This window comes from Nothobranchius furzeri, chromosome 17, assembly GCF_043380555.1.
Source record: "Nothobranchius furzeri strain GRZ-AD chromosome 17, NfurGRZ-RIMD1, whole genome shotgun sequence".
Taxonomy (NCBI): Eukaryota; Metazoa; Chordata; class Actinopteri; order Cyprinodontiformes; family Nothobranchiidae; genus Nothobranchius; species Nothobranchius furzeri.
Window position 1 is genome coordinate 30,078,843 of NC_091757.1, and position 144,179 is coordinate 30,223,021.

The window sequence follows — 144,179 nt, forward strand, 5'->3', positions numbered from 1 at the left end:
ATTCCTTAAGAATCTGCTCAGACGCAAACCAATTCCACACCTGTGTGCCTGCGGCAACTCTAGGACCAGAAAGTCGGTACCACTGGTCTCCCCTACTGGACAGAGTACCCAGAGGCTGATCAACATCCTCCCTTGACCTCCGGATCTGAACAGAGGGTCGTCTGAGCGGTGAGGAAGAACACAGATTGCGTCTGAATGCCTCTTTTAAGAAATAATTTAGCTTTAGCTTTTTTTTTTTTTTGCGGAGCAAAGCTGCCCTCCTGGTGGGAGAGTAGCTATGAAGTGCCTTTTTTTCCCCTCCTCCCGAATCAGTCCTCATGTTACCCTCTTATCTCTATTAAAGTAGCACGACTCAGGGTTGCGAATGACCGCAGTCACCAATTCTTGTCATGTGTCTTGCCCATGTATGTCTGATCTCTGAATTGTGTGTACTGAAACTCTAATTTCCCTCTGGGATTAATAAAGTATCTTTGAATTTAATTGAATTGGATTAACTGCAAACCAAATTCTTTCACCCAGAACGCGTTTTCTCTCTCTTAGATAAAAACCTTCTGAGACCTACATTCACACATCCAAACACACACATTTCATATTTAGTTTCATCCAGACATGGATTGCTTTAATACCAAGTTTTTAATAACAAAGCTTTTATAAATTGTCATTTATGAATTGTCTTTTAAATTGTCATCTTAAAATTGTTTGTAATAAATTCTTAAGTTTTTAAACCTGACTTTTCTTTGAAATAAGACAGAGTGGTGCATTTGGTCATTGAACGAGCACAGATCTTCTGAATTAATAAATAAACTTTTGCTGTTTATTTAAATAACTTAAATTAAATATTAATCTTTTGATTAAATATAGACCAAGCCAGTTGGTGTATGAACTTCTATCGATTATATAAATATCCGTGGATATATATATTTATGATATAAGTTTCATTGCCAATTCGTTTGATCTTTCTGAGGGTTTAACAAAGCTGAATAGCAACAGCGTTAAATTCTAGTTATGTAGATTAACAACGCTACATAAAATGGCGAGCCTTTGCCAGTCTTGTTCAGATCAAAACACCCTATTTTTGTGTTTTATTTTCAATCATTTGTAAAACAGGGAGCAGTGTCTCTTTAATTGTTTTCCTCCGGAACGCCTGGGAGGTAAGCTTTTTACAGTATGTTTATGTATTTAGCAGACACTTTTGTCCAAAGTGACTTACAAGTGATAATCGGCTTGTTGCCCTTGAGGCTAACAACAACAATAACACCAACTTGACATTAATCATGGAGAGGAGGGAACAAAGGAGTGGATGGTAGAGAGGGGGGACGGGTGCAGGGAAGGTGCTAGTAAAGAAGATGCTCTCTGAAGAGCAGGGTCTTCAGGAGTTTCTTGAAAATTGAAAAGGAAGCCACTGTTCTGGTAGTGCTTGGAAGGTCATTCCACATTTGTGGAACGATGCATGAGAAGAGTCTGGATTGTCCTGAGCGCGGTGGAGGCACTGCTAGCCGACGATCCTGTGATGACCGGAGCGGCCGGGCCAAGACGTAAGTCTTTGCAAGAGGATTCAGGTAGATGGGAGCCGTACCATCTCGGACTTTGTATGCTAGTGTTAGCAATTTGAATTTGATGCATGTTGCTAGTGATAGCAAGTGGAGCTCAATGAACAGAGGGTGACGTGTGCTCTTTTTTGCTGATTAAAGACCATACACGCCGCTACCTTTTGGACCATTTGAAGAGGTCTCACAGTACAGGCTGGAAGACCAGTTAGAAGGGCATTGCAGTAATCGAGGTGGGAGATGACAGTAGATTGCACCAGGAGCTGGGTGGCATGTTGTGTTAGGTATGGTCTGATCTTTCGTATGTTATACAGCGCAAAGCGGCATGAACGAGCAACAGAGGCAACATGATCTTTAAAGGTCAGGTGTTCATCAATCACAACACCCAGATTTCGAACTGCCTTTGAAGGAGCCAGAGATAGGAAGTAATTTTGGATTGAGATATTGTGCTGTTTGGATGGTTTTGCTGGGATGACAAGTAGTTCAATTTTAGAGAGGTCGAATTGGAGATGGTGGGATTTCATCCATTTTGATATGTCAGAGAGACAGTTTGATATTCGTGCAGAGACAGTGTGGTCGTCCGGTGGAAATGACAGATAGAGCTGGGTGTCGTCTGCATAGCAGTGGTAGGAGAAGCCATGTGATCAAATGATCTCACCCAGTGAGGTGGTGTATATGGCAAAAAGAAGAGGTCCTAGTACAGAGCCCTGGGGGACTCCTGTGGCAAGATGGTGCACGGTAGAGGATTGTCCAAACCAAGATACACTGAATGATCGTCCTGTGAGGTACGATTCAAACCAGGCATGTGCTTTCTCTGTGATACCCATGGTAGAGTGTGGACAAAAGGAAGCCATGGTTGACAGTGCCAAATGCAGCCGACAAGTCGAGCAGGATAAGCACTGAGTATTTGGCAGTCGCTGTAGCTTCTTTTAAGGATTCCGTCACTTAGCCAGTAACACCGGCTTCCGGCGTAAACTTCCGGTAGTCTGAAACACAGCAAAAATAGCCGAGTCTATAAGAGGCAAGCGCTTCAAATTACACTCAAATTCTTAGAAGTAAGTGAATGTGTGTTTATTTGTGCGTTTATTCGTTTATTCATCACCTTGTCTGTATATGTGTCACTCCTGAGTCAGAGAATTCGTTCTCTCTCTTCACGGTAGCTCAAAGCCAATCGCTAGACAGTCTGATCAACTCTTCCGAGCCTTCGTAACAACCAGACTGTGGTCTGAAGAGTGATCGTGCTCAAACTCGACACATCACTGAATGTGCGCACTTTCACCCACTTAGCTAGTGACTAGCAAAGCCTGCTACCATCCAAACGCCACAATAGCGGTAAGTGTTTGTGTCTGAACACTGCATAATATACACTAAAACCAGCCTAAAAACACGAGAACCAGTGCACAGGTCCACCGCAGTCGAAGAGGTTGTCCCCATTGGACGTAAACTAACCTATTAAGTCCTGATTCTGTTCAAATCTAGGCCTTACCGACGAGCTACACAGCTTCATCTTCGGAGATAGGAGCTGATAAGTAAGAACCGAGCGAGAAAACCCACCGCAGACGCCTGCGTCTCCATTAAAATCCCTTTGGGTAAACATTTTCGCTCTTAAAACCACCGTGTTTTAGCCAAAAACCAGAGCTCAGCTAAAATAGCTCAGTTCACTTGTGGATCTGATTAAGGGGAGTGACGCCACCATGCCTCGCCTCGATTAATCGCGTTCCTTTAGCCCGGTGCTGCAATCTACTGGCAGGTTTTTCACCCGGCTCAAAAAGCTCAAAGCTTTTCTTTCTTTCTAATTTCTTATTCCTCAAAATAAGGTTTCTAGTGCATCATCACAATGTCATACCAGCAGAACTATCTGGTTTCTTTCCTCATTGGAATGACAGAGGAAAGGAAAGCTGACATGCAGCGGCAGTGTTCCACTCGGAACCAGAAATTCAAAAACATGGAAGAAACTGTCTCATCTCTGAGTAACACGCTGGATGTTATTGAACAAGATCCTAATGTTGTACAAGAATTAAATTTTTCTCCTGTTGATCTGTATCCAGAACAAATTCTGCAAACAGAGGATAACCTTTCTGATTCTCACCTTCAAGAAACTGGACCACCTTTTCCTGCTACACTGGAGACCGATTCATCCGCAATGGACAAAATTCTGGTCCACCCTGGTGTAGAATCTGCCAAAATATTCTTGGGACACCTAGTGCCCCAGGAGAAAGCTGGTAAATCTCTGGTGTCGGTCAAACTGACCCAGAATCTATCCTGCAACGCACTTCTTGGCACAGGTTCTGATTTTACACTGATAACTCGAGCGATGTTCGACCGCATCTGCATTTCTTGTGGTGCGGGGTCAGACCCCCAGAGCTTGTTCCATGTTCTGTAACTGTCAAGACTTTCTCTCATGACTTAATCTTGTCTTCTAGGTCTGCCCTCCACTTCTCGATCAGTCCCATGACTCTGACACATCCCGTGTACATCTCTGAGCAGGCAAGGATGCCTTTCACCTTTGGCATGGACTTTCTGAGGCGCATTGATGCTTTCATTGATGTGGAAGGGGGGGAACTCTGGTCAGGGGTTGAAGAACCTCTGCCCATCATTCTGCCTCCTGACCTCCACTATCTCATGGTTGGTAACTCTGAGCAGGGGGGAACAACATGTTCACCACCTAGCCCAGAACCTTTGCCACCACAGGTTCAGCTTTCATCAGAGTCACATTCTGTTGATTTCTCTAACGTAGCTGAGGCTCCTACCACTGTAGTCGAGCAAGACAAACAAAAACTTGTGTTAAAATATCTTGATTGCAAGAATCTTTCTCTTTCCACCATGTGGGCAGGTAAACACCTTTCCAGTTACATCGGTGGCCAGAAACTCAGCTTTGAAACTCGACTTCCGCCAGTGAACTTCCTTAACGGTCATCTCAACAACTTGACAGACCCTCTTGCCACTCAAGGTAAAGATGTGGACACCCCATGGTCCCTCAAGCCCTTGTGGCCCCCTGATGATGCATCCATCTTTCAACCATCTGATGGGTTTGTGTCTGTTCAACTTGCCTTTTCTATAAATGACCTTGTCAGTCTTCAGTTCCAGGACCCTGCTATCAGCAGGATGGTCTTGCACCTTTCTGATCCAAAAGCTAATTTACATCCTTCTCTGGAGTTTGACTCCGTTCCTGAGCTGCGTGCTCTCTTTCATGTTCAAGTCACTCCTCTTTCAGGTGTTGTTGACCACAACGACGCCGGACTGACCAGGGAATCCAGTACCTCTAAGATAATTGATGTCCACAGAGCCTGTGTTGTCCCTGCAGCAGAACCTCTCCTACCTGAGTTGGGAAAGCCACCTGACCCAGGGGAGGCTGACGCTTGCAGCGACTTTCCGCCTGAGACTCCACACCCTGCAGTGAGAACGTCAACTGCCGCAGAGAGAGTTGATGGTGGCACTGAGACTCCAGCTGAAGCCTAGTACTTTGCGGTGGGAACACCACCTACCAAATGCGGGGCCGATGCCATCACTGACCTTACTCCACTACAGCTGGCTCTGATTACCTCTCCTGAAGTGCGCCTGCACCTGCCTATAGCCTAAAGAATTATTGGTTTCAGTCTTCAGGACAGACAATGTTTCTCTTGCTAGTCACCTGTTTCTGTCTGGTCCTGAACGTGGCTGTGCTTCCTCCGCAGCCTCCTCTAATATGACCGTATGAGCCTGGGTCCTCTTCAGGTGTCTCACTCCGAGGACTCCCAGATCTCTTGATGTCTAACCATCACCTGCTGTTCCAGCCAGTTCAGTCTGGTGGCGCCGTGGCTTTCACTAGTGAGCGGGTTTTGCAGAGCCTTAACGACAATCTGCATGCAGTGTTTTATTTGCTACAGACAAATCTGAAGAAACCAGCAGGGGGCAGTAGGACTCCTCATGATCAGAGGGCCTCTCATTCTGACCTCTATTTTGCTCCTAATTCTGGTCACACAAAAGTCACCTCTGGTAAACTGGTTAATTACCCTTCGCGGAAAAGGTCAGGTCCGCACCTGACAGCTAAACTACTCTCTCCGGTCGTGTATCTGATCAAGATCACCAAAGGTAACAAAGATCCCATCTATTTATGCGTCCGCAAGAACAAAATCAAACCGCACAAAGGTTCCACTAATATGGATGTTATTACAACCAATATAGCTGACTACCCAACTCAAATCGAGCCAAAATGGGGGTGAACTTCCGTCCACTCTCGCTGGGTTCTCTGATTCAGGTCACGTAAGTTCTGTTGAGTGTATGCGTGAATAGATTTCATGTCTAAACAAATCATGCAGACCTTGTTGATCTTGGTTGGGGTCATGCTGTGGTTTTCCATAATCATATGATTTAAGTTCATAACAGTTCAAAGTGAGTAACTCCACTACCTGTTATGTTGATCCAAATTCAGTTTTTATTTATTTTTCAATTTCTAGTGATTTTGATAATTTTTGAAGTTTAATCTTTTGATAACTGATTTCAGTTCATTTTTTATGCTTCAGTTATTTACTAATCATTGATTCCTACTGTGATAGTCACATATAGGTTTAATTACTAACAACACTGATTTACATTTTAGTGTTGCCTACTTTAAGATGCATTCATTCATATAAGTTTCTGTTAGTACATTACAGCTGATTTCTTTAATGATTTCTCTATGTTATCTACTATGGTCTCTTGATTTGACTTTTGCTAGTTTGGGGCTACAGCAATTTTGCCCTTCTCTTTTGATAACATTTTGCTCAGAAACATTGATTCCCCTTGCATATAGTTTAGGGTTTTGTTAATTTTATTCTTTTTGCATCACCTTTTTCCAGTACACGTAGTGTATGGCATCCATTCATTTCACCTGAACTCTTTTCACATAATCTGCTCCACATAGTACATTTAGGTACATATAAGTGTAGATTTATTTTTGTTTGTTGATTTGCATCAGACTCAGTCTTCGTGTCTACCCTCACGTGCTTGTGTCTGCTCTACTCCTCTCCTGAGCTTCGCCATTGGTCTTCGCTACCTGGGGGACCTCTAGGCATTGCTGCCTGATGCTGATGTTGGCTGGAGCTCCAGTTCGTGGGTCTGGACGTCCTGTGGTCCTGCTGTGATGATAGGTCGGCTACAGTTCACTGGGACCTGATCCAGCCTCCTCTTCATCTGCCTTCTTCCTACCTTGGGTCTACGCTGCGTGGGAAAACAGAGCTCCTTTATCCTTTTTGAAATACTCACAAATAATTCCTAACAATCAATTGCTGTTGAAATAGCTACCTTCACAAGGATATACAAATACAATGATCTACAGATTGTTGACTTAACCACTTCCTAAGGATATAATCCTGACTATTCACCGGCGTGGGGAATGCTTCCTCACTTCTTCTGCCTTAAACTGGGACTTGACACTTGCCATTCCTTGACAGAGTCCTTCGGGCCTCTAGGGTTGTTACAACGCCAGGTGGTTTTTCCGGACCACCATGACCTTGTAAAAAGGGGGACTTGTAGCGTCTCTGAATGGTCTGATTCTTGACCCTCAGGTCAGAGACACAGCCTGGGTCACCTTGATCCTGGCTGCTACGACAATCTACAGTGTTTCTTTCACAGGAGACTGAATGTCGGTCTACCACACCTTTAATCTGACTGCCTTTATGTGGTTGCTGTTCCATCCGCAAGACGAAGGACACTTCAAGATTTAAAAGAATCAATTTTAATAAACTCTTTTCACTGTCTATTACAATGTTCATTAATAATCATCATGGTTCATTTTAACGGTGTTTAATTACTGAAATGAATTATTATTCTTTGGTTAATAATAATTATTATTCATGATAATCAGTAAAGTTTAACAGTGACAAGAAGATCATCTGCACTTATACACAATCATACAGGACACAGTAAATCGGGTTAAGGTTAACTGCACTCACATGTCTTTTTCCAGAACACCAGCGCTTTCTATCTTGGGAAGGCGGGCTTCTGAGGTATGTTAAAATCTCTACATGTCAAAACCTGATTCGTAGACCAGGAAATGCCCACCTTATAAAACAGAACTCTCGGCATTTAGCGAGTGAGTTCTAGAGAAGTTGGGACGACCAACCAACACTCTTTAACCAACAAGCGATCTCTGTCACACTGGCAGAATTGCTACGACACAACAAACAACACCTGCAGAACAAAGCTGATGCTACGAGATTCCTTGAGAATCTGCTCAGATGCAAACCAATTCCACACCTGTGTGCCTGCGGCATCTCTAGGACCAGAGAGTCGGTACCACTGGTCTTCCCTACTGGACCGAGTACCCAGAGGCTGATCAACATCCTCCCCTGACCTCCGGATCTGAACAGAGGGTCGTCTGAGCGGTGAGATAGAACACAAGATTGCGTCTGAATGCTCTTTAATAAGAACAACTTTAGTTATCTGCAAACCAAATTCTTTCTACTCAGAATGCGTCTTCTCTCAAGATACACTGTTATGAGAACATTACATTCATCCACAATCAAACACACTTCCAGCTTAGATTCATCCATTCACAGGGTTGCTATTTAATACCAAAGTATTTCATACCAAAGCTTTTATAAATGGGCTTTCATAAATTGTCTTTTAAATTTTCACGTTTTAAATTGTTTAGTAATAAAATTCTTAACTTTTTAAACTTGACTATTGAAATAAACACAGAGTGGGTATATTGATCACTGAACGAGCAAAGATCTTTGGATCTTCTGAATTAACACATAACCTTTGCTATTTAAAATTAAATATTAATCTTTTGATTAAACATAGACCAAGCAAGTTGGTGTAGGAATTTACATCTATTATATACATATATCCGTACATGTATACATGCATGTAGATTTCATTCATTAATTTGTTTGATCTTTCTTAGTGATTAAAACATAAGCTGAATAGCAACAGCCTTAAATTCCTAAATATGTAGTTTATTAACCGCTACATATACAAAGCCTCAGTTTTATAAAACTATTAACTCTCCTCAGTGATGACTCCAACCAGTTAAAAATGATCTGGCAGAAAGACCTTGGCATAATGATTGATGATGATAAATGGAAAACAGTTGCTGTCAATTGTGGTAAGCACATAAGAGAGGTGAGGAGTAAACTCACGCAATATAATGTACTACACAGATACTATTATACACCATGTAGACTGTTGGGACGTTCATGCATTGTAACTGGGAATGTGCTCCTATTAGATGTTTCTGGACTTGTATTGTCAAGATCCTAAGTAACTGGTGTGGAACGGACAGCCTTTTTAACCCAGAACTGTGTTTATTAGGAGATGAATCTCAGTTGCCTAATGTAAATAAGTGTAATTTTTCAGTCATCTCAGTGGGATTATCAACAGCCTGTTGAGTCATTTTAAGACACTGGAAAGCAGAAGAATCTCTAGAGGTTAAGGAATGGGTCTGCGAAATGGCCGAATCTGCATCATATGAATGAATGCTCAGCAGACTGAGTGAAGACAACAGAAAGGGAATTTCTCACTGGGATGGATTCTGGAACTTTATTAAGACAGATAAAGATTATGGGTGAAATCAAGCACGTTCTGCTGTTATTCCGACACTGCAAGTCTGCAAGGGTTATATGATTGGGACCTGTATCCAAAATCAACTGCCATATCTGTCTGTTTTGTTCCTCCATGTTAGTATCTATTGAGACTGTTATGTACCAGCACCCAAAAGTAAGTTCAATAAAAACTTGAATTTCAAAAAAAAATAAATAAATAAAATAACAACAACACCTAAAGAGGGAATGAGGTCCTCAAGAGGCGCCATGAGCGTCGGTTGAGTCAACCGAGTTCGGTGTGTCCAATCACCGAATGAAATGGCAGCCTTAAAGCATCGGAGCAGGTCCTCCCCCAACAGAAAAGAAAAAGCTTTGATGTCAGCCACAAGCACTGGATGGCTCACGGACATGCCACCCACTGAGATGTTAAGGAAAACCATATTTGACAAGGTCATTTGGCCTGAAGAGTTAGGACAGATGTCCACGGCGCATGGCGTGAGCTTTAAGACACGACCCTGTCCAGCTGCAGCCAAGCGGACATGCTCCCAAAGAGAATTGGACATGATGGTGAAGTCTGAACCAGAGTCCAAGATACCCTCACAGTCAAACGCCCCCTCCAGGGTCGCCAGAATGTGAGGTTTCTAATTAGGACCCTCATGGACGATATCGCAGAGAAACCTTAGTGGAAGTCTGACCGGTGAGCTAGGCTCACCGGGTTTGGTGGCAGGTGCTTTGGATGCTAGAGGACCAGCGCTGACGTAAGCGACCACACCAAACCTCACCGAGGTCACAGGTGTCACCGGACGCTCCGTTGTGGCATGCTTCGCCTTTGCAGGACCTGCTGCTTCAACCAAGTCACGTGCAGGTTCAGGAAGTGGAGGAGGGGGTGTATCCTTCTCTGCCAAAGAGATGGACAGAACCGACTCACGTGTCAATGGATCTTTCATCAGGGCACGAAGTGCAGAACTCAGTGTGGTGCAAACTGCTCCAGGAGACACACCCCTAGAATCAGATCTCAGCCTTGGGGCAAGACTGGAGTCCCTGTGACCACGATGCGGTGAATACCGGTCAGAGGGAGACTGGCACTCGCCTGAGCGAGACGACTCTCTCCTTGAGGAGTATGATGAATCCCCCTTTTCTCTAAAAGAAACACGATGCCTGTCACGACCAAGTCGTGGTGACTAAAGCTGGGTGGACACTGTGCGACTTTTTCACTCGTAGCACTCAGCTTCAGCTCAAACTGTACGACTTCCTCGCAGGGCAGATCTCACGAGTCATTTGCTCACACTGTACGACCCAGTTCTCGGATGCAACCTGACTGCTCACACTGTACTTCTGGTAGCAACACGTCGGACCTAAAAATATGCTAAAATAGCAGTTTTTACACAACACATTAGACTTTGTTTGTCTTGTTTTGCCTGTTGTCCTTCGGGAGTGCTGCAGGAGGACACACAGGGATTTATGGGGGTTGGATGAGGAAAACTAAATAAAGAAAGTAAATCTGTGTTTTGTGATCAGTTTAATTTGACATGAACATGACAAACACGCTTTTTTGACAATCTTTGTTAGTAAAAAAACGTGTAGAAATAAAAACGAACAAGTGTGTTATTAGGGAAATAGCGGGTGAGCTGTGTTGATGCATGATTGCACATGCGCCGTGAGCCGTTTTGATACTTTTTGGGTCGCAGCTGCTCGCAGCGCCGCTTCAACAGTGCGATACCCTCACGAGGGACGAGCAAAATTTCAAACACGCCAGAAGTTTGTGCGAGCTCACGATTGCTGATCGGTAGCTGGTCACGTGGTGTTAATCGCTTCTCGTAACCTGTACACTACACGATGCTCGGTGCAAAACTTGCCCTGATCTCGTGGATTCTCGCATGAGTGGAAAATCGGCTCAAAAAAGTGAAAAAGTCGCACAGTGCACGCCCGGCTTTAGGGTCCCCCTCACCAGCCAGTGGGGGGCTCCGAGCTCTGGCAAAACTCTGAGTCCTGTTAATAGGAAAGCTTTGCCATTTGAAGTTGTTATAGGGCTCTGGACCTGTGATTTAGCACCAGGTCTGCGGTTATTACCTTTTTGAGTCCCTGATGTAGTCCCTTCGAGTCGCAGTGTGGAGGGATCTGACCCCACTGCCAGGACCGAAGGGGTGTCAGTACACTTACTTGCTTCTTTGAACCGCCTGAAGCTATAACTTGCCATTTTCCTGAGTTTGGCCATGGAGTTGACTTCAAGGTCTACCGCACCCATTTAAGGGCCATACTGAGAATGCAAATTATCAATGAAAAGCTCTTTAAAACCTTTTTCATCTTCCATCCCCTTCTTACATTGTGAACTAAAGTACGTGTCAAAAAGGCGTAGGTAGAATGCTTGTGGGTCTTCAGAATGACCCTGTTAGACTGACAAAGCTAACTTTAAACCAGCTTCTTTAGCATTGTCAGTATATTCTCTTTGAATTGCAGCTTCCAGCCGGGTGTAATCATTCGCAATCGCATCTTGCTGGCGGTCAATGAACAAAATCACGGCATCGGAGGTTAACCTTATCAAAAAGATCTTGTTCTCGAGAGTCATTCCAGGACTTCTCTGAAAATGATGGCGAAGATCATTAAGGTACACATCAACCGGGTATGAATTATCTGGTCGAGGATTGAATCTCTTGACGCTCTGAAACATCCCTTAGATGTCAGCCGTGGTCACAGGTGAGTGTGATTGGACTGGCTGGAAAGCTGGTACGACCATCGCAGCAGCAGGTGGGTATTGTTGAGTAGTAGTTAGGTATTGCTGAGCTGCAGGTGGGTATTGTTGATGTAACCCAGGGAGCTGCCCTGTCACCGTTTTCACTTCATGACTTACACCTGCCGCTCCCTTAATGGTGTGCCTTTAAGAACCCTCCTTTACCTGGTGCTTCCTGTTTTGCTCCATTTGCACTCTGCTGTGGCGTATCGGAGCTGGTGATTTTGAGTCATTCAGTATCAACTGAACTCCAGCCCGAACTCATACTCATGTTAAATGTACAGCAGTCTGAACAGGGTTGATGCACCGGTGAGTTATTTGTCCAATTGGCTTTTGCAGTCAGTGTAAATGTGGGCCTCACTGTTGTTTGCGTAACACTGCAGCAGACCACCCATCACCCAGTATTCAGACACTCATGCTGTAATTAGACATGTCTACTCAGTGGTGAGTCACTGTGATTTATTTATTATATTTGTGAAAGTATGGATTTGTTTTGTGAACGTATGGAAAGTAGTTGTACAACATAATCATGTGAACCTAAATGAACTTGGCCTTGTTGTCCAGTTTGACCTAAGTGCATTTAAATTGATTGCTTTAACCCGTTGTTTGATTGCCCTGAGAAATGGGTGTGTTATATGAGGAATGTGTGTTTAATCAAATTGCCACATATTTGATTTATGTTCTTTGTCTTAACTTGTTTTATCAGCTGACTAATTTGTTTTTTCTGGTCTTATTTAGGTCAGGTTTTTGTTGTTGCTTGTTTGACCTGGTAGTGCAATCTGGGCTGTTATCTTGGCCGACCGGTCCTTAGAAGCAATCCATTTAGCAGAGTAACATCACTAACCAGAGGACAGGAGAATGATGTTCTTTTCTTTATTTTTTGCTGAGCAGACTTCTACATCCCCCACACACCTCACCTCTTCTCAGTGAAAACATCAGCTTTTATACATCTCCCTAATTGGGATAAACCATCACCTAAAACCTCAACACTAAATGTAAAAGCTAATAAATATATAAACAATCATAGTTACTTTAAAATATCTACATTCCACTTTCATTAGGCAGTGCTTAACATAGCATCAATACTTCTCACCATATTAAAATAACCCAATCACTCTTCCAATCCTCCTCTTGGTATATCCCTCTGGAACCTAAAAAAGATCCACACGCCCTCGAGGACTATCTTGCTCACACCTGCTGGCAGGAAACAGGAAAGGTAAACACACGCCCACAATACAAATGTTTGTTCCACAGCCCATTCTTGTTCAGTTCTTCCCATCAATAAATACCATACTTCCCATCTTACCGGATCACCTGCTAATTGATATACAAATAAACACCTTCAATACCTCATGAATGTGTCCCATTCCAATTATATGTATAAGATCAGTAGATCTGTCCAGTATTTAGGTGTGACAATGATCCACTGTCACATCTCCTCCCCCCTTACCCAAGGTCACAATACCTCAGTCCTCATGTACACGGGAGAGAGAGTATGCCACGACGTTGGCCTTTCCAGCAAGGTATTGGACCGTGAAATCATAAGGCTGCAGAGACAGGTACCATCCAGTAAGGCGTGTGTTTGAGTCTTTCATCCTCTTCAGCCACTGCAAAACCCTGTGATCAGTCTCCAAAACAAAGTGACGTCCCAACACGTAATATTTCAGAGCGGTAATCGCCCATTTCATGGCCAAACACTCCTTCTCCACCGTAGAGAATCTTGTCTCACGATCCTGCAACTTACGACTCATGAAGAGCCTGGCCTGGAGTGGGTTACATTGAGCTGACTGGGGAGCTGGTACCACCACATCAGCAGGTAGGTGCAGTGGGACTGGAGCAGATGGAGCCGGGGGATTGAAGGGGTCACCCTTCTTCTCCAGTGAGCTCAGAAATCTGTTTTTTTAAATCACCAATTTCATTATCCCCGGCTTGTGCCTGATGCCCAGCTGAATGGAGAACAGCCCTCAGCTCACTCACCTTGTCCTGTAAACCAGTTACTTGATTTTCTGCTCTGATTTCCTTATCCAACAACAATGAATTCTCCTTTAGAGCTTCATGCAGCTCTTTCCAGCAAGACTCCTCATCAGAAGTAGACAGAGAGAGACAGCGCCCCTGGTGGCAGGGACAGGAGTCTCCCCGTTTGTGAAATTGGTAGGGACCGCGCCCTCTGGTGGCGGATGACGAGATCGCCCCATTTCCAACCAGAAACAGAAATAATAGTTTTATTTTTGATGAATTAATGAATCAGAATTGACACGAAGTGTAACAAATTTAATAAATCTGGCTTAAGGCTCGCCAAAATATGTAGGAGTAACATACGTATTTATTTGGGTGCTTTTAAAGCTTGATATACTCTACCCTACACTTTGACCAATATGATGTGATTTTCCATATATGGAAATTCAGTCTGATTGATCTTTGAATGTTTAACCAGAAGTTTTAGAATTCCTTGTTTATTCAGGGATTGTCAGACACTTCGTATTAAATCAAGAAGAGAGTCAAGTTTATAAAGAGTAAGAAATGTATTTTCTAAACAATTAAAATATGAAAAGTAGGACACTTTATGTGATGAATGGATCTAAGTGGATGGAATGTGAGGTGTGATGATGTGTGAATGTGAGGTTATCAGAACCCTCATATCTGAAGAAACTGAGTTCTGAGTGGGAGTGAATTTGGTCTGCATTAAACTAACAAAGTTGGTTCTTATCAAAAACACATTAGACACAATCTGTCGAGTCTACGTACCCGCTCGAAGACCCCCGTGGTAGATCCGGAATGTGTTGAGGTCCGGGGACCCCAGAGGTACAGAAGTCCGTAGAAGAAACCGCAGTGCCAACTATACCGGTCTCGAGATGTCTTCAGGTCACGACAGTTGTTATTTGCATCTTGGGAGTAACTTAAGGAGCTGAAGTTGGTTCAGCTTTATTCTGAAGGAACCGTTTTTGGTCAGCTGTAGCATCCAACAGGTTTTTGACAGCTTGTCAAAAGATGCGATGGGAGAAGAGTTTCCCTCCAATGGCCAGTCACAGTTAGGCTCAACTGAATCACTGCTGCTTTAAATAGTGGCCATATCTTGGTTTATTGATAAATCAGAACTTGCCCTGTAAAGGGGTTTTGCCGACAAACTCAGACACACACCTCCCTCAGCGCTTTGGGCTTCCTCACAGGGTTGCGGAAGGCGCTTTATAAATAAAGCTTTGATTGATTGATTGATATGAAGATGCTGATTTTGTGGATAAGAAAATATCTATGTGCAGTGACGTTAATTATAACTTGCATCACTGAGATATGGTGATGAATGTGTCTTGTCTAGTCAGTGTGCTGATGAAATATATGGGTCATATATTTCATTTCATCCTTGTTAATCTTTCAATATAATAATAATATTCATTTCACTTCAGTTATTTAAGCAGACTGTTCAAACATTAATATTAGTATTCATATAACATGTGTTCATTCAACCATTTTATTATTTAATGATTATTTAACTTATGAGTTGTAAAAGTTCCTCTTTCATGAGAGTGAGCAATCCTGCGGTCTTATCAAAAGAAGGCTTTGTTTGGGAACATAGGCTGACATCTTGTTCCCCCTGAAATGTCAACAAGGGCTGCAGAATCTTCTGGGCTTTAGAAGACAGGATAGAAACTCCACTCAGATAGTGGAACCAGGTCTGTAGGTGACCAGACATTGTGTCGGTCAATATGTAGGTGAAAACTGACCATTTCTGGACGTTACACATGGAAATATGTTTATTTGGAAAGCAAAAGGCTTGAACTGCCCTACATCCTGTCATAAACACTTCTGATTCCACCTTCTGGTGAATGATGTGGCAAGAGGTGAATAAACTAGACCAAGCACTGATCAGCAACTGAGCTGCAACTTTTCAAGCATGTCTCATTTTTGTTACTTATCAACATAAATCATTGAAATGATGCATATTTGTCATATTGCAGCACACCAATTCAAACCCAAATCAATGTGATATGAAGCTCCTCACGTTTCACTTTAATATTTTTATTTATCGCGCAACATAAAACAATATTGTGGGGTCTTTACCACATACACTATGTATTCACATAATACACCATACAGCTACAAAGAGAGAGAGATAGAGACTGAACAAAAACACTTTTTTACATACTGCATCCTTGACATGAAAATAACGAAACAAGAACAATCCTACAACTCAAAAAGGAATGTAGCTGCCACTTGTGTAGACTCATTTTCATCCTCGTGTATGGGCCAGGGTCCAAGTCTCAGTTCCACATCTGGAGAGTGTTCAATAAATTAGGTGGTACATATTCTACTTTGGGCCATACAAAGTGAGATGCAAGTTCTTCTGTGTTTGTGTTGGATAAAATATACAAGGTTTAAGAGAAAGGGTTGGGGTGAGTAAAGGAAGCGCATGACTAGGGAGAGGGTGAGGGCGGCAGTATACAATTATGATATTGTTCAAATATTTTAGCATTCAGCGCATATATACATTTACAACATACTCAAACGATCATTCTAATAGTTTTGGGTACTTGCGCTGTACCAAATATGAAACCTGGATAACAGTCTTCATATGATTTGACTCTACTTCTCATCCTAGTTTAGTGACTTCAAGTATAATATGGAAAGAACAATAATAAAGAATGCAATCAACTGTAGGAGTGCTCTCCTGCCCTCAAAGAGACGTGAAGTTGTAGCGTCGTAACAAAACACTTTTCATAAAGTCAGCACCAGGGCAGCTTCTTGAACTTTGAAACTGCTTGAATCAGAAGTTGAATTTTCTTGACATTCAAGGAGCTCAGAAAAATATTCATGGTTCTTGTTTATCCTTTGTTTTTGTTTTTCACACAGTGAATTGTAATAGCACCGGTTGACCCACCCCCCCATCTCAGAATGTAATTAAAAGATAACAACTCTCATGAGAACCATTGAGAAAATGTGACACATTTAGAGATTCACAAAGTTGAAAATATGTGTTGTACACAGTATGCTCAGCATCCTTTTTAAGAGAAGTGTGTAAAATGTGGGCCAAGTTTCATCCTTAAAGTACAACAGGCCCTGCCATTGCACCAGTAGAACTCCTATTAGCCATGACAAAGGTGTTCAGTTACTAAATACAAGCTAAAATCCAGAAACTTCCACGGGGCATCATGGATACTCTGCCATGTGCATCCTTAAATATTAGCAAAGCTAGGTCAGACAATATTTATACAAACATCTAAACAAGCAGGGAGGCAGTCTCTTAAATGATGGTCTAACACAAGATTGGCAGGCTATACTGTAACTCACTACATCACCTTCTGAATCACCTGTGTGGTGAAACTCAGGAGACAAACCAACACCTTTTTCATCCTTCTGCTCTCAAAATGAAGTCTCAGTCACACGGGAATCATCCAAAGGATGATCTATGCTTTAAAGTGTGTTAATTGGAGTTCAGAGCCTTTTCTGGGACATCCTGAAATCTTCTATCTGCCTGCATCCACGTAACTTACGTAAAATGTCAGGAATTAACTAACTGAAACTGAAATATGTTTTTTCTTGTCAGAACAGAATCAAATAGGCATTATTCCCAAACTGCTTCCTATAACAACACGTGTTTTATTTAGATTTGTCCTTAGTTGCACAGCAAACCACGTCTCTCTTTGTAATGGCATTTCCAGTCCTTCATGGTTTTTTTGTAAAACTGTATATAGTTCTTAGAAGAATGTGTGTGGATTATTGGGGTTCTTTTGTTTTAGCGGTGGTCATCTATGGTGGGGGTGTGTTACTATCATAAGTATTAAATGTCCTGGTGTAACTGGGCTTGTTTCTTCTTTTAAGGTTGATGAGAGGTACAGTACGTCTGAACATAAAACAGCAGTGTTACTAAGCACGTTTTTACACAACACCTTGGGACCGAGTGTTGTAGAGGGGGTGTCTGAGACTTCTATAAACCCTCTCTGTCATCCATGGTTTAGTTACTATTCTCATCCGTTAAATAATCTTACCTAAATAGTTTAATATTTACATTTTTATCTCTCTCTTGAGAAAATGAAATCAAACAACAAAAAACTAAGCTTCAAGTTGTCGATAATCGGCTCTTTTTGTCATTAAAATCAAGATTAAAAGTGCTTTTATAAATCTTTTCTTCTCTATGTACAATTTGTATTAACTATATAAAAAAGATGAAAAGAGAAAACCATAACATCAAAAACAATCATTATCATAATCACAATGTAGTAATAAATAAGAGTTGTTTTTAAAAAACAAACGCTAGTAAAATGAGTGTGAATATCTATGCAGGATTTTTTGCCCTCAGTAGCAAGTTGTGTCTGTGACCAGTGTCTCTACAGCGTGAGGTAGAGCTGGAGGCCTTGGTTGAGGTAACCGAGTCTTACATAAGGGCCTTGACCCAAACAACTGCTCATATAGTTCTGTCAGTCACTTGTCATTTTCAACACACGCTGCACAAAGAAAGGTAAAAATGGGGAATTCAAGGGACTCAAGTAGCGCTATCACGTAGTCTCTCACTTTGGCTGGTCTCTTTCACACAATGGTTGAAATACGTCATTTCAAGTAAACATACTTGTATGCAAAGTGAGAGATTAACTGATTTGAAGTTGGCAACTTCTCCCTGAAGCTAGTTATTTTCTATGGTTTCTCTATGAAAAGTGATGTCTGACTGTGCTTCCTTTGCACTGGACAGTGTACTGTGTTATCATATTCCACAACAAATCTCAAAAATCCCTCAACAAGAATCAATAGCAAAGCTGCAACCCAAGAACAGCCCCATTGATGGGCAATAAGGTGGAAGGATACGCCTAGCCTGCTCAAAGATGACAGCACCATGCAGAGGGAGGATAGGGCCCCTCACAATAAATCAAGTGTAATAGGACAGCACCAGAGTGTGTGTAGGAGCACCAAAAGTACAGCAATCACTTTCATTCTATAACACACAATCAGCTTCCCAGATGCAACTCCAGAACTCAGCCACGTTTGTTCTACTACAGGACAAACATACGTTTCGCCTTCAGCTGCTTGAGCAAGTCCCACCAATCAGCAAGCAGGGTGTGAAATGTCCCTCTATTGGCCTTGGGTGGTTGAAGCAGCAACACTGGGCTTCACCATGCTTGTTGAAGTTGCAGACACTGCTGCCATCTAGAGTTTACACTGGAAAGGGCTAAGCCCTAAACAAGTTGTAGGAAGATAAGAGATCCACCAGCACCGTCTCTCAGTACTTGCTGCCATTTTAGCCTTTAAGATACCAGAACCACAGGTTTCACAGGAGGAAAATGTAGAGCAAAAAGCAGCATTCTCCTCACCTTTAAAACATTTTTCTGGTACCCCCACCAATTTCAAATAAAAGTATTTACCTGTCTGCATACATTTCTTGAGCCAAATTCGAGTTAGAGCACCTAAACAGCATCGAGTGCCATGAAGTGTAGCAGAACAAAAACAGATCAGAACCAGAATTAGAGCACCAGTCGGAAGCCAGAGGAGTGCAGATTAACAGGAGGAGTGCACCATCTAAGCACAAGACAGGTGGTGAGTTTTTCTCCCTGTGGTGGCGGGGGGGTCATATCAATCATTTTTATTCTAGGTATTGATTTGTTTCTAAAATGAAGTCTCCTCATGATTGGTTACTATTTACATTTTCAATAAAATAACTTTCTTTAGACTGAAGTACCATGATAGCATAAACTGGAAATTTTGAGATTGAGGTGTACGTCTTGTTTTTGGGTACAGTCATGATCATGTGTTCTGTTATACTGACTGCCTGTGCAGATGCTGGCTCCTCCTGTCAGTAGTTTTCAGACTGACGATGAGAAAGAAATTAAAAAACCGGGAAAAAGATGGTACAAGTTTCTAAGGGTGATGGGTAAAGCAATGGTGACTCTGACTGATGATTGATTAGAAAATAAACAAAAAACAATCACATTAATAATAACATGAAAACAGCAATAACAAACAGCAATAATAAAAAAACAAGTGTTCATTATAATAATACCTGTAATAACAACGTTGACAGTAACAATAGCAACCATAATATTGATAATAATAGCAATTAGGATCCTTAAAATTCTATGAACAAGAAAAAGCAAAAGAGTTCCTCTCCGGGAACGAGAGGGAAAGAGCACCACAGGCAGTGTGTCTGCAGCCCAAACCACTGCCTGACATGAGGTAAAAAAAACAATAAAAATGCCCCCTCCTCCATTTGGACCGTGAAGGGGTCAGGGTGGAGCGATGCCAGACTGTGTAACAGCAAAGAGACATTCCTCCTGCTCCTTTCTGTCTACAGCACCAGTCTGTTGCCGTTGGTCTGTCTGGTCTCAGACAAAGTGGCTGTAGGGCCCAGTGAGGCGCGTGAAGGCATAGGGAGACGCAGTAACCACAGAGGTGGTGCCAAACGTGGAGGATAACCGTGTCACTGGCCCGACTTTCTTGTCTTTAGATTGTCCAGGTCCTGGACTGGAACCTGTCACTGTAGCACCCCATTTGCGTTTCTTCCCGAGTGTTTTAATTTCTTCCTGTGATAGGCCAAGGAGAGCTGCTTCCTGTTGCCTCTGCAGGGCTCGCTCTGCCAACAGCTTCATTTTGGCCTCCCAGAGAGCCAGGCCGTGCATTGGCTGGTTGAGGTTTTTGTGCTGGTAGAAGACCAGGGAGATGCGAGTGGGGTGAGAACGATCGGGTGTTTTAAGTGGAGTTGTAGCATGTAGTTCCCGCCGGGCACATTCAATCAGGATAGATCCATGTGCCGGTGCTACTGCTACACCTCCAATGGTAGGATCCAGGAAGTTGTGTTCACTGTCAGACCACACCTCTTCTTCATCTTCATGCTTGGAGCTCTCAACATCACTCTCAGCTCGGCAGGGGTTGCAGAAGGCTTGATCTGACTGCTGGAGAGCATCAGGGAAAAGGCGACCCTCAGGTGCAGGGGAAGGGGTGCTGCCAGCCACTGAGCCACCACAAGACTTCCATGCCTTTTCTTGGAGCCCAAGAGGGGTGGAACACCGATTTTCACCCGTCTTTGACCACATCTTGTCTGGATAAGCTCCTGCAGGATTGCTGTGCTTCAAACCGGGGCTGTAAGCAGCAGACCCAACACTCCAAACATTTGGCTGGGGGCTATGAGCAGGGCTGGGCCAATGCCTAGGGGTGCCTGGGCCAGGGGTTCCTGGACCAGGAGTGCTCGGTCTTGGGGTGATTGAACCTGGGGTACTAGGACCTGGGGTGCCCGGGCCTGGCGTGCCTGAGAGAGAAGAGCCAGGCTGTGGTGTACCTAAATGAGGGCTAGCGTGGCATGTGGAGCCTTGGTACAGGTTAGCCTGAAGTACTGTGCCAATGTGAGGGGATGGAGGCGGTGAGGAAGGTACTTGGACTGATGGATTGAAAGAAGCCATTGTAGGATTTGAACAAGGGAAGGATGTCCACTGCTGGGGGTAAGCAGGGGACTGCCGCTGCTGTGAATGCTGGTGAAACTGGTGCTTCTCTGAGTTTAATGAAGAGACGTCAGGACTCTGTCTATGGTTCAGATGGCCATCCCAGTTGGTAGGAATGATGCTTCCATTAAGCTTGTACCCTGGCCAGGCTGCAGGTTGGGGGGTTGTTCTTGAGGTGTTGGCACCAGTTTGGCTTGGCAATGCACCTTCATAGACTGGGACATCCATTGGCTCCTGCTTGATAACTGGTGTCCCTCGGTTGGAGGACTCAGAGGAGACAGAAGGAGGACGGGATGGGTTGTATTCTGAATCCTCATTGTAAGCACTGTGATTTGGTTGGTTAGTTTGTTCTGAGTGGATGACGGCGGACTGAGGCAGTCTGGCCTGAAGGCTCTGTAAGTCAGGCTTTTTGTCAGTATGGGCAGATTTACAGCTCGTTTTGAGCAAGGAACCATTTCGACCTTCATAGGTCTTGATCTTACGTGGGAAAAGTGCATTGGGTGGGTAGTTGTAGTAGCCATATGGCATTGTGGGCAGACTGGGATGGTAGCCGTTCACTGCATCAAGCGCAGAGGGCTGTCCTGCTGGGGAATGTGTTCCCCTTGCATAGAAAGCAGGGTGTTGATAGATGTTTTTATGTGGTTCTGCTGCCTGCATGGGATACCCATCGATTGATCCATTGAGCTCTTCTGTCTTGATTTTGGGCTTCACCTCCTGTTTCATAATTTCTGATTGTTCAAAACAAGAAAGGCATAAATTAAAACTCAGGTGTATGTTTTTCCCCCCTCAAGTTTTATTTGTCATTTCTTTCGTTTACATTACATTTGAACTTACTGGTAAAAAAAATAAAAACACTTCCAAGTTAAGGAATTATTGAGATAATGTCCTAATTGTTGAAATTTTTGCACATAATCCATTTATATTTTACATGACACAAATAAATGCAAGATAACAACTAACCTTTATTGCCTTGGGGAAGGGGAGAACTTGTGATTCGGAGCTCAGCCTTGACCACAGCTTTCTCTGGGGTCTCCCCTGCTTGCTGCATGAGTTTACTTTTCTTTTTCTCTGAGGCAGCCTTCTTGGCCTCCAACCGGCGCTGTCGGCAAGATTTGGCGGGCTCGGGTAACTTGCGTACCTCTCTACGGAAAGTCTGAAGCACCTGAATGGCTCCGTTCTGCATCTTCATGCACTGGGCCTCTTCACTACCAAACTCATCTGTTTTTGATATCGTGTAAAGGGGCAGCACGTGGAGCTGCTCGTCATCAGGGATTTCCCCCACTTTTCGGTTGTCTTCTTTAGTTAAAGTGCACACCTAACAGAGTGAGACATGATGAGGAAAAAAAAAACACGTCAATTGTGCTAAAGAACGTTTAACAGTTTTTTTTAGCTCTAAATATGTTGCCTTCACATCTGTAAAACCATTTAACGTTATAGATATGGATATTATCGGCCTACCATTATTATCGGCTGATACTGGCATTTAAAAGTAAAAATTGGAAAATATTGTCATTGGTTTTTACTCTTTCAATGACACAACCTTTCCATACCATGCACATATAACTCATCAAACTCTTCAGGTACTTCTCTCACCCCAAATGTCAAAATATAACAGACCTGAGATATTGTTGCGTGTCTGCCACAACTAGTCTAACTTAAACTGAACTTATCAAATTTTGCACACAGAATGTTTAAAGTTATATATGAATGATTGGGGGTTTGTGATGTTGGTTACCTAAAATGATTTAGTTTGTCTCTTCTTTTATGGTATTGGTTTATCTCAGTATTGGAAAGAAGGTGAAAGGTGTATTGTTGGGTAATCTTACCACTGTGCACCCATTATGAAGATTATGTTGGTCCTTATGAGCATGGGCACAGAAGTCCATACAAGCAGTGATTCCAGAAAATGGACGGCCCTCTTTTAAACCCAACCTGCAGTCTGGAGCTTTTTGTTCAGCCATGCACTAAGATACAGGAAAGAGATCAAGTTAAACCAACTCATAATACAGATCTGTGAGGTACTTTGGGACCTGATATTTTACAGTTACATTTGTGGAAGGTTGGGTTATGGTTAGGGTTTGGGTAGTGAGTATTTTAATGTAACAAACCTGGTTACTGTATGCCTGTGGCGCCAGTCGCTTGTACAAAGGAGCCACCTCAGTTGCCAAATTTTGGAAGTTATCCCTGAGTTTATCCTCCTGACAAGCAAAAGAGACACATCATGAATGCAACACAAGCTACCCATGGAACATCACAGGGTCTCACACACGACTGAGGTTGTGATGTGTACCTCTTCAGGGTGATCTCCTTGTAGTCTGAACTTGCGGGGCATTTTACTCCTGGCGTATTTGCAACCATTAAAGTACATACTCCAGGAGCAACCGAACGAAAAAGAAGCGCCACACATTTCAGGGTCCTTGCCTTGACAGGCGCAGGTACGACTGCAGAAAGAGCAAACTGTCAGCTTCAGTCAAAAGGGCTGTGTATCTAATGCAACATCTGGATCATTTGAACTATTTGGAAGATAATTAATTACAAGCAATATTTTTAATAGAGAATAGTGATGTATTCTGACTAGGGCTGAAACGAATCATCGAATGATTTGAATGGTTCAATTCATTAAATTCCTCGACTAATTTTTACTGATTCGAAGCTTCGTTAAATGTGCTCTCCACAGTCTGAACACATTTTACTGGCACACATGCTGATCTAGGTGCTGTGGAGGAAAATACAGAAACCAGCAAAGACAGAAACCATTATAAAAGGCAGAAATGGTCCAAGAGTTAAAACTACGGGTAGATTGGCTAATGCTAAGCTAGCGGGCAGTACAAGCAAGTGTGGTTCAGAAAAAATGTGATGGTTGTGAACGACTAAACTCCACAAGTGGAAGGAAAAGCCCCACCATCCCATTTATTTATTTGTATCTCTGCAGCGGTGTGGGGCAGAGCTGCTGCAGCTACTGTATGGTTGTTGCTACGAGTCAGCTCCATCCACTCCAGATACTGTGACAAGCCGTTGTAGCATATAATTCCCTAACACGTTTATATTTCAATACTATTTAGACTAGATTATGTTGCCAACCCATACATAATAAAATAAATATACCACAAGCACATTGTTACAATTAAATTCTACTCACTATATGTGAACATTTTTAGGTATGTTATTTTGACTAAGATGAGGTCAATACAAACCTAAATTGTGAATGAAATGTAAGTCAAATGTTGTTCCATAAAATATTTATTAACTATAAATCTTAGCTGGGAAAGAGGGAACAAAACAGCACCTATTTAATATACATATTGAGCCTTTTATAATTTTGCTTTTCTATTTTCATACTTTTAGCAGCAGACCATGATCTCGTTTCACTTAAAACGTCATCAAATAGAATACTCGATTAATCGATGGACGATTCGATAGAATACTCGAGTACTAAAATATTCGATAGCTGCAGCCCTAATTCTGACATGCTGAACGGTTTTCACACCCACAAACAGTACAAATGAATACTCAAAAAGGTGTATTAACAACACTTTCATTTAATTTCTGAGATGTTTTCCATGTTCAGACTCATAATAAGTCTTTGAACTTTAGCCATGTTTTTGTTTTTAAAATCTCACATAATTGATCAAAAGCTGCCCGTTGTGAACTCACTCATCATTGAGGCCGCAGCGTCGGCTGGTGGGGTTGCCGAACTTTGTGAGGGTGTCGGTAACCTCGTGGTACAGCTTGTCGGCCATGGCTCTCGGGATGCCTTCCCAGGCCAAAATCACAACAATGATGACGGCATTGGCACAGTGGTGACCAGCACGGTGACGCACCAGACACAGCAGCTTCTCTTTCTCGCTGCAACGACGGATCACCTGTCAGGACGCCAAGCGCTACATGAGTTCAGTGACTCAAACATGACATCAAAATAAACAGCAGCATGTTATAAAGGGAACAAAGAAGCACTGGTAGTTGTGTAGTTACTTCCTTTGTCCAGTAGATGTCCAACACACATAAACAAAGAGGAAAGGTTTTGATAATTAAAAGTGAGGTTAAAGAATACCTATCCTCCTCTGTTTATAGCCTGCTTTCTGATTCTCTCTCCAAAATAGCCCAAGTCCTTCAGTGAGATGGTTGTTTTGATTTAACTGAGTCCTCATTTGGATGTGTCAGGGCCAATAGGGGGCGTAGGTCTGACATATGATTCAGAATGAGACCTCCTACTGATGACTGTTGATGACAAGCTGACCTGCTTGTCTCCCCACACAAATAAACACACGTGCACGCCCATACACACAGGCAGTATAAATCACGAGCTGATTGACTGTCACTGCTGTCAGGAGGGCCAGACATTCCAACCCCTCCTCTCCTTTCTTCACGCCTTCACCGGGAAACCATCAGATGCCAGGTGAGATGGTGGCAACTTGGAAGTTTAAGAAACTTTTTGAAAGACACAGCTGATGCTAAAAGTTACGCTGACAGTTATCTAAGTTTTTATTTATTTCATTACTTACTTCTACTAGATTGTAGACAGCGTGTGGTTCTACTCACCCACTTGGCAATAGGACAGCCATGGGAGCTCTTCCCCTCTCTGCCGGTGTACACCACCTTTTCAATCCGTACCGCTTCCCCCTTCTCCCCATACCTACACATGAACAAAAAAGATTATTAAATGGATGCTGATGATGATACAGTAACTAAAGCAAACGCAATGCCAGTCAATGTGTCACTGTAAATTCAGAAGTCCTTTATCAGTTGACTCAGACATTCAAAAGGTGCATATTTTGTTAAATATTAAATAGGAAAGAGCCTACTGTTTTTACAAGAATCTGTATCAAAAATTCCTAAACATTTCCACTATAATTCTGCAGTATGAATAGTTTGATGGCAAAATAATGACATTGAGGGCAGGAATAGCTCAATTCCTGTGAAACGTGAAGTAATGCAGTACATTTCATTTCACAGTGGTGCAATGGTTAGCGCTGTCGCCTTGCAGCCAGGAGGTCCACATCCCGGCTGCATCTCTCTGCATGGAGTTTGCATGTTCTCCCTGTGAACGCATGGGTTCTCTCCAGGTACGCTGGCTTCCTCCCACAGTCCAAAAATATGACTGTCAGGCTGGCCTCTCTGTTGGTTGATTGCCCTTTGTTTTTTTGTGTTGCCCTGCGATGGACTGGCAACCTGTCCAGGGTGTAGCCCGCCTGTTTGCCCATAAAATGCTTGAGATAGGCACCACCCCCCTGCGACCCTGCGTGGATAAGCAGGTACAGAAAATGGATGGATGGCTGTTTCCAATTCACCCTAAATGACAAACGTGAATAAACGTTAAAGCCCTTTTAGCATTTTGAACGGTTCTGTTTTTGGTGAAAGTGAGCACGCACAAGATCAATCAGCTCAGAAAGCACGACTAAAAATCTGAGTCTATTAAAGGTGTGCTTTTATGTTCTAATGATTACTTCTGATTATAACTGGTCACTTTTGAGTTTTTCATGCAGGTTGAACATGAAAATAGTCTCCTACACCTCTCTACTGCTTTAGCTTCTAATAGAAAATAGACGGTGAAACTCTAGGATTAGGAAATCCCGACAGATCTACGTCACACTGTCACTGCATCCCGGTTTACCAGGGACAGTCCCGATTTTAGTCATTTGTCCTGTGTCCCCAAGGATTTTTACAAACCCATTATGTTGTCCCGATTTCACCCGGCCTTGGTCCTGAGTGTCCCGATTTTGAACCGGTTGCTCATAGTTCACAGAACTAATTGTCTTTGTGTTGTTTGTATGTCAATCAAAAAGTTGTCTTAGTGACATTAATAAACCAATGAAAAAGCTCAACTTTATGTCACATGTCTGTGTAGCCTAATTCTCATTTGTTGATGCCGACGCCGTTGGCGCGAGACATCTCCTAAGTCCTGCGTAAGGAGGATCCACCATGTCGCTCGTCCAGCATGCCGAAAAGACGGTCAAGACTAACGAAAGGGCTGCTGGAACGACAGCTTTCTCAAAAACACGCCAGGAAATGAATATGCTGCGTTTTGTGTCTTATGTAGGTGGGAATTCTCTCTTGCTCAGCGTGAAAACGCGGACGTGCAGAACCATGTTACAACTAGCAAACATAAGCAGTGGCAACAGGCGGGAAGTTCTGTTAGCATGTTTTTTAGTGAAGCTGCTGCTGGAGACAAAGACCTTAACTCATTCACTGCCATTGACGACAAAAGTCGTCATTTTAAATCCAAATTTTGAACATTGCTGGCAGCAAAGGGCTTTACTGACCAGGAACATCTGGCACAGACGTTTCCTGATCAGTAAAGCCGTTTGCTGCAAACAATTTTCAAAGTTTGGATTTAAAATGACGACTGTTGTCGCCAATGGCAGTGAATGAGTTAAACGCGGTGCTCAGGAAGCAACAATTGCCTACCACTTTGTTAAGCACAATCACAGCTTTCGTTAAATGGACTGTACTGCTGGACTGCTTCAAAAATTTTATGGCCAGCGTCTTCCGTGTGCTCGTACCAATCAGGTCAGCGAAACCGATTTAGTTCTCTTGTAGTTCAGCGGTAAGTAAGATTTGCACTACGTCTATCAGAAAGATTATTTTTTGCAGATCTGAAAGACCGGCACCTACAATCATACAGATAAAAGAAACTCTTGGTGGTTGAACAGTTCTTCTGAATAAATCAAATTTGTACCATAAGATGAAACATTTTGCAAGAATGTCCAGTTAGAAGCACAATGACTCCTTCCACAGATGCCTTGTTATACCATTTGATATCTTACAGAGTAATTTCCAGACCGTAAATGTTAATCTTCATGTAGAACAAATCGGAGGCTGAAGGTGTTGTTGTCCAGCTGATTGACAGGAGGGGGCTGATGTGTGTGAGAAGATGACCCCGGTGAACTGAGCCGGTACTTTGCAGGACATTCTTTAGCCTAAACATGTTTATCCGTACAGGTTCGTGTATTTATTCTCCTGATCAGTCCAGTTGTCAGTGTTCTTTATTTATTTAATTTGAGTGTTTTTGATGTTTTTGCTCATGCTGGCTCTGGTGTTATCTGAGAACTGTTTTTTGTTTGGTTTTAAATGAAGATAAACTCATTTTGACTCAGCGAGTTTACAGGCCTCGTGGGCTTTCAGAGTGTCTCTTGGACTTTAAGATTCATATTTACTGTTCAGAAATGAAAAGTTATTGTTTATTATTGTTTCTAATATTCAAACACTTCAGAGTTGTTGAGGCTATCATGGTGTTTGTGGTTATCACCTCATCAGAATCTCATCTAGGCTAATCCTTATCTGACTAAAACAAACAAGACGACAGGTTTCAGAGGGAACGGCGGTTCAGGATGAACTCAGCAGCACAAGCTGGAGGGACGTGTGTGTTAACAAGGCTCTGTGAGATTCACACAAGCCTGGCAGAGTAAACCAGAACCCTCTGACAGCTACAGGGCCTGCTCTTAGAGATGTTTCTGTGCTTGTGACACTGATAGAAAATGTTCCTGCACCATTCTGAAACAGCAGAAAGTTACTGTTCACCAGAACTTGTCACAGATCTGATTGGGTCTCCCTGTAGCCCGGTGCGGCAAAACCTCTGCCCCTGTGCTGATTTGGTGTGACACTGAGCATGAGGAGCTCCAGCTGAACAGGATTCACCCTGAGGTGGCTGAGAAAGCACGGGGGATTAAGCTCTGTCACCACAGAGGTTCCCTGCTGGGGTCAGGGGTGGGTCAAAGGTCAGCCATGGACTATAGGGCGGCTGTGGCTACAAGTAGCTTACCATCACTAGCAGTGTGTGAACGTGAGAGTGTGTGAAAGCGTCTTTGGGTGTCTAGAAAAGCGCTATATAAGTTCAATGCATTATTATTATTATTATAGGGCCTAAACTTCTTGTGTCATCTCTCAAACAACAAAAAATGGTCCCTGTGTTAACACACACCCCCACCCATGATGACCTTTTAGTCTAATTTATCCTCTCAAGGTTTGGAACAGTTGATGAGTGCTATCTGTAGGATAAGACAGCAGGACGGCTCCACTATAGGCCGTTGCTGCGCCTGGTTCATTAAAGTCACCGACTCAGTTCAGACAATAACTTCTTGGATTGGTTAGATGATCACAGTGTGTGTGATTGGATTACTGTCTCGTAATGCAAGTTGTAGTCTTCAAAAATCTGATCACTACACATAAAAAGTAGCTCCTTTTTCATTAAGATTGAGAAGAATCAGAGCAAATTTAGCTATGAATGCATTTAATTTACAAGTGAAATGTTTTTTTTCGCCTCTCTCATTGCTTTAATTTCCCGTTCTCCATCCTTTCTTTTTAATTTGATATCTATCCTTCATCCTTCCCTCCTCCTTGTCTTGTCAGCTTCATCTGCCACTGCTACCCCACACCTCTCACTCTGCTTGTGATTTGCTGATGATGCTGATATTTCCTGTTTCTCCAACTAGATTCTGGGTCACTGATTCCCTAAGGACAAAACTGGAGGAGGAGGGAGGGTGGAGAGAAAAGAGGAAAGGGAAAAGAAGCAAGATGATGTAGGAAGGGGAGAAAACTGAAGAAGTGGTGCACCTTGTTTCCATGAGGCTTCGTATGGAAGCTACAGTAGGTCCAGATCCCAGGTGGTTGTAGTAGGGTCCTTCATCCTTCTCCAGGATTTGTTCTTGGAGGAGAGATATGAAAAAAAAAATTAAATACAATTTTAAATGCCACCCTCCAGAAAATATATGACATTATCTTGCATTACATCTTCATGTGTTATGAGAAAAACATCAAAACTGGCACTAAAAAGAAGCACACGTACCATCCCTTCTATCACTGTATACATGAACATTTGTGTTTAGGTTGATAAATATTAAGTGGAATGATGCTTATCTACTAATTGCACAGTTTTCATGAAATTCCGGGGATGTGCTGTGTACACCTTCATCTAAAACATTTTTTTAATCAAATGAAAAGTATCCCGCACAAACTGAAGCTACAGAGTCTCTGAATTGAGTCAACCTGCAGTAAAAGTCAGTTGACCTCAGTCAACAGAAACACTTGACTCTACACTTTTTGAAAAGTCTCATAAAACAGAACTCAGAAGTACAGCAGACATGCTTTGATGCACAAAAACTCAGCAGCATCCTCTTTGTAGCCAAATCTACACCAAGAGGCGTACCAGTGTGCAACAGATTGCAACACAGCACTCGACAAAAACACATTTAGTAAAACAAAACTTGCTTTAATGATGAATCCTACAGTTAACAGGGCTGTTTGTGTGAATACTGTTTGTAAATCCTTTTAAACGGTAATCTCTGGTTCTGTAGCAGCTTCTTGTTCTTGCCTCTAAATTATTGCCTCTGACCCACACTTGTTATTATGACATAAATTATCTGAATGTAAATTGTCTAGTAGATAATGATCTTCCTCGTGTAAACTGACTTAGTAATTTGTGTGTGGTTCAACATTAGGTCACATTCCCATGGCGGTGCGTGGAGTGAAGAGGGGAGTGGCTCATGCAGGAAGTGAAGAACTCTTGATTCTTGTGTAAAAATACCACAGATGTGTGTCTTTACTCTGATGGGATATTCAACTATGGGGAGACGATGATGTACTGCATAAATTAGTAAAGAGAGTTAAATGCGGGTAGCTGCAGCAGGTTTCGCCCTGCAGCGAGTTCTCTTCAATATTTAGAAACAGAAACGGACGACATCCCAGACCTTTGATCTACAGTTAGTACACACAAAGAGCAACAACTGTTTAAATTCTTCAATAACGTCTTGGAGACTTGTTTGCCAGCATGTAATACATAGTGAAGTAAATCACACAGTAATTATTCCGGACAGTTTAATGGGTTAATTTCATATTAATCAGTAGTGATTCTAGAATGTTAGCTGTACAGCCACCCAGTTTGCTGTAAATGACTATCCTGAGCAGGCTGCTACCTAAACTATAAGACTGAACCACTCTCTGTCTAACAAAGGCAAGGATCTGCGTCCCTGCCAGCTCGCCACAAAAGGCTCCTTCTGCCAGCACTGCTTTTGTTCCTTCCTGCCTGCTGCCTTCGTTGCCTCACATTGTTGCTGTCTGGAGGGTCACAGCCTCACACCCTGGCAACACACACACTCCTCTACACACCGCAAATATCTAGTGTGTGCTACAGGGATGAAAAGTATAAGTCACAAACAAACAGTGGCTAAATAAGTAAAGATTTATTTAAATGTGTCCTAAAACATAAAACACTTCAGAAAAGGACTTTGCTAACACTGAAATAATGAATCAAAGGATTAGAGATAAATAGAGATGACACAAACATACCCACGCAGGTGCAGGTTGGAAAATCTGATGCTTGGTCCTTGGAAGGAGTATCCAGCAGGTTTTTTGTGGGGGTGTCTAAGTAGCGCAAAGGGGACTCTAGAAAGCCTCTAAGAGATGGAGAAGAGTGTAAACCATCCTTCGTTGGTGTGTCCTCCTCAGAATAGCAGGTGGTTGACAGTACTGCTAAATCCCCCGAAGTTTCCAATTTAACTCGTTTTGGCAGCGGAGAGCCTTGCACGCTGAACGCATCCTCTAACATTCGAGACAGCTTCTGCTTGTCCATAATGGTTTCTTGGTTCTGAGAAACATCAACAGGTCTTTCCCTTTTCGTTTCCATGGGACTCTCCGAGGGTGCCTGGCTCATTGTTGCATCCTTTGGAGTACCTGACTCATGCTTGTTGACTATCATCTCCTGATCTTGTGAATGAGGTGTAAAGCTGGCTTGGGTGGTGGGAACAGAGGGAACTGACTGGGAGGTGTGAGATGATGAGTTACTGGGGTCCTGAAGACTGTTCGGGGATTGATTTCCTGGCTTAGGGGTTGGAGCAGTCTCACCCTTGAACCGACTGGCAGACGCATCAGAAGCTAACTCTCCAAATTCAGCCTCAAACTGGCGGATCAGTTCTTCGAACTTTGGAACTATATTGATAAGATTTTGTAGTTGTGAAGTGTTGGATGAAGATGTGGAGGTCACAGGTGTGGTGTTGCTGGTGTTAGTGGAGCTCTGGCTCATGCCTGCTCCTTCTGATGCAACAGGGGCTGAAGAAGCCACAGGTTGGGACACAGGATTCATGAGAGCTGGAGTGTGTTCTGATGCAACAGAAACAGTGGAAGAGGAAGTCACTGAGGTGTCGCAAACGGATACCTGAGATTGGACTGGGGCAGGGAGACCTGCAGCAGTAGCCTGAGTGGAGTTACCGAGGGGGGGCAGAGGGAGGAGAGTGCCTGCATGCAGACTGTTCAGAGCTGGGGAGCTGTCCATCACATGGACAGGTGTTTTTTGTACAGTTATTTGAGCTTGAGGCAGGAAGGTTGGCATGGAGGCTTTCTGCTTAGTTTTTTTGATGATTATCTGTTTGGGTTTGGGGAGGGGAGGGCCCAACATCATCCCACCCGTTGTTTTAACGGCAGGAGATCCTTGGCTGCTTCTCCTCTTTTTGGGTCCCTTAGGTTCTGGTTTGATTGGCAGAAGAGGCAAACCTTCTGCATCCACCTGTGGCCACCATTTCTTTAGGTTTTGGCAAGCCATTGATGCATGGGTGCCTGGTAGTCCAAAACCAGAGGGGTGAGTAGGAAAGAGGTTCCTCCTGTAGTGAAGGTGGTGTTGCAGAGCTGCCTGAGTGGAGTGACTGATAGCTGCTTGGCCAGGAGACAACAAATTACCAGGATAATGCTGAGCCTGCTGTTGACCATTAGACAAACCATATTGCCCCATGGAAGCTAAGTGATGGTAATGATCACCAGCATCTAACTCTTGCTTTATGCTGGCCAGTGCTGGGCTCTCTTGACCTTGCATTCCCCCATTCTGATTCATGTTGAGCGGTTGTGTGGCCGGAAGCTTAAAAGGGGTATTCTTTAGTCCAGTACTGGTGTCACCAAGCAGCTGTTTAAGCTCTGACATAGGGTCCAACTTATTGTGAGGTGCAGTGGCAAAGTGGAGCTCGGTCTCAGGCCTCATATATATCCATGGATTCCTCTGCTCAACTTCCCTGCCAGAGCCTTGCTGCAGCCGCTGGAGATTTGAACCGAAAGCTGTAGATTTCCCCTGACCTGGGAAAGGAGAGGTAGAGGATGGGAAAGGTGTAACATGGGTTTGATGGCCCTGGGATTGGGGTCTGTGGTGTTCATATGACGATGACGGGACCTGCTGGTTTGTATGCACTCCTGGAGGAACAGACTGTGAGCGAGACGATGAGTTGTTAGTCAAAGAGGTTGGGATCGCACCAGGTGTGACATTCTCGGTGTGTTGTTGATTTTGGAAGCTATTTTTGAACAGCGCTTGGCCCAAAGAACCGATTGCTTGAGGATTGGAGCCAGATAACTGAGTCAGAGCATCTATGGCAATTGCTGTTTTAAGACTGACATTTTTCTCTTTGACTAAGGAAAGCACCTGGGGGGAGCACGGAATAGGTTTGGAACAGGGCACTTGAGTTGTCTCCTGCTGCTTGGAGCATGAATTAGACATATGATGAGCACCATTAATCTGATGGTAGGTCTGAGGGTGATGCTGCAAATTGGGTTGCAGTAAGTGTGGAGCACCATCAGCTATTTTCTGGGAGCTTTGATCCTCTTTAGTTGCTAATTTAATCTTCTTTTCCAACCACTCAAGGTAGTCTGGACAATGAGGCCCATCACAATTACAGTTGGGGGGCTTGTGCCCATGTTTGGCCTGGTCCAGTGCCGTCTGTAAGGTATGAAGGTCTTCTGGAGGTTGGCAGTTTCCCTCAGGCACCCCTGCAAACACTCTGGAATGAGCCCCATCACCACCTGTCTCCAGGGTAAACTTTTCATACAGCTGGGCTATCTTAGCCTCAACCAGGTGGCAAGAAGTCGAGGAAGAAGGTGGCAAAGTGCTAGCAGTAACAGAAAAAGCCACTAGATTGTGGGCATCTTCCATGTCTGCGTGGTGGACCAGTTCACTGGAGGTCCTACCACTGCTGTTGCTCCAACATGGTTGCTCTTGGGTGTCACTGACCTTACCACGTCCTGGCACCCAGCATTGCCTTGGAGGCCCACTTCCTGCCCTTTGCTGTTTTGTTTCCATAGCTGCCTTATCATCATTAGGGTAGGGGCTCACTCCATTGGCCAATTCAAGGCTCAACTCGCCTTCCTGGAGGCGATCATGTGAACCAATTTCCATCTGGCCTCCACTTCTGGGGCCATCCACTGAAGTGGCTTTGTGAATAATCTGAAAGACAAATGTGGAGCAGAGTTAGTGAAATTATAAAAAGAAAATCCAAATTTTCAGTTAAGTAGTAAAAGAAACAAAATACAATCAATGCCAATAATGCTCTGGTGCCCAGGTATATCACACGAATACTTTGGATTTAATATTTTAGACTTTGATATTCATTTGATATAATTGCAACTATAGGTAACATTCACTCTAGCTCATTTCCAGGGTTTCCCTCCAACCTTTCACACATGCATATAGCAGAGTATAGTACCTTTGGGCCAGATCAACAGAGCCAAAGCAAACTATTTCAGCCTAAATTAATGTCATAACAAAAAAGAAGTGCGTCAAGTTTTTCATGTAATAGGCCAAAGCTTTCAGTTGTTTCATGAACAGACACAATGCTTCACATCAGTTGGCCTATGCAAAGCAGGCAGTTGGAGGGAAATCTCCAATGGATGACCCAAGGGTACACTGTGTTCTGATGTTTTCACAAGTTACCTAAAATTCTGCCAGAAAAACCCAAAATATCAAACTTCTACTTACGTAGATGTCTTAAGATTAATATGCTGTGGCAAGTTAATATGTTCCATCCACTAAATAATGACAATTCTCCTGTGTTTAGTACAAGTATAATCACGAGTCTGGAGAGACAAAAACTGGAATTCTTGGTTAAAAAAAGAGTAAAATATTTTAACGCTGTTCAGTGTTTAGACGTTACATTAAGGGTTTAGCCATTCGGTGAAAGCGTGAGCACCAAAGTTTAGCCTGGTGCTCCCAGCATACCCATTGCAGCATTTTAAACTAACAATTATCAAAATGATGATGAAGAAGAAGGAATGTAGGCAAAATGGTGTGTTTTGATCTGGGCATCAGGAAAAGAGAAATGCTGTGAACAGGAGATACTGGTGCTCTGATGATGCAGAGTTTAGAGTTAGTGAGTGTGCTGCTGCTAAAACAGGTGAATCACATACTCTGATGCAACTTTACCTTCACAGCCAAAATTATTCAATCAATCAAAATGTCTGAAGAGGGAAAACTTTATTTAACGGCACATTGAACATTGGTCAAATTATAATAGTAAAGATCGTACGTAAAATTAGCAAAAGTGATGCTGTGCTTGAGTTAAAAGCTACTTTTGGGACACTTTAATGGCATCCATGAATGAGTTCCTCTATTTCTCTGTGATTTTCTTCCAGTATGAAAGAGCTAGAGAAGCACAGCAGCAAGTTTTGATTAACACATGTGGAAAATGAATTTCTCTGTTATAAACAACAGATAGAAAAGCAAAACTGTTGCTCTGCTGGTTAAAATGGCTTCAGCATTAACAGTGATCCCAAGCTCATCAGTAGAACCACATAACTCATTTCCTCTCCAGTCCCATGCAGGTAGTTACACTGAAACCAGCAAAGGTCACATGACCATGTCTTGAATTACAGGCTCAGAGTCCGATCACAGTTTGACTGTTGAGATGCTCAAACTGAAGACTATTTAGCATAAATAGCTTTGCAAATGTAAGTCATCTTCCTAAGATGTTTCTCCCAAAACGTGTTCAGCCCTGCTTGCTCCTCATGACTTCGAATTACCTGAGTCTAGAGGGACAGAATAACAAAGATAATTCAAGGGCAGGTTCAGAAATCATTGACAGAGTTCATGTTTTGGCTGTACAAAGTATTCCAACCAGCTCAATGAGCCTTGTAAGAAAAACAATAAACTGTAATTGTTGCTTTAGTCTAATTTTAATAGAACAACTGACTATGCATAAATATTCTTTGTTGAAAATGATAAGTTCAACCTAAACCATGAAAAGAAGTTACCTTTGTATAAAATCTAACCTCAATCCCACAGACGGTCTCCCATCCCAACATTAATGTGAGTTATCCACCATCCTTTCATGTTCTGCCAAAAAGAAACAACAGACGATGGCTTCTGTGTGAAGATCTAGGAGTGTACGATAGCAGAAGTGGTCTGATGCTCAGCTTCCCCATCGTTTGAATATTATTAAAATGAGCCTTTGAAGTGGCTAATTACAGGACAGGTTGTATGTTTGGGTCTTTTCAATCCACCTTCTGCGATGGGTGTCTAACGGAGGTCCTGGGGTGAGGGAGGGGAAAGGGGGGCAGCCACCAACAGCCGGCATGTAATACGTGAGAGGCCCCATGTCTGTACTATAGACAGCATCAGATGGGAAAAAGGAAGGAGGGGGTAGAGGTGCGGCAGTTATGAGAACTGCAGTGTGTTGAAACAGGGTGACTGCAACACTGCAACATCCCACAAACATAGTCAGTCACACAGACACTGTCCTTTCCTCTTTCTCTTCAGTTACGGGCACAAAAAAGGGACCAACAGCGGGTTTGACACAGAATGTTTAGAGGAGAGATGAAAACACGCTACCACAAATCAAATTAAAAGACACTGAAGTCTCACATATCTCAAGTTTAAGTCCGTTAAAAATGGCCTCCACGTGTAGAAGTCAGTGACAAAAATATAATGACACCTGAAGCATTTTATACAAACGCCTGGGTGTACAGGCCACGTGCCAAATATTTACACCTTGGCAGAGCCGAGTGTCATTGTCTTACCTTTACCTGTCTCACTCTGTTTCACACACTTGTACAGACTCAGCCCATGTCACAGAGTAAACCCAACCACACAACACCACATCTAACTGAATCTGAACTTGTCAAACCTGGAAGACCGGACAAACTGGAAGGCATTCAAACATGGCAGCCTGGATTTGGTGAGAGAGAAGGAGAGCTGTTTTAAACTGACGCTGCACAAAATTCTGGAGGGAAGAGACAAAGCACTGAAGGATAGTAGTGGTGGTGCTGAGGGGGTTAAGTGCAGCTTGTGAGTAGACAGCTGAACCTAAATCCCACATACACAACACCACCCCATCCTCCCTCTCGTCCACCTCCTTCTTCCCCCACCCCTTCCTCTGCTGCCGTGACGAGCAGGAACATGGAACAGAGACCCTGGCGTAAATTAAGCCGGCTGAGAGCTTTGAAGATCTGCAGTGCATACTTACTCCGTTCTAGATGTCCAGACCAAGCTGCCAGTCCAAAAACAGAGAAAAGAAGAGGCGACAGAGGGGAGCATTAGACTTGGTTGCTGGCACAGCAGTGCATAAGCAATCGATCCACGTTTGGTCCGATTCTTGGCTTATTCCTTCTTGTCAGTGCAGTGCACAGACACGGAAAGCACCAAAACACACATGCACATATTCACACACACTCACGCAGTCCACCGCACACACAACCCACACCTCCCCCGTCACGGAGCACACGTTTCTTATTCTCTTGGCTCTTCTTAAAGCCAAATCTTTCTGTTCTCTCCTTTTTCCTTTCTCATTATCTATGTCTGCTCCTCCCTTCCCTTTTTCAATATCCTCTTTCTTTCACTTGACTACACATGCAGTCGGCTTCTCCTCTCAGCCCCCACCTTCCCTCCCTCCATTCCCCTCCCTCTCGTGTAGACTCCCCCTCCATCTCCTCTCTCGTCAGTGTGTGCAGCGCGAGAGGCCATTATCTGAGCCACAGCGGGCACGTACAATGGAATGGAGGAGTGTGCAGTGAGCAGAAACACAGAGAGCTGTGGGGAATAGTCGCTGATAGCAGCAGCCTAGGAAACAGCTAAGTGCAGCAGAGCTCTTACCAATGAGAACACCTCGCTCTGACTCTATCCACGCCCTTCAGCGCTGCTGCATTTGATGATGTTTCATTGCAGGTTATATGTATGTTTCTTTTATCTTACCTAAAAATTGACTTTAATCACTGACCTTCTTTGCTTTTGAGGCGAAACAGAAGCTGAGTGATTAGACAATCTATAAATAAAAGCGACATTTCTTTTCTTTAAACCCACTTTAAACATCATCTGCTCTTCTTTGCTGTGATTTTGTTCATCTTCATGTCGGTGTCCAACTTCAGATGAGCTCTGTGCCAAAGCAGATGCCGCCGATAATGCCTCGTCAATCTCTATTTTCCTTCTCATCCACATTCGTATCCCTTTGCTATTTCTCACTCTAAAACAACTTTAGTCCTATACCTGTGGCTGATATCAAATCCCATAACGAGGCTATGTGCACTAGAAGGCTGGTGAGTGAGCGATAGCAGGCTTGCTAGTGGTCTTGCCGGCCCTTCCTTAAGCATCCCAAAAGGATGCAGCTGATCTGGAACGGTTCTGACTGGATGAAGCCGTGACTCAACTGATGTACGACCGTTTATCGAAACTCTACAATGAGATCTTACTCAGTTACACAGGTTAAAGGGAAAAAAAGACGGATATGAATGACATGCAACAATCAAAGAGTGAGTGGATATGGCAATGAAGAAGGAACGGGCGATGACACAACCGCGAGCAGGAGGAACAGGATGATACGGCAGTGGAGGAGAGCACAGGAGGGACGGAGAAAAGTTGTTCAGTTGTTCATCTGACTGTTATTCTGTCTGAACAGAAGATCGTCTCACAGCTAAAGGATCGGCAGCTTGTTGCCAGAAGATGTAGTCAGCCTAAAACATTTGTGTATAATAACAAAATGGAGCTCCTGTCATCCAGCCTACGATAACATACTGTTCTCTTCTCACCCGAGTTCTGCCTTAGCGCCACTGCCATTATCATTATCAGCCTCGTCATCATCGTTGGATGTCTCGTCTTTCCCACTCGCTGGCTGAAGGGCCTTGTGGTCCTCTCTTCTCTCCTACATAGCTGGATTTGTGAAAGCAGGAGGAGGAATTGGATATGGGGGGGGCATAGCCGTCTCTTCAACGTAGACCGCTGAGAGCTCCTGCGTACTATTTTTCTTTTGCACAACTGAGTGTGTGTCAGCTACACTCTGCTATGGGCAGATTAACATCACTAGACGCTCTCTGCTTCCCATATTTAGACTTTCCCTGTTTTTCTTGCTCTGTCTTGATCTCTTATTTTCTCTGGATTTTTAAATCTGCCCTGGCTCCCGCTGTCGATGAGTTCCTCTATTCTGGTTCCTGTACTCCTTCTAGCATGGCATTATCGCTCCAACACTTTCTGATGCGCTCCCTCCAAATGGGCACTGTCTGTCTCGTTGTTGCCACACGTATTCGTATCAACACACACAGATGAGCGTCAAAACCAAAGAGAAACATGGCGCAGCCGAAACTGTCAAAGGGAAGAAGAGAAGTGAGAGCTTTAGGTCATGTGACGATTGAGTACCAATAAGAGAATGGGAGAGCAGGGGAGCAAGAGAGAAAGGAAACACGTGCAGCAATGACGTAGCTGCCTTGTCAGATCAGTGTCTCCCACCAAGATGCTTGCCTCCACCACTTGGTGGGCACATCGGACATATTTCCCTATCCCCGACCACACACACCAACGGATACATGAATACACGCAAATTCCCACTCACACTCAGCTGCTGTGACGCAGTGTTCATAGCTGAAGGCTCAACTTATCCTCTGAATCACATGCTCTTAACCCACAGTTCTTCACCTTCCCAGTTCAACACAAGAGTTCCCTTTTCAGTCCTTGAATACTGGACTTTAAATCAGTATTCTGGCATTTAATAGTGAAATCATTGTGTTAAAAAACAGTTGTATGAAACCTTAAGTTAGATCAAAACATAGAAAATGAAAAATGGTTCAAGAATAAGTTATTATATAGCTTTGGGAATGAAAAAAGTCATAAACACGAAGACAGCAAACAGCTGCAGTTGGACTCAAGGAGACTTTCAGAAGTTAAACCTCACTGGAAGTCCAAGGTCCACACACTGAGACAACAGACAAAATATACCCTAATGGTCAAAAACAAACTGGGTCAGTATCCGGTAGCTAGCAGTACAGGGAGGTATTCTGATGTATTTTTACACCATTTATGATTTCCTTAAAATGACAGTGTGTATTTTCCCTGGCAATGGGGGGCAGCACATACCTAAATTCGGGGGTTTTCCTGCGTTCAAATTTGTGTGGCGGCCGCCTCCAGCTATTTTTGTGTCGCCCCAGCCTGATTTCACTCTGCCCCCAGCTATATGGATGTTATTTTAACTGCAGTTGCAGCATTGCACCACTATAGGGGCGCTGTATCAGCAGCGGTGCACCAAAAGGAGCTAAAACCGCTGCAGAAAAGGAAGATCGAAAATTTGCTTTTCTCGCTAGTTGGTACATATCTATGGTTGGTGCTATTGTAGGCTGACCATACGTCGTCTTTTCCCTGGACAAGTCCACTTTTCACTCTCTGTCCGGTGGCGTGCAGGTGGGTTTCCTACACTGATCAAAATGTCCGGTTTTTCATTCAGGAGCAGGGATCAAGTTATGGGGGGCTAGATATCTTTCAGGGAAAGATCCAGTTTCTACCTATATTACAATATTTATGGTCTCAGCGAGGATTCTGTGGAACGGAGAGGACGCAGAGCGCTGATCGTTGGTGCGCCCGCTGCGTCCGGCGCACGCTACATTCTCAAGGTGGCGCAACAAAACAGTATTATTAACACATGATCGTTCATATCTGTTTCTATTCTCTGGTATTCTGTCTTTTAATCATACGGGTGTGACGCGCTCCACTCGTCTCGTCGTGTGCTGCGGTGATTTCATCTCACTGACGCAGCATCAAAACGCGCACAAGATCCCTTTGATCTGCTCAAAAGTAACTGATGAGGTGAAAAAGTAAGAATCCAGGCAGCAGTTTTTCTAGAGTTTAGAGGAGATGCAGGAAGATGAGAGACAGACAGGACAGGAAAATAGATCAAATAAAAGCAAGAAAAACAAAGCTCGAAAGTCAAATGCAGGTAGATTTATCTCCACTACATGTTTAATAAAACAATAATTTATACACAGGTAATATTTATACATTTGATACAATTCAGATCACCTTCAAAACTCAGTCACACACCTAGGGCCGTTTCTACGCATTTTGGGGGCCAAGGCAAAATGGAACACCCCCCTTAACCCTAACCTGTAGACATGCCACCATTACATTGTTAGCAGCAGAAATTAAATGTTATTACCATTTCCAATAAAAATGCATGTTAATATAATGCATTATATTTTACTGGATATATTTATGTGTTATTTTGACTAAGATGAGTGTTATTAATACAAACCTAAAATGTTACTGAAATGTAGGTCAAATATTTCTAAATATTTTAACTATAAATATCAGATGGGAAAAAGGGAACTAAACACCAATCTAATGCATATTATTGAGCCGTTTATAATATTTTGCCTTTAAAAAGTGAGGCAGTTGAATGCACAGAGTATGCATGTGCTGGCGCATGGTCAGGATGGTACCCACCTCTGCCTCAATTTGAGCAAGGAAAAACCCTGCCTAAATCATTGCAAGCAAGCAGTATTTTGGTGTTTGAGCAAGACATTGCCAACAGATGGCCATTAGTGTCAAAAATCAATGGGAGCCCGGGCAACAAGCGAAGAGGTAAATGTGTAAAGCAACATTTATAAATGGCGCAAGTTTTATAACCATTTGTTACAAATCAGCAACTGCATTTTGTCCTCACAGGCTCCCGTAGAAGGAAACATTGCATCTAATATGAGACTGAACTATTCTGATCCAGTTGAGGTTTCAGAGTTATCAAAAATATTAGCTTCATCTAAACCTTCAACTTGCATTTTAGATCCAATCCCAAACAAATTATTTAAAGATGCATTTCCTTTGGTTACTGCTCCCATTTTAGATATAATCAATCTATACTTAGTAAATGGATATGTGCCACAGGATTTTAAGGTTGCTGTAATCAAACCTTCACTTAAGAAGCCTTCTCTGGATCCAGATGACCCAATGAATTATAGACCAATATCTAACCTTCCATTTTTATCCAAAGTCCTGGAGAAAATAGTGGCCATCCAAATACGTGAGCATTTAAACACTAATGATCTGTTTGAGGAATTTCAGTCTGGTTTTAGAGAGTATCACAGCACTGAAACTGTGTTAGTGAGAGTTACAAAAGAATTTTCTTGGCCTCAGATAAGAATCTTGTGTCTGTTCTAGTCTTGTTAGATCTCAGTGTTGCCTTTGACACAGTTGATCACAATGTTCTTTTAGAAAGGCTTTAACATGTTACAGGGATCAAAGGAACAGAGTTAGGCTGGTTTGAGTCCTACATGTCTGATAGAATTCATTTTGTAAATGTACATGACAAATCTTCTTCATACTCCAGGGTTACTTGGAGAGTACCACAGGGTTCAGTGCTTGGATCAATTCTTTTTACTACATATATGCTCCCAATTGGTAAAATCATTAGACAGCATAGGATAAACTTCCACTGTTATGCTGATGATACTCAGTTATGTTTATCCATTAACCCTGATGAACCTAATCGGTTGGGTAGATTACAGGCTTGTCTTGAAAACATAAAAAAGTGGATGACTCAAAACTTTCTGCTTTTAAATCAAGACAAGACTGAAGTTCTAATCTTTGGACCTGAAATCCAGAAATGGAAACTGCTTAGTCAATCACCTGACCTGAATGGCATTACATTAATCTCCGAGAACAAAGTAAGGAACCTTGGTGTTAACTTTGACCAGGACAAGTCATTCAAATACCATGTTAAACAGGTTTGTAGGATTTCCTTTTTCCACCTTCTGAATATTGCTAAGATTAGAAGCATCCTTTCCAGGAGTGATGCTGAAAAACTAGTTCATGCATTTATTACATCAAGACTGGATTACTGTAATTCATTACTCTCAGGAAGTCCACAGAATATAGTTAAAGTCTTCAGCGTGTCCAAAATGATGCAGCTAGAGTTCTGATCAGAATTAAAAAGAGAAATCATATCTCTCCTGTCTTAGCTTCCCTACATTGGCTGTCTGTTAAATTCAGAATAGATTTTAAGATCATCCTTCTCACATATAAAGCTCTTAATAATCAAGCTCCATCATACATCAGTGACCTGATTGTTCCATACGTTCCTAACCGAATACTTTGCTCACAGACTGCAGGTTTACTGGTGGTTTCCAGAAAATCTAAAAATAGGATGGGAGGCAGATCTTTTAGCTACCAGGCTCTCCTCTTGTGGGACCAGCTCCCAGCTTTACTCTGTGGGGCAGACACCTTGTCTAATTTTAAGACTAGGCTTAAAACATTCTATAGGCTTAGACTGCTGGAGGACACACTGACTACTTTCCACACTCTACTACGTTCTTCTACAATTGCTCTTTAACTGTATTACTTCCTGCTATTTCAGCTGTTAACTTTATTTTTTCTCTGTTTTTCTCCCCAGAAGAAGCTACAATGATGTTCTGCTGAACTGTGGTGCCCTCATGGAGGGGGCGGCCATCGGCTTGAACACTGTTGCTAACCACAAAAACATTCTCCCTCTCCTGATAATAACATTTTACTTTCTTTGACATTGAATGTTCTACTACTAGTTTACCTGTTTAATTATAGATTCACTAGGATAGATACAATATATTTATCTCTCACCAAATATAATATTTACTAATGTAAACACAAAAAAACTACTTGGTATATATGTTGTGTGTGTGTGTGTGTGTGTGTGTGTGTGTGTGTGTGTGTGTGTGTGTGTGTGTGTGTGTGTGTGTCTGCTCTGTCTTCTCGATCCTCAGTGAGTCGTGGAGGATGGCTGCTTATACTGAGCCAGGATCCTCTGAATGTTTCTTCCTGTTAAAAGGGAGTTTTCCTCTCCGCAGTCGCTAAATGCTTTCTTAGTATGAGGATTGCTGTAAAGTCACTGACACTAGTCAGTGACTTGATGCAATTTGTTGAGTAGGGATGGGGGTAAATGATTAGTTTTAAAAATTCTGCCGATTATTTTATCGAATAGTCAACTATTCTAATGACTATTCAGACGATTAATCTAATTATTATTTTTCTATTGCACAATTAATAAAAACCAGAAAATCCCAAATAAATTCCTCAAAAAAGTGATCAATTGTTACTGTAAGAGAATAAACACTACAGGCCTTCCACTATGTATAACACTGCTTTTATTGTGTTGGTTGGTTATGTTCTGGTGACATGTAAAACATGGGGGTGCAGGCTGCTGCCTGAGAGGTGGTTGGAGACGGAGTGTCTCCATGCTGCTTTGTTTTGGTCACTTATGTGTGTGAGGCGAGTGGTGTTACGACCCTTCCTGGGGAGTTTGGCTCGTGTGCAAAAAGGAAAGGACAGTAACATGGGATTTAAAAGTTTTAATTATGATCAGGTTTATTTACAACAACAACAAACATAAATCTTTCCATCCACAGGTTGGGAACAATAAAACTAATTCTGCCTGTGGGGAATTTAAACAAAAGTACAAATAACTAGGAATGTCCCACTGGGCAAAGATTACTGAGTTCTGGACCAAAATAAGGATCTCCAAACTCTAAACTGGGTGGTTAAACCAAGCTCAAGGTGATTTTTTAAAGGGGCATTATGGAAGTTTGACAGCCAAAACATTTATAGAAATAATAAATTTCTTCTTCATACATTCTCCTGCAATGCCCTGGTCCTGTAGAATGAACCCTGGCATTTTTACTGTGATTGCCTGTTTTTCTGTAAAATCACAGAAAAAGAGAGATGCTCGGGTCGAGCAGGCTGCTTCATGCGCGTTCACGCTCAGGCATAACCCGTAGCGTTTGCCATCCGTAGCTTTAGCAGCAGAGAGTGAGGCAGTGCCAACTCAGCGACTTTGTCGCTGTTCCTAACACCTAGTGATGAACCTAGCTACATTTCTAAGGACCCTTAGCTACTTTCTTCTAGATATTTCCTGCAAATTAGCAACAAAATAGCCATTTTTGCTCCCAACTGTTCTCTGAACATTGTTTCAGCTGTCATCAGGAATATAAATATTACAGATACAAAAGAATATGCTTTGGCTTACCCAGTAAGAAGGCGGTCTCCCGCGCGGAAGACCCGGGTTTGATTCTGGATGTGAACATAATTTATTTAGAATTAATTTTTTACATTAATGGTATATTTTTTTACAGTAAGATGCCCAAATTTTTATTTGAGACTCGCCGAACAGCATTGAATTCACAGATAAAAAAGATGTGGGTTCATCTTTCATTTTGGAACAATTTTTCAAGCAAGGGAAGGGCATAATCTGAGCATGCAGGAGGACTGACCCATCTTAAACCTTTGTCGGCTGTGCTGAAGAGAAATGTACAGAACCAAATTATTTATTTAATTTAGCTGCGCATTCTCCTGTCCTCTGTCCTCCGGACCACACACACACACACACACGGGACTGTCTCAGCTGTTATTTTCGTTAAGGAGTGTGCACGTACAGCATGCGCGCCACGTGCACGAGCCTACTATTGAAGCTGCCGTTATGCTTTTGGCCTGAGGGGGCAATCGTGAGCATAAAAATTCAAAACTCCGTAAAGTCCCTTTAAACTAAACCAAAAACCCACAACACTATATGTAAAAAAAGGGAGATCTACACCACAAAAAAGATGAACTCTAAACCAAAACATAACAGCTTATCCAAACGCAAGAAGCTGTTAGCGAAAATGCTAGCAGTAGCTTTACCAATGTTAAGTTCAAGTTACCAAGTTTAAATAAACCAAAAACACCCAGCAAGCAGACCAGCACGGAGGAGAGACTGCTACCACAAAAACAGCTCTCCTGATGTTTGAAAGAAGCTCCTTCATGAAGGGAGAAACTACCGGTGATTTTCTACATCTGCGGTAGAGATGAAGCAGCGCATTTGACCCCGGATGTTGTTGTCCGTTGCCGGGAGACGAAGGCGGGCAAAACAGTAATCTAGAAGCGGACGGACATTGTTCCGGATCTTCGGTATTTGGCGGAGATGTTAAAGGCGGACAAGACGGCGAACTAGAGGAGGAAAAACAGGCAGATTCCTCCTCTATTTACAAACTCCTGGGGATGCAACAAGTGGGCGTGGTGCGTCGACTACCGGATCTGACGTCGACAAATTCACAAAATCGAGCCGTCGACGCTTCGCTACAGCGCAATTGCTGGGTTCCTTATATAGGAAACTTTTTACTGATTGGCTTAATGAACTGACGTGTATTGGAATGTTTGCTATATGTGAAGTGCCTTGAGACAACTCTAGTCGTGATTTGGTGCTATATAAATAAACTTGAATTGAATTTAACTTAGATCCAGAGGCTATGTATTAGATGTATTTTAGACCCAATTTTTATGGTTATGAGTTACGAAGCCGCCAATATTTTTCAACAACTAGGAAACATTTAATTCATTTTCAACATTTCAATGGATACATCCAGAGAATAACGCTAACCAAACGTTGTCTCTTTAACTTTACTACGTATACTTTTGTGCTTACTTCTAAACATAACAAAGCCACCTCTAACTTGTCTTAAGCTGATTATCCCCATTCAAGATGGCCGTCACTTTAGGAAACACAAAAATGGTCATAATTGTGCATTTCACACAGTTACCATTTGATGTAACAGTACGGCAGAAATGCCAGGTGGTGACAAATAAAGGGAGGCTTCGCCTAATTACATGCGATTAGGCAAAATGTTTTTCTCAAGATTTAACCAAAAATGATGAAACTCCATTATTTCTAAACATGAGGTGGTTTTGTTTAAAACTCTGACACAAAAGGTGACATGAATCCATTCAAGGAATGCCAGGCTTGGCTGAATAATTAGGGTATGTAATAAATAGTAGTAATATGTACTTGTTTTAATTAAACTTTTTCTTAGTTTTAATGGAATTTTTTAGATACAGTATTCCTACACATGATTGTTTTTTCATTCAGTGATTGCATAATGAGTTGTAAAAAACACCAACACAGTTAATGACAAATAAAGTAAACTTTGTGGATCTTACCAATATTAAAACCCAACTGCACCGAGTAGAGTTGGGTTTAAATTGGACTTAATTGGATGATGTGGACAGGTTTACTCCAGTTTACTGTCCTCAGATAGCTTGTATTATGAAGTAAAGATATTCACGAAAGCCGAGGTGAGTTACTGAGAAGCTACTGACTCGCTGTCAGTAAGAGCTGAGGGTGATTCATGACCTTCTGCATGAAGAACAGGTCTCATTTCACATTGACCATGGCAACATTTCTAGTGCTTACCAGAATCTGGTTTGGCTATCTCAAGGAGCAACAGAACAGAAATGAATCAAAGTTTAACCAGAAATGGTGAGTTAATAGTTTACTCCTATTATCGTACAGCTCCTTTCCACAACGAGTTACTGTTCAACTACCATATCTAACTTTTGTCTAATACTAACCCATTTCTATATTATTTAATTAGCTTCCCCTTTGTTCCCCCTACATGACCGTAGGGCTTATAGTTGACTAGTGAAGCAGCAACAATCTCACATGGCACTTTTAGTGATAATGAAATCACACTTACTGTAAATCTGCTGTAACCTGGCATGGAGAGAAAATCAGATGCATAAGAGCTTAACTCAACTCAACTCAACTTTATTTATAAATCGCACCTTACAGGCAAAAAGATGCCACCAAGGCGCTACACAGATCAAGTAAAAACATAAAACATTACATCCAGAAAATAAAAACATTGTATCACAAGATACAGATCACAATACAGTGAGTGCACAAATCACTATAAGTAAAACTATAAAAACTAGTTAGAAAGGTTAAAAGACGGATCATAAAAGTAGGTTTTTAGCCTTGCCTTAAAAACCGCAACAGAGGTGGAGGCCCTTATGCTGAGAAGAAGCTCGTTCCAAAGCTTAGGACCTGCCACAGCAAAGGCCCTATCACCACATGTCTTTAGGCGCGATCTTGGGACCGAGAGGAGCATGAGGTTCTCCGAGCGGAGTGACCGTGCAGGGGTGTACGGTTTAAGCAGTGACACCAAGTAAGGAGGGGCCAGACTATTTAACGTTTTAACATGCATCAGAGACTCCGAATCTTCCTCCGATCATCTCACCTGACAAACTAGTCAACCTGTCATCCAAAACGCCCTCATCTCTCTCCATTCCTCTTTCTCTCCATCTCTCAGTTCTCTGCCTCATTCTGTTTCTCAGTAGCATGGAAGAAGGTTTTGGTTGTAGGAGGGATGACAGACAACAGAAGTCTTTTGCCTGGCCATGTGTGTTGAATTGAGTATGACTAAGTCTGAGTCATCTTTTCTTTTCTTCTCAGCTAAATCCCCTCACACACTAACAGAAGTTAGTTAGAAATTCAAAATTAAAATACATTTTTATTTAAGAGATTTAAATTTTAATTGTAAAATTCTAATTTAAACACAACGTGTGTGTGTGTGTGTGTGTGTGTGTGTTGACTGAATCAACAGCTATGTCATGAGGCCTGCCCCTTCACTTCCTGTCAGCTGACACCTTCCTCCACCTCTGCTCTCATCGAACAGCACACCCCCATCCCCAACCACGTTGTCCTGCAGTCAAACAGCATCAAGGTCATCTGATCCGACAGCCCTTCTGCTTCCCCTCCCCTGCTTCTTTATCTCTTCTCCAGCACACAAACGCACAACAAACAACATAAACTGCCATTTCTCCTGTGCAGGCTGAAGTAATGTTCGTGCTAATGCACAATCTGTCAACAAATGCAAAGGCAAGCTTTAAAGATTTTTCTCCACACGTGCAGCACAGCCCAGTGTGCACAGTGATGGATTGTTCACAGAGGGTCAGTGGGTTTATTAGTGGGTGGGACGAGAGGGTGAAGGGCACAGCTGGTTTAAAAATGGTAGAAGCATAACAGTGTTCAGACTGAACAAACAAGAGATATAAGTTTCTGTGACTGCTTTGCTGATTTAACCAATGAGATGGTTTGTTTTCCTCTTTTGTCTTTGCTGCTGCTCAGCCAGCCGGTATAAGGTTCAAGGTGTGTTTGGGTGTGGATAATTGAGCTGCGTTGTGTTGGGTATCCAGTCTGAGTCATATCTCCTGACATTCGGCACGTGCAAGCCAGCACGATTTTCTCAGTTGGGGAGTTTACCCTCTGAATCCCCCCGCCCCCTTCCAAAACCCTCTCACTGTGCTACTCACAAAGAGAAAGAGGGAGTTGTTTCATGGGGAGGAGAAAAAATAGAAAGGTGATGATAGGTGGGGAGGCAGTTAGGGTGGAGCAACAAATAAATTAATGAAGAGGAAGAGATGGGGGGGTTGAGAGGCAGCTCTTTGTGATTGAGGTTTGAGAAATGAAAAGAAGGAACAGAACTCAGATCAGCTCTGCTCCAAGAGGAAACGCTGGATCAGAGACAAAGAAAGATGAACCGGCAGAAGGGAAACAGATGGAGTTCAAACGCTTCAAAACAAACATACTAAGTGTACCTGTCAAGCTAATGTTGCAGCCATGATCAGACCAGTGACTTCTGATTGGGTGACGGACATTTACAGCTCACATTACACCCTGACCGACTGGCTGGACTTTGTCTTTTGAGGGACAAAAGACAAAAGTTGGTCAGAGGAAAGCCAGAAGGCACAAGAACCCTCCCTCTGAACTGTGGCTGGTAGCCAGTCTTGTCTCTTAGCTCTCAGGACTAGGGCTAAGATTAGCTTCCCATATGTTCCAGTCAGACATAGCCGGATTTAAAGGGACAAACACACCACTCTGATGTGTACACAAAAATCTTTATAATGACTCAAGTTCACAGCAGACGATGGCTCAGAGATGCATCTTCTCGTTTTGTACCATTGTACTCAGTCCAATCCTTTAATATCTGGAGGCTCTACAAGACTCATTTAAATAGACTTCAGCAATCAAGATTTTCAAGTGTGTGTTTCTATAGTGCCTGATGAAGGCTCCAACAGCTGTTGCACTGTATTACATAAAACCTGGCAGCGACTGGCAGCAGAGGGATTCAGGATTGTATAAACCAGGCACCCGATGGGAGCAGCAGAGCAGCGGAGTGAGAGTTAAAGAGCTCGAGCAACAGCTGAAAATTCCTCCCCTTTCTCCTTCCATTCATTTTTTATTAACTGCGGCACCAGGCGGCTGACGACCTCCCTCCAACGTGAAGCACAAGCTCCACCAAAGACGCCAATGACCCCATTGGTCATAACTCATTGTGCCACTCAGGATATCGATCTAGCTGCAGGACTCGTTGCAGCTTGAGTCCAGCAGGACAGATGGCGGAGAGACAGAGGTGTGCTAACTGGCAAGTTAAATGTGACACAAGTACACTTCTTGGAAAGATACAAAATGTTTATGATCACTAAACTGTTTTAATGTTATCACAGGATGTGTTGAGTGAAATGTTTTAACTGTCTGATTTTAAAAATGACATAAAATAGATCTTTAAAAGAAGTTTTCATGACCCAAAAGAACTTGACTTGTGCCGAGTGTGTGCGCAGGTCAGCAGTCAATTCAATTCAATTCAAGTTTATTTATATAGCGCCAAATCATGACAAGTGTTGTCTCAAGGCACTTCACATAATAAACATTCCAGTTCACAGTTCATTAAGCCAATCAGAAATAATGTGTCCTATATAAGGAACCCAGCAAATTGCATCAAGTCACTGACTAGTGTCAGTGACTATACAGCAATCCTCATACTAAGCAAGCATGCAGTGACAGTGGAGAGGAAAACTCCCTTTTAACAGGAAGAAACCTCCAGAGAATCCTGGCTCAGTATAAGCAGCCATCCTCCACGACTCACTGGGGATCGATAAGACAGAACAGACACACACACACACACACACACACACACACACACACACACACACACACACACACACACACACACCACACACACACACACACACACACACACACACACACACACAAACAGTCAAGGCTTGTTTTTCACTCACAGTAACAACTAACCTTCAACTTGATCATGGGCTTACAGTTTTTTTCAGTATGTCTATGGAGATATTGATACTGCGGTGTTAAGGACATAACTGATTATAAAAAGGACTGGGCATCAACTTAGAACGGTGAGGGAAAAAGCGTTAGGTCGATTATTAGTGATGCATCGATATGACATCTTTGGGCCGATACCGATATCCAATATTAAGATCACTGTTAAGGTCGATAACCGATATTTGCCGATATCGATATACTGACATCAATGCTTCTAAAACCAGCAGATTTTGTATAGAATGAAAGTTATTAAAGCTGAATTTACATTATTACATACGCACAACACACACATTTATGGTTCTGAGATGATTTCATTCACTGTTCACATGACTAAACAAATACACATCACCCCCATCAGCCTCTGAAACAGGCAAACAAATGGAGACGAGATGGAAAAAATATCGGTTGTTAATATCGGCCCAATTTTATTTTATCGAACTGATATCGATATGTTAAAAAATGACGAACATTGGCCGATACTGATATTGATGCAGATATATTGTCCATCCCTATTGATTATTACTGTCTGTAATATTTCTTGGCAATAATCATATTACCATTGGAAAGCCTGATTAGTCATCCTTATAACAGATTAACACAGCGGCACATGCCAAACTATAAAATATAACAGTATAAGGCCTCCTTTAGAAAACAGTAGTGCCGAACTGCCACAACGTCGAGCCGGCATCAGGGAGCCTTAGGTCATTTGTAAGAAGTTAGACCGTGGGGATAATGTGTCGCAATCGTGTCCATTTTCAAAGATTTCTGCGATGGTGGTTTAAAGGGGGTGTGGGAGCGGTTTCTGCGCTGCTGCAAACTTCCATTCCTCTTGGACATAACTTGTTTTTATTGCCAATAAAGCCTCACTCCTTAAGTTGTTTTGGCAAACCGCTTCTAAAGGTAGGTGGCCTTCACAGTCCCTGTGCAGGCTCTGGTGATCTGACCTCCAGCTCTAATGGAGAGGAACTCCGAGCTGTGGTGGATGGCTGCTTATACTGAGCCAGGATCCTCTGGAGGTTTCTTCCTGTTAAAAGGGAGTTTTCCTCTCAACTGTCGCTGCATGCTTGCTTAATATGAGGATTGCTGTAAAGACTGGCACTAGTCAGTGACTCGATGCAGCCTGCTGGGTTCCTTATATAGGAAACCTTTTACTAACTGGCTTAACGAACTCACCTGCATATGAATGTTTACCATGTGGAGTGCTTTGAGATGACTCTTGTCGTGATTTTGCGCTATATGAATAAACTTGAATTTAATTGAATTGAACTTATGTAACTAGTGTGTCTCAGCAGGTGGGAAACTTCACTCTGAGAGCGGAAACCTTACGGAGCAGCGAATACATCGAAAGCTTACGCTGAATGGAAGAGCTGATGTCAAACCCTCGACTTCCTGAGTCTGTACTCTGCAGCTAACCGCTTACCACACACACACACACACACACACACACACTGGAGCTGGCTAGCTGGTCATGTGATCGCACTTCAGAGCTGGGCTAAAATTAAAGCAATGATGTCATCCGACATTCGGTGTTGCCACGGAAACTAGGTCAGTGTTAACTCCTTGCTAAGGAGGACAGGGATTCCATAGCTTCACATATGAATAACAAATATTCCGTCACGCCATCGCAGCTCTGAGAGCCACCGCGCTGCTCTGCCCCATCTGAGTGTGAGCTTTATCTCCTGAATGAAAAGGAAATCCTGTGTAAGGGCGTGGAAAGAAAAGAAAAAATCATGCAAGTGCAGTCTGTCTGTCTTGTAACCTTGTTGTGGTAACCCTTTGAATATAGTTTTGTTTCCTGAACAGCAGAGAAAGCAGCTGTAAAACTGAAATGAAGCCACCTGACTCCATTTTACCTCCATCTATTCAATGTGTTTGTGTTCCATCTTGCCGAAGCGGTTATGCGGTCTTTGAAAACACTTAATGACAATGTGAAACTGCTCATTTACTCTGTCAAAATGAACGCCTTTGGCTTGTAGGGTGTACAAGGTGTTCATCGTGAAACCGGGGACATGTGAGTGTGGGAAACAGACCTCAGTGAGGAAAACACTCCACCCAGGACATAACTGGAGCTTGAGGCAGCCAAAAGGCTAACAATGTCAAAATATCACACGCAAAAGAATAATTTACAGATTAAATGATGGTGAATGTATCCGTGTCACATGTGACGCTGATGGAAAACAAAACTCAGCAAAAGGAACACCTGAAGTTTTCTGTAATTCTGCAGTGTCATGTTTGAGGGTTTTTTTCTCATTTTCCACCGTAAAGCTTCGCCGGCTCTCTGTGCTATTTTTACCTCTAATGAACATGACACAACGTGCGGAAGAACAGCATTTTTCCGCGCCCGCACACCACAGGTTACTACGCCCAGCAATCAAACGCGTACGCATGCGTGACCCACTAACTTTTACTCCCTTTACCTCATTTGACTCCAGAACCCAGGAGAAGCGGGACGGCCTCCCCTCGCTAAGTCTGTGCTCCTCCTCCCTCCTCCTTTCCCTGGTCTCTTGTATCTACACATGCCTGGCTCTGGCACCAATCAGCGGGCAGCGTGGGACGCTTTAAACCGAGGATGCCGCCACTTCTTCACCGAGGCGCCTGGCTCTGCACAACTTTGAAATAAAGTAACTCAGATGGTAAAGAGCCGGCGTGCAAGATGTTACTCTCAGTTTGGAGGAGAAATGCCTCAGGAAATCTAACGCACCTGTGTTGCATCTGAAGGTAAATGCGGGGCTAAAATAAAGAGCTTTGGCATTCGCTGTGGAGTATAGCAAACATTCAAACACACAAATCATACACAAATAACCCAAATCAATGTTGTGAACCCACATGAAAGCGAGGAACTGTGTTGATTAAGCTTGACGTGAACCATTCACAGAATGTGCCAACAGCTGAGAATGGCAGCAACATGGGCGCTCATCCAGACAGGACACTGATGACAAAAATACACACAAACACAAACTCAGTGACCTCTCTTACCTCAGCTGCTACTTCAGGGGGTCCCAAGCAGCCTCTGCTGTTTTCTTCAGAGTTTTCCACCTTAACAGCCATTCAACAGAACAAGAGAAGGGGGCAAAAGAAGGCAGAGGATGAGAGATGGGGGGGGGGGGGATTAACAATCAATAGAACAATGCGACACAGGCTAGTCCAAAGAAAATGTACCAGCTTTAGATGGAAGCTTATCAACAGCTGAATGACTCAAAAGACAACCTACACACCATCGCCTTATCATTACTGGAATCAAAAAGCAGACATGCGTGGACATCTTTGTTTGACTTGTGTTCAAACAGTGAGCAAGCATTTCCTCTGCTACTGGAACAGCGCGTGACATTCAGTTTCATCTACAAAATTATGTAATGTGTCTGTACACAGAGCTTTCAGATGTTTCACAGATCAGCACTATTGTAGCAGAGGACACGGTAACGCATGCACAAGTGTCAGTGGAGGAAGGTAGCAGAGGATGAGATGGAGAAGAAGAGCTCAGCTGATTGTTATGAAAATAATAAAATAAGCGTCTTCTTTATTTTGCACAGCGTGCCCTCCTTGTTTTCATGGCCCTGGCTGCCTTGGTGATAAACTACGTGTTTTGTCTCGAGTTGCTACCCAGTCCCGCCAACGTCCACTCACACACACACACACACACACACACACACACACACCCTCCCCCAATCTCCAACTCCACGCCCCCGCCCACCTATAAATCCTAAAATAGTCTGGTGAGAGTAATATTTACCCTCCAAGCCTCAGAGCTCCTTTGGTTCGTACTCTTCCGTCTGCTGACCGAATCCCCATCAGAGGACTCCGGCTCCTTGTCTCGTCCTCGCCCCTACCCCTCTCTCCCGTTCGTCTCTTTCTGAGTCTCCCCTCTCTTCCTTCTTGATCTCTTTCTCTCTCTCATCTGTGTTCCAGCAACTCATTCAGGAAGCCATCTTGTGTTTTTAATCTGGTTTTACATGAGCGCTCGTACGCACGTTCTCTTTCTCTCTCGTTGTGCTTGCTCTCTCTCTCTCTCTCTCTCACCCCCCTCCCTCCTGCTCATTTACCAATAGCTCTACCTCTCACACACACATACATAGGATATTTTTTGTGACCACTATTGCTCCATCCTCCCACTCGTGCGGTTTTTTTTACTCCTCTCTTCCCTCATATATGATGTTCCACTCAGCCACCCCCTCCCCCACCTCTCTTCAAACATATACTCATGAACCACAGTGTACACACACACACACACACACACACACACACACACAAATGCACAGAGCTCGCCTGAGAGACGTCACACCAGAGACAGCACACAAAGGCGACCTGTCCACCAATCAGAGGCTGGGCTGAGCTCTGCTGCTAAGGTGAAACTGAAGGGAAGCAGGCGAGGGTGTCGAGAGACATAGTAGAAAAAGGAGATTGAACTACAAAAAGAGCCTGTGTGTGTGTGTGTGTGTGAGTGTGCAGTGCCATAAAAGAAAGGCTGACATAAAGAGACAAAGTGAAGGTAGGTGGGAGGTGTATGTGCAACGGGGGGATGGGTCCTCTCTATGCTTGTCAATTATCTCCTCGAACTCGCCTTCCCTAAACAATGCCTCTGGTATGTGGTATCGCTGAGCACCATCTGTGTCAGGGCTGGCTGCAATAACTGGACTGGACTGCACAGTGGAACCCCACACACACACACACACACACGCACACATTCACACAAACCATCTCAATGAGATTTCCACCGGTTTGACAGGCAAAAAAGACAATTACGCGCCAAAGCCCACCATGCTGACTCACAGGCAGAACAAAATGCCAATGAGACTTCACACAAAAAGTCGGTGACGCAACATAAGCGAAGCTGTCTCGACAAGTCGCAGCTGTGGCTGAAACGTAAAGATGTGATCTGAGCAGAGAACACGTGGAAAACCTGCCTTGACCTTTAGACACGACACTGCCCGGCGACTCGCTCTTGGTTTTTATTCTTATAGACTACGTCAGAATGGCATACCAAACATACTTTGAAGCCCTGCATTCATACTGTTCACTCTTAGTGTGAAAAATCGTCTTCAACTTGCATCGTTCCATCATACACTGGTGCGCGCTCTTGGCATAAAAGTATAAAAGCACAGGAGAAAAAATAAAAAAGATCAGATTCCGGAGCAAACATGTTTCTCTTTTTTTCCTTAGCACAATATTTACAGATCAGATTCTCTGACATGGATGCATTAAGAAGGCAAACTGTGTGACGAACCCTTCTGTAAAGTCACGAAGGGCAGAAATCGAAGGGGAAAGCAGCTGCTGGAAGAAAAAGAGTCCGAACTAACAACAAGATAAAGTCAGTGAAAGTTCAGGCAGGCTGCTGAAGACTCGATGGAACACGGTGAAACGGAACAGTGACAGGCCGACAGACTGAAAATCGCAAAGAAGCAGGGAGCTGAAGGGTGCCACGGTGAGGCAAAGCAGCCACTAAGTGACACAGCATTTGTGGTGTCTGTCTGACGCTCTCGTATAGCACGGGAAATCCCCTCCGCTGACGTCAGACAGGCCACGTGTGTGTGATGTGTGTGTTTATGTGTGAGGAGAGGCGTGATTGTGGCGAGCTGGACAGCAAGAGGTGGCTGCTTGTCGTCTATGTGCTTTGTTGCTTTTGGGCCGGGGCGGCCATAACACTTGACCCGGTGCTACATGACACGGTTTCACAGTTCAAACCAATTCATTCTGAAAGAGGAAGTAATACATCCTGTACAGCAAATTGACTGTTTTTATCATCTTTCAACACCAATCAGGGAGTTTGGTGTTTCGTTGTAAGGAAATAAAATCAGGAGGGAAACATCAATAACACATAATCTCCATCCACTCCTAGACAATTTCAATCATTCTCGTTTGCGCTGCAATGAGTGCCGTCTGTTCAACAACAGCTTGTGGCATTTTCACACCTGGCCTGGCCCGACCTAGTCTTGTTTGCGTCGGCCTGACCCCACGAGGCCAAGATTTTTTCACACTTTTGCTTTTTCCTATACTCATACTCAACAACAGCTTAGAGTCTCACCAAACTCACAAAAAAGCACGACATCACGTAGGAATGGACAGACATCGGTTAAGGGTGCTGTGAGCTGCTTTAATCACCACCTTCTCTTGTCACAGGAGAAGTTTAGGTTGGGGTTGGTGACTATAGAAGAACTCAGCTGGGATGAGCATGTTTTCCATATTGCTTATGCACAAGGCCTAGGTGATGCACATTTGGGCAACCAAACCCACTCCCAAAAAATAAAGGAACAGCTGCTGTTTTCTGCAGGTGAATGAAACATAATTCACTCCCCAAGATGTTACTCTTAACCTTTGACAAACTTTGGAATGGCTTTGGTCAAATTCAGGGGCTGTATCCTTTCAAGGCCACATTTTAAGGCTGATTATGTCGCAGCGCTGCAATGAGTGCCGTCTAATGCTGCCTGCAGATAAACGGAGAAGGAAGTGACGCCACCATCAGCGTCAGCCTGACAAAGTTTGCATCCGCAAACGAAACGTTGCAGGTAAATAAAACCTTTCTGTGTTTTGAAAAGAACTAAAAGATGGAATTAGAATGCCATCTAAGTTCGACTGCTTCTCCAAATGTGGTCCACAAAGGTATCCTTCTTTTACAGTTTTCAGTGTAAGTATATTAAAATCTGGCAGTACAAACATGAAAAGCTGAAAGTGGTTGTGTTGTTAGGCTTTTTAATAAAATTATTGTCAAAAAACCTCAAACTGGTATTTATGGTGGGTACTGGAGGCGGAGAAGTCAAGTGGTCACACAGGACGCGCGATAGTCACATCACGCGGGACTTGAGAACAGGAAGCAGCAAGTGACTATGGTTTTTGCGTGATCAGACTTGCCGTCGCGTTTTGTTAGACTAATTCATTGACAGTGGATAAGTACGCTATTTATTGAAATATTTAAGATCAACATTATTTTAAAGTTATCAAAACTGTGGCTGGGTTTGGGCTGGCAGTTGAGTCTGTGCGCTTGAGGTAGAACTGGCACCTATCTTCAGCGCCTCGGTGCGGTGCTTCTGGGACGAGGCGCGGCGCTCCCCGTGTGCCCACTCTCATAACTATAATATAATAGCTACTATTTAAAATGGCGGTGCGATGCGTTCGCCTCCGGTGTGCCCCGTGCCTTAGAACAGCGGTGTTGAATCCTGGGTCTGGGCACTACCATCCTGAATATTTTACACACCTGGATTTTAATCAGTGGATGATTGATAAACGTCTGCAGAGCTTGATGACCTGCTGAACTAGAAGCCGACCAATACGGGTTTTTGAAGAATTTTGCTGCCGATGGCCGATATCTAAAACCGATTATTAAGGCTGAACGTTTTAGCAGCACATTGATTGTGAAAAACAACTGAACACTCACTGTGTGCAATATAAATTAAATGAGTCAATAAATCTCTTAATATTTATCCAACTTCAAATATAAAACAAACTCAAAACACTTTAAAAAACGGTGTGTTGGGGTCCTTCGGGTCCTTTCTTCAGTCTAATAGTGGTGGCAGTTGGCCACACAGGTGCCTGTTTTTTGTTGTTTTGTTTTTAATCAGCTTTTAAAAATCATTTCGGTCAATACAGAAAAAATTTTATATATCGTCCGGCCTCTCATTTCAACCACTCAATCAGTTTTGCTGGAGCAGGAAAACTCATATCTATTCGATAGTGGCCCTGGAGAACTACAGTAGGCACACCACTGGATTGCAACAATACAGATTAAGCCCCTGGGCACTTGGACTGTATGACCTGTACAAAACATTACAGCACAGCAAACTCAGCTCCATTCATCACGAAGCTGAGATAGGTCTCTGGGCCAGTCCTAAACTCCGACATGAATCTGGCTTTGCTAAAGGCTACAACCATCCTGCACAGGGGCCTCCTCAACTCACTGTGCTTTCTAAAGCTCCAGCTGCTGTAATTCAGCTTAGTTAAGCTAAATGCAAACCTGGAACTCATTACTGTTTCAAAAATAAAAAATAAAAACATAGAATACAAACACAATTCTGATTATACACTGACTGTATAATCAGCTCTTCTTGAAACAGGTAGAACATAGTTCACTCCAACACAGCTCATCTGTATGTGGTGGAGAGACTGGAGATGTTTAGTGTTTGAGAAGAGTCATGGGTGGGCAGCTGCAAGCAAGTGGTGGAGGTATATACTAATTTATGTATTCACAGAGGCACGCACAAGTCAAACATGCACCCTGTAATTACATTTACAAAGAAGACTCTGACATCAAAGGGTTATTTCGGTCATTTTGAAGTGTGTTCCTGTGTAAGATATACAAATAACTATTATCTTACTGTTGTAGATAACTTCCTGCAAACAGTGGCGGCGCCAGGGGGGCGCTACAGCAACCCCTGGATTAGTCATTGAACCCCCATAGCACCCCCAAGTAAATATCAGATTTATTTTTTTATAATTTAATTTAAATTTAACGTGTGGATGTGATAATATTTAACATACAAAACAAAACTAATCAGTAAATTATCATATAGATAGTAAAAACTTAAACCAAAACAGGAAATTGATGTTAACCTTTTACCTCATTTTCCACCTGCGAACGAGTGAAAGGTAGAGCTAGCGGTAAAATGGATCGGTTTTTGTTGCCCACATTTCCACGGGTTCAGTCAGAAACGAATGAATCTTTGGAAGTGATCTCAGACCCACAAAAACCTACGGATCCGGATGAAGATGGTCAACCCTCAACCGCCGCAGCAGTCGAGGGTTTTGCCGCTGGAAATGCTAACACTAACATTAGCTAACCTTGCAACACTATAGATGGTTTTCTGTGTGGCTGTATGTGTTTATGACTTCACGGAAAAGTCAGCGATTGTTCACATGTTTATGATGTATATTAATGATTGTTTCAGGTGTTGTTGAGGTTTTGTGCACGCATGTGTATCTGCTAGTGTTGAAGGTGTTTTAGAGAACAATAGGTACGCATGACCAGTGTTGGGAGTAACGTGGCACAAAAGTAATTAACTACTGTAATGCATTGCTTTTTGCTGTAATGTGGTAATGTAAGGCATAACAGGGAAAGAAAATGGTAATATTTACTCGGTACAATTGTCAGTAACGCGGTAATTACAACGCATTTTTAAACCCAGAATCAAGATGCGGGTTTCCTAAAAATTCAAATTGCGGGAAACCTGAAAAAATATCCAGTATCTGCATATATGACGTCATTTATGGACTCAGCTTTGCGGGCAATCTATCAGCAGAGAGGACGCAGCGGTAATGGCTCAAACACTCCAGCTGCGTCCTGCGCGCGGCCGCTGTTCATTCACAAAACCGCTCCACCAAAACAAAGTAATTCCTTTGCGATCGTTTATATCCGCCCATATTCTCTGGTACTTCATGTAATTTTCAGCTGAGTTCATAATCTGTGCGCCGGTGATTTCAACTCATTGCTGCTGGAGCGCAGCGCGAAGCTTATTTATTTATTTATTTTTTGCGTTCGGTAGATCCCTTTGGCTGATTAGTTAGAAAGTAGGAAATCTAGGAAACTGTTTTTCTGGAAGACGGAGAAAACACGCAGCATGCAGGAAGGTTAGAGAGAGAAAGGGCAGGAAGTTATTCAAAATCAAGAAAACAAAACAAAGTGCTTGAAAAGAAAAAAGTAGGTAGATTTATCCCCAATACACGTTTTTACCAGTGAAAAGCAATAATATACATAAGCATTTAATATTTATACTAGTGATAGAATCAGATCACCCCAGAAGTCAGTCCCACATCCAGGGCCGTATCAAGGCATTTGGGGACCAAGGCAAATAGGCTTGGAGCCCCTCACTCCCTGCTCAGTTAATATAAGATGGCAGCGTGCTGAGAGTACAGATTGTTGTTGCTTTCATTTAATAAACAATCATTTTAAAGCACTGTTATTATATCTGACTGTTTTTAACAGCAACCCTAGCTCAGACACCACATCACTTTCCACATATACTGTATGTCATGAGCTCACTGTGCGTCAGATTACCAGATTCCTATTGAAGTTGTTTTGGTGAAAGTTACTTCAAGTAATGCAAAAGTAGTGTAATGCCTTACATTTTAAAATCAGTAATATTGTAATATAATTAATTACTTTAAAATGAGGGTAACAAGTAATAAATAATGCATTACAGTTTTGAAGTAACTTGCGCAACACTGCGCATGACCACTTCCTTCATAGCACCCTCAATAAACAGACTAGCTCCTTCATAGCACCTGCAGAAAGAGATTTCTGGAGCCGCCATTGCCTGCAAAGACTATAGAGCTACATGACTGAAGAGCTAACAATCAGGAAGTGCAGCCAAGACCGAGGTTTACTGATGGCACCTTTAAACAGCTCAAATCTCCAAAATGTCACAGATGTTATTTCATAAACTTTCCCTACTGCTCTGAACAGATGCCCTCAGAAAGCTATTTACAACTGTTATTTTAAAGTAATTATTTATAGTTTTACACTGAAACACCCTTCAAATGGGCCAATAAGGCTTTCCCAACTCTGGATGACAGAAAGCAGACTGCAGTTGGAAGCTTCCTTTTATTAAATCAAAATGAAGTAGAATAAACAAAGTTTTCCTGCCGGCTGATTTATTTTCACGCTTTGAGCGATACCAAAAATCTTTTCTGCTTGCTGTAAATCGCATGTTCAATCCCACTGTTTAGTTTGATGCACTATTCCAGGACAAGGGAGTAGGATTTTATTTTTTTACATGAATTGTATGGTAATTTTTGTATTGGTAACAGGTTGGGGATTGTTTTACTGTTTTTATCTGATTATTTATTGTTGTTGTGACTGTTTTTAATATTTCCTATCTTTATCCTGTTGTGTGGAACTACTCTTCTATAAAATTTCTGATTCTGATCTGTTACTTTGGAAAGTGAGGGTTTTTTTTTTTTGTGTGTGTGTGTAAATGGTTTTGATGACTTTGGTACCAACTCCTGATAGCAAAACATCTGCTCAGATTTTTGTCAGAGAAGTGGTCTTCAAAATGTAGAAATAAAATTACATAAATGGTGGCTTGTTTCTTTTTATAGTACATCACATTATAAATAAATTGTTTAATGTTTGATAAGTGGGAATGTTTGCAACAATGGGCTTGTCTGCTGTTCGTGAGCCTCCACAGGACCCGTATGTGTTCATTCCCTGGACATTTTTGGTCTATTCCCAGTTTTTCCTGCTGACCATCCCACTCCATCCTCTTCCTTGACTTTTACACCCCAACCCCCGCTGTTTAAGATGCTGGTGCATTTTCAAACACACATACACAAAAATGCACACTTCTATTACCACAGAAGAGAAACACTGCACTCTCTCCCTTTCTTTACACACACACATGAACACAAAATGGCCTAGGGTTAACCCCCAACCTTATTTGAAGCCACAGAGGTCAAAGGACAAAGCACAGGCAACGGCAGGAATTCTCCACTGCTGCTGTTCAGTAGCCCTCACAGTCCAAACCTGGCAAACACTGTTGTAAATCTTAAACTATATCCGAGATTTGTCCTGAGTAAAATAATTAAAAGAACTGCAATAATTACATTATACTGGAAAAGATTTGCATAACTATGGTAATAAAACATCCCCATCTTTATACCCTGCACACATTGGACATACACACACTCATGAATAACAAGTATGCATTCACTGCTTATTAACACATTAGGCGAAACCAAAAGTACACATGCCTCTTTAATAATAGGACATTTTTTTAGTGTTTAGCTGCTGAGGTTTACATGAACAACAAAATACATCAGTCCCTGCTAGTAATGTCTAGTTATAGTTTATGTTTGTAGAGCACACAGTGATGCATCATTGTATGAACTGTGTATCTCTGTTTGAGTTGACAGGAAAATTACATCTTTTTGCCCTGATTCCATTAATTTTTACCTGAATCTGGGACAGTGTGGATGTCCAGAAGGAAAAATATATGCAATTTTTTTTACATTGCAGATGTTTTTAGTGCACATGCCAGATTTGTCAACAAACATTAAAAGGACTTCCACTGTGCAAACTGAGTAAATGGTATGTAGGGCCAACCATCCTTGAGTCTATGCAGGTCTTAACGTGTTGATAGATAACACAGGCAACTGTGAAGACTTCCCTTATTTTTTCGACGGACATCCTTGACAAGATGTGTTTCTCTGGTGAATGTAAAAGAAATGTCTTTGATTTGTTTTGGTCTTTAACTGAAGTATCATAGGCAAGGTAGGGCAATGTCTCAGAAAGCACTTCTCGCTAAGTTATTAGTTAGAAATGTTATTGTGTTTGTTTATGTTTATTCACTTAGCAGACGCTTTTATCCAAAGCGACTTACAATTTCTAACCTGTAGGGCATGTTGTGAACTGTGGGGGAAACCAGAGTACCCGGAGGAAACCCACGCATGCATGAGGAGAACACGCAACTCCACGCAGAAAGGCTGCAGCCGAGTTTCGAACCTGCGACCTTCGTGCTGCGAGGCAACAGTGCTATAACAACTGCGCCTCCATGCAGCCCATTGGTCATGTATTCTCCACTTTATTGGCCAATGATGAACAAGGTTGTAACATGGTTATAGGCAGAAATGGAAAGTAAGACAGAAAGATGGATGTTAAGAGAGGAGTTTTTAAAGAAAAACCTGAGACATCACAGAGTAAAACAATGTTCTCCATCAGGCCAGACTGACTGGACTGTAACCCCTTATCCAAAACAGACGCCGTGCCAGTAAAGATAGGATTGGGTTCTACACTTGGCACGAGCCGCTTCTGAGACATTTCCACAGTTATCATGGGGCTAGACAGGAAATCACACACAGTTTTAATGTAAAACGTTCTGTAATTTTCAAAATATAATACTATTGCAGAGATGTGATTTCTTATGAGCTAATGGCTTATTTACACCCAGCATATTTCAAGAAGTGCATCTGAAAATAAAAGGGTGAAGTAAAAGCAGCTTTTCATGGATTTAATTAGGGATGCACCAAAAATTTGGCCACCAAATATTTTTGACCCAAAAGTGAATTTTAAGTTTTTGGCCGAAACACCTAAATCACCATAACAACATGGCCGAAACATGCTGTCAGGTTAACTCCGTTAAAGCCTCATCTCGCTCCGCCCTTGTGTGGCTACTTGCTCTTGGCTTTATGAAAATCCTACATTCGTACTGATTTCAAAAGTAAAGTTTTTCCCCTTTTAGTCATGCTGTTTTATTATGTTCGCTGGAATATTAATATCCATTATGTGACGCATGTTTCACTATCAGTTTCACATCTTGGGCACGCGAGTTCTTAGGCGGTGTGTGTGTGTGTGGGGGGGGGGGGTGTTTCGCCCGCCCTCCCGAGGCGCCCTGAGTTTGGAGCCTTGGCTGCTGCCTTCAATACTACTGCCGAGGCAGATGGCTCACCTGATGACGTGTCATTCATTACCTAACCCATCTGAACTCAGCCTAATGTTTCCTTGCGCTGTTTTTTAAGGTGCGTGTGTGTGCGTGTGTGTGTGTGTGTGTGTGTGTGTGTGTGTGTGTGTGGTGCGTGCGTGCGTGCGTGCGTGCGTGCGTGTGTGTGTGTGTGTGTGTGTGTGTGTGTGCGTGCGCCTGGCAAATGGATTGTGGGATTGGGGGGTGTAACTGTCATAACTGTTTTTATATTTGTGGGGAAGGTATGGGGATATGGGGTCATTTTAATCTGTCAAGCACTTTGAGCTTCATTTTCTTTTGGATGAAAAGTGCTATACAAATAAAGTTTGACTGATTGATTGATTGATTGATTGATTGATTGATTGATTGATTGATTGATTGATTGATTGATTGATCGACCTATCTGCGCCTGCCAGGCTTTCTTTTCTTTGACGTTCTCGCTGTGTCTGTCACTATTATTTTACCATTCTTCTTCTTCCACCATGTCCTGAACAAGGTGAAATAAGTAAGTAAGTACATTTTATTTACATTGCACTTATCACATAGAATCACAAAGTGATTCACATAGATCAAAACAAAATAAAACAGTCATAAAATCATAATGATGTCAAAACAGAAATAAATTTACATCAGAAATAATTAAGTCATAACATTAAAAAAATTCATAAACAGATGAAAGATTACAAATTTGAGTTAAAAATAAAAGGTTTAAGTAAAATCAGCTTTAAATAAAAATGTCTTTAGCTGTTTTTTAAAAGTGTCCAGACTGTCAATGCTACGTAAGGATAAAGGAAGATCATTCCAGAGTCGGGGTGCAACAGTCTGGAAAGAGCGATCACCTCGACTTTTATATCTGGTCTTTGGAACTTCTAGAAGGTTCTGGTGGGTGGATCTGAGGGCTCGGGTTGGAGCATACGGTTTTAACAGTTCAGTAATATGGGGAGGAGCTTGATCATGTAGAGCATTGAAAGTAATAGTCAGGACTCTAAAATGAACTCTAAAGTTAATAGGTAACCAGTGCAGAGACATTAGAATAGGAGTGATGTGAGCTCTTCTGTTTGCTCCAGTTAGGAGTAAGAGTAAGCTTTGGATCATGTGTGTGACGCATGTTTACTCTAATGAAGCACACAGACTTTCTGTTACTGCTACACAGCTGCAGCGTCACTTTCTTTTTCACTGGAAAAGTGAATATCTTCATCAGAGGATGAATATTACTCTTCAGAATCAGAGTCAGCCATCACCAGACAAAGAGCTTTCTCAACATTGAACAGACCTGTCAGCATTGTAAGTTTCTCCTCTCTAATATATAATAATATTCGCCCTCTGTGGCAAGGGGGGTTTACTCTATAAATTTAATAGTTTACTCTATAAACTCTGAAAATGTCAATAGAAACACACCCAACAGTGTTGCTCAGATCTAAGCTACACATCTCCACTGTCCTTTGGTGTAAAATAATAACTTCATGAGGGACTATATTTGCAGCTGTGGCTCGTTAACGGACTTCTAGCTATTGACATCATTTCTTTCTGTGTTTTGGTTTTCGGCTTTGTTTTCCTCAATTTCGGTTTCGGCCAAGAATTTTCATTTCGGGTGGAGGGGGGTGTCCAGGAGGGGGAGGACCCAACCTTACCTGGATGTCCTATGTCTTACATATTCTGGAAGTTGTGCAAATGCAGGGATGGGAGTAGATATTCTGCTGGGGTGGGGCTGGATTGGTGCCCTCAGACTCCGTGGGGCTCTGCGATGCTGCTGCTTTGGGCCCTGGCAAGATGAGCTGGGGTCTCCATGCCCTGGGTGTCATTTTGGCAACAGAGGTGCCTATTGGGGCCAGTGGAGGAGCTGGCTCCCTGGAGGGCTTAGGCCAACTAGCCATTGCTCCCCATCCCCACACACTTTTCTCCTCCTGCTCCCTCACATCATCACACAAACATGCACATAGGACCTTGAGGGGTGGACAAGTCAGGCGGTGCGGGTATGGACCCCATTTCCACATTCCTGTGGTAACCTGCCCCCCAATTTTATTTGCACATTAAACACTTCCACCAACGACATTCCACGCAAACACACAGGGCCTTGGGAGTGAGCACATTCAAAGCCATTTGGCAAGGGGACTTTTCAGCCTCGTCCCGAGTGCCGGTGCCCACTTCCAGTTTTAAACTGCTTAGACACAGAGGGCTGGGGGTGTAAGTGGGGTGGTGTGGTGGCATCAGCTGGCGTGGGCCAGACAATGCCTGCACTGCCCGCTCACCACAGCCACGCATACACCTCATCAAAACACACCAACATTGTATTGGAGCAGGCGGAGGGAGACTAGGGGATCTTAGTACACCTCTGTTGTCGCTTGGCTTCCCGGGGCTGGAGGCTAGGAGGGGGATCTGGCCATCTGGTTGGGGTCTGGGGTGGTGGGTTGCTTTGCTCAGCGTTGGGCAGGGGAGCCTGCTCATCAGCACCTGAGCAGAAAGGGTCGAACTCTGGGAACTGGTGATGGTTGTACCCTTTGTGCAGTAGTACCGGGACCAGAGTGAATAGGGTGTGTATGGGGAGCATGAGTGGGTGTATGGCGTGCATTTTTGTAAGTCTTAGGTTGTATGTGCATGTGTGAGCATGAGAGAGGGAGTGTGTGACTGTGTCTATGACTGTATATGTCAGGTGGGGCTTTTGACTCCTCCCCTCTCCTGGGACTTCTTTTGATGCTATACATCATCGCCTCCCCTCCCCCTGCCACACTAGGTGTGGAGTGTGGCACCTTGGTCTGTCTGAGTGTTTGCAGCTCCCGGGTCAGGGGGGTTTAAGATTTTTGGCGTCTGCCTGATAAATCCCAGTGGCTGCCTAGTGGGTCTGAGTCCCTGGACTCTGCTGGGTCCCTGGCGGGGATGGTCGCCCCTGGGTCCCAGGTCACAGGGTTCCATGCTCGGCCGCCTAGGGGGTGGGAGGCTGCGAGCAAGCCTGTGGGCTTGCCGCTGATATCTCCCAGGGCTCTGCCGGCTACTGGTTGTGGTCCCCCAGGACAATCCTCTGCGCCTCTTGAGGGGGCAGGGGCTTTTCTGGTTGCAGTCTCCCTGGGGTCCCTGTGCTCTGGGGCAGCTCCTGGATCTCTGGGACTTGGAGCTCCTTCCATCTCCTACACATCTTTGGGGGGCAGATCTGTGGCCCCTCACACTCTCTACTCAGTGCTCCTATAGAGAAATCTTAAATATACAAGCGCGTGTATGCACACAGGTGCTCACATGGTGCTCTCATAAATATGAACTTGGGCACGTTCAACACGTCTTAAGGCTGTGGTTGGCACTTAATGCACTGTGATTTATTATCGTGATTGTTCAGTAAAACAATGCTGATTTTATATTTTCTCATCAAGTTGACGCAGTGATAGCTTGCTCCTGTTGTATTGCTGTGTGTCCCTTTTCTGCAGGTCTAGAAGCAGACCCCTGTTCATCATTGATTGTTTACTTTTGTGCCCCCCCTTATCTTCCTTTCTCTTTCACCTCTGTCTCCGTGTCTGGTCGGAATTACAAAGTATTCAAAAAACAATAACAATAAAGTTTTAAGTATCAGACGTGACATTAAAAGCAGACGCTTTAATGCTCCACCTAAGAGTAAATCTGTAAGGCTTGTCACCAGCATTCAGACATTAATTCTGTTTGCTTCACAGCCAGACAGGACATGGGAAAAAAATAAATAAATAAATAAATAAAAAATATAAATAATTTTCTTTTTGGTGAATCCCTAGCTTTAATCCCGGCATTGGAGAGGCACAACATTATATATGACATCAAACGTGATCTCCTTTTTCTTCTTCTTGGTTTAATGGCAGATGGCGTAAATAAACCATGACTTTTGAAGTCTCAAGGGACTTTGTGATCTCACAAGTCCAGTGAAGAGGACGACGGAGAAGCCGCTACGCACCCGAGACACTCTCCCAGTGTGGACTGACGCGCCCCAAACCACAAGAGTAAACCGTCCCACTGCTGTTCCACACCCGATGCCTCTAGTGTGTATTTAGTGTAAGTGTGTCTTACCTCATTCACATGCTGATCGCGCTGTTTCTTCTTTAGCTGCTCACATTTGCGCTCCTTGCAGATTTGTTTGCCCGTCTTGCGGTTCAAACAGTTCATGCAGGACCCACAGTTCTTTTTGCGAAGACATGGAGGACAGGTCCCACATTTCTTCCTCTTTTTCTTTGGCAAGTCAACAGCAGCATCAGAAGTGGTGCTGGTTGAAGACAGAGAGAACAGTCCTGCTTGCTGATGTTCCGCTTCTATATATTTGCTCAGAGGAGATTTCTTTACTAAGCATTTTCTTTTCAAGTAAAGTGTCTTAGCCTCCTCTTCATCCATGGAAAATTCTGTTATGTCTTCAGGTGGAGGGCTTGGTCTTGCCTTTGGCCTAGGCATGGTGGTTCTCCTGTCTTTTTTCTAAAGGTGAAACAAGCTAAAAAAAAGCCTGAATAAACACAGCTAAGTTTAAAAAGTAGAGTTAAAAGTGAGCACCATGTTTGACAACATAGCTTTAAGTTTTGCCAACTCTTGCTGTAAGCTCTTAAAAACAGTACAGCAGAAGGACAAATTGTTATGAATGAGTCTAGATATTTCAACTGAAGAAAACTCCAATGTCCTTTACACAATGAAGGTTGATGTCAAAAAAGGAGTTAAATGTCCTTCTAGTTCCCAGGAGTGTGTGTATTAGGGTGCTCTCAGTCACCTGGGTGGCCCTGGAGAGTCTGAGCGGTAAATTTGAGCCTGGGATCCATCTCCCAACTAGCCTGAAGAATGGTTGACAGCCAAACATGTTGTGGGGCACGCTGCTGGAGCTTGGCGATTCATGGCTTTGTCTATGCTGGCTGGGTGCTGTCTGGCAGTGTGCAGAGACAAAGAAAAAGTCTGCAATGACAAACAGTTCAAATCAACCATAAACAAAACAGTTGGATGCATTTTGCTGGGTTTTCACAGAATTATATGTCTTATGGTGTTCATCATCTATGATATACTTTTAACTGTCGTACTAGATTTTTGTCTAGTATTATAATCCACACACCACCCCTGTCTGAAGTCTTGACATTGTCTGGTGGTGAGAATAACAAAATAACCAGCTGTCGGTGGTGTTTGTCTCATTGGCTCGTAGCCACGCAGGTCTACGTGCACAGTTTAAGAAATTTTTGGGATTTAATGGCAAAGCCCATGTAGACTGGGATGCTTGCATTGCTCTGAATTGGGGCAGGGGGTGCCAGTAACAGTCCTTTGTTTTGGGGTTGCGCTCTCTGTTATCCACCAGTCAAGTGAATCTTGCTGAGAAAACCCAGAGTGATCCATGTTGCCAAATTAGGATTGTCACCCATGTTGACATCAATATGACAAAATTTGGCCTCCAAATATTTTCGGCTGAAAATGACCCAAAAGTGCATTTTCAGTTTTCGGCCGAAACACCTAAATCACCGTAACAACATGGCCGAAACATGCTGTCAGGTAAACTCCATTAACGTCTCATCTCGCTTTGCCCTTATGTGGCTACTTGCTCTTTGCTTCATAAAAATCCTACATTCGTACTGATTTCAAAAGTAAAAATGTTCCCTTTTAGTAATACTGTTGTATTACGTTCGCTGGAATAATAATATCAATTATGTGACACACTTTTTTACTATCAGTTTCACATCTTGGGCATGTGAGTGCTTAGGCGGTGGTAGGGGTTTCCACCCTCCCTCCCTGGGTGCCCTGGGTTTGGTGCCTTGCCTGCTGCCGTCGACCAAGTGCTGCTGAGGCAGATGGCTCACCTGATGGCGTGTCATTCATTACCTAACCCATCTCAGCCTAATGTTTACTTATACTATTTTTTAGGTTTTGCGTGTGTGTGTGTGTGTGTGTGTGTGTGTGTGTGTGTGTGTGTGTGTGTGTGTGTGTGTGTGTGTGTGTGTGTGTGTGTGTGTGTGTGCCTGGCAAATGGGTTGTGGGATGGGGGGAGTAACTGTCATAACTGTTTTGATATTTGTGGGAAAGGGATTGGGATATGGGTTATATGGGGTCATTTCAATCTGTAAAGCACTTTGAGCTGCATTTTCTTTTGTATGAAGTATCAAGTTTGACTGATTGATTGATCTACGTGTCTGCATCTGCCTGGCTTTTGTTCTTTGACATTCTCGATATGTCTGTCACTATTATTTTACCATCCTTCTTCTTCCACCATGTACTGAACAAGGTGAAATAAGTAAGTAAGTACATTTTATTTATATGCACTTATCTTACAATATGACAGTCAGAAAACTCCTACTTAGTGTGGATCTAATGCTAGCTAGATCTACAGTGGATGTAAATTGAGAGAAGAGTTAAGCTTCTTATGACAATTTTTACTATATTTTAACCATCCTCTTCATTGTACATTTCACTAAGTAGTCATCGTGTTGTTGAGCAAAAGCACCTAAAGATAAAATCTTTTCTGCCAATTAAACTCTTATTCAGAAATACTGTAGTGACCCTCTTAGGGCGGTGATATACTTGCTGTTTAATGACGCAAACACATGTTTAAAATACTGCCACGTTACTTGCATTGATTTGAAGCATTGTTTGTGCGCCTTCCCCGAAATTAACGTGACTTCTCCAAACAGTTCAATATACGAGTGACGAGTAAGTGGAGTTGACAAAACTGGCGAGACACACTCACCACTGTGTAACCCAGATGACAAACTGATAAAAATCCCTGATGCTAAACCCTTGAATCATTCCCGTCCGTTACATTGCCATGGTTACTAGTAGCGTATTACGTCATGCGGTCACGTGACATGCGCAAGTCAGCTGATTTAATCAACAACAGATAGAGTGGTTGATTACCGGAAAGAGAGAGGGAATACACATGGGTTGGGAGTTTGCTGCAGGTATGAGGCTGTTTTTCAAATATTTCATTGTTAAACTTGATAATTAAAAAGTAATCATAATGTCAAACTATAGGAGCCAACTATCGAGCCATTGTGCGGTCGAAGGGAGCGCTGTGCGGAAATTACAGAACAGGATCGGTAAGTCGCGCTACTAAGTAGCTGTCATTTAGTTGTAGCTTTGCCTAGGCTAGCCGCTCCATTGGGGTTTCATATGGACAGTTAGCATGATTTTCTGGTCATCTTCTCAACATATAAGACACAACAAACAACATAATCAATGGGAACAATCATCTGTGGTTCTCATGATGGTTATTTATTGTTATTGTTATACCACGGTGGCTGTTTTACTCCTCATTGACGCTTTTGTTAGCCTTAGGATGAATTGAATCTTTACTTTAATATTTTAATATGCTGATTTATTATAAATATTCCACTAGAATTTATATAGTGAAGGAATTATTGTACAATATGGATTTTGATGCTGCTATTGGTACTAATAATGTGTAGTATTTATAGTTAGTATGTTTTGATTGTGTGCTCCGGATAACCGAGTCCTGTCTCCATTTGGGCCAGGGTTTGATGGCGAGCTAGAAGTCCAAGAACTGTCAAGGCTCATCTAGCCTGAAGAGTTTACCTGGCATTTGAACTGAACTGAACTCCAGGACCTCCTCCGCTGGGTTGGCTGGTAGGAGGCTCCTGTAGCAGACAATTTTTCTTCACCGGTGACATTATGCAGTCACTCAAATGCATCTATTTTTGGACTGTAATCCCTTGGACTGTATTGGGCTTTTGGGGGTTTTCTCACCCCTCTGGACTGTGCACCTTAACCGAGGAGAGACTGAACTGCTTGTGATGGATCAAATGAAATATTTATTCACTATGTAAATTTGTAAATATTTATTGAATTGCCATTCATTACTTTTTTGCTGTTTATTGTTTTGTTGCACAAATGCAAGGAACCTCAAAACCAAACTTTTGTTTTGTTCCGTCTCCTTCATTTCTCTGCTCCCAGAGCCGAATTTAGACTTCTGATCATTTTTGTAGTATAGTGATACTTGGCTATCGTTTTAGGAGTAACATAACGGTTACAACTGTCTCTGGTTTAGAGGTCTTTAACACCATCTACGACAACGCTGCTGTCTTTTTCTGTCGTCATCTCAAAATTAAACAGTTAATGAGCTCTGTTATTGACACCATGTTTGCTTTGGTTGTATCCACAAACCAGGCTCTCTATCCAGTTTGAATTGTCTAGTGCGCCCCCAAGTGGAACACGTCACTACTGCCTGTGCCAAGGCGGGATTGAACAGCAAGTATATCCCAGGCCTTACTTTCTACAGACAAATATGCATTGTTTTGATTCTTGGCTTTAGGTATAAACTAGATATGAAAGAAATCGCTTCTTCGCACCGGTGAAGATTAAACTCCCTGCTAGCTACACTAAGAGAGTGGGTATTAGTGTTTACAGCCCAGGGGAGGAGGGATTTGGATTCAAGACAAGCAGCAGGGGGAGGAGCAGGGTATAATGATGCAACCCAGCCACATGCAGACTTTTGCAATAGTTTAGCAGAACTATAGGGAAGAAACAGCTGGGACAGGAAAATGCATGTGTAAAGCCAAATACTGCTTTGGGGGCGTTTGTCATAAGGAAATAATAACATAACATGGTCAAATGCATGAACCTGTCTGTTAAACTGTAGTTGTACACTCAAAGTGAAACCTTCTGTAATTTAAACTCTTTAGTGATTAAGTATGAACTATAAACTTCACAATGGAGCTGGATTAACTCACCTGTTGGGACAAAATTTCCCTGAAGCAGCTTTTTCTGCGCTTTTCTGTAAGGGTACCGGAAACGTGCCCGATAAGCGCGAGTCTTTACATGAATTTACATTACATTCATTTGCTTGTTTGTTTCTAAGTCACAAGGCGCGAAAAACGAAAACAAATTTCTAATGATGGCGTTTCACGCATTAGTGCCCTTAATAAACTCTGACTCAGCAGTCATCAATCAAGCAGCGCGTGGTTTTAAACCGCGTGCGTCGCCCATCTCCACGGTGCCGGGCACGTGCCAAGTCAACAGTGAGCTTCCCTCAGCTACTGTTGTTGTTACTGTATGTCCACGTGCTCTCTGACAGAGGCCCCCGCAGGGGGGCCCGGCAGGCGGCAGTGATCAAAGCAATCAGATAAAAACTAACATGAACCCAAGACTCGCGTTAGTTATCTGAGGCGGGAGAGGCTGTAATCTGGCCACGCGTCTCATTACCAAAAGGTGACAAAACCCGCACTTTCACCGACACCCACCTCTCAGACTACAGGTCAGGTCGCACCATCTGTCTGTCTGCGTCGAATTAAAGTTAAATAGGCTAACCTAAAGTTTTCACATTTGATGCATTTATATAAAAAATAAAAGTAAATTGATATTTTAATGGCTTTAAGCACCAATCACAATAAATCTCGCTCACTATTTTAAAAAGCCTGAAATTATATCAAAACTATGTTTAACTGCATTATTCACTATGGAAATGTCCGACGTACCTTAAAAAGCGTCAACGTTCGTCCTCGTGAAATTTACTTGCAAAATAAAACAATGAAATATCAAGAATTTAAAAACCTTTTCAACTAAAAGTGATACAATAAAAGGGAAGATAAGGTTGGAGCTCATGTGACAAAACTCTGCCTCAAGGCTGCTGTCCAGGAGTGAGAGGAACTGTAGGAGCGTTTAAACGGACTGAAGTCATCAGTAAATTATGGAGTGGAGTCCTGCCAGATTGGGTGGGGCGGGGGTGACGTCACCCAGTGGCCCCTGTAAGGTTAAGTGGCAAAACCATCACCGGAAGGTCTTCTGTATTCCTAGATGAGCTGTGACTCTGGTGCAATGAGGGAAATGAGTTTCTCTGGTGAAACTGTGGGTTTAAAACCAGACCAAGTGACCCCATGAGAGAAGATCAGTTAGTGAGGACTCCTGGATCAGAGGGGCTGCTGGTAATAAGAAAGGAAAAAGGAAGTGGTGGTGGCCCCTTGCTGGCAGAGTTCAGGTACCACAGCTGGTGTTGGTCTCACACACACACACACACACACACACACACACACACACGCACACGCACGTGTGTATTTCAGTACTACATTTCGGTTATGTAGTAAGTACTACTACAATCCCCAGGACCTGATTAACGCTTTGTTGTACCCTGGGCAACAATATTCAAGGGCCCCATCATCATGACAAGGTTAAGTCACATACAGAATATTTTCCTGTAATGTGCAGTAAATATACTCAATACTTGAATGCCTGCCGTCACGTAACCCGCCCAGGGTAACCTTTGACCCACCTCGTGCAGACTGACCGATGAGGAGAGGGTCATAACTTGAGGCCCTCTCTTCATTGGTCAGTCTGGATGAGACTGACTCTCAACCGTGCTCAACCAACGTTCAAAGTCACAGGCAGCGAAGCGTCTCTGTGCAGCGCAAAATCCCTGGTGGACAGTTTGTTTAGTATAGGGTGACCATGTGGCAGTGTGAGTGTCCTTTCATAGTGTCCCGCTTGATCATGCACCCTGGCTACTTGGCCAAGGGGATGTCCCTTTGACTGACTGGTTAGCGTGCGTGACTCTCACCTGGGAGTCTGGTGATCGAATCCCGCCTGGGCCCTCATTTCTCCACCTTGCCACAACCACATTTCCATTTCCAAAAAAGAGGACAGGGGATCTGTGCCTATGACGTCACGCTGTGGCAACGCCACACAAACCACGTTGGGACCCATTTTTTGTAAGAACTAAAATTAATATCAGATTCTGCCAATAAAAGGGCTCTAAAACAATTCATATGTAAATATTTAGCATATTTATTGCAAAATCTCATTTTTCTGCTTTAGTGCTGCAACAAGGTTTTATTAATAAGAAATTATTATACCTTTTGTTTTACTACAGCATCGGTACGCTTCCTGTGCACAGATTATTAAGGATGCTTGTTTCAGCTGTGAGATTAGACGATAGGATCAATGGAAAAATAAGTTGTCACACACTCCATGGAAACTGTCAGAGAATCCACAAATAGTGGCTTTCAAATGGTTTTGTTACTTTTTGCAAGTTTAGAAAAGAAGCAGATGAGACAGCATGTCTGATAATTTAGTTTTTCATCTGATAATATTAGAACATGTCAGTGGTGTCTGAGGGTTTTTAACAAACACCGTATAACTAACACTCCTGGACAGGGTATGAATTACACAGAGGCTTCTGGGGAGCCCAGTTATAGCGGTGGGGGGTGTTGTGTTTTGCCTTGGCCCCCAAAATGTCTTGAAACGGCCCTGGGTGTGTGACTGAGTTTTGAAGGTGATCTGAATTGTATCAGATGTATAAATATGACATGTGTATAACTTATTGTTTTATACAGGTAAAAACGTGTAGTGGCGATAAATCTACCTACATTTTACTTTTCAAGACTGTTTTGGTTTCTTGTATTTAACTATTTTCCTGTCCTGTCTGTCTCTCTTCTTCCTGCATCTCCTCTAAACTCTCCAGAAAATCTGCTGCCTGGATTCTTCCTCTTTCACCGCATCAGTTACTTTTGAGTAGATCAAAGGGATCTCGTTTCGATGCTGCGTCAGTGAGGTGAAATCACCGCAGCACAGGTGATGAGCTCCGCAGTAGCAGAGCGCTTCAGGCGCAAATAAGACAGAAAGTAGAGAACATGTGTGGACATGAACGATCGTGTGCTAATTATAGTTTTTTGTTTCTGCCACTTTGAGAATGGACCGTGCGCTGGACGCAGCAGCCTGAGCACACCAACGATCATCGCTCTCCGCTCAAAACCCCGGTAGCTGAGAGTCCATAAATGATGTAATATAGTTAGAAATGTTTTTTCCGGCTCCCCCTGGATGTGTAGGGTATGCAGCTCCCCCATAACTCGATCCCTGCTCCGCGATGAAAAACCGGACATTTTCATCAATACAAGAATATTCCTCATATCATAAACATGATGGGACTAAGAGGGAAAATAAGAATTTCATGATTACCAATGTAAACATACATTTAGTTGTAACACATTTATTTTTTCCACTCTTGAACACCCCACCAGAGGCTGTGTAACAAACACAAACATAGCGTAAAAACAAACGGCCAACGTCTCTCTGGAGATCTCACAAATGTTCTTCTGATCGGTTCATCACCAAGCGATAAAACAGCACCTCGATGTGACCCTTTAGTTTCATCATTAATACTTTAATAAGAATAAAAACAGGTGTTTTAGGTTGTGGTAATGAACTGTCGCAACAGCTTCAGTCACTTTACATGGATGTTTGGACCATGAGGAAATGTTGGTACCTGCACATGAAAATGTGCACGAGCGAGGGTGGTTCCAGTGTGACGTTCAACACACATCAGCTTACAGATTCCAGTGATTCAGACAAAACAAACAAGTAAAATCCATCAAATAACAACTCAGAACGAAACAAACAAAGGTGGAAAGAACAGAGCAGATGGAATAGTGTGGAATAAAACTCTAGGAGGAAGAATAAAGTGGTGTCTTTAACTAGAGGTTGGACTCTTTGAAGCACTTTTGAACGTGTTCTGTATCAAGTTCTGACCGACTGGCAACAGACCGTTCTAATGAGCCTGGTGGGTCGATGCTTAAAACACAGCAGCTCCCCTCCCCCGTCACACCCGACTGTCTCATGGTGGTTTGCTCCAGCGGCCACGGAGCTGCAGTCTTTACGTCCGGACCTGGAACTTGCCCGCCTTGGTCATGTACTTGATGCCCTTAAAAGGTTTGTACTTTTCACCATACATGTCCAGACGATTCACCTTCAGTCCTGATGAACAACATCATATCAGTGATGCTGGCAAAGTCACAGACCTTAACAGAAATGACCCATGAATGCAGCAGAAATGTGACACTAAAAAATACCAACAAACTTCTATACGGATAATTATTATGGATTATTTTACCAATGTACATATTATTCATCTTCCTTTCTTCTTCCTTAAGTTTCTAACGTAAGGTTTGTGAAATAAAGAAAAAATCAGATGGTCCTTTAGACTTTTATTATTTTTTACTCTGATGAAGACTATTATGTCATCTACAGAATCCGTTCATTCTAGAGAAAATCTGCCCACACACTACAAGTAATTCAACACGTTATATGAAAAAGCCACGCTTGACTTTTTAACAGTTATCTTTCTCTTGGTGGAGGGAATATATTATCATCCACTGTGAATAAAATGTAACATCTAAAGGCATCAGTGTATAACTTCATTCATAGGACTATATAAAGTCCTTTAAGGAGGATCAATCGAACTTGGCGCCACCTAGTGGGCACAGAGTCACCAATCAAGTGGCTGTCAGCTGACCAGCTGTATGTGCTGAAAACTAATGAGTATGAGGCAACGGCGTTCATTTTACTGCAATGAAGAACAGCTATAGGAGTTTAAAATAAAGTAGCAACCTAACACACCAAAACGGTCTCGTTACAAACATGGAACTGACCACAACTGAGGGGAGTCCTGAAAACGCATCAGTCTCCATGACAGAGATAATGTGTGAATATACCTGAGATGGCCATCTGTTGAATCTTAAACTGGATGTTAATAGTGGGATTCTCATCAGGTTTGGAGGCTCCAGCCTGCAGGTTCATTGTGCCTTTGAGATTTGGAAGCTTCTGCGGGTTGATCTTACCAACATCCCATGTCAACAACTTGAAGGGGGAAGGAAAAAATATCAACATGGAAGCAACATGTCATTTCTGAAACTCTGGTCTCAGACAAAAAACAAAATTCAAACTCTTCCCACCTTTGTGACTGGGTCAAAGGTGTACGCTCCCTGGGAGGGGTTGAGGTTGGCGTTGAGGACACCCCGCGGCAGCTGGCTGCTCACGAGGACCGACTCCACGGCTTTACCCATGGTCTGTTTGGGGCCCAACGTCAAGTCAAAACGACCCTGGGAGCTTCCTTCCCGAAATGTAATGTTGTGTTTGACGTACACGGGAATGGCCACCAGGCTGCAGAGGAAGGAGACGGTTTGACAGGGTGAGATAGAAACATGTTTACTGACTAAAAACCAAACAAGCACAAACTGTCTAAAGCATCTCCATCACTGCTGACAAATAAAAGCTCACTTCTGAGAGCTGACATGGTAGGAGAGCAACCGGAAGTTTCCATCAGGTGGGATGAAAGAGAGAATCCGCTCAGCTTCCCACCGCTTGAACCGAACACATGGATGAAAACTGACATCATCCAGCAGACGAGGATTCTGGGAAAGGAGGAAGTCAAACTAGCTGTTATTTCACTTCCTCTAAGGGCCTGACAAGGTCACAAAGAAGCAAATGAAAGCTTTAAAATCCTCCTTAAAAAGGGAACAAACCCACCATAAATGAGAGCGTTAAGTCTGGCATGCCTGTTAGTTTCACGCAGGCATCAATGACTCCCTGAATCTCTGCAGTGATGGTGGAACCTACAGAAATAATCAGTATGAGATTCTGTATGCAAAACACCCCCATGCATAAAAACAGTGCTGTTTAACCCCGGGATACCTGATTTATCGATGATGGCATCGATCTCTTCCACCACATCAAAATAGGCTTCATTGTTGGTGTATTTGACGCCGGTGCGTCTCCACGGCACCACTGAGAGCTGTCCAGTGGGAAGCTGTTCTCCTACATTGGTGCTTCCTAGAAAACAGACAGTTCATAAATAAACAGAAAGGTAGAGGCGTAGAGGTGGGCCGATTAAGCACAAATGGACCAGCGGACAGGAGAGCCCATCTCTCCAGTTCTCCAGAGATGGTAGAATTTCCACCATCGCTAACCTCCATAACCCCAACTCTAGAAAAACCAAAACCAGAACGCATCCTAAAGAGGGTGCGCTCCTACAGCCTATAGGGAATTCACTCTGTTCACTTTAAAATTTAACAAGCACAACAGAATAAAACAAAAGGACATACTCACAATACCTGAGAGGACACAGCTGACCACACATTTTAAAATCCTTTAATACAACCACTGTTTACCATTTTAACACCTGAAACACAGGCCTCTGTGTTACTCCCTATCCTTCTCCTTTTCCACCAATAGAGGGCGTAACACAACGGGGGCTCGTCCGGGATATTAAACCATCCTATGAAGGACTTTTAATACCATGTGCTTTTTGCAAACAGGTTTTATTCATAGAATTTTAAGATGTGTGGTCAGCTGCGTCCTCTCAGGTATTGTGAGTATGTCCTTTTTGTTTTATTCTGTTGTGCTTGCTAAATTTTAAAGTGAACAGAGTGAATTCCCTATAGGCTGCAGGAGCGCACCCTCTATAGGATGTGTTCTGGTTTTTGTTTTTCTAGAGTTGGGGTTATGGAGGTTAGCGATGGTGGAAATTCTACCATCTCTGGAGAACTGGAGAGATGGGCTCTCCTGTGCTCTGGTCCATTTGTGCTTAATCGGCCCACCTCTACGCCCCATGAAGACTAGGTTGGAGATCAGCTAGGACTCCTCCGATTAGCTAGAGGGAATTCTTGTTGGACAAAAGACCTGGGAGTGTTTGGGATAAAAGCTGTGGAGGGCAAAGGTGAAAGAAAAAAATTTATGGTTGAACTTGTTTTAATTTTTTCTTTCTTTTAAGGGAGGACGTGTTACAGCTGTTGCCGTTTGTCTCAGAAATCGGACACTGCAGAGGACAACCAGTGCTTTGCCTCCTCCTACCTGCACAGCTGCACTCACTTGGGCTGATCACCTCCTGAGCAGCATAAAAGGCAGAGCTGCCAGGAGGAAGGAGATGCTGGATCTGCGCCAGTTCTCTCATGTGCTCCATTTGTTTGTGTTTTAATGGGTTTTAGTTGTTTAAGCTTGGTGAAGCTTAACAACTTTTAGAGGTTTTTAACAGACGAGGGACCAGAGTGCTGGTTTCCTCTTTGCTCCCAAACTTGTGTTTAAGTCAGTGGACTTTGTTTTGTGAATGTTTGGGAGCGTTCGGATGTCTGTTTTAAACATAAACCTATGGCCATTTTAACACTGTGTTATAAGTACTTTTAGATTTGGAGCTTTTTGTCATTTTAAAATCCTTTAATAAAATCATTGTTTACCATTTTAACACCTGAAACACATGCCTCTGTGTTACTCCCTGTCCCTCTCCTTTTCCACCAATAGAGGACGCAACAATCTGCAAAGAATGTCTAGGTGTCTTAATGGAGAAACAATTTTCACTGTGATTTTTAAATTTAAATTCTAATTCAAAGTAACACTAAAGAGTTTTTAACTATATGCTATTGCTTTCAAACTGGTTACAGTGGTTCTCCGGGTAGCTCGCCAACCATCAATAAAAAGAACATTTAGTTTTTTTGATGGCATTATGGCAGATCCTGGAAGCAATAATAATTTTGTGTGAGCATCTTTTTACTTTGGGGTTCGTTTAGTATCAGTTTGCTTGTGTTAGCATTAGCTCATTGTTAACGCTAGCTACAGCTGGCTGCGTCAGGGCTGTTTACGACAATTGCAATTCTACTTTCAACTTGTGGGGGGAGAGGCGGGAAACTTGTTAAGTGCTGCTTTAATCAAAATGGAAACTCAGTTGTTAGTTGTTGTACCATCGACATTTATACGGGTTGTGACCCAAAATACTTCCTACGCTCAGAACAATGCTTTGGCTCATTGGTACAGATGTGCCATGTTACACAACTAAGCATTTACAAGTGTAAACACAAAAGTAATTGAAAAAATGTGGAAGTACTGCTACAAGGTAGCATAACCTTCAACAAAATGTCCAATCAAACCCATGATCTGGGATGAACTCTCGACTCAATCAAAACCAAAGATGTGGATGTATCGAACATTGTTAAGTATGTGGGTCTATCTGACCTATCTGTTTTATCCGAGATATCCATTTCACCTGCTACACATCACACCTTAGCTGTTCTCAAAAAAGATATCTGGGTGATCACACTGCATCAGTTTTTATAGAACGCATGAATACGTCGACAAGTCTAATGACCAGCTGTGCTGATTCACTTTTAAATCACTTCAACTGCAAAACTCTTGGAAGTTCTTGACACCACCGCACCCAAAAAGGTCAAATACGTCTCTGGCCAACAAAAAGCTCCATGGAGGTTCACTAAATCAGTTACGAATCAGAAAAAAGAATGCAGGAAAGCTGAGCCTTGATTCAGAAAAAGTGACCTTCCAGATCCCCATGAGACCTTCAGAATGCAGCTGCGCACTTACAACTCAGAATTAAATAAGACAAGACGAGCCTTTTTCTCCAACGTCATTAGTGATACTAACAACCCCTGTGTTCTGTTTGCTACTGTTGAGAGGTTAAAATGGTAAATGGTAAATGGCCTGTATTTGATATAGCGCCTTCTAGAGTCCTGGAACCCCCCAAGGCGCTTTACAACACAATCAGTCATTCACCCATTCACACACACATTCACACACTGGTGGGGATGAGCTACAATGTAGCCACAGCTGCCCTGGGGCGCACTGACAGAGGCGAGGCTGCCGAGCACTGGCGCCACCAGTCCCTCCGACCACCACCAGCAGGCAACTTGGGTTAAGTGTCTTGCCCAAGGACACAACAACAGTGACAGACTGAGCGGGTCTCGAACCTGCAACCTTCCGATTGCGAGGCGAGCACTTAACTCCTGTGCCACCGTCGCCCCAAACTCATCTCTAACACAGTTAAACACTGACTTCATATCCAAAACTAAGTCTAATGACTTTTCATCCTTTTTCAATGAGAAAATCATAAACATCAGATCAACCATTTATTCCTCCACATCAACCAACACAACCAGACGTCAGCTACTGCCTCACAGCAACCAGCTGGCTAGAATGCCAGCTTTCAGTGTGTTTATTGTTAAAACACTGGAGAACATAGTCAAACTCATCTACCTGCCAACTAACTTCTTCAAAAAAGTTAATTTTAGGATGATTAGTTGATGATCTAAAACTTTTAGATAAAGTAGAAACGAATGTAAAATTCTTTCAAATAATTTTTTGGTTGTTTGAAAGTTGTTAATAAAGTTTTTTAATAAAGGTAGCACAGCAACCAGCATCCTGGCATGTGTTGTGATCGATGATGCAATGCTACCTGTCTCAATTCAGCAATTATTTGCACACTTGTGTACTACGCACTCGAAGCCTTACTGCAAACTTTCTCCAAGTGCACTTTGCTGAAGACCGCAGGGCGCAGTGCGAGTGTTGAGATTGGGCCTTAGTGGTGTACCGCTTTCTACAAGGGCACAGAGTGTAAACTGGACACTGTCAAGACTAACTGAGTTTAGGAAGCAGGTAGAGCACCTGTGATGGTATTGACCATGGTGCGAAGAATGGTGGGAGGTTTAATAAGCTCTTTGAGGATGTTGGACTCTGTGGCCAGTGGGAACCCATTGTCCAGCATCTCCTCCAGAAGCTCATAAACCACAACCACATTATCTTTGATGGCCGCCTCTGTGCACACTCCAAAATAGTCCTGGGAACAAGGATACAAAAACGTGTTAGTAAACCGAACTAAACGTCACACACACACACACACACACACACTACTGAGAGACCTGGAAAGTGTCGACGACTCTGTGCAGAAACTCGATGACGAAGAGCGGCGGAACCTCACTCTGAATGACCGCCACAAAGTAGATCCTGTGCCTGAGCACACTGATAAGGTAGTGATGCGGCGTGGGGATCACTGGTGGCACATTCTCCGGCTCAGTGGCTCGCTCCTGTGCCTCAAAGAAATAGTCACACACAGATCGGCTGACCACACTCTTCCAGTGCTTCTCCAGGAAAATGTCCCCGGAAGCGTTTATCAGGAATAAGCTGTGGATCATCTTGACTGAAGGCAGAGAGGCTAAAACAAAATAAAAACACACTATTTAATTTAGAAAAGAAGTCACTGAAGCATGTTTTTTATTTATTAACGTCCAAACATTGTTTGTAAGGCAAGGATGGAATATTATGACTGCAGCAGCTAACAGGAGTTGTCTTTAGCACTCCATATCCTCTCCGGAGAGGTTATCGGGTCTTTTTAGGTAAGCACACCAATAATTCAACAGCAAATATAGAACAGAAAACCCCTCCTCTTCTTCTCACATGACACACTTGTGTTAGCTGGAAATGTGACACCGGATTACTCATTAAACATGCAACAAAAGCTAGAGTTAAAGCCAAGTACAAGTCAAACAGCTGCTGTTAGGAAATACTGTTGTTGAGATTAAATAAAATAAGCACAAACATGTAACCGCCTATCTAAAATGCGTAGCAAATAAAGGCCTTCATACATCAAGATGCTCCAGCCGTCCCTCCCCCTGTCTCATGACAGAGGACAGGCTCCGCCACCCGGCTACCGTAAGGAGGATATTTTTCAAACAACGGCGATCTTTTTCATAAAAACAGGTTTTTAATCAAATCATTCAGAAATTGCAAAATACTTACAGAGGTTCGACTTCAGACGTGCTTGCCTCCCCTTTCGCCTTTTTTCAATAAAAGATTAAGCAGCCGATGTCGCTTCCCGTTGGAGCAGTAAGACAGGATCTCACCAGCCAATCACAGGCTACAGAAAACCGAAAACCCGCCTACTTGTTTGAGGCAAAGACTAATCTTAGCTGTGATTGGTCAATAGAGAGAGAGCGAGACAGCAGCTACAGTAAACATTTTTTAAACCCGCCCGCTGATTGGCTCTACCTTGTTCCTGGTCTGACATTTTGTTTCCAGTATCAGATTTCATCTTGTAGAGTTCCTCTCCATTCAAATTAACGGGTTTGTTATCTAGGTGGGAATTACTTTTCCCGCAGACGTTTTAAAACGACTCTAAAGCTTCGCCCATGTTTTAGTGAAGATAAATGTCACGTAACATGATCACAATGACAGTTACGTACACACAATAGACTCAAATCCGGATGTAGTTATATACATAAAACAGGGCTGCCAAGTTTTACAAAAGTCTTGGAGTGAGAGTTTTCTTTATTATAATTTGTGTGTGTGTGTGTGTGTGTGTGTGTGTGTGTGTGTGTGTGTGTGTGTGTGTGTGTGTGTCAGTGACTGTAGAAAGAGCGCGCACGCGTGCGTGTGTGTGTGTGTGTGGGGGGGGGGGGTCATTAGGTTTGGCAAGATGACACATTGAAACTGGTGTTAGGGCAATTTTTCAGAGGCAAAATGGATGCTGCAATCAATGCTATGTAAAACCCCACAATGAATAAAATGAATAAAATAAAATAAATTATGAGCAATATATAAAATAATTAAATGTGGAAAAACAACTTTTGTTCATCTACTTAGTAGATTTAGTTATTTGTTAGTTATTAACATAACAGCTGTGTCACATTATGTCTATTAAAGTATTAAGCTGATTACATTTTATTTGTCTTCAACTTTACCCTTTAAACCATGTTATTATACTGCATACAAATGAAACATTTGATTAATCTAATTGAACAAGTTTATCAAATTAAATCAGCAAACATGTATTCTGTTTTTCTGTAGCCTTTTTACCTAACTGCCTTTATTTGGTTTTTATTTATTATTTTTTGTAATTTATACATTCATTGTAAAATCAAACTACATTAATGTTTTTCTGATTTAAAGCAAAATATCAACTTTTTTAAAAATAAAACCTATCAATATCTGTGTGTTTTTATCAGATGCAGTTGAGAAGCCTATTTATTTGTCGTTGAACAAAGAACTAATAGTTTTATATATGAAAAGTTTGATTAAAAACTATAAAATTATGCTGGTAAAGGTTTTTAACTTAATACATTCCTTTTCTTCATTTATTAAGGGTAAAATCCTTAACCATGGACTTTGTTTCGCTTTTCAGCCACCAGAGCGCGTGTGATCTGAAATGTTAGTAGTGAAGCTAAATGCTAATACTTCCTGCTTTAGGCAGTTTTTTTTATTCTTGTTGAACACAGATAAATAACATACATTTATTGAGTTCTAGTATTTATGTAGTTTGTATATTTGAATGCGTTCAAGCGTTCTTGTTATTTAGACAGCCAATGGTTTTAACTTGTTTAGCTTTACGGATTATACTTGTAGTAACATCTTTAGTCCACCAAAGGGCAGAAAAATTCTTAAACTCGAAAGCGAGACAAGAAAAAATGTTGAGTTTCCACCCAGTTGATCTAAATTAAACATAAAAACATGATATGTGGTCATCTATCAAATCAAGCGACAGATTACAAGTAATTGAATTAAAGTTTATTTAGACAAAGATTAAACAATAAAAAGTAACTACATTTCTATTCTGTTACTGGTAACCTTTGTTGTATTTTGTTTTTACTTAATTTATTTGAGTAGTTTATACATACATTTTTGAATCCAAATACATACCGTTAAAACAAAAAAATGTTTTTTTTTAATTAATTGGCTGAGTGTGCAGTTGGGTATTTATTGGTCTTTGACCTAAGAAATAATATTTTTATATCTGTCAAGTTTGCTTATAAATTATAAGCTCACTTTGGTAACATTTTTAACCTAAATATATTTATTTTATAATGATAACTTCATTAGGAGTAAAATCCCTCGAAATCTACCGTGTGTTTTGTTTCACCTTGTTGCCACTAGAGGGCGTATGATCTTGAGACCTTCTGTGATGGACAAAACAAATTAGCAAAAAAATAGAAAATGCAGGGCTGGCAACTTGCACACGCATTTGAAAATCTTCAAAAGCTTTATAAGAGAATATTTTTACTTCCTTGTCTCAGTGATGCTAAAAAAATTAAAACTTTATCTTTGTTTTTGTCCTTTTGTGAGAAGGAACTATACTCAGACCACCTCCTACACGGAGATAATGGGGAGAGTGTCTTGTTTAAAGTCTGGTTTCCAAGAGTAGTGATTTTTCGCCCTCTAGCGGACAGACGCTGTTACTATAGGCATTATTTATAAAGTTAAGCAAGACATAACTCATTATCACTTCCTGTAAATTCATTGTAAATAAAACCTACCACCTAATTTGACTACGGTTAGTTGTTCTTAGATATCGGCAAAGCCAGAACGTCTTCACTTATACAAACGACGTAAACTTTAGGTTACCCAGATAGCAAACATTTTGGCTTTATTTTGGTTTTATTTTGGCATAAATTGGGCATTTTGGCATCCTTCTGGCACAAAAATGTTCAAAAAAGTGTTTTGGTTTAAATGTGGCATTATTTTGGGTTCCCATTATAGACAATTACGTCAGCGAGTGTTTCTGTTTTAACCGTGGCATAATTATGGTTTGCCATACTAGAAAATTACGCGGCTGGCGATTAAGGCATATTCTGGGTAGCCGGACGAGAGCGGGACAGCGTCTGTGACTTCTGCAGGTGTGCTATGGGGTTATTTTGGCAAGCCATAAAACTCATCAAATACCGGGGAAAATAGTGGAATCAGGACTAATTTGTTCATTTCTCCAACATCACGAAAGAGGTGAGTACCATTACTTCTTGTATTTTGTTTGCTATAGTTTTGTTTTAGGTCTGTATTGTTTGTTTTATCAAAATGTGTATACTAGGGATGCACCGAATATTCGGCCACCGAAAGACCTGAATCACTGAAACAACATGGCCGAAACATGTCATTGTTTAAAGAGCAAGTCAACCCCTACCAGAGTCTAACTCCACTCCCACTTCATGTTTGAAAAAGGCAACAAATGCTGTTGCCTGGCAGACCGAGAAGGAGGAGCTGCTAACAAATACACACACACACAGGCTCACAACACCATTGTGACATCATAATGTACCAGTTTACATCATAGCATACCTCTTAGCCAATAGCGGTGGCAGATTTAAATTAAAATACAGTGCAGAGTTTTTACCTGACAATGGCACAACACTGCCAGTTTTAGGAAGAATATTTAAAATTTAACTAAGATGCACTGAAGTGCCAAATTATTGACTACAGGTGTCTGCAGCACGATTAGACACTCGTTTATTTAGTTTATCAGCAAAAAAAGTTTATTTGGGGGTGACTTGCTCTTTAAAGTCTATTCTGCTTCTATCCGTTCCGGGTTCCAGAACTAATGGCTTGGTTTCTGCTAGTAGATAGTGGCTGTACCACTGTTTAGATGACGGTACAGATGCTAACTGTGGCTAACCTACAGCTAACAGAACCAGCGTCTATATACGACCGAGTGGCTTCTCCAAAGTGTCACGCGGCTTGCTGCGGCTGCAGCAGACTGTAACGATACCGGGCGGGCGGGTCAATTCGCTGCCCTTTTCTGAATATATGTGGTGGCTCTACTTTCTACATGCTACATGTCAGCTATAGGGTTTGTATGGGGGACAGACAGGAAAACAGATTTTCTTCTTGAGTTTTTCGGAGGCTGGTAAATAACTTTTGCCGGTACCGCCACCTTCTGGTATGGAGTGTGGGCCGGGCATTGCAGTTGCTTTAAATGACATATTTCTCATTTTATCTTACCGTCTTTTTCCTGCCACCAAGTCAATACTACACTCAGATAATTAATAAAGTGACACAATATGAAAATTTACTCTGTTATGAACACAGATTACTTTAATGAGGCGAGGAGGAAGCTCCCTCGTGCTGAGGAGCAGACAGACCTCCAGTCTGAGGCGGAAGCCATTGAAAGGCCTTAAAGAAAATGAATTAAGTAAGAATTTTGTGAACTTTCCATTCCTCCACTTCTTGGGCCTGTGTTGAATTTGCACTCATTAACTTTAAATAAATGTTTAATTCAGAAAATAATTTGCATTGTGTGTTCATTTCCAAAGGCCAAGTAGATATGTCCAGGACCGGGCCTCATCAGAGGATGAAGCCCAGACCCCTGGAAGAGGGCTTCCCCCACCCCCAGCCATCCCCCCGGTGAGGAGAAGGTTCATCCTCCCCAATAACGGGCCGCCAGTGGAGGTACCACCTGTACCTCTGCCTGACCTGACCAATTACCAAGTAATGGAAATCTCAACAAATACCACAGTAACACATGTATAGCAAATGGGTTTGAGTGTAGCTGATCATGTACGTGTGGTGTTTCAAATGTGATACGCTAGGAAATTTACAAAGGTTAATGAGGCAGTTACATGGAGAAAAACGCTTCGGGAGCCATTACGTCAGTGTTGAGGTCGAAAATTGCATTTTGTAAACTGTTGTTCTTCTTCCGCTCCCTCTTCTACACACTCTTCCAGCATGTCATGACCCTGGGGACATCATTGCGGCAGGCCATTGACCTGCAGGGTCACCAGGGAACCCAGGGGGTTCCAGTTCCAACTCCCTCTTCATCTGGTGGGATGATGAGGAACCGGCTGTCCAGGTGCCTACAGTTTGCCCTAACTCCTCTCCAGGGCAGTGGCAGCAGAGGGACGACACGACATGTAAGGTTTTTATGGTTTACACTCACCCAGTCCTCACATGCCAGTTACAGTATACGAACATACATGATCCACGCATACATACTAATATAAAATGGTTTATAAAGCTAAATACACACACACACACACACACACACACACACACACACACACACACACACACAACATGTAAATGCAAAAAATGCTTAAACTATGTTGTTTCTTTGTGTCTGAAATGCTTTTTAGCTCTCCTGCATGAAGTCACAAGAAACAGGAAATAATCCTTCAGCAGCAGCGTGGCCTCACCAAAATGGTGTAGGACCTTTTTGTTGCTGTTGCTGCTCTTCAGGGCCTGACCACAAGGGGGAAGTGTGGAGACCAGGCAAGGTATTAACCTTGCAACATCAGATTTAAGTCTACAAAAATAAACCTTCCCCATTTTTTTTCTTTTTAAAACCACGTTTACATTGCTAATAGGTCCTATTGTTCAGTTCTGCAACACTATTGGCTGTTAAAATGTGTAAATAGGCCCGTTTATCTGGCCTCCTAGAACAACATGTGAAAGGTTAAAAAAAGATTTTGCAGTTGTTTTCTAAATTTGGGTTTCTGGGGGTTAACCAAATGGGCAACTGGGCAATTGCCCTGGGGCCCACGAACTCCAAAGGGCCCAGGCCCAGAGCAGCAAGAGCATGAGCAAAATACTGTATCTGTAATCTCCCACTTTATATTAAACTAGGGTGACCATACGTCCTCTTTTCCCCGTACATGTCCACTTTTCACTCTCTGTCCGGGGCGTTCTTGTAGCCTATTGATGAAAATGTCTGGTTTTTCATCCAGGAGCAGGGATCGAATTATGGTGGAGCTGGATATCCTACACATCCAGGGGAGCCGGCTAAAACGTTTTCTACCTATATTACATCACTCATGGACTCTTTTGAGCAGAGAGCACATATAGCGATGATCGTTGGTGTTCAGCGCTCAAGGCTGCTGCGTCCAGCGCACGGTCCATTCTCAAAGTGGCGCAAACAAAAAGCTATAATTAACACACAATCGTTCATGTCCGCACATGTTCTCTACTTTCTGTCTTATTAGTGCCTGAAGTGCTCTGCTACTGCGGAGTTCATCGTGTGCTGCGGTGATTTCACCTCACTGATGCAGCATCGAAACGCGCTCTCCGCTTTGCGGTCAGGAGATCCCTTTAATCTGCTCAGAAGTAACTGATGAGGTGAAAAAGTAAGAATCCAGGCAGCAGTTTTTCTGGAGAGTTTAGAGGAGATGCAAGAAGATGAGAGACAGACAAGACAGGAAATAGTTAAATAAAAACAAGAAAACAAAGTAAAATGTAGGTAGATTTATCTCCACTATGTTTTTACAAGTAGAAAACAATAAGTTCTACACATGTAATATTTGATACAATTCAGATCACCTTCAAAACTCAGTCACACACCCAGGGCCGTTTCAAGGCATTTTGGGGGGCCAAGGCAAAATGAGGAGAATAGGAGAAAAGGAGCCCACCACCTTAGGCACAAAGGCAGGGTTGGGCTTCAGGGACACCTTCATGTCACCTGGTGCGAACTGGGTGCAGGATGGGTCAACAGAGAGAGCCTGTAAGTCACTAACTCGCTTTTCAGATACCAAAGCCAGGAGTAGCACCACCTTAAGAGACAGGATCTTAAGGTCCAGGCCATCCATAGGCTCAAATGGAGGCCCGGAGAGGGCCGACAGTACCAAGGACAGATCCCATGAGGGCATCAGGGGTCGAGACACAGGGAGAAGCCTGCGCGCACCCCCCATGAAGCTACACACCAGGGGGTGTTGACCTGCCAATTTCTTCCCAAAACCCAAGTGTTGGGTGGAAATGGCTGCTAGGTACACTTTAATGGTGGAGAAAGCCTTCTTCCCATCCAATGCAAGTCTTGCAGGAAAGACAGAATGACATTCACAGGCCACTGGGAAGGTGAGATCCCTTCCCCTGTCCCTTCCCTGACACCAGGCTTCAAACATTTACAGTCATATAGGGACCTATGGAGGGGGCCCTGGCATTCTGAATGGTTCGAATGACCGCCTGGGGCAGCTTTGCTGACCCTAACCCGCACCCCTCAGGTGCCAGGCCCACAGGGCCAGTTGTTCTGGATGAGGATGGAAGATTGAGCCTCCAGCTTGGGACACTAGGTCCCTGCGAAGCAGCAATTTCCAAGGTTGGCCCTCCAGGAGCTGGAAAATGTCCGCCACCCAATGTATGGCTGGCCAGTATGGGGCCACCAGAATGAGAGTGGCGCCGAGTTCGTACCCATCAGCAAGGTGGGTGGTATCAGGGCCACTGGGAAAAAAGCGTAAAGCAGTTTCCGTGGCCAGTCGTGCGCCAGCGCATCCACGCCGAGTGGAGCGTCTCGGTCGAGCTGGGAAAAAAACAGTGGACACTGAGCATTCTCCTTGGAGGCAAAAAGATCCACTACGGCTGTGCTGAACCGGATCCAAATCTATTCCAACACTGCTGGATGCAGGCTCCATTCCCCGCACAGGGGAGTCCCTCTGGACAACAGATCCACCCCCCAATTCAGAACACCCGGGATGTGGGTGGCTCTGATTGAGTCTGCTGCACCATAGGATCAGTCTGCGTGCCAGCGTGTGTAACCGCATGGAGCGCAGCCCCCCACCCCCACCCCCCCACCCACCAGTGGATTATATAAGCCACAGTCGTGGTGTTGTCTGTTCTCATTAGGACATGATGGCCAGAGAGAAAAGGCAGGAAGTGCCTCAGGGCTAAAAAGACCGCGAGGAGTTCCAGATAATTTATGTATGTCCCCCAGAGCTCTCTGCTCCACACACCCCTGACAGAGTGACCTTCTAGGAGCCCCCCCCCCCCCCCCCCCCCCCAACCTGACAGGCTCGCATCTGTCGTGACCACTTTCCTCACGAGAACCAACTCCAAAGGCATCCCCTGTGCCAAGAGGGAGGCGTGACGCCAACAGCGGAGCGCCGCGACGCACACTGCAGAGACCGTCACCCTGCGTGCTCTGTGGCGCACTGGAGAAACCCAGAGAAGCCACCCAGCGTTGAAAATCTCTCATGTGTAGACGGCCGAGTGGTACCACTGAAATAGCTGACGCCATGAGACCCAAAAGCCTGAGGCACAATGCAAACCGCACAGAACTGTGTAGGCGGAAGCGCGCCAGGCAGAACGAGAGCGTGTTCACGCATGGTGCCAAGAGATGGGCCGTGAACGCCCCTGAGTCCAGATTCAGACCTAGAAATGTTATTTTCTGGGAGGGGAGTAAAACGCTTTTCTGCCAGTTTATTCTGAAACCTAGATCACACAAGTGATGGATCACAACCAGCGTGGGTGACGTTGCCTCCTCTCTGGACCGTGCCAGCAGGAGCCAGTCGTCTAAATACGAGGCCAGCCGAATGCCCCTCTCTCTCAGAGGGGTGATCGCCACCTCCGTACACCTGACAAATACCCTCAGGCTCAGCGAGAGGCCGAAAGGGAGTACGGTGTATTCATAACACATTCCCCCTGAAAGGCAAACCTCAGAAATTTCCTGTGTGGAGGGTACACGGGAATATGAAAGTATGCGTCCCTCAGGTCGATTGAGGTGAACCAGTCGTTCTGGTGAATCAGACGCAAAAGGGATGAGAGCGTAAGCATTTTGAATTTGTACTTTCTGAGGCATCGGTTCAGGGCCCTCAGATCCAGGATCGGGCGAATACCGGTCCCTCCCCATTTCGGGACCAGGAAGTACCTGGAGTAGAAACCGCTCTGAGACCGATTGGGAGGCACAATGCAGATCGTTCCCTTCTCTAGCAGGGAGGAGATTTCTCCCTGAAGGGTGTGAGCTGATGTCCCCTGGGCTTGGGAGAACACTACGCCGGAGAATCGAGGAGGAACTGAAGCGAATTGGAGCCTGTAACCTCTCAAAATAGCTCTTAGCACCCAATGTGAAGCGGAAATCGCTGTCCATTCCTCTATGTGAGTGGAGAGCGGTGACACAGCCATTACACACGGAGCAGCAGCTCCCTCCAGAGGCTGTGGGGCAGCGTGGCAACTACTCCACATGCGTGGGGGCTTTGCGCTTTGGCAGCCCTGGCGTACGGGGACGACCCGTGGCTGGCGGGAAAGTCCGCCAGGGGCTGCCCCAGCCTGGTTTGGCTCATTTGCATCATTTTCATTGATTTTTGCTGTGCCCTTGACATTCTGTCTGGATGCGGCAGCGAACTTTTGAATGCTTCTTGAACGTGACATGTTTATGAAAAACAATGTGACTGCTTGTGACGTGTGTTTTGGCCGGCACGGACGGTTGCACGTCCTGGCCCCACCCTGAACCGATCAGGGACTCTGCCAGGAGGGTCCCGTGAGGGGGGGAGAAAGCACCATGGTAACACCGAACAGGTGGAGCTGGCGAACGGGGAACTGCCAGCTGCAGTGTCGGGAGGGAAAGAACTCAGTCAGGGTGCTCTTTTCTTCTTTCTCACCTGCTGACCACCGGGCCGGGTGGGATGTCCCGGTGGCGGGAAGGCTTGGTTGCCGGACCTCTGAGGCCAAACTGGTTGAGGCGCTGAGCCCGAAGGAGCTGGTTGGACTGCTTGAGGCTTCGGGCATTTTGGGATCCAGAACTGAGGCTGGGCTCGGGCAGCTGCCTGAGGAAAAGTCGGCCGACCTGGCAGCTGGTGAAGGCTTGCGGGAAGGCAGAGTTGAAGGGCTTCATCATCTTTCTTCTTTGCCTCACACCGTTGTTGCATTGATGCCAATGCAGAGCCAAAAATGCCTTCAGGCACAATTGGCATGTCCAAAATGTCCTCCTTCTCTGTATCAGAGAGGTTGGTGAGGTTCAGCCATCGTGCACGTTCCTGAAGCACCATCATGCCCATAGCTTTACCCATAGCCTGGACTGTGCAGCGCTGCACCCGCAGGCAGATGGCGGTCAGTACGGTGATTTCCTCCCACACCTCCAGGTCCAGTTTTGTATTCATGTCCTCACAGAGCTCGGCTTGGCACACTGAGAGCATGGAGGAGACATTCAAAGCTCGAACTGAGATGGCGGCAGCCATGCACGCCCTCTCGTTCAGCGCCGACTGGAAAGGGTCCGCCTATGCAGGGAGAGCGGGAGGCCTGGAGGAAGTTGCCGAGAGCCCTGGGTGCAGGTGGGCTGCAACCAGCGGTTCCATCGGCGGCATGTGAAGCATGCCAGCCTTATCCATACCCTCGAAGTCCAGCGAGGAGGCTCCTTGGACAGGAGACCTGGAGCTGAAAGGGTGTTTGTCCCAGGATGATCTCACTTCTTCGAGGAGCTCCGGGGAGGCGGCCAGGAGAGGCTTTGCTGCCCTTGTGGCCTGAGGCAGCTTCTTTCCCTTATAGCGGGATCTGACTTCAGTCAGACCACGGTGGGCCAAGGGATGTTGAGCCTGGTCGCAGCGCGTCAGCAGACTGACTGCATGTCCAGGTGGGCGGCCGGAGAAACTACTCCATCCCCGGGAGAGGACAGAAAGCTAGGCATGGAGGCCTGAGCGAGGGGGAGAAAAACGTTGTCATCCTTGTCCTCCTCTGAAATGAGGAGTTCCGAGGTGTCCTCGTCGTCTCTGTAATCCAACTCCAACACGTCCTCGAGGGAGTGGCTCGGAACGGCCAGTTCGAGCTGTGAGCCCCAGCTGTGTTCGGCACACGGTTCCGGGCATGTTCGGGCATGTTCATTGGCATCCCCAGTTGGTGGCCCAGGGGCCGGGAGGCATGGGTCCTTCCGCAACAGGCTAGCTTGGTGCGCTAGCTGCCGGTGAAGGCTCTGCAGGGTGAAGCAAGCACAGCTCTCACATGACCTGGGGACTTCCAATGCTAGCTGGGCATGTTCCAGCCTGAGCAGACCTTGTGTGGGTCTTGAGATTTTGTTCCTGCAGGTACAGAGGCGAGCTCCTGCGCCGTCAACTCCTCTGGTGGGAGGAGCGGCTTCCATGTGGACTAACTGGTGTGTTAGCCGGAGAACGTTGGTTACGTATTGTAACCCCAGATTCTATGAGTCTAGTCACAGCCCTTAAGCTAGCTGCTATTGGAAGGATGATCTCAGCATCAGCCAATCATGAAGAGCTTAAATGTATGCCCACCAATGGTGGGCACCCCTGTGGGTATATAAGTGAAGCGACTGCACTGTTCGCCTCCGATGGCTCTTAGTCCTAACAGAACCAGTGGGGCCAGTGGCTTAAGGGCTGCGACTAGACTAATAGAATCTGGGGTTACAATACATAACCAACGTTCTATTTCATCTAGTCTTAGCCCTTAAGCTAGCTGCTATTGGAATAATGTGCAGCTGGATGAGTTTACGCCACACTGGTTAGCTCAACCAATGGACACACCCAACATGTCTCCTTTTAGCGAGGGTCGCTCAGCCTTAGCCCAGGGCTTAAAAGGCTGAGGCAGCCAGAGAGAAGAGTAGGGCCCCCACTAAAAATATCATCCACAAGAGGATGAAATTCATTCAAGTAGGGCTGATGTGGTGCCATAATGCTTTCACTCAGTCTGCTGAGGTCCAAGCACTGAACGAGTGATGGATCCTGAAGACACATCTCGTAAATAATAACGAGTAAAGGAACATGGGGAAGCCCATGAAGCAGCCTGACAAATGTCTTCCATCGACACACCACTGTGGAGCGCCATAGAAGAGGAAATCCCTCTGGCTGAGTGAACCCTGGGTATCTCAGGAGGATCCTGCCCTGATGATGTGTAAGCGAGTGAAATGGCATCACACAGCCAGTGTGAAAGACGCTGGGTCGCCAGCGCTTGCCCAAGGGAAGAATCTCTGTAGTGCACAAACAGGCTTTGTGAGTGGCTAATCCCTGAAGTGCGTGACACAAATCGTGCGAGAGCACGCACCGGGCAGAGAAGGTGGGAAGCCGCCTCCTCATCAGAATTATGGGGAGGAGGAAAAAATCCAGCCAATGAAATTGACCTGGATTTGAAGGAAGTATTAATGTTTTTGGGCACAAAGGCTGGGTTGGGGCATAAAATAGCAGACCCGCATTCTTCCTGGATCCTGAGGCATGCGGGAGCCACTGAGAGGGCGGTTAGGCTGCTCACTCTCTTGACTGATGTCAGCACCAGCAGCAAGGCAGTTTTGAGTGGCAGGAACTTGAGTGAGACCTGGTCCAAGGGTTCAAATGGGGCTTCAGATAAGCCGTGCAGAACCACCGTTAGGTCCCACTGGGGAAATAGCGGGCGGGACACAGGTCTGTTCCTTCTGACACCTTTTAGAAAACATTTTGTGAGGGGATGCTTGAAAACAGATCTATTTCCAAAACCCTGGTGACAGGATGAGATAGCTGCAGCATATGTTTTAATAGTGCTGAATGCAAGGCCCCTGTCCATCAGCATCTGCAGCTGGCAGGAGAGCACCTCTCTGTGCACCATTTCTGGAAAGCTGCCCATTTAGCAGCATAAGATGTTATGGTAGAAGGCGCCCGCACACTCTGAATCGTGGCGACCACATCATGCGGCAGCCCAGAAGCCTCTAAGCGTGACCGCTCAGCGGCCAGACCCACAGCCGTTGGCCTATTTCTGGAGGATGTTTGATTATCCCATCCGCCTGGAGAAGGGCGTCCGCCCTCCACGGGAGCCTCCACGGGGAGCCGGACACTAGCGCTTGCAGGTATGGAAACCATGACGCAGACAAGCGTCTGGGAGCCATCAGAATTACCGAGAGCTGTTCCGACTGAACTCGGTCCAGGATACGGGGAATCAGTGGGACTGGCGGAAACGCATACAGGAGTATCTGAGGCCAGGGCTGGTGTGAGAAGGCGTCCGCTCCAAGTGGGGGGTGGTCCCGGGGACTCGGGGAAAACCACAGGCGACACTGAGCGTTTTCGCAAGCCGCGAACAGATCCACAGAGGGTTCCCCGAACTTGATCCATATCTGTGATATCAGTGCGGGATGCAGACGCCAGTCGGAGTCGCGGGGTCCCCCTCTCGACAGGATGTCTGCTGCCACATTCAGGACCCCCGTAATGTAGGTGGCTTTGGTGGACAGCAGGTGGACATGTGCCAAACACAGTAAATCTGTGGCTACGCGCAATAGTGGGATGGATCGAACTCCCCCATGGCGATTTATGTAGGCTGCCGTCACCTGGTTGTCTGTGTGAACTTCGACATGACAGCCCTCGAGAAGGGCAGCGAAGTGTCTGATCACATTCCTCACTGTCATAAGCTCCAACACATATATGTGCTCGTGCGTGTGGGAGGGCCAGCGATCTGTCACCGTATGGGACAAGCACGTGCCCCCCCATCCCAACAGTGACGCATCCGTAAACACAGATACGTGTGACGTAGGACATCCGATGGGGACCCCGTGTGAGAGGATGCAGGGATTCCCCCAGTGAGCGAGGTCCCTGCCCACTGAAGGGGGAACCCTCAACATACATCTCTTCTGACGTATCAGGTGTACCCGGAGGCAGATGAACCAACGCTGTAGGTGTCTCGTGTGCAGTAAACCTAACGGCATCACAGTGTGGACTGCAGCCATCATGCCCAGAAGTTTCATGACTAACAGGGCTCTCACAATCTTGCGGGGTTGCACGCGGGAGATCACCAAGGTGAGATCTGCCGCTGTCGCCGGAGACAAATGTGCTCTCATTAGGGAGGCGTTCAGCTCCACCCCGAGAAACACAATCGACTGGGATGGAAGTATGGAGCTGTTTCCCAGTTTATGGAAAACCCCAGGGTTGACAGATGCTCTATTAGCTTCCTGGTTTGCTCTGACGCCTCGTCCTTGGACCGGGCGCATAGGAGCAGATCGTCCAGGTAAAATAAAATCCTCATTCCCGCCGTGCGCAATGGCTGCAGAGCGGTCTCCAAACATTTGGAGAAGGTGCGCGGGGCTAGCGAGCAGCCGAAAGGGACACGATTGAACTGGTATTGAACTCCCTTGAATGAAAAGCGCAGGAACTTCCGGTGTTTGGGAATTACTGGGATGTGGAAGTATAAGTCTTTCAGGTCTATTGACGTGAACCAGTCCCCGGAGTGCATGTATTCTAGGGCTTGCCTCATTGTTAACATGCGGAAATGCATCACTGCTATGGAGCAGTTGAACAGGGAAAGGTCGAGAATTGGTCTCATTCCTCCCGACTTCTTCGGTACTACGAAATAACGGGAGTAGAAGCCTGAGAGCTCTTGTCCGCGAAGGATTTGGGAAATGGCATCCTTGGACAGAAGTTCCCGCAGCTCCAGCTCCAGGGCCTGAGATTGTTCCTGTGACGTGAACGTCATCTCCACAATCCCGTTGAAGGGAGGAGGAGCGGACTGAAAATGGAGTGTGTGACCGTAATGAATAGTCTCCGATATCCATTTGCTCATGAGACAAAGGCGGCGCCATTCTTGCGCGCGTTCCGACAGCGGACGCGTGTTCGAGGTCACGTGAACGACGTCTGAGGACTGGGTTCACGCCCTTACCGCCGTCGCTCACACCAGAGAACTGGGAGCGACCCATGGAGGGCTGCCCTCGAAAGGGCGAGTGTGAAACAGCTGGAAGAGGCTGATCCGCAACGCGGAGCGTGGAGTCCACAGTTAAAGGACGAGTGGGAGCCGGGCCCGTGCACGGGGATGACAAAGTGCCAGCGGATGGAGCCGCGCACTGTCGCTGCGAGTGGTCGCGACAGCGTCATGACATCCCGTCCCACCCAACGTTGTGGGGGAAGCAGAATGTGTCAGGCCTGGCTGGAAGCTAGGGCCGGTGCGCAAATGGAGCACACTCGTACAGCTGGCCGTGTAATATGACTGACATGCAGATGTGTCGCAGTGCTTGGTGTGGGGAACATGTGTGAAGATTCTGCAGAGGACTGTAGGATTGTGCTCTCTATGTGACATTTTTTGGGTTTTATTTCAAAACCAAAATCATTCACAGAGTTATTAGAGTCAGAAGCACACACATTCCCCCAACGAGTCATTTTCGTGGTTGCTTTCGGCGAGGTTCCTGTCACTGTGACTGCCAATACGGTGTCTGCTGGCTCTTTCTAAACCGTTGGCCGCCAACTCTCTGGTCCTGCTGAGGTGGAGCTGAAGTGGGAGGCCAGCTCCGTGGGACGGGCGGTGCAGCTGGGCGCCTGAAGTTTCCGCGCCGTTCATCCCATCCTCTGGAGAAACGGCCGCAGTGCGAGGCTGACCGAGGGTGGACCAGGTCTCGCACCGTGGCTGACAGTTCAGCTGTCTTCTGAGCCCTCTCGATGACACTCCTAAGATGGGGACCAAACAGAACGTCAGAGGTGATGGGGCCTTCCAGCGTCTCCCTCTGCAGGTGTTCAGGAATGGAGGGCAGGGCCTTGAGCCACAAGACCTGCTGGATAAGGGTCTGCCAGGCAGCAATGCGAGCAGAACCGGTGAGTACAGCAGCGCACAGATTGAGAATGGCATCAGCAGTTTTAGTAATGATGGTTTTTGACTCGTCAGGAGCATCAAGCTCTTCCACCATTTTGGAAACGCCAAAGGCAAGAAGGGCGATGTTATTTCCTGCAGCGCCAGTCTGGAAGGCGCACTGGTGTGCGCGATCGGTGAGCCGCGTCAGCAGCTGGTCATGCTTAGAAGCGGGAACTTCTCCCGGGCCAGCGAGGTGGTTCTTGGCGCAAAACAGCGAAGCCAAGTCCAGCTCCAGTGGAGGAACGGATGGCCAGCCTTGGTCGGAGAAGCCCTCGACCTTGGTAATGGGTCTCGACCTTGGTAATGGGCTCATATGTGGAAATTGGCGCCTTGAGCTTAGCAGGTTCGGAGAAGGCGGCGGACCAGCAGCTCATGGCAGGGGGGAAGCGTGGCCAGATGAGGTCTGGACAGCGCGTCTGTGTTGCCCCGAAAATTCCCGCCAAATCATCTGCTTCAGGCACGGCTAGCCCCTTGCCTTGAGATGATGGCAGGCAGCTCCTGGAGCAGTGCTTTAACTGCTGGCAGGGAGGAGCGAGAAGTCACTGGAGCAGAAGGACACGCTGAGCGAGGCTCGTCGACCTCTGTGTTGTCCAGGAGGGAAGAAGGGCTATGGCAGCCAGCCTCGTCGTACTCCTCACTGTCGATGACATCGTCCAGTCGGTTGAAGCCAGCCGGCCCCTGGCCGACGCTGAAGAACTATAAGGCCTTGTCCAGCGAGTACGTGTTAGCCACCGGAAATTCCTCGGCGGCGGCGGGGGGTGAAGTACTCGACTCAGCTGATCTTTTCAGCCATGGGCAGAGCCCGGGGCGGCGTTTGGCCCGGCTACTTGGGCTGAAGCCCCGAATGTTTCAGAGGAAGCCCCGGATGTAAATCGCGGAAGTAACATGCAGTATGTCTGTTTCTTTCAAAGCTCATTAGACTAACATGCAGTACCAAAGTCCAACAGAGAGGGAGCAGCTGGCAGTAGTTTGTATACAGCCTGCCTGAGCCTCCGCCACTGAAGAAGAAGCCCTTCAGCAGCCGGCTTCTTCTACTCTCTGTCTGAAACGCATGAGTGAAGATGGACATAAGGACGTTTTTTAGACCAAAAGTACAACGACAGAACCCCAGCTTTGATGAGACTGGTGCTGACTCAGGTTTGTGAGTCTTATTTGAAAATATTTGTTGTGCTGCTGGTTTGCCTAAAGTTAGCTTACTATCAGGTAAAGTTGATGGAGAAAGAAAGGGAATATTTACTATCATCTCACACTAAACACTAACAGGAACAATACTCTGCCCTGAAAATGCTTAATATGTAGCTTCAGTTTAAAAATTATGTGGTACAAGAAATATATGATGTTGACTAGTGCGTGTCACGTGTGTGTGTGTGTGTGTGTGTGCGCGCGTGCGTGCGTGTGTTAAGCCCCGGATGTTCTTCAGTCCTTAATCCGCCCCTGAGCAGAGCGGCACAAAACGGGCACGCGGCCTGAGGGCTCAAGCCCAGGCCAGGGTGATGAGCCCCGAGACAGACCTCACACTTGGCGTGCAGGTCGCCGCTGGAGATGGAGCCGTCTGGCAGGCCGGGCAGGTCCTGGCGTCGCTGGACATGGTAGGTGAGTAGATTAATGCTCTTGGATAATTGCTCTTTAAAGGAAGCTCGTAAGCTTGGCTTGAAGAGATAACGGAGGCCAACAGTGGAGTCGCTCCACTTATATACCCACAAGGGTGCCCACCATTGGTGGGCGTACATTTAAGCTCTTCATGATTGGCTGATGCTGAGATCATTCTTCCAATAGCAGCTAGCTTAAGGGCTAAGACTAGACGAAATAGAACGAGCAGGTGCACTGGAGTGTGAAACTGCTCGCTTTTAATTGAATTACTTGTAATCTGAATATACGCCCTCTGGTGGTCACAAGGTGAAAATAAAAACACTATTTCCTTCAAAATAAAATATACCACTTAAAAAAGTCTATTAGCATTAACAGCTGAATTATATAATCTATAAATATTATACATTGTAATGATAATACTTGAAGGGCAAATAGAAATTATTTAAAAATGAAAAACTATATTTTAATAACCAAATTAAGATAGAAGAAACACATTTCAAATTCCCAAATAAAGCCACAGGAACCTTCCAATAGATACTGTACATGCAGGTGAAACTTGAAAAATTAGAATATGGCGCAAAGTTTCGTTTGTTTCAATAATTCCCCTTAAAAAAGTTAAACTAATTAATGAGACAGACTCATTCCATGCGATGCAAGATATTTCAAGCCTTTATTTGTTATAACTGCGATGATTCAGGCTATAAGCTGATGAAATCCCCACATTCAAAATCTTGGACAATTAGAATATTGTGAAAAGTTTCAATATTCTAGACTCAAAGTGTCACACTCTGATCAGCTGATGAATCCAGAACACCAGCAAAGGGTCCCTGGGCCTTTAGATGGTCTCTCAGTCTTAATTGGGTTACTGACATAAATGGGCTTTTGCACCATATTCTAGTTTTCCAGTTTCACCTGAACGAACTTCCTTTATTTTTTATGTATTATTGACAGTCTGGGCACATTTAAAAAGCAGCTGAAAATCATTTTATTTTAAGTTGCTTTTACTTTAAATCTTTTATTGTCTTCATCTGTATAATGTGACTTTCTGTTGTTTTGGACTTTATGATCTTTCCTTTGTGATTTTTTTATCTGTGATAAGTGCTACATAAACAAACCTTACTTATCTTCTCTCACTGACCAAAAAAACGCATTTCAGGTTATTTATAAATCTGCTAAATGCAAAAACAAAGTTGTGAGATCCTGCAAGTGTGGATTTGGTAATGATGGCAGAAAATGTCCACAAGGACACCTAGTGGTTGCAGCTGTTCACAGCAGATTTATTAGTAAAGCAGGTGAGAAATATAAAGCAGGGGGGCTGGAGCTCTCAGGTGAGTAAATATTTATTGGTTGTAAATTTAAAAATAACTTAGCGTTTTGATACCGTGTGTGTCTGTCAGAATTCCAAGCAGATGAGCTCAATCATTTCCTGCTGGTCTAGGTTATTGTTTGAATAAATCCCAGTTACCTCTTTTCAAGTAATAAATCAAGATACAGGGCAACTGGAAAGAGGTGCAACAATAAACTATGAAATACTGATAAAAAAAACAGCATCAATTGAACAATATGTTCTTGAGGTAAAAATACACTGATATGAGGTTATTTTATGCAGATTAGCGTGCAAAAATCACTCACACCAACCAGAATAAAACATGTCTTCAGGTATCTCTGAACACTTCCAATAAGTTTTTATTATAGTGTTTTGCATCATAAGGATTTTTTTCCTTGTAGATTCAAATTAGTTCATAGTCCACGTTTCATCTCCAGCAAGAGCGTGACATGGTAATTTTTTAATATTGCAAGCTAAAAACTAATATGAATGTAAATATTTCATCTGTGGCAAAGGTCCGAGTAGATAAATGAAGGAGTGAATGTAACTGGGCAGTGGTTTGTTTCATAAAAAGGGAAAAACACAACTGGCTCAACATAATTTATTTTCATTTTATGTTAAAATGTACAGTTCTTGCTAAGAAAGAAAGAAAAAAAAAGAATAAATGGAAATACATACAGGGCCAGAGTAGAGAGCTGGGGCGGCTGAGCAACTCCACCCTCCCCGTGCCCAGCGGTCAACCGTCTCTTTATTTTGCGCTCTCTCTCTCTCTCAGCATACAACGCAACATGTACAATTACAAAGGATACAAAAGGGAAGCAATATAAACAGACAAATATACGGAGCTCGTTTTTACATGCCTCTCAGATGTAGGGAAATCATCCTATACACACACAGGTAAAAAAAACAACAGAAAAATGCCAAGTGACCTGTAGATATTTGTAGTCCTTTTGTTTAAAATAGCATTGATATACTACACAAAGATAGAAAAACTCTAGAGATGAGATGGAATGGAAAGGTTAAAGGCATCTTAAGTCACTAAAAGTGATGGTTTTTTACATTTCGAGTTTCTTAGTAATCATTACCCAAGAATTGAGCTAAAAAATATGTTCTTTTCTCGTCGTCATTTCCTGAAACAAAACAGAAAAAAATGACAGTACCAATATCGATGTCAGGATTTCTTTTTATATTATAGAAAAAAACATTTTCTCTACAATAGTTTTCTAAAGACAAAAGGAGTCAGCTTGCGTCATAAAATAAAGCTGCCCGTCTGATAAAATTCAGAAACAAACAAACAAAGAACAGAAGAATACACGCAGAGAACGCATGTGACGTCTGTAGGGAAACTTTAACTCCCGTTTTTATTCTGAATACTGGTACACGAGCAACAACACCAACCATTCATGAGCCTGCCGACACTCACTCGCCCCAAACCTTGCTTCTCATAAGTGCGCCTCGATGTGAGGGCCGGTCCGTGCACTAGAGCGGGCATTTAGGCACCTTTCACAAAGGCGGACTGAATGCTGCCCCATGTCTAGTCAGTAGGAGTGCAGACTTTTGCGGAGAAAAACAAAACAGCGGGCTCCTCCAGAGGGAACCCACTCGGAGCAGTCCAATGGAAATGAGCTTTTTCTAAGCTGCTAAAAAGACCCAACGCTGTATGACCCGGTTCTGTCAGCAGAGCGTGGGCAAAACATAAAAAGAGCTGAATGTTGGACTTACCCTGAGCTAGCCACCGATTGGCAACAGCTGCTCAGTTTGTGTGTGTGTGTGTTATCTGTTGGGAAGTACCAGAGTATTTACATCTACAAGTTCCAAAGTGGCAGAAACCTAGAAAATAATGCTACTCGTTTCATTTATGGATATATAATAGTAACACTAGTCTCTTCTGTGTCTTCCTGTGTTTCTGGTACAACACTGTCCGTGTGGGAAGACGGAGACTCCGGAAAGCGCTCAACACCAACTCCGCAGCACGAGTCCCTGCTCCCACACTCGTCTGGAATAAGTGAAAAGCTGTCCGACCCAGCAGCCTCACAAACGCTCGGGGGTTATTCTGAGAGCAGGAAGGTGTATTGCCATTATCAGAATGCCACACATATAAAGACCGAAGCATAGGAAGGGTCGGACTGCACACAAGTATTAAAAATAACCAACAGTCAACAAAAACAAGGACAACAAAAAAAAAAAGATTCAACATTATGTTTAAGGAAACGTCAGTCCGGCTACGCTGTTCATCGTCTCTTCTTCCAAGATAAGGCTTCCTATATCAGTTAAAAGATTGTGTGCATGGTTGGATATATTCAGACAGATTTTCTGTTCCAGTCTGAGTGCACGGTATTCCCTGGATCGGTTTTCTTGAGTTGTTTTTTCCTGGTCATTCATGTCCTCCCATTCTCCACCACTGTGTGAAGAGGAGAAACCTCCTACAGCAGTGTGAAGACTGATGCCCAGCTGGGGTCCATGTAGGGATCCAACCCAACCCAACCCAACCACAGCCAGCTGGAGGGGGGAGGGAGAAGCAAGTCCAGATAAAAACAGGACATGATTACTGCACAGAGAAACAGGAAACCCAAACACGCTCCATCTCCGTTTACCTACGCTCCCTGGTGCCCGCCTAGGCACTGGACGAGGTAGGAGGAGTACCGGACATTTAAAATACAGCGAGGGTTAACTCTGGCTCCACGTCTCCTACATCGGCTCCTGCCAGCTCATCTGCTCATGTACGGGGACTGTTTTGGGACTCCAGCGTAGCTGTGATGGGAGGGGCCAGTGTACATCATGTTGCTATGGTGATTGGGCTGCATAGCCTGTTGGGCATAACCCTGGCCTCCCATCATGCCCATCTGCATCTGCATGGGATACTGAGCTGGCTGGTTCATGTAAGCGGGGTTGCTGTGATAGCCACTGTTCATCATGGTTTGGGGCATCCGGTAGCTGGCCGACATGGCGTTCAGAGGTGTCATGTTCATGGAATTGTAGGGTGCCGGCGTGGGCATGAGGTTTGGCATCATACCGCGCTGCACTGTCAAGGTGCGCGGCGTGCCCTGCATGGCCACGACCCCTGAGCTGCGGCCGTAGAGCTGCTGCTGGTGCGGGGCCAGCTGCTGAGTGGCTTTGGACCGATTGGAGATGTGACCTTTGACCGTAGCCATCTGGGTCTGCAGCCGCTGCGTGTGGGGGGGACCCAAACTGATGTTGGTGGCTGGCATGTTGCACTGCAGCTGCAGCGAACCAAGGTTCATAGAGCCAGAGCTAAGGTTAGGAGGTCCAGTCATAGCTGGCTGGCCCTGAGGAAGAGATGCGTGAGGGGAGGGGGCAAGCCCGGGGTTGGACAGGGAAACGCTGGTGGCGTAGGAGGTCACGGAGGCAGAGTGGGAGTAGGGCATGGCATGAGGGTCCATGATGGTGTTGGTCAGCTGTTGGAGTTTGGCCAAGCTGAATGTTGCGGTGGACTGGGGGTAGCCTGTGGTACCAAAGTCCTGACCCATACGCTCGTAGAGGGTGCGTCCCCCTCCTCCACTACCGCTTTCCGTCATCTCCATGATCATGGGTGTGGATGCAAAGCCATTACCCATGCTGCACTGGGACAAAGCCTGTTGCTGTGGGGGTGGTGGGGCGGTGGGTGGGGGCTGAGGGTTGGGGGCTTGTTGCTGCTGAGGAACTTTCTTCTGGGACTGTGGCTGCGGCTGCTGGTTGGTGCTGGGGGGCCTCTCGATGACGCTGCAGCTCTGAGGGGACTTGATGCCACAGCTGGGAGTGTTGGAGGGTGGAGGGGGTGGTGGAGGCTGGGGCACAGCACTGCCCACATTACCAGAAGCTGGGCCCCCGTTGGGCCCTGGTCCTGTTTGCTGAATGAGACTACAGCTGCCCATGGCCAGCTGGGAACCCCCGTTTCCTGCTGAAGATGTGAGGCTGGGAGTTTGGACAAAGGAGCAGCTGTTGGTCTGAGAGGAAGAGGATGGGGTGGCTGAGGTGGAGGAAGAGGACGATGAAGACGAAGCCGTGGGAGCTGGAGCTCCCACAGCAGCCGACATCCCTCCTCCATTACCCCCATTTCCTGTTCCGTTGCCTCCACCACCCATGGTGGAGTCGTAGCTGCTGGGGTTGTCGTAGTTTTCTGTCGTGCTTTCGATGCTGCCGAGGTCGCTGAAGCCGCTGTCCACAACCTGCTGAGAGTGGTCAGGCACAGACGGCACATCCATCATGGGAGACGTCTCCATGTTCTGCTGGGAGGGGGCAGACAGGGAACTGGGATGCTCTGGTGTGATCTGGGTGTAACCACTGCTGGCAGTGCTGCTGGCTCCCCCTGATGCTGTGGGACCAGGCGTTCCTCCTCTCTGTCCTGCTGATGTTGCGTCCACAATGCCAGAGGACATCCCGGGGCTGTTAGCGGAGTGCACAGACTGACTGGGCAGAGGTGGCACTGGGGCGTTAGGGAGGGGGCTGCTGTGTTGCGCAGTGCCACACTCCTCCGCTAAAGCGAGCGCCTCCTCTTCTGGCTCTCCTGCATGGCTGTAGCTCTGCAGGGTGCGGCAGGCAGCCAAGGTTTCCTCGCAGTCTTGGTAAGCGCCGTGATGCGGCTGCGGCTCAGCCTCTTCGTCCTGGGCTTCCCCCTGCGTCAGGGACTGGACCGCCTGCATGGTCTCCAGGTCCAGCTCGTTGGAGTGCTGATGTTGGTGATGTGGGTGATGGTGTCCCAGCTCCTCCTTGAAGTCTGAGTGCGGATGAGGGTGGGAGTGTGGTTGTGGGCGTTGGGGCTCCATCAACATGGTGACATCTTTGTCGTCTGGGTGTAGAGGCTGCAGCTGCATGGGTTCTGAAGGAACAGACATGGCCGTGACAGTTTCCACTGCTGCAGCTGCTGCAGCAGACTCCTCCTGCTCTCTGCGTCTCCTCTCCTCCTGCTGAGGGTCAGCAGCAGGGGGCTGACACTTGGCCTCCTCAGCCTCCTCCTCCTCCTCTTCTAGCTCTTCCTGTTTGCTGACGTAGTCCTGGGCCACGCTGTTCTCCATGTCTAAAAAAGCCTCTCCACCTTGGGGTTCTTCTTTAACGGGAGGAGAGTTTGCTTGTGAGGGGAACTCCTCCTCGTCCTCATCTTCAACGTCCTCTTCATCGTCTGAGTCTTGTCTTTTTCTCGTCTTGTTGCTGTTGCTCTTGTCTTCCAAACGCCCGTCACCTTCGTCATCAGCATCGTGGTCTTCACTGCGCCTGCTTCCAGAACCTGATGTGACGACAGCCCGTCTATTCGGCCGGCTGCCTCCGCTCCCCATGCCGCTTCTTTCTTCCTCTTCTCTCTCTTCATCTTCGCCCTCCCTGTCACCCATGTCAACATCCTGGGGCCGTGACGGAGGGCCCCGTGGTCCAGAAGCTAAGGAGGAAGAAGGGGACAACAGGGGATGGGACGGAGGGTGGCTTGGTTTGTCCTCTATCCAGCCTCTTTCAGTATCATCTTCATCATCTTCGTCGTCGTCGTCGGCCTCAGAGGTGGGAGGGGGTTTAGGTGCAGGCTGCGGGGCCTGGTGGACGGCGCGATTCTTTGGCGGTCTCCCTCTCCTTTTGGGCATTTTCTGTTCATTGGATTTGGAGAAAAAGTCGTCTTCATCATCAGAGTCCTTCTCCCTGTTGGTTCCACAGACTCGTTTTGTGTTGTGATCATCCGTCTGGAGCAGCTGGAAATCCTTCCCAAGCTTCTGCTCCAGCATCCTTTGTCTTTCCTTATCATGCCTCTCCACCTCCTCCCGCTGCAGGTACCAGCTCCGGGGCTTCCGGCCGGGCTTCATCTTGATTTTAGGAGGCTGAGGGTCCCCACTCTGAACCTGGCCGTCTTCAGCTTGCCTGTTGGGCCCACCGCCAGGTGATTTTACATTTCCACGTTGTTTCCAGTGAAGTGGCTTTCGGCTCTTTCCTTTTGGCCAGCCTTTTTTCTTCTTGACTGGGACGTCGGCGCCGGCCTCTGTTAACTCAGATGCTGTCGCCGTCAGAGCAGCTGCAGGCTTCAGAACAGGTGTTAGATCTGGGAAAGCCAAGAGCAAAAGTCAGCATATGTCTGCGTAGATACAACTAACTGATAATAAAGATTCTTCACATCAGAGCTGTGCTTCCTTACCGTCTTCTTCTGAATCAGTGAGGCTGGAGTGGCAGGGCCTCTTGGGCATGGGCTCAGACCGCCTCAGGGCTGATCTTGCGGGTGGATAGCGGCGCAGTGGGCGGCACAGGGACGTTTCCTCAACCAGCCTGGGCATCGGCCTCTCCGAGTCGGAGTCCACAAACGGCTCGTCCAGCACCTCCGTGGTCTCGGAGATGGTCTCTGTTACAACGCTGCTTTGAGGGTGGCTGCGCTGACGAAAACGAGGCCGCTTCAGAGGCTTCTAGGTAGAAACATCGTCATTAGATCGTTTAAACGGCCTAAAACCACAAACTTTAACCAAAACAGGAAAGCATCCCACCTTGCATTTGGGCCCTAGCGCTGGCTTAGTGAGAATGGGAGGGGAGCATGCCCTACCCTCTTCATCATCATCTTCATCCTCCTCCTCCTCATCATCCTCCTCCTCCTCCTCTTCATCACTGCTTCCACTGATGAGTGAAGCATCGTTCAATCGGGCCATGACAGAGGGCGGAGTTAGTCTGTCTGCAGGCCCCTCTGGAAGGCCGGGCTTCGGGCCTCTCTTCTTCCTCGGGGGGCGCCCCCTCCGTGTCATGGGAGTTATTGAGGGGTGCCTGGCCATGTCCAGCGGGTGAAAAGCTGCAGACTCGGCTTGACTAGAGAAAAAAGAGAGTGGGCTCCTGGATGACACTGTTCTTCCTCCAAGTGTTCTCTCCTCATCGTCGTCGTCCTCCTCCTCCTCCGCCAAGCAAATCTTGGGTGGCCGTCCAACCCGTGCAGTGTTTTTTATTTTGCCCCAAGGCAAGTTTTTGGGCGGACGTCCCCGTGGCCTGCGTTCTCCATTTGTCGGTGGTGGGGGTCTTGTCCCTAGGACAGGTGGTGGACCACGGATGGAGGGGGAATTTGGAGAACTCTGGTTGATGGGAAACCCCAGAAAGCCTTTTGTTTCTTCATCCTCTGCACTGGGCTGCATTTGCCAGGGTGCTGGGAGGACCTTCTGGCTTGGTTTGACCTGTTCACATTTTGTAAAGGAAAATAATCAAACATAACGTAAAGCAGATTTGAGATGGGTTCCTACATTCCACAAACTAAATGTACATACCTCCTTGTGAACGTCTCCTCCTTCATCCTCATCCACCTCATCCTCTCCGTCGGTTTCAGAGACCACCGTGTTTGTCACGATGACCGGAGTCCAGCGGAGACACTCGGGGTCGACATCCAGCTGCCGTGGCCGGGCTTTTAGACGAGCCATGTGGTTCGCCACTATCTTCTCCTTTCGCACCAGCACAAGTCTGAAGGAAAACACAACACCAACGGCATTATGAGTCCTGAATGAGTAATTTAGTGGTCGACTAATCTGTTTATGCAGGGTTTTTCCTGCGTTCAAATTTGCGTGGCGGCCGCCTCCAGCTAATTTTGTGGCTCCCCAGCCTGATTTCACTCTGCCCCCAGCTACATGGATGTTATTTTAACTGCAGTTGCAGCGTTACGCCACTACAGGGGCGCTGTATCAGCAGCGGTGCACCGAAAAGCACTAAAACAGCTGCAGACAAAGAAGATCAAAAAGCTGCTTTTCTCGCTAGTTGGTACTTATCTACGGTTGGTGCTGTTGCAGGTATGTTTGGCTCTGAAAGGCATTGATCAGAATTTGCCAATCACGTTTTTCACAGAAATTGGCCAATTTTGATCATCCCTGATATTTACTAGAAAAAAACTTTATTTAACTGTTGTTATAAATCAACATCGACACAGCAGTGTTTCCCCTACAAAGGCTCAGGCGTAGCACTGCACCACAGCTGCAATTCCAGCGCCACACCTACAAGATTCCCCACCGGCTCAGCTTTGTGGCAAAGTGGCGGCATTGTTTAACGAAAGAGGCTTTTGAGCAACAGATGATAAATAATGAGTAACTAGTCTTCATTAATCTCTGACCTTTCTCCTCGCTGCTCCAGCATGTTGAGGCTGTGCAGGGTGGTGGTGATGTCCTGTGGGCAGATCCCTGTCAGTTTGCTAAGTTGGCGAATGGTGATCCGTCGGTCATGGAGCTCGTGGAGACACTCCAGCACCACGCTGCGCCAGTAGGCCATGTAGGACAGCCGACCCAGGTCTGACAGAGGCTTCTCTGGAGATCCAGGCTGTCCCTCCCGCTTTGACAGCAAGTAGCCTAAAAGGAGCAGAGCATTAAAGACGTTATAACTTAGTTACTCATGTTTTAGGTTGATGCTGGTTAATAGTGGAAGCACTGTGATGTTCTTACTAAAGTCGATGAGAAAACGCCCATAGCCCTGCCGCTGATATTGTGGAAGAATCATGATGCATGATACGTTGTATTTCTGTTGGCAGTGCTTCTCCTGCAGAACAAACATCAGTTCAACCATGAAACTGAAAACATTTCAACACAAATATGTTTTGATGATTTCCAGCAAGGAATCTGAATGTACTGAATGATCAAAGGAAACAGCTGCTTAGGGCCCCTGGACCAGCAGGGGGCCCCCAAGAGCACCTGAATTATGACAAAATACATATTAACAAATCTCTAGAGACACTGCTCCACCAGCAGACCAGGTCAAACTTTAGTTATCAGCATAAAGATATGGACTGTTACACTGACTTATGACATGGTAACAAGTTAAGCGTTTACTCCAAGTAACATCACTAATTATTATTATTATTATTAGGGAAGAATGCTAAGAGCTACCTTTCACAATGTTTTCATCCTCTGTCCCTTCACTCTGAGCCTCTGAGCCAATACATAATTATTAGGGAAAAAGTAAAAATTACATAAATAACATTTTAAAAAATGTCTAAGGCAAAAACCATTCTGTTATATAGAGTTTATAAAATAATTATCACCAGCTCTACAATAAACCATTAAACTGGTAATGCTGGTGATGGTGGGGAGTGTAAATGGCAACCCCCAAACCCAATTCTGCTGACAGACTTTGGGTTCTTCGGATTAAAGGAGCTTTGCTGAGAGGCATTAAAGGCCAAGTTCAAAAGTTTGTTCTACTCGATTGTAGAAATCCAGCACCAACGTAGCACTAAACCTACCCCCTCCCGCCTTCGGATTGGTGAGGTCATCAACTGTAGGAGTCAAAGTGCTCTTTGCTTCTCCCAAGATCTCCCTCCCACCTGTGACTGTACAGTAGATGAGCGCCGTAGATGGCTGATCTCAGCCCAGCCCCCCCCCAGCCCCCCCCCCCCCCCCCCCCATTGGAGTCTCATGTTATGTTGTGTTGTCTGAAGTCCGTTGCATATCTGTTGAGGTGTTTTTTTGCAGAGCAAAGCTGCCCTCCTGGTGGAGGGTAACTCTGAAGTGCCTTTTTTCCCTCCACCTGAACCAATCCTCATGTAACCCTCTTATCTCCATTAAAGTAGCGCGACTCGGGTTGCGAATGACCACAGTCACCAATTCTTGTCATGTGTCTTGCCCATGTATGTCTGATATCTGAATTGTATGTACCGCAACTCTAATTTCCCTCTGGGATTAATAAAGGATTGATTGATTGATTGATTGATTGATTGATTGAACACTCTTTTTGCGTGGATTTCTGATGTAGGTTGGAAGTCAACTTCAGTCAGCTTGGCTCAGCGCTTCCTTAATGCAGGAATGCGCAGTGCTCAGTCGCTCACTGACACTATTATTAGCGACAAAGTTGCTACTTTTAAATATGGCCGTAATACTAACACATTTCTTATCCGTGTGGTTCCTGACAAAGTCATGCTTTTGGGAGGAAAAATTAAAGAAATGACAGTTTTTAACAGGTTTTATCTGAACACGTTTAAGACGAATGTTTTATTTGATCTAATCTCTGGTTTCTAATATCGAATTACATTCTTACTTTTCAAATCAACAGCATAACAGTTTAAGCCCAAACTGGGTTATTTATATAAATTCTGCAGTCCTATGGAAAAACATTACTGCATGTAGGTGGCAAAAAAATACATTTAAAGACACTAAGATGGAGGCCTGATAACTCAAATAATACATTTAAAAAATACTTTTTTTTTATTTCTATTTAAATAGTAGAGTACAGAGTCTGCGTGCTCCTTAAGAGTCCATTCTGCTAAGAAAATCCTAAATTTCTTTTGTGAAAATCTACAGAATGATGCACAGATCTGCATCAATAAATTTTGTACAGCATAGTGATTATAAATAAAGTTAAAAAATAAATGATACCGATCTGTGGATTATTATTTTACTGGACAAAAAACTGGGCAGTGAATGATGTTGATAAGAAACTCACTCCAGTACACATCTGACCTATACATTCATTTGTTAGAGAATAATACTTGGTTACATTTTTTGTAAAACAAAAAAAATATCTTTGTGGACTAAAACTTTTTTGAATTTTAGTCGACTAAAACTAAGACAAAATGCAATTCCGTCATCAAGACTAAGACTAAAACTAAGATGCCTGCCAAAAACAACATTGAACAGCAGAGGGCGTAGCGCTTTGCTGGTGTATCCTGCTATCAATGCTGTTGCATCTGTATTGGGTTTAAATTGTGTTTCAGAGACTTTTCAACATCGACAACTTTGTCCTCCAGCTCTTCATCCGGTAACCTCCTTTAAACTCACGTTTCTGGTCATTTCCTGACACAAATAAAAGGTTTGCTGCATTTCTTTGTACTCCTTCAGTCATGAGTAAGGGTGTAGCGGTACGCCAACATCATATTCGGTTTGGTTCAGTGTCATTGAAGCGCTCGGGCCGATACATTTTCGGTATATAATTATTATATTTATTTAACATCTGAAGCGGCTCCTATAGTGGGCAGAACCAGGTGTCATCACAGGCTGCTGATCTAGCGTGATGTCTTTATTTCAGAGAGTATTTGTGCAGCTATGAGTGTCGCACTCACACAGTGTTGTGTTTGACTGTTGATGCTCCGTGTTATTTCTGCAGCGAGCCTTAAAACCCACCTCACATCGCCCTGAGTTTCTTCTTTAAAACTCGCACTAAATAACGAGCATCCTCCGCGCCGTATTTTTGTTGTAGGATGAAAACTTTACATCAGTTGTCCCAGGGGGAAAGTTCAGCTGCTGTGTTTGTTTAAATTTTTGCCACTGCGTCCCGGCACAGTATGAGGGAAGGGGGGTAGGGGTGATGTGACACTTTGTTCAGCGTCTCTACAGGCTCCAGCAGCAGCGACAGCCAGCTGGTTTGATCTGCTCTGAAAGGCATTTATCAGAATTTGAATAGAACATTTTTTTAACCCTCCCAATGTCCTCATGGGTGACCCCGCCAGGAGAGTTGACCACTGAGCAGGGTTCATGGGTTATCCCTTGAGGTCCACGTGGCAGGGGTGGTGCTCACTCCTCACCCCTGCCACGTGGACCTCAAGGGATAAACATGAACCCTGCTCAGTGGTCAACTCTCCTGGCGGGGTCACCCATGAGGACATTGGGAGAGTTAAACGGAGATCGGGTGTGTGCAGCCATCACGCGTCACTCAATATAGCGTCTGTGCGGAAACTTGCCTAGGAACTTTTATTCGCTGCACTTAAATCACGCAAATAAAAATTCATTATTTAACGAAACGGTACGCAAGTGGACCGAACCGAACAGGCCGAACCGAAGCGGTTCAACACTCCCCCGTGAACCGTTACACCCCTAGTCATGACTGTATAAACATTTATATCATCTGACTTTTACTGCAAGTTTTTCTTTATCCTGCTCTGCGTCTGTTGCTAGATATGTTGGGTTCTCGTTTTATTTTTTTGAGGGGGAAGGGTGGGGCTGTTGATGAAGTTAAAAGAAGCAGCGCCCTGACCAACCACAGCCTTGCGGTCTGTCGCTTTTGACAGCTATTTATAAAAGTGGCCTCGATTCCGTCCATCCTTGAGCCTATTGGAGAGCCCCTTCGATGACGGATAATGACGCCACATGTCTCCACACCGATGCAGATGAAAAAAGTATAAACTAGCCTCAACCCTGTTTGCTCTGCAATGCTGACGTTTTATCTCCACAAATAACAAGTCTGAAGGAGTTCTGCCATGTTGTAGAGTTGCTAACGCTAACTGTGAGCTTCTACTAGCAGAGACGTGCTCTGCTCTCTCCTGGGTGCACAATCAACCTTCCCCGTCATGAGCAGAGATGGGTGAGACCTTGAATGCTAACTTGACATTATGATGTGCCAACATCACTAGCTTTTCTAACCCGAGTTTCCCCGTCTTCGGCTAATGCAGGAAATAGGGGTAGTAGACTATTTCCACGTTCAGCCTGCATGTGAAACTCGTAAAAACGGTTTCTACTTGCTCTTTAAGGAAAACAAGCCGACACTACTGTACCTTAGAGAAGTAGCCAACTAGGTGGCAGCCTTTGCTGTCATTCTGGGTCAGGACGTAGAAAAGGAAGGGCTCCACGTCGTAGTAGAGAGTCTTGTGGTCTAGAAACAGCTTAGCCAACAAGCACAGATTCTGACAGTATATTGTGCTCACATTTCCATCCACCTGTTAGAAATACCCAGAAGAGCTCAATTAGTCCACTGCTTTAATCACACGTTTAAGCTGCTCCTCAAAAACGAAGTGAGGTTTAGCAGGAAGTTAAAGGAGCAACTGGGATCTTCACAAATTTTCTAAGCAACACGACAGAAAGAAATCCAGAGAGAAACAAGTAGAGAGCAGGAGAGGCCTCGGTGATTGGTCATGCACCGCTGCACTACTACACCTAAAAAAACACACAATAAATAACTTGTTAAAACATTCCTCTACACAGGTCATGAGTTAGGAACAAGACTGGCTTGGATTTAATGATGTAAGCAACAGCACAACATGAAATGATAGTTTTAATTTTTACCATGCAATACATTCAGCCTTTTCATTTCCCTCCATTATTCTCCATCCCGTTCTGCCGAAAAGCGTCTCACCTCAAACACAGACACGTCGTCCTTCCTGTAAATCTCATTGGCTGGAGGGTGGAACCAGCTGCACTTCTTCATGTGCTGGTAGAGAATGCTGCGACTCTTCATGTAGCGCAGGCAGAACTCACACAGGTAGAGCTTCGGTAGTCTGGACGGGACAACAGCAGAATATTCACAGGTTTGCAGCTGCCCGTTGGCTCTGGCCCAGAGTGCTTACTCGTCGTTGACAGCTAACCTGACAGATTTAGACCTGGTAAAAAGAGCTTTCTGGCCCTGCCTGGTAACGTGTCTAAGTAGGTGAGACATGCTAGCAGGCAGGGCTGGCTCTGGGATCCCAGTTGTTGGTCCTACAACAAGGCTCTGAGAAAGGGACAGGTGGTTACTGCTTACCTGCTGTACTCTTGTGGATAGGGAGATGAATACCAAGTCTGGATTTCAAACTTGCCAAATTCAATGACTGATGGACAGCGCATCTGGGGGTCGGGGGGACCCGTCACACCAACTTTCTGTTGAGATAAATGAAGCAGTGGGAGAGAAGTCAAGTCCAGGTTCATAAGTGCAGAAAATGCCATCTCATGGATGGAGGAAACATGACCCCAGAGCTGTATACAGCTGCATGTGACATTTTCATACAAGCCCAAACACACAGGGAAATGTTGATTCTTCCTGCTTGCATTACTCTGCAGCTTCAGGGGGATTTGTCGAAAAGCTATGACCTGCACACTCCGTTAACTGTTCGATAATTGCCCTGCCAGCATCAGACACGGGGGTGTTTGGTTTAGGGTGTAAGACTGTTTTACTGCTACTCGCGTGACGCTGGCAAATGTCCTCTGTCACGTTGGTTAACTGCAGCACATAAGCCTCAAACATTAAGAATGAATTTATGTTTTCTCTCTTTAACTACTGGCTGACCCGTCAGGACACAAGCGATACATTTTCCTACCCTAGACGTGGGAGAACAGCCATACACTTCAGGCTGTTTGCACTAGCCTGTCTTTCCAAGTACGTGACAGAGTTCACCATCAATCACAAGTAAATGCAAAGTTCAAGCTCATTTCTATTGCTGACATCTCAGCATAATTACCTACAACAAAGCTTTTATCCAACAATCACTCTTGGCCTTTGCATCTACTGGTTGCTTAAACCAAACCCTTGTGTCGGTACTTTTATTGTATGACTGGGCCATGACTGATGATTTTAATATCCATGCAGCTGTTCCATCCCAAATTCCAGAAAACTCATCGTGTTTTGACCCACGGAGGTGGGCGCTCCGTGGAGAAAAGGACTATCTGTTATAAGAGTCGGTTCTCAACAACCCACCAGACTCCTGAGCCCATGGCTGGGTCTTCGTACCTGTAGAGCCAGATCCTGGATGTGTCTGAACAGCTCAATGTCTTTTTCAGTCAGATTCTCGTGTCCCGGCAGTTTGTCTTCATCTTCGTGCCAGTCGCTGCCGTCCTGATTGTCTGGAGATGGAAATGTCGAGCTAAATTAACACAAATCTAGACCAGCAGGTGCTGTACTGTTCACAACAGACATCCTAATCCTAACTATTTGCTTCAAATTAGGGCTGCTTGATTATGGCAAAAATGATAGATTATTTTGACTGTAATTGAGATCTTGATTATTGAACACAATCTTTAACTAAGTGAGTGTGCACAGTGGCATGATGCAACATGTCGCTCAGATAGATGAACTTCTATTATTTATCTGCGTGAGCAACAGGAGGTGTGACATGAGAGAGCATGAAGACAGTCAAATGCATCCCATGCTCCTTGTGAAACTTTGCAGCTCTGACTAAATAAATACCCACTTCAGATGTGGTTCGCTGTGTCTTGAATTTATTTATCTTGTAAAACAGCTGATTTTGTGAGCGAGTGAGATCCACCGAGAAAGGTTTATGATTGGCCAGTCTGGCGCGCAGGCTGGGCGTTTTGCTAACCAGCAGGAAATGTCGACGTTTTACAGAAAGTATCTAAGGGTCATCGGCAGAGGTGGAAAGAGTACTAAAATTTCCTACTTAAGTACGAGTACCAATACTTTGATAATTTTTACTCAAGTAAAAGTAAAAAGTATCGTAAATAAAATGTACTCAAAGTAAAAATTACTTAGTTACATTTTTGTCAGTGTAAAGATGGTTACATCAGTGCAAAACCACAACACCAGTTCACAACACGCTTCTGTGTGTGCGCACGCACGCACACACACGCGCGCGCGCGCACACACACACACACACACACACACACACACACACACATTGCAGCATGTTAGAATCATGTGAATGACTAATTTAACTACATTGAACTGCTTTTGTAGTACTTTAGTCTCCAATTCTGGAGTAAAATAAAGAAACAAGCTAAATCGTCACATATCTGTGGCATCAAGGAGCATCTTGAGTTCAAACACAGGGATGGAGCACAATGTTTACACCTGAACAGTATCAGGATGTTTTAACTCACAGAGGCCTGCAGGTCTTCTGTTTTATGAGCAAAGCGCTGATAATCCGCTTGTTATGAGTGCTAAACGTTATTTTGCTGCTTCCGTGCGGAGCGGTAGGGAAACACATTTCAAACACGGAACCGAGTCTGGCTACCGAACCGAGCAGAATTCTGATGACGTCACACCGGTGCGCGAAGGTGCGTGTTCCAACCCACGAGAGGAGGGAGAGAGGGGGTGAACAGCAAGTGGATCACAGGGACTGAACTAATGTTTTTGAGCAGAAGTGTACACCCCCCCCCCCCCCCCAACGGTTTAGACGTGGCGCTCATGCAGGAGTCTCTTTCTGTTCCGACGCTGCTACTCGTAATGTTTTTAATTTATTAAGCCTATAATTTATTTCTACTCAGTAACGGATATGATTTAAAATGTAGCGAATTACAATTGTTTTAAAAAATGTACTCAAGTAAAAGTAAAAATACAGATTTTAAAAACGACTTAAAAAGTATAAATATACAAAAAAAAGCTACTCAATTACAGTAACGTGAGTAAATGTAATTCGTTACTTTCCACCTCTGGTCATCGGAAATGTTGATAGGTTGTTCCCCATCATGCTCATGGTGCTTATGGGGAAAAAGTTACAACGGGGGTCTGAATAGTGACAACGTTGCCAAGTTTGCAACTTAGCTACTGTGTAAAGAGGTAATACTGATTAAAATTCAATTAATAGAGCAGCCCTACTTTGAATACTATGCAGCCATCTTTATTTCTTTACTGTTTCCAGATTAGTTAAGCACAGCTGGATTATAATCTCATTTGAAAACATTGAGTCTGCAAGAAAAGTGTGAGAGTGAAGCTGTGAGGAGAAAACTTGTTTTCTAAAGTCGTGTCTAGACTGTGCCACAAAAAGAAACAGGCAATAATTTGGATTCACTTATATTTTAATCATTTTGCTACAACTGTTTTTCTTCTCTAGTGTTTAAGCACAAAACAATGAGAACAGAGCTCACCATCCTCTCCCCGGTCGTCGTCTTCTCCTTTACGACCTGATTTCTTTCGAATGCGGCACTGCTGTGAGTAATCCACCACCTCCTGTCGAGCCTTACGGCCCTCCGGCGACGGCGTGAAGAACTTTGTGAGGGCGTCGATTAGACCCTTGGTCTTGTTGTTGAAGTGCAGACTGCTATGCGACTGCTCATCGTCGCCACGCATTGAGAAGAGCAGCCGGTCGTCGCCAGGGTAACCTTCACAGGAAGAACTGGAGGAAGAGTTGGCTGAAGTGGAGCGCCGCCTACGACCACGACCACTCAGCTTCTTGAAGGGCCGTCCCGGTCTGTGGGGGGAACCGGAGGTCCAGTTGAGATTGTGTGGACAGGTAAACAAGACGAGCTGTTTTCACTCTACAGTAGTCTTGGGTGGTATACCGGTTCATACCAAAAACCGGTGTTTATTTTGGTTATGATATGAATTTTTCACATACCGCTATACCGGTGAATGGCCTAAACAACGTACAGAACGTTCGTAGTAGGAAAGTGTTTCAGCGGGGCCTCGTTTCACTGCTACACACAAACACCACAGCGTGGTGAAACCGAGAATGGCGGCTGGCGGGAGCTGTCACAGCGACATCGAAACTTCGAACGCAGAAGAACTTATTCAAAAAAGAGGAACCACGTCTGTTGTTTGGAGGTATTTCGGGTTTAAAAGTTCGGACGTGGAGTAAACAACTATTATATGCAAATGCTGTCGAGCAACGGTGGTAGCCGGCGGGGGTAACACCAGCAACTTGCTTCATCACCTCAGCCGAAAACACGTCTTGGATTACCAAGAATGTCTCAAGCTTCGATCTGCACCCTCCACCTCCGAGGCTAAAATGGCTAGTAGCAGTCAGAGACAGACGTCCATTAATTACGCGTTCGCTAAAGGGACTGTTTATAATTAAAAAAAAAAAGCAAGCGGTGGGTCGAGATAACCAACGCAATAACGTTGGATGTGAAATCATAAAGATGGTTAACTGCACAGATTATATGTGTTCAATAAAAATAGTTTATTTTGACTGCAATATTTTATCTTTCTAGTGGTTTTTTCTTAACTGCTTTCTTTTGACAAGGATACTTTGAGGGGGTTTCTGCATTTACCTACCTGTGACTGGACATGGAAAAACTGGTATTCTGCACATGAAGGTAAAACGGGCTATTTAAGGCCAATCTAGTGCAGCAATTATTTTCTTATAGAAATAATCTGGGTAATCACGGCCTTGAGAAAAAAACCGTCAAATACCGTAAAAACGATGTAATTTAAAAAAAATACTGTGATATGACATTTTTGCCATACCGCCCAGGCCTACTCTACAGCATTTTAATGATGACAACTTCAGTCCTGCAGTTGTGTAGCATGTGAGTGGTTTACAGCAGGAGCTGACGGCACCAAACCAGACTGAGCCCCGTACCTGTTCTTGGGCCGTCCCAGCGGTGTGCTGTAGCGCCGTTTGATTTGGGCTGCCTTTTCGTGCAAGAGCGTCTTTCCCTTATTCCTGGGTTGGCAGATTTGACAAATCCACATGCCTGACACAGAAAGAGAAGATGCATGAGTTCTGCTGTGAGATGTTTTAGCTGGTCCACAGGAGACGGTTTCACCTCTAGCAACCTTTATTAAATCATTTCCATTTCATGTTAATCATTTCAAAGCTGATAAACTAGAATCTGCTACACGTACGACAAGATTAGTTGACTAATCCCCAAAAAACTAGTCATTTTTCATTATTATATAATTAATAATAGTAAATGACTATTAATATAATCCTTTGTGGCAGCCCTACTGTTAACACACGTAGGTTTATGTGTTTTACATGGTAACATTTATAACATATTATCCATCCATCAGGTCAGTTAAGAGATGCAGCTAAATGTCTCAAAACATTTTTTATATATTTATAATTCATGTAAGATACTTTCAATTCCATCCAGGGGTGGCCCGTATCCTATCATTCACAATATTACCAGTAGTTTGTTCTCGTCTGGACAAAAAGGCATCATCCACTACCAGATGTGGGTCAGGCCGGGCAGAGTTTTTAAAGTGATGATGACCAAATCTAGAACATAATTGTGCTCTGAGAATACGTGTAATGACGGCTTAGAGACGGGACAAGAAGCAAGCTAGCCTTAGCAACAGCAGCTAACTCTAGAAAGTTGCTGGTTGAACATTTACACTGATATAAATGTTACTGGGTCATCTTGCTAGATATATTGATATTTCAAAAATATGTATTGCCTAGTCCTAGTCTCTCATATTTTCATTTCGCCTTTAAGTTGAATTACTGAAACAACTGAACTTTTGCATCGCGTTGTAATTATTTGAGTTTCACCGATATGTAGGTAACAGGGGGCAGGATGGAAGAGCGTATCAGACAGATATGAAGTGAATTTAGGAGCAAGAATAAGCTACTTTCACACACATGATGTTTACAAGCATGTGTTTTTGTTTAGCACCTAATTTTGTTGTGATGTAAATTAAAAAATATTACAAACACACTGTTCACAGGACAGCCTGAATGCCGCTTTTAATCAACGTTATGTAATTTTCATGTCTGTTTACCTTTAGGCATCCGGGTGAGTGGAGGATCACAACACTCCATGTGGAAGCCCCGATCACACGAGTCACAGAACAACATGTTGTCCTACACCAACAGATTAACAGTGTTATACGGGATTCAGATTACCTTTATAAGACTTTATAACAAACCGATGCAAAAAAAAAAAAAAAAACGACACCAGTCTTTAAACATCTGTTCCTGCAGTAAATTGTGAGGTCCCTCTCGCTGCTGGACGTCTCAAACACATAACAAATGACTCCTTGCTCTAAAGAATAAAATCCTGCAGCGGCTGACAGAAATAGCTCAGCCCCAGGACCACAGACATTTCTATCAGCAATGCTATCTGACACTTAAGTGAAGATGAGAGCATCCAGAAATGTTGTCAAGCTGCCAGTCCGCCATGTTTATTCATCCTCTCACCGCATTTTTTCCTTGATCCTGACAGCTGCTGCAAGTTTTGCATTCAATGCACTGCCACCACAGCGCCTTGACTCGTGCTGTGAGCTCTGGGGAGAACTTGAGACAGGACGGGTGGCCTGCAGGTAGACATAAACACACGTGCATCAACGTTACACACTTTAATTTATGATCAATGCTGACGGACAGCTCTGGTACACTTGCTTCTCTGTAAAAGGGAGGGGGGAAAGGAAACTCTGTTTGGAATTAAAAGCTCCCGCTGAAGCAAGGTAAGTGTTTAAACATAGATGACAGCGTGTCAGAAAAGAGCTTTTGCTTTTCTGAAATAGTAACAAACCCGAAGGCCTGTCTGGAGCAAGAACCTGTTGAGGGAAGAGGAAAGGTACTATTGTTGCTCTGCTGTCAACCTCAGAGTCAAGCCTGAGCAGGAACTCTACATATCATATCAAAACATTAATAGAAATAATCATACTGCAAACTAGGGCTGCAGCTAACGTATGTTTTAATATTTGAGTTTTCTATCGAATACTCCAGAGATTAGTCGAGTTTCTATTTGACGACGTTTCAAGTGAAACGAGATCATGGTCTGCTGCTAAAAACATGTAAACAGCTAAATTATAAAAGGCACAATAATATAAATTAAATTGGTGTTCTCTTTCCCAGCTGATATTTATAGTTAAGAAATATTTTATGGAACAAAATTTGACTTGCATTTCATTCACATTTTATGTCTGTATTAACCTCATCCTAGTCAAATTACCATATCCAAATATATTCACATAAATCACTGGAATTAATTTATTTCATCAACCTGTTGTAAGCTACTGGAAATGCTAATAATATTTAATTCCTGCTGATAAAAATGTAACAGTGGTATATATATTTTATTGCATACGGGTTGGCAATGTCTAAATTGTATTCAATTGTCAAAGCGTTAGTGAATTATATGCTACAACGGCTTGCCATGATCCTGCTGCTGTGGCTGGAGCAGACTTGTACCAACAAACTGACTTCAGGTAGCTACAGCAGCTCTGCCCCACACCGCTGCACATATCCACATATAAACGGGATGGTGGGGATTTTTCTTCCGCTTGTGGACTTGCTCGTGAGAATGCTACCTGCTAGCTTAGCATTAGCAATTCTGCTCGAAGTTTCACGCTTGATCCCAGACTTTGGACCGTCTCTGCCTTTTACAATGGCTTCTGTCTTTGCTGGTTTCTCCATTTTTCTCCACAGCACCTAGATAACCACGTAGAGCACCAGTAAAACGCACACAGACTGTGGTGCGCACATTTAATGAAGCTTCAAATCAGTAAAAAAATGAATTGAGGAATTTATGGAATCAAACCATTCGAATCATTCGATGATTTGTTTTAGCCCTACTGCAAACATCTCAGAACTGAATCAGAGGCTGAACAAAGACACTGAATGCAGAATAGCTCTAAAAAAATCTGCTGATGTGAAAAAGGAGTGGCGGTGGCAACATACAGGAAGTAGGTAAAGACATCAAAATGGCAGCTAAGTGAGGAAAAGCTAAAGGTAATTGCTGACTGAGGTAAAAGTTCAGACTTGATCTGCTAACGCTGAACAAATCCTCGCAGTGGTAGGGATGTCAGTGTGAGAGGGCCAGATGTTACCTGAAGGGTATTGCCTAAAAGCCAACAAAGCTCCAGGTAAACAGATGGAGACTGTCGGCTAAGGCTAAGAGCAGCTAAACTACCGGCAGCATAAATGAGGTAGAAATGTAAACAGGTGTGGAGCAATTCCCTGATATAAAACTCTGCATTTACAGTTTTCAGAGCAACACTCACCACTATTGCCACAGTCGGCACAGGAGATGAGCTCCTCCGGCTTCTTATCGCGGTTCTGCTCCTTGGTGCCCAGACAGAAGCTGCAGATGGGGATGGGCTCGGCCACGGGCTGGCAGAGGGATGAGGGAGAGGGGAGAGAAAGTTCAGACTGTCAGTCAATCCAACAGCTTCACTACACAAATGAAAACAACAGAGAGGCCTGTGTGTCCTACCACCGTCGAGGACTGTCACTGTATATTAAAAAGCTAATGGCACGCTGATGATTACACACACACGTACGTATCTGTGTGAGCAGATCGTTTGTGGTAATGGGAGATGCTGCCATGGCATCTCTACTGACTCGTGCGCAGCTTGATCACAAGCTGGAGCTTGGCTGGGTGGAGGTGGTTACATCCACAGTATTGTGAGCCATTTTCACATTTGTTTCTGAAACAAGTCATCAGAAACTCTGTTTTCAGGCTGGGTCCATTATTTAGTGTTTCCACTGACAACGCAAACAGTGTCAGCAGGTGTGGATGCAAACGCACAACAACAATTTCCCCAGAAGAAGAAAATAAAACTGATTGCAGGTGCGCTTCACAGATACAAAACAGCAGAAATCTGGAACTCCTTTAAGGTTTCTGCAGTCTGGAGGCCTGAGGGGAGGTGGTGACTTACTTTTACCTCAATGCTCCAGCTATAGAGCTATTTTAATCCTGCAGTATAATTTACACACCACTAGAAGATTTAATTTCCCTTTAGGATTAATGAATTATTTTTAACAGAAAGTGAATAAGTTCTGTTGACTAATGACAGCTCCCCCAGTGATGTGCTTAAGTCTGTTACAACAAAGAATAAATTAGTTACAGGAACTAAAAGCCTCTATATCAACACAGCACTGTAATAAAGTGTAACATCCAGCAAGGGTCAGTTTTTAGGTTGACCATTCAACATTTGGTCAAAAGGAGACACACGACTGCATGTGTTCCCTTTAAATTGGCCTGCCTTCATCCCATCAGCTGGCGCTCAGAGCCTCTCTGCAGCTCTGAACACATGATAACGAAATGTCAACAATAATGTTCTCTCCTCAAGGTCCATCCTTATCGCCCTACAGGATTGTTCAAGCCTAACACTCGCAGCTCGGATCAGTTGCTAAATCAAAGAATGATTTCCTAAATTAAATATGAAATTCTACAACTTATAAGCTAGATAATCATTAAATAAATGTTTGTTTATTGCTACTTATAATAATTATAATATAATGAAATGTTTCATTCATCTGTGCTCAATGATTGAAGTATGAAATGAATGTCATGTTATGATTACAGTGATTGAAATATGTTTCAGCATGTTTATATGACAAGGTCATCATCATTTGCACTCACACAAGAACAAAGTAAAGTTAAGTTAAACTCATGACACATAGCCTTTACCCAGATCAGAGCATCCGGATCAAGGACGGCGTGTTTCTGAGTTGTCTTGGTAATATTCCTCAACTTGTCAGCCTCTGGTTGGCTACACAAATCATAACATGAGAACATTAAAACTGGATATCTCTGGTGATTCATCAGTTCTTGAGAAAAGCTTCAGACCGGCCATCTGAAACAAGACCTCTTTAACCATCAAAGCTTTTGACACGTCGTCAAAATCTTTTGGCACCTGTGAAGCTGATACAGCAACAGTTCCTGCAGAACAAGCCGATATTGATCCGACTCCTTAAAGAGTCCCAGACACGCGGTTCCATCCATCTGTCGTGATCCGAGACATCTCTGGACTGAAGAGTCGGTGCCACCGTTTTCTACAGCCCTTCGGTGCCAGAGGTCATCCAACCTCTCTGACCTTCGGATCCACGAAGAGGGTCTCCAAAAACGGGTGAAGTAGACACACAGATAGCGTCTGATGTGCGTTTGATAATAATCAACTTCATAGCTTAACGCAAACCAAATTATTTTACATCCAGAACTCAGCTCTCCTAGATACGGAAGTTCTGATGACATCGCATTCACACCTAGGTTCATTCATCACATTTAGTTCCATCCATCACAGTAAATGTTAGTTAACTTGTCATGTTTTAATTGTTGGTAAAATAAATTCTTACTTTTAAAAATCTGACTCTTTTCTGAATCAAAACAAAGCGTGTACAATTCCCTAATAAATAAAGAATCCTAGAATCTTCTGATAAACACACAAAGACCAAGCAGGTTGATGTTCTATATTTAGATAAGAGTATCACAGCTTATTGGACATAAGTAGAGGTAGTATATATATTGAGCTCTTAAAGCACTCAATTTCCTAAACCCTACAAAAGCAACAAAGAGAAACCTTTTACTGTATTGGTTAAAATGTAAATACTGATGACATTTATGATTTTTTTAATCCGTTAAAGAAAGCAAAAGAGAGACAGACAGAGAGATAGAGAGACAGACAGATCTTTAATAGTGCCCCTCAAGATAAAAATCACAAGGCGCTTCACAAAAACAAAAAATTAAAATATAAAAAATGATTTAAATGAGGAAAAAAAATATTTCAAAAATGTAAGGAAAGGAAGATAGAAAATGAATAGGAAAATGGGGAAATCTGTGGATCCAAGGAAAGGCAGAATAGGTAGAAAGAGCAGGGAGAGCTCCACAGTCTGGGGGCCACAGCAGCAAATGATCTGTCGCCTTTGGTCTTTAGCCTGGTGCTGCACAACCAGTAGGCTTTGGTCACTGGACGTCAGGGACCTGCTGGGGGTGTAGGGTCTAAGAAGATCACCAATGTAAGATGGTGCTTGTCCATGTAAGGCCCTATAGACCAGAACCAGGATCTTGAAATGAACCCTGAAGTTGACTGGCAGCCAGTGAAGCTGGAGGAGAAGCGGAGTGATGTAGGTGTGTTTGGAGGACTTGGTCAGAAGCCGAGCACAGGCATTCTGAACCACCTGTAGACGGTTCAGGGAGGTTCTGCTCAGACACGTGAAAAGAGAGTTACAGTAGTCTAAGCGTGAGGAGATGAAGGTATGGAGGACTGTCTCAAGTTCAGAGCGGGACAGAATGGGACTCAGCTTAGCAATGTTCCTGAGATGGAAGAAAGAAGAGCGAACAAGAGAACTGACATGAGAATCCAGGGTGAGAGCTGGGTCAAAGGTCACACCAAAATTCCTGATGGAAGGTTTGGTGTGAGAAACAAGCTGACCAAGAGAGTCTCTGACTTTGGGAACCAGCTTGTCTGGGGCACAGATGAGGATCTCAGTCTTAAACCACCATATAACAAGGCATTTTAATGTGAAAATAATAAAATAAACTGAATTTAAACTATTAAAGATCAGGGTAAAATTTACAACCTACAACCGTTTCTGTAATTTTCTTAACAGCAGTCAAATGAACATATTTCTGCATCATGTTCACAGCATTTCAAGCAGGAAAGCTGACTTCACACCATTCTATGTCAACTCTTTATGCTCCAGTCTCAGTGTGGACAGGCATACTTTGTTATCAGCTTTAAAAGTAAAAACATACTTAAAATATTTCTTTCAATAAAAACCTAAAACTTTTGGCTATTTAGCAATTAACTCATTCACTGCCATTGACGACTAAAGCTGTCATTTTAGATCCAACCGTTCAGCTTTTTTTTTTTTTACTGTGTGGGCATCGGAACAAGCCCCCGCGCTGAGAGAACAAACATTTCAGCTCTGAAGCCGATCTTCATCCGCATACGTCACATGATCAGAAAGCAGAACATCCATGTGTTAGAGATCGTTTTGGGCCGTTCCTGTAAAAAAAAGTGAGGCGCGAACCGGAAAAGTGTCTGCCGATCACAATTCGACAACGGATCATGAATGAACGGATCACGCTCGAAGCACACGGGTTCTGCCGAATGTAAGAGGCGAGTCTCTGTTTTGTTTTGGTTGTTTTGGCGTCGACATCATCCTAGTGCGCAACGTTCTGTGACTTAAAAAAAAACAGTAAAAACTAGGGCTGCACGATATTAGGAAAACCTGTGATATTCGATAACAGTGCTTAGTATTGCGATATCTATATTACTCGCGATAAATGAACAAATACTAAAGTATGCAGTGTTGATGTCGTCTGGCGTGTGACGTCTGCTCTGGGTTCAAATCAAACAAAAACTAATGCATGAATTCCATTACAACAGAACATTTTTATTGCAAAAATATGCAGCTGCACCTGCTACTGTATTAGCAGCAAAACAACAAACTGCATGCATGCAGTTTCTCAGTGACTTTAAAACATCACCTCCACCATAAAACTTTTTCTGATGCTCCAAATACAGAAAAACATCCCTTACCAGGGTTTTTAGAATAAATAAAATAATCAGAAAATAAGTTTAAATGTTAAATAATAGTTAACATCACTTAAATGCAACAGCAAATTCTCTCATTGCTACTGAGCATGAGAGAACCACTTATGTGGTTATGATATAAGGCTGTTGCTGTAATTGGGAAGTGATCTGTGCTGGGCCAAACTAGGAAAATATTAAGATTTTCGGAGGGACAGAGAAAAACAATTGTCTACCTTTCAGAAGAGGAACTGGCAAAAAACTACATGGAAAATATGTGAAAACGTTTGTTTTTAACCCCAAATTGAACAAGTTTACCTAGATCTTATAGCCTGGCAAGCCAGACTAAATAAATGTATTATTTAGTCTGGCCATGCTCCATTGACGGCTCTCGGTTGTGGGGCGGGTTCTACTGTTGTCTTTCAAATGATCTCCGTATGCTACTGGACAATGAATGTGACATACTCTTGTTTCACTCTGTTGCATCATCCCACCCACCAGGCATATAGAGTGCCCTGATTGGCCCACAAAGCGGATAAAGCTCTGTGATTTGTTCACTAAGCAGATAGAGCACTATGATTGGCCCACCATTATGGACCAATCACAGCTCTTTATGTGTTTGGAAACCCCTCTAGAGAGCTGTGATTGGCTAGCCAGAGTCCTGGTAGGAGCTGCTGAGGTTCCAATGGAGCATGCCTAGACCAAACTTTGCAAAGCAAGAATTTGGTCTAGTTCACTAGGCTATAGATCTTAAAAAGCAGCTCAGATGATGAAACTGCAACTATGATTCTGATAACAAGCTAACAAATTAAACTAGCTCCTCTAAGATAACCGGCTAGCAGAGCTTCTGACTGACAGTTTATGTGCAGCAGCAAATCAACTATCCTGATTAACAAGGTTATAAAAGCTCATAAATGAAAAATCACTTTGATGTGTGGGGAACTTTTCCAGGCCCTCTTTAGCAGGGTGGGACTGGGAGGAGAGTGCTGTAGCCTTTTAGCTGGAAGCTAACCGGAGCCTGGGGCTAACGTCACCACCCGGTGGAACACTAGCGACATGAAGGTGGGTTGGTTCACCGGCATGTGTCGGAGTCAGCCCGGTAAAAATGATTAACGACACTGAGCTGACTCACGTTCACGTTTGAAAGCAGCGCTGACTCCAGAAACATCAGCACAAAGTGTGTTTGTTGCTCTGAGCCAGCAGACGAACAAGGGAACGGTGCCGCTAACTCAGTTTGGGTGTTGCTTTCCATCCTAAAGGTCTATGTAGGGGGCGGGCGTATTACATGAACGGACCCATCTGATTGGCCGCATATCAGAAGGGCTACATTTGATTGGTCAAATAATGCTTCCGCGTAAAAACAGAGCTGGTTTACAAAAAGTTGATGTATGACATGGAAGGAAATGTTTGAACCAAACATTTATCGCCGTTTTTGACGTGCTTTGCGATGGACCTATCGCACGTCCTGTCATCCCGATGACGATAATTTTTCAATATATTGTGCAGCCCAAGTAAAATCGATGAGAAACGCTGACAGCGAAGGCCTTTAGCGATCAGGAAACAGCTGGCAGTGAATGAGTTAATAGACTAAAGTAGATTTATACTATAATAGTAGCATTAAATATTAATAAAAATCAAATAATAATGAGGTCTGCATGAGAGGTTTCCACATAACTGTATATCAGAATAAAGCGCTAACCCAATACAAACGAAAAGAAGACGTGTTCAATCAAACATGCAGCATCTTCCATGTGTGCCTCAAAACCTCACACTTTCAAAGTCACTCTAGTAGCGGGAAGTGTGTGTGATTGTGCTGGGGGAAGGGGGGGTGCAAGGCAATTCAACCCATTTTCAAGGCTGAATATAAACTCAAGTAAAGTATTTTAATCAGAAAAAGGCCTAGACTGAAACCCGGCCTGTCCTCAGGACGTGGAAATCTGTGTGAGGGAACTTGAAAGAGCTGCAGCTCCATGGTGGAGGTGGTGGAAGACTGCTTACAATGTGCAGAACCGGTTTTCTTTCTCAGCTTTGTGGCAGAGCAGCAAAGAGAAAGCCACGGGTGGAAATAACTGGCATGACATCTGGACTGGTGCTTGCAAGCAGCCATATGGAGAAACCTCAAACAAAAGGAAAGACGCTTCTAGAATCTGATGACAATTTTGATCACAACCAACTCGTGTTTGTTCAGATTCTTAGACAATCAAAGTCTCATGTTGCAGGAAATGTTTGCCTCCCAACGAAAAGGAAACTAAACTAGTTAAGACTACAACCTACCTGGTAACTCCAGCACCCCGAAGCATGACTGAAACTTTGCTTTAAACAACCACATTAATGGATCTGGTATGTTTTAACTTCAGCGTCCACATTTGGCTCTTAGTGCCAAGGTTAGCTACCATACTCACTTTTAACACGATGACACAATACTACATAACACCTGTTTTAGAGGAATGCTATACTCGACAGAACAAAGTGTATCGATGTTAAAGGACACGCTTAAGCTTATGTAACACAAAACAGCAGCAAAAAAATAAAAGTACTTTTGAGACTTAAGTGTATGAAACATTCCCTAAGTGACGTGTATATTACTGCAATGTGTCAGACTCATTATTGAGACTGTAGCTTATGAAACCTACACAAACTTCTGTTTGACTCAGCTGGTTCCAGTTATAATCTGTATAAGAAACAAGACCAGCAGGAAATACTCTGTTAAACTGTAAAAGATGTTCGTATGTCTTCAACAGAAGACCATCCGACTGCTGACTATCAGATTTATTGCTGGGTGAGAAAATGATAAGTCTCGAAATAACCTTTCTTCGATAGACATAAAAGAACAGGTCGATATAAATCTTCCATTTAAAGAACATATGAACAGTCAATCACATTGTGTGATTGTCAGTGGTTGGAATAGAACTACGCAGAAGCAGACACACTAACAGCTAATGTTCGTGCAGCTGGAGCTTCTTGCACTGCAAGTTAAAGCTAAGTTATACTTCTCCGTCTGGGCCGGGCCGGAAACACGCAACACCATTATGCGTCGGTGCAAGAGCTCTCAGACGGGCTTGCAGGGGGTGACGGAGACATTCACCAATTTTTAACTGTCTGTCGAATAAGACAAAAAACCTGCAAGCTTGTGATTGGTCGGGATGCCGCTTCCTGTAAATTCATCAATAGCATCACCTTTGCCACCTCAAAAAATAAAAGATTTAGTGGCAGACACGAAACAGATTAAGGAACGCATCGCGGAAAAAGTCTGAAAATATGAATGCTTACTCATCTGTCAATAGAGTACAAACATATGTAGCAAGCTTTTTATTCGTGGACGGAAAAGACAAGAGGATTTCAAAGAGAAATGCATGGCGCCTACAGTGAAGCATGGTGGTGGCAGTGTCCTTATGTTGGGCTGCATGAGTGCTGCTGGTGTTGGGGAGCTGCATTTCATTGATGGTGTCATAACTCAACTATTCACTGCTTTATACTGAAGGAGAAGATGCTGCCATCACTCCGAGAAGTTGGTCGTCGTGCACTTTTCCAACATGAGAATGATCTAAAACACACATTTAAAGCTACTGCTGCATTTCTGAAGAACAGGGTGAAGGTGATTGAATGACCAAGTATGTCTCCTGAGCTGAACCCAATCCAAAACCTGTGAGGAATTCTGAAGCAGCAAGTTGAGCATCACTCTCCATCCAGTATCCAGGCTCTAAAAGAGGTCATTCCTGAAGAACGAAAAAAAGATAGATGTTGCAGTATGTCGCCAACTTGTTCATTCCATGCCTAGAAGACTTGGTGCTGTCCTTGAAAATCAGTGATCATACAAAACACTAGATGTAGTAGTTTTTGCTGCTGGGTGTATTCATTTTTGCTTGAACCAATTTTAGTAAACCTAAAGAATTTGTGATCCAAGTTGTATTACTCTCCTTAATTTCATGTTATGGAGTTAAAGTTTTTCTTTAACTATTGACAGCGCCATAGTCTCCCCCTCCCCTCACGTCAAGAGTCTGGGTGTCATTCTTGACAGCTCACTTTCTTTTCAAGCTCACATTAATAACTTAATTCGGTCAGCATACTTCCATCTACGTTCCATTAACCGTCTCCGTCCCTCACTGACCCCTCACACTGCCGCCATTCTCGTCCACAGCCTCGTCACCTCCCGTATCGACTATTGCAATTCACTTCTTTATGGTCTCCCCAACAAACTCCTTCATAAACTGCAAATGGTCCAGAATTCAGCAGCCCGTATTATCACCAGAACCCCTTCCTTTCACCACATCACCCCGGTTCTCCAGCAGCTTCACTGGCTCCCAGTTAAATTCAGGTCCATCTTCAAAATTCTCCTCCATACCTTCAAAGCTATCCACAACCTCTCTCCTCCATATATCTCAGACCTTATAAGTATTCACACCCCATCCCGTTCACTCAGATCATCTTCTTCCATCCATCTTGCGGTTCCTTCTGCCCGTCTCGCTACCATGGGGAGCAGAGCTTTCAGCCGCTCTGCTCCCCGTCTCTGGAACTCACTTCCCCCAGACATCAGGAACATCGACAGTTTTACCCTTTTCCAATCAAAACTCAAAACACACATGTGTAAATCTGCCTACAACCTCTGATTTTATTGAACTGTTTCTCTCTTTGTTTTTTCTTGTTTGGGTTTTATTATTGTTTTATTGTATTTTATTACGTGTTTTCTGTAAAGTGACCTTGGGTGTCCTGAAAGGCGCTTTGAAATCAAATGTATTATTATTATTATTGTTAAAGAAGTGTTCAATGAAACCCAACCTTGAGAAAATTCTGGAAATTGTTCATGAGCTACTGATTAAATTCATACTTTTAAAAGGGGGAGTGCTCATTAATGCTGAGCTCTGCAATTTAAAAGATGTTTATTTGTAGGAAAACTGACTTGGAATTTGCACTTTTTACCACAACATGCTGAAATGCTATCACTTCTTATGAAGGCAGCCAAACAGAGCAAGATTTTAGATTACTGTACAACTTAAGAACAGTTGTTACAGTTTGCACAAGCAAAGCTGTAACATTTGGAATACACAGTCTATTGAAAAACAGCACAGTTTGTTGACTTTCTAAGGTTTTCTGCAACAGTAGAGTGTAGCTGCAGTGAGCCAGGTACACAGGTTGTCCTGGCAGGGAGGAGACAGGGACAAGAGTGTGATTTATTGGGTTCATTTCCTTCTGACTCAGGCTGCTTTCAACACTCTGCTACCCCTTACCCACCCAAACGTAGCACAGAGAGAAACAAAAAGGAAAATAGCGAAGATGGTAGAGGGAAGTAAGAGGTAAACACTGAGGGGAAGGTTGTGTGAGGAGAGAGGCATCCTGGTGGAAAACATTCACACAACAGCTTCATTTTATTACAATAGAAATTGACTGTGGTGCCAATTAGAATGAAAAAACATAACTATCAATCTTTCATATAGAGAAAAACAACAGGCTGAACGGAACTGAGCTACGGTGCATCAACCAAAAAAAGTCACTGATGAGAAATGGAGACAGCAACATGAACAAAAATGAGAGAATTGTGAAAAAAGACAAAGCGGAGACAAAAATAACAATCCAGAGGGCAAAAGAGAAGGGGTGGAAAGCATAAAGAGAGAAAATCTGCAGCAATGGTCTTCTGAGCAGCTCGACTACAACCAACACCCCAATCATTCCTGATGCTTAACCCCTTCCCCGCTGAAGGAGGTCAACTGTGAGCACTTTCGTCGTGAGCCATGGAGTAAATACAAGCTGGGTGCCGGCGAGCGTCACCCTTCATGAACACATGCTACAGCAAGGCTTCAGTTACTGGCTGCCACTGTAAATTAATCCCCAGAAGACACTAAAAAAATGAAAAGCTAAGCTCCTTTTAGTGACAGAGATATTGGAACTGCAAAACACGATCTTCACAGTTCTCTCGGGAGCTGTTCTTTCTCTTCTTTTCATCCTTTCCTACCCCCTGACTGTGTCGGTTGCCAGGAGTGCTGCTACACCTTAGCGACACTCCAAAAATTTCTCACAGCGGCTGACTGACTTCAGTACCTGCCAACATTTCACTGGAGATGTGTACGTACGTGCACAGATCTATTTTAAGCCATCGGCTGAATGATTTGACACAGAAACATGTTTTTTTTACCCCAACATAAGAATTTCCAGGAGCATGTTTTTGTCGAAGGCAGAAAGAATTGCTTCATGGTGACTGTTAACTACCTTGATTGTGAGGAAGGCCTTCAAAGAACAAACCTGTCTTACTAGTAACAGGCTTCTCTATAAATACACACCCAAACAGCAACGACAGGTAAGGACAACCCAGTCCGACCTACCCGACACACCCACCTGGGTTTAATGGGTCACTTAGACACAGCATAGTCAAACAAAATCCTTAAGTCCCGCAAGACTGCAGCTCAGAATGAGATTTTATCTCCAAGTTTTCTGTTTTTAGGTTTAAATGAATATTTGAAGCCACACATTGCTTTATCTGAGACCTTGGGATGATGTTAGAGAAAACAGATTGCGGCCCAGTTTTCCTTTTACATGCTGACTTTCCAAGAAAGAGAACAGAAGAGTGAGATAGGAGGGGGAGAACAGTGGAAGACGGATGTAAGAAGTAGGATACATGGGGGGGGGGGGGGGGGGGGGGGGCTTGTCCTTCTCTCCCTCAAACTCAAGGATCTTATTAACATGGGAGGCCAATCTCAGTTTCCTCCTGCCACCACACTGTCCTTATGTCCCCCCGACCTTTACACAAACTCAATGATCCACGCTGCAGGGCATGCAAGAGGCAGAAACTGCACACTTATAGAAGCACCTGTTCATTATTAATGTTTGATCACCTGTAGACACACCTCATATCACAACAACTTCAACAGAGAACTCCATAAGCTGGACATGACAACAGCCAAGCTACATAACACGCCAAGACCAACTAATGCTAATCATGTGACGCCTGAATCCGTTTGGCGAAGACCATGTCCTGTGCCCCAGGCCTCTGTCTTCCATCCTTCTTGGTAAAGCATTATTTTATAATGATGGGGGCTAGCCAGGAAGCATAAATCTAAAATAACAGCATCAAACGGCGCTTTGCTGGCCAGGTTCCAGCTAACACTTCCACAGCTGCCTAACACATTGGCCCTGTTTGCAGGGCGGTGGGGTTAGCCATATGCAGCTGCTCTTCCCACATCAGAAGCCATTCACATCTCACTCACGGGGTAGAGATCTCACGTTAAAGCCTCCCCTCAGTGATCAAAACTCAGCTAGTGCTGCTTCTATGAACTCGTGGACTGCTTCATCACAAAGTCACGAAGAGAAGCCGCACAAAAACGATAAATCATGGTCGAAGATACAACACAGACATTTATGTCCTTGACAATAAAGGCCGACCCATAAGGGTTTTTAACGCCGATGCTGCTACTGATTTATAAAGAAATTTGTTGCCAATGGCCAATATCAAAAGCCGATATAAATATATAAACATATTCACACACATATATATACATATACAGGGATTCCCTTACATAGGCGTAGCCGTGGCGGGCCGCCACGGCTGAAATCCCACCGCCACGCCTACAAGAACCCAAGTTTTTTTTTTAGGCGCTGTTTCCCGAAGAAGCAGCGGGAACTACTATGTTGTCGCTTGTGATCACAACAGGTGGAGGAGCAGGCAGGGCAAGGTGAAGTTACAGCATACGTTACTGAGTTTAAAATTAGAAAGGTAGCAGTGGATATAATGCTTTCAATAGCATTAAGATAAACGAGTGTTGACGATCTTGACAGGGTTTCCTCCAGTGCTTATTAGGCCAGGTAGGGCTGCAACTAACGATTATTTTCATAACCGATTAATCTGTCGATTATTTTTTTCAATTAATCGATCAATCGGTTTGTTATTGTTTAGCTATTTAACCTATACAAGTGATGAATACATTTCAGTTAAGAAAAAGAAAAACATAAGAGAATTGTGCAGTTGACTGCAATCTATTTTATTGCACATGAACACAGTCAGCGGTGTAAAATGAGCTAAACAGTGCAAAATATCAGTCCAGAATAATTTTTGGGCATCAAAATATAAGAGCTAAATTCCATAAAAAATAATGTAGAATCTAGAATAGAGTTTATAAGTGGTATGCATTGCTGGGGGGTGAGTGTCTTGTTCCCCATGTAGTTGTCCATCGTTGCTTGTTTTTTTCTGCATAAGAAACACAAATAGACTGAAATAAGTACACATATAAAATAAAGCAGCACACACACTACAACACTAAATCAATATTACATTATTTGAATTAATTAACAATATACAGTGATCATTTATTTTGACAAAAATGTGTTGTGAGGCGTTTTACAGCGTTAGACAATAAAACAGCCTTTTAATAGTAAAAAAAAAGACTTTCTGAATTTCTCCTGTATTTAAAAATTGAAAGCGTACAACTATGCCAAGTTATATTCACCTGGACACAGCTCGTCTGTATATTTTTCTCCGCGGAGTTGTCCTTTTTTGAATGAGGAACATAGTTATGGGTTTGTGCCGTTTTTCTCCTAACGAGAACATTCTTATAAACAGACGTGCTAAATTTGGCAAGCGCATGATACACAACACGGAGGAGATTCACGATTGCATCTAGTCAATCATAAGTAGAACACCGTAGACTGACGCGGCAAAAAAACATGTTTAACATTAGGGTTGTCACGGTAACCGGTATAGCGGTAAACCCCGGTAAAAAAGTTGACAATAAAAATAACCGTCCAAGTTTTTAATAAACTAAATTATCTCGGTGGGTTTACCGTGGCCGCGGTTTCGGCGCGGTGACCCTTACCAGCCACCGTTGCTTCAGCTGAAGTTCCCGCGGCGCGCACACGCACTTTTTAGTTTGCAACGGCACCAAAACTTTGAAGCTGAAATAATGGCCGAAGGAGGAGACGGCAGCGCCCAGGGCATCCATCAGCCCTCAAAGAAGACTAAATCGGAAGTATGGGCATATTTTGGATTTCTGAAAAATGCTGAGGGACAGTTAATAGAAGACGGCTATCCCGTTTGCAGAACGTGCAGGAAACAAGTGTCTGCAAAAGGCAGCAGCACTTCGAATCTAATGGCACATCTGCGTGACCATCACCCACGTCTCTACAGACAGTGCAAGGTAAGTTAACATTAGCATTTTAGCTTAAATGCATGACGTGAGGACTTTTGGTTGACGGAGAATGCAACGAGTCACTATATACTGCAGCCGCAGCATCCTCTGCCAGCATTTAAACCGTGTCACGGACACCCTGTTGCTGGATGAAGCATCTTATTTGTTGATGATGAAGAGAAATATACAATTAGTTCCTTGTCATTGATTTGTTTACTTATTCAATGCCATTTATACTTGGACATTTGGATTTGATTACATAGTGTAGTAGTTATTTTAGTAATTTGTTTAAAGTGGCTATTTATTTAAAATACATATTTTTTTAAGGTTGACTTGTACAGTGCTCAAGTCAAGTGTGGACTGGAGTTTTAGATTTTCATTTTGATGATGAAGAAAACAAGTATATGAGAAAACAAGTGGTGTTTCTTTGATTTGTTTACATATTGTTTATGTTTTGAATGTTTGGATTTGTATAATTTAAACCTGCACTGACTACTGTAACATGTTCCAGAAAAAGAAGCTATTTGTTCCTTTACTTGTGAAAAGTTGCACTTTTGCTAAGGCTTTGTGTTATTTTAGGTTTAATAAACACTGTTAAACCTTCTCAAAACTATTTCAGTTTGTGTAGAACAGGACTTTCAATGCTTTCTGAACATATGCAACACCGTTAAAAAAATACCGCGATAATACCGAAAACCGTGATAATTTTGGTCACAATAACCGTGAGGTTAAATTTTCATACCGTGACAACCCTATTTAACATCCACTATAACGAACTCAGCTCCCAAATTTGATCTGCGTTAGCTTGTTTATTTTCTGTTACTTACCGGATTCACCGGACTTTCCTCTGCTGCATCAGCCCCCACATGTTTTCGTCTCAAATGTTCACTTAGGGACGTCGTGCTTCCGTCGTGCCATGGTTTTTGCATATTTTGCAGGTCACCTGTCTTTTCAAGGCATCTAGAGTGAAGTGATCCTATACTCGTGAGGTTTTTGTCCGGGGTTTCTCTTGTTTTGTCGCTTCTATTTTTCTTCCGTATTTCTTCTTGTTCCGCCATCTCTCACAGCAAGATGAGCGTCAGTAACGTGATACGTCATGAAAACCGAGGGCACTTATTGGCTCATTTCTTCTTCTACGGCTCCACTGGTAGATCAGTGGCTCATTACTGCCACACACTGGCGGCAAATTTAACAGATTGTAACCGATGTCAGATTGTGGTATAAAAATACTCGACTTTATGCGGTAAAATATGATTATTAAACAACTAATCGATGACTAAAAAAGTTGTTAACTATTTTAAAAATCGATTATAATCGATTAAATCGATTAGTTGCTTCAGCTCTAAGGCCAGGTTTTCCTCCCCCCACCAGGCTAAGCATCACTTATTCATGTAAAAAAAAATGTTTTCGTGTCTGACTTTAACCGCATCCAATACTGTATTACGGCGTGAGCGCAACAGCGACAACTTAAGATCGATGTGTGAGCAGCCTGAAAGGTCGGGTGTTTCATCTGAACCCTTAAAACCTCCAGCAGGCTATGCTGCACTATTGACGTGTTAGCGCGCGGCGCTAACAACTTAGCGACGTGACATGTCTCGGAGAAAGCGTAAAAACACGTTGGACGCTTCTTCTGAAGCGGGAAAATAACACTTCTTAAGCAGAGCAAGACGTTGCCTCGGCTCGTTCACCGGACTGAGCTCGAATAACCCAGCACAGCCACTGGGTCGTTAGAGCTGCCCCGTGACTGCCTGATGGAAAACCAGTGGGTTTCATCAGACTCGTAAAGTTTCTTGTTTTTGCTGGGGACCCCCTGTATTTTACCGCTCCCTCCTGCAGTCTTCCCATATTAAAATTTTAAATGATTCTTTAAATTCCGTGTATCAATAGAAAAAATCTCTGCCTCTGCCAGCTGCAGTAAACGTAGTTTCCAAATAATAAATAAGAGGTGCATTCATCTGTGGATCTCCTTTGATCCGCATAAGTGATATTCTCAGCACCAGAACAGTGCTCCACAGCAGCGAAACGCATCAGGCACAAATAAAAGACAGAAAACATTAAAGGGAATGAGCCGACATGAACGATCGCGTGCTAAATTAGTTTTTGAGGTGGCGACACCTGATTTGATAACATTACTGTGGCCGTGCTCAGGACGCAGATGTCTGGAGCGCGTCAACAATCAGAGCTTTGCATGCGCACGCTGGTTAAGGTTAGGATGGGGGTGAGGGGAAGGTTAAATTGCAAGAGGGTAAAGGTCACAATTTGGTTAAATGTCCGTTTTACGGCGGGTGTCAGTACCGACGCTCTAGCACAGCGCGTTGCCTCCCGACGCGCAGGAGCTTGTCACCTGCTGACAGCAGGCTGCTGTCTTTTCCGAGGACTGCATCTTGCTGGTCATTATCACCTGACAGCGACTAGTCGATGACAGGCATAAAAAGTCACTATAGAGCGGTGAAGTCGACTAGTGACTAGTTCATACAACCCCTGCTACTGCTCCCCAGAGTGTTCTGCAGCATAATCCAGGGGTGGACCGTTAAAGCGCCCGAGCGCCAATGGCGCTAAATTTTCTCGTCGGGCGGTAAATACTTGACGACTTACCGCCCGGGTGGCGCCCAAGCTTTATTTGTCATTTACACACCGGCTTTCACCTACGTCATGGCCCCGCCCTGTAGGAAGCCACTGTTTTCGTTTCGCGCGCGTGAACCTGCGCGCCTCTAGCCACGTACTGCACTTGTACGATTCGTGCACGTCCTGCACGATTCTAGTTATTGTCACGTGAACTATAAGTTCACTATTAAAGACGAAGTGGAACCACGCTAGAAACACACAAGCACGCAGGAAGATCGCGCCTCCGCAGGGATGGGATTTCTTGATGAAATCTCCGGCAAAACGCTTTAAAACTGGTGAGGAGAAGCGAGACAGTTCGAAACGGTATGAAGCAGAGAAGCGTGTGCGTAGGAGGAATGATTCTTGGAGGTTTAAAGAAGACGGGAGGCGCGGAGAATGGCCGTATTTTAGTTGAGTAGCGGCTCGCCTGGAACACAGACGAGAGCAGACGGAAGCAGCAGGGGGAGTGGCTGAAAGCCGGCGTTTAACGCCGGGGACACACCGGCCGCGGAAGCGCCCGAAGCGAATCGCTCACGAAGTCCGGCCGCTGCTCGCCGCTCCTCAGTTCAGATCAGACGCGCCCCATTCGAGGCGCGCCTCGGCTCAGCTGTAGTTTTTCTTTTAAACACTTGGTGTCCTCCATTTCCTCAGCTCTTTTCCTCTGTGTGTGTGTGTGTGTGTGTGTGTGTGTGTGTGTGTGTGTGTGTGTGTGTGTGTGTGTGTGTGTGTGTGTGTGTGTGAGAGACAGACTATGGTGTGAACCAGTTGTTTCTGCCAGTTGAATCTCTTGGATTTCCCTACATGTGTAGCTCGGGGGTGACGATGGATGAAGATATCGCGTTAGCATTCACACTTGTTCAATTTTCAGTTGTAATTCTGGTGCCTGTTAGCAGCTGAAACACATCCTCACGTGCTTGTGGATATCATGTATTGTATATGAAAACATGACTGTAATAATAAGTAAAGGTTAGCAGCTGTTCAGTGTGCTCATAGGAAACGTGACAAAAGAACACAAAACACATTTCTCCTTATGGCCTATATAGTTGTTATCATCAACATAACATGATTTACAGAACACATGTGACCAACTAACATTTCATGTTCTACCACCGGATGTTTGGATCAAAATGTGAACCAATCAGATCTTAGATCAGGTGAGAGCCAGGCGTTTCCCGTCATCCTCTAGGTTTTGCAGCCGGTAGAGAGCAACTGCAGTGCCTTGCTCCAAAATCTGCGGCCGCCTTGATCTCACGAGGTTATCGTTGCCTACGTATGCATGACGTCAGAGCAAGTCGGTGTCAAGTCGGACACAAATCTAACCGGCATGCACTGCTCGCCGATCACCGGTGATCTAATCTGCGCAGAACTGGCTCATCTCGAACACAGCCAATGGCTTGAATACAGCAAAGCGGCGTTGGTGATGTACTGCGTTGTATGCCATAAGTATGTGACGACAAAATCGAGTTTTGTTGAGGGAACAAACAAATTCAAACTTGAATACGTTATTATGTTTGTGAATGTGTACAAAATGAAGGTTTATTACATTTAAAACGATTCAGTTGTTATTTTGACTCGTTTTGGCGGCTGACCAGCGGGGCCGGTAGATTCTTGGCAGGGCCGGTAAATAATCAGAGTTACCGGCCCGGCTGGCCGGTTGGTTTTGAAGTTAATGTCCACCCCTGTAATCAGCACGTTCTATTTGAACTTGATATCAAATTTTCGCCTCCTCTTCATCTCCGCACCTGCCATGGTTAAAGTTACCCTCGCGGTCTATCACTGGCAAATCAAAAGTGAGACGGATGACACAACAAATGTGGTACTTGCTTGTTACCACATTCCACCGGGCCACAATAAAAAAACGGCCATTATTCACCTCTGCCGACACCGGCCAAAATGTGATACCCGGCCGTTAATTGAATACAGGCCAATATTAGAGGGTTTACGGCAAATTCCTCAAAAAAAATTATAAATTGTTACTGTAAGAGAAAAAAACACTACAGGCCTTCCATTTTGTATAACACTGCTTTTATTGTGTTGGTTGGTTAAGCTTGGTTTATGCTTGACGCATTCACTTTCTGCGTGGTGATGCGGCTCGCGGATGGAACGCGCTTCACAACTCGCAGCTTTTATGGTTTGTGCGGCTCGTCTCTGCGGTGAGCCAATAATCTCCCAGACTGAACGGGGCAGCATGGAGCTCTACGGCATGCACCCAACACTACACCATAGTAGAAGTAGAAATGACTGTTTACAACATGGCATTCCAGCATTTTTAACAGCGTTCTCGTCTTTTCCGACAGTGCGAGCTATTTCTCTCCAAGAATTATTAACAACATGTTGATCACGGTGATCTCTGAGAGCTGAATCATACAAATGTCTGTATTTACAAACCTCTGCCATACTAGTTCTTGCTGGTCCGCCATGTTTTTCCGCCTGGGCCTGTATTAGAGGATTTACGGTATTAGAGATTTTTTGGTTTTTATTAACTGTGCAATAGAAAAATAATCATTGGATTAATTCTCTAAATAGTCATTGGAATTGTCGACTATTCCATAAAATAATCGTCAGAATAATCGCTTTAAAAATAATCGTTTACCCCCAGCCCTAGGTTTCACTTCCTGTTCTGACTGAATGCTGCTGCAGCATGGAGGTGTAGTTCTCAGTCATCCTGGACATGATCATCCTGAGAGTTTTAGCACAAATCAGCTGGACGTTTCTGGATATGTTGGAGACATCTAGCCTCTCATCCCAGAGGCTTCTTCCAGACTTTGGTTGTGGTCAGAAACCAACACACTGATTGTGCTGCAAGTCTTTTTTTCTTTTTTTTCTCCAAAACATGCTTTTGTCTAAATGAAGGTGATGTTGTTGTTCATAGAATTAAAATTAATGTTGAAGTTAAGATTATTTCATCAAGTGGGACCTGTGGTCAGCTGGCTCATTTAAAACATGTCATGTCTTGAAAGAATCGGAATCGGGAGTCGATAGGAACCAGAATCAAAACGAGGAATCAGAATCGGAGTCGTTCAAAATCAAACGATGCCCAACCCTAGATATAAGCAGTCCGTTAAGGTTCATATTTTTGCAACCAATGGTTAAGAAAAAATTGCCATTTTTTTTCCATACTTACTGTTATTGGTTCTTGTTCTCAGATTGAGTAATATCACTTGATCAAACCTTTCATATATTCCACACCACGAAATAGGTAAAAGTATGTATGATTTGTGCTGATATATCAGATTGATATTGGTATTGGTCAATACTGAAGGCTGCAATATCGTTATCGTATTGGAAGTGAAAAAGTTGTATCGGGACATCACTACTGCCACGTGGGCTGTTATTACTAGAAGCTTGTTGTTTAACTCACAGATCAAAGAACAAAGACTAAACATAAATAAATATTCAACCACTGTGGCCAATTCGCCAGTCTCTCCAGGATGAGTCAGGTAAACCAGCAAATTTTTCTGCTTGTGTCATGTTTCCTCACAAAGTCGAACAAGATTCGGGTTTTGTACCAACACACATGAGGCCATATCTCTGGCAAAATGCAAACGGCAAGTGCTCATTATGGAAATGGAAAAATAACGTCAAGAGACTTAGAAGAAACAATTTCACAATGTCACACCATCATTTCCCGGCTTTCCTGTGGCACATCTCAAACCCTATGAAAGCTTTTGTCCAGCTAGCAAACACACAACATCTCTCCTGTTCCTGCATGAAGATGCAGGTTCCACTCAAAATAAATGCTGAATAATCAGTTTTGTGTGTTCATTGTTCTTTTTAACCGTGACGTGTTAAAGAAACAGCTGATCAAGCTCCACTGCAGCTACAAACAATAACAACCGTACATAAAAGATACCAGCATTATCCAAACCCGATAAGAAGGTCAGTGGGACATTTTTGGAGGGAGATCACGACAACATACAAAGCAGGACGCACGTGCAGCTATGGGGCACTTTTTTCACAAGTCCTCACCGTGACACCGCCCAACTGCACGAAGAACTCTGGTTCACCCCGCTCCAACTGTTGGGGAGAGGGCAAGCGCCGGGCAGGGAGACTGCTTTTACCTATTATGATTGGATGAACAACAACAACAACACACACACACACACACACCGAAATACCCACACAGACACAGACCAAAAAGCCCCATGTTAAGCCCATCCCACCTAATGGCCGTAGCTCCATGCTACTAACGGGTGCTCAGGGAGGCAATGAGGTTTGCCATCTATATATCCATGACCCCTGGTTGACTTCACTCCCCCATTTGCCTCCCCATCATGACCTGACAATGGCACTCTATTAGGGGGAGAGGTGGGAGACAGAGAGCCAGAAATAGTGTCTGGGATCCCTTTTGAGCAGAGCGCCCTGATGCAACCATCAGCCCGCTGAGTACACAAATCTCCCTGCAAATGGGGTTAAAGCTGGTGCTTAGCCATTTGTTTTGATTCTTCTCATCCGCATCCCTCTGCCTTAATCTACCCCCTTTCCTTGGGAAATCATAACTGTTGGCAATCATGTGGGGCACTGATGCACCAGGAGTGACCCAGCTAGCAGAGAGAAGTGATTATGCAACAGCAACTTCAGCCTTTCCTGCAGTTTTATCTCTTTGACACATATGCCCCCACCGCACCAACAAAAACCAGCATACACTAAAGGCAGCAATTCACAAAGCACGCTGGACTGAGCTGCTATAAGTTCTTCTGGACAGACATATCAATAATGCACCACCATAGAAGGGGTCTGATTTTTAGACAAATAATTATTTTTATGTGTCATCAGGGTGAAACTTTGCTTGCCTAGGATTTACCTTGTTATACAATAACAAGGAAAACTCAGAATGGTCCCTCTACTTCCATATGCCTTGAGGTCACTGCAGCAGGCCAATCAGTAGCTGAGTCACGGAACAGGAAGCGGACCTCTGTTGTGCCTTTAAAGGTAGATCATCTGCAGCCAAGCAGGTCACTGTGTTAGGCAGTACCCACGTGACTCCCAGCTTGCTGTCTAGGCTAATCCTACTCTGTGTTTACATGTATAAGTATCTTTACCACGAGGTCCTTTGGCCCACACCCCCTAATGAACCCAGACAAAGCTCAGCGCTAGTCAAAACAG

At 44.0% G+C, this 144,179-nt stretch overlaps 3 protein-coding genes and 1 long non-coding RNA gene across 9 annotated transcripts in view; 1 reads left to right on the forward strand and 3 right to left on the reverse strand.

Annotated features, from left to right (window-relative positions):
* Positions 1-19,942: 19,942 nt before the first annotated feature.
* On the reverse strand, positions 19,943-69,061 carry tet3 (tet methylcytosine dioxygenase 3). 5 transcript variants are annotated; one of them, XM_054731250.2, is made up of 11 exons: positions 68,490-69,061; positions 54,067-54,126; positions 31,475-34,382; positions 29,744-29,834; positions 25,733-25,826; positions 24,848-25,056; positions 23,484-23,634; positions 23,302-23,391; positions 23,020-23,157; positions 22,154-22,508; positions 19,943-21,921 (listed from the first exon to the last, which is right to left on the reverse strand). In XM_054731250.2, the coding sequence occupies exons 1-11, from the start codon at positions 68,862-68,864 to the stop codon at positions 20,084-20,086; spliced, it is 6,309 nt and encodes a 2,102-aa protein (XP_054587225.2). In that variant the 5' UTR covers positions 68,865-69,061; the 3' UTR covers positions 19,943-20,083. The 5 variants fall into 5 exon arrangements, with proteins under 5 accessions (XP_054587225.2, XP_015827434.3, XP_070402495.1 ...); XM_015971948.3 differs by lacking the exon at positions 68,490-69,061 and adding an exon at positions 54,821-54,960; XM_070546394.1 differs by lacking the exon at positions 54,067-54,126.
* On the forward strand, positions 50,240-53,725 carry LOC139063710 (uncharacterized). The gene is made up of 3 exons (XR_011517078.1): positions 50,240-50,371; positions 52,383-52,483; positions 53,523-53,725. It is a non-coding gene; the product is annotated as an uncharacterized lncRNA (long non-coding RNA).
* Positions 69,062-76,521: 7,460 nt separating the features above from the next.
* Positions 76,522-83,849, reverse strand: ap3m2 (adaptor related protein complex 3 subunit mu 2). The gene is made up of 9 exons (XM_015971951.3): positions 83,730-83,849; positions 82,853-83,145; positions 82,599-82,770; positions 78,849-78,986; positions 78,684-78,769; positions 78,435-78,568; positions 78,110-78,317; positions 77,870-78,014; positions 76,522-77,132 (listed from the first exon to the last, which is right to left on the reverse strand). The coding sequence occupies exons 2-9, from the start codon at positions 83,123-83,125 to the stop codon at positions 77,032-77,034; spliced, it is 1,257 nt and encodes a 418-aa protein (XP_015827437.1). The 5' UTR covers positions 83,126-83,145; positions 83,730-83,849; the 3' UTR covers positions 76,522-77,031.
* Positions 83,850-104,365: 20,516 nt separating this feature from the next.
* kat6a (K(lysine) acetyltransferase 6A) overlaps positions 104,366-144,179 on the reverse strand; it is a 43,226-nt gene continuing 3,412 nt past the window's right edge. Inside the window, exons 2-16 of one of the 2 annotated variants that reach the window (XM_015971955.3) lie at positions 123,103-123,211; positions 121,295-121,410; positions 120,877-120,958; positions 119,732-119,846; positions 118,296-118,618; positions 116,203-116,315; positions 115,240-115,355; positions 114,856-114,997; positions 114,278-114,439; positions 110,244-110,337; positions 109,919-110,150; positions 109,089-109,278; positions 108,330-108,998; positions 107,990-108,248; positions 104,366-107,896 (exon numbers count right to left, since the gene is read on the reverse strand). In XM_015971955.3, coding sequence (XP_015827441.3) covers positions 104,592-107,896; positions 107,990-108,248; positions 108,330-108,998; positions 109,089-109,278; positions 109,919-110,150; positions 110,244-110,337; positions 114,278-114,439; positions 114,856-114,997; positions 115,240-115,355; positions 116,203-116,315; positions 118,296-118,618; positions 119,732-119,846; positions 120,877-120,958; positions 121,295-121,410; positions 123,103-123,211 — 6,027 coding nt within the window. In that variant the 3' untranslated portion in view covers positions 104,366-104,591. Of the gene's footprint in view, positions 107,897-107,989; positions 108,252-108,329; positions 108,999-109,088; positions 109,279-109,918; positions 110,151-110,243; positions 110,338-114,277; positions 114,440-114,855; positions 114,998-115,239; positions 115,356-116,202; positions 116,316-118,295; positions 118,619-119,731; positions 119,847-120,876; positions 120,959-121,294; positions 121,411-123,102; positions 123,212-144,179 lie in introns of both variants that reach the window. The other variant, XM_015971953.3, reaches the window with a different exon arrangement.

Coding starts and splice junctions, on each gene's coding strand:
- tet3 (XM_054731250.2), bottom strand. CDS start 68,864: ATGCCTAGGCCAAAGGCAAGACCAAGCCCTCCACCTGAAGACATAACA. Junction 54,127..68,489: donor GCGATCAGCATGTGAATGAG/GTAAGACACACT, acceptor ATGGCTGTTAAG/GTGGAAAACTCTGAAGAAAA. Junction 22,509..23,019: donor TTCATAATGGGTGCACAGTG/GTAAGATTACCC, acceptor TCACTCTGTTAG/GTGTGCACTTTAACTAAAGA.
- ap3m2 (XM_015971951.3), bottom strand. CDS start 83,125: ATGATCCACAGCTTATTCCTGATAAACGCTTCCGGGGACATTTTCCTG. Junction 78,318..78,434: donor TACCATGTCAGCTCTCAGAA/GTGAGCTTTTAT, acceptor CTTCCTCTGCAG/CCTGGTGGCCATTCCCGTGT. Junction 78,015..78,109: donor CCTTTGACCCAGTCACAAAG/GTGGGAAGAGTT, acceptor TCCCCCTTCAAG/TTGTTGACATGGGATGTTGG.